The sequence below is a fragment of the Microtus oregoni genome, unplaced genomic scaffold (assembly GCF_018167655.1).
Source record: "Microtus oregoni isolate MIOR12 unplaced genomic scaffold, Mior012 000091F_ref0000469, whole genome shotgun sequence".
NCBI classification, from domain to species: Eukaryota; Metazoa; Chordata; class Mammalia; order Rodentia; family Cricetidae; genus Microtus; species Microtus oregoni.
Window position 1 is genome coordinate 4,491,529 of NW_024544600.1, and position 126,882 is coordinate 4,618,410.

At 42.1% G+C, this 126,882-nt stretch overlaps 1 non-coding gene and 2 pseudogenes across 1 annotated transcript; all 3 read left to right on the plus strand.

Annotated features, from left to right (window-relative positions):
- The first annotated feature begins 4,972 nt into the window (after window positions 1–4,972).
- On the plus strand, window positions 4,973–5,081 carry LOC121442523. The gene has a single exon (XR_005973565.1). It is a non-coding gene; the product is annotated as a U6 spliceosomal RNA (small nuclear RNA).
- A 24,950-nt stretch (window positions 5,082–30,031) lies between these two features.
- On the plus strand, window positions 30,032–30,904 carry LOC121442356 (annotated as a pseudogene).
- Window positions 30,905–55,087: 24,183 nt separating this feature from the next.
- On the plus strand, window positions 55,088–120,009 carry LOC121442357 (annotated as a pseudogene).
- Window positions 120,010–126,882: the final 6,873 nt, after the last annotated feature.

Consider the following 126,882-nt stretch of genomic DNA (forward strand, 5'->3'; position numbering starts at 1 on the left):
TGGACCAATGTCAGCCTTTACCGCATCTCCTACATATACCTGAAGGCCTAGGTCTCCTATTTTTGTCATTCCCAGAGGAGATAATATTCCTAGAAATTCTGTGCCTGCAATCCCTTTTCAGATGTCCTAATTTACCACAATTAAAACACCTGGCAGTTTGATGTCTCCTCATTGCTGTGGAAATCGCTTCTTCTACCCAAGACTCATCGTTATAGCTCAACGTCTCAACATTCATCGTATGCTGAATCCATTCATCCATAGGTGCTGATCTAGACTTTAAAGGCCCAATTATCTTTTTGCATTCTATGTTTGCATTCTCAAAAGCTAGAGATTCAAGAAGTATTCGTCTAGCTTCTGGGTCTGTTACCCCTATGTCCAGAGCCTTAATTAATCTTTGCAAAAAGTCAATAAAGGGTTCTCTCTGTCCTTGCCTAATTCTAGTATATGATTCAACCCTTTTTTCTGGATCTTGTATCCTATTCTAAGCATTTAAAGCTGCTTGGTGACATAGACACAGTACTTCATCATCATAAAGAGCTTGGACCTGTGGATCAGCATATTCTCCTGCACCAAGAATTTGATCTTGGGAAACCTTGACACCTTTTGCTCTTCCTTGCTGTTCCATATGAAATAAATTCCAAACATCAAGGAAGGTCCATTATCTAAAATTGCAGACACTAACTGATGGAAATCATGGGGGGGTAGCTCTAGCATTAGAAGCCCAAGTCCTTATCATTTCCTTTACGCATGCAGAGTGCAAGCCAAAATTAACAATAGCTTGCTTAATTTCTTTTAGATCATTCATTGCTATTGGCGTCCATCTAGCTTCTCTGACTCCCTTTGAGCCTTTAGATGTTGACACTTTGTCAGAATTAAGTATAGGGTATGCCGCTAAAACCTTGGGTAAGCCAGTTCTAATAGCTGGTGTTGGCATTGTATCCTGTCCTTGTGCCTTATTACTCTGTTCACCAGCTCCAATCATTTCTTCAATCATTTCAAGTCTTTTTATTATTGTCTTTATTATTGTCTCTTTTGAATCCTGAATCTCCTGACCTGCATGAGTTTCTAGTAAAGATTGTGAGGTTCTTAGGAGTGCCATGATCTTCCTAAATGATAGAATATTCAAAAGAATACTGAAACCTAGTAACCAGTAAATTAAGTTATCCCCATAGTCATATAAACCTTGCATGATATAACCCATTGTATTGGCAACCAGAACAGTAAAATTCGTGTTGGAAATGAAAACTGCCATATTACCTATTATCCAGCAGGTGGCGCTGTTGCCAAGTCGCGACGAAAACAGGGTCCTGTTTCAGAGTCCGCCTATTATTTGTTAAAAACTGGAAAATGTAAGTTGCTCAACAAAGTAAATGTAATTAAATCAATTCCAGAGACAGAACCAGAAACCCAGAATCCAGGGGTAGAGAAGAGCAACCTGGAAGCCGCTTATGCTTCCACGTGACAGAGTCACCCTGAGGGGTGCAGCTTTCAGCAACCGCATGCTCTGGTTCGCGCCACTTAAGAGCTGTGCTTGCAAGGGAGATTTAAAAACGACTCAGAAAAGAGCCAACCACGCGGGCAGAGACTACGCAGGCCTGTGGAGTTTAAATCCACATGGGGAGGCCAAGGCCGCCGCTGCAAGGCACAGGCGGCGGCTGAGGAAGGGAGGGCTCCCGCCAAGCCGAAATCGCGGCCGGCTGCCGAGCGGGGAAAGGAGAGGTTCTAAAACCAAACGTTGGGTGCCAATTGAAGGCGTAAGTCATAAACAATGCCACACCAGTTTGGAATTATGATTAATAGGGTGGTATTTATTTAAAGGGGAAAAAACTTACAGATCACCATCAGCCCTCTGTGCAACCAGGAAGGGAGTCTAGTCACCGGCGGAGCAGGAAGTGAAGAGAGAGAGGAGAGGGAAGTGGCCGCTTTTTTAAAGGGAGAGAGACCACGCCCCAATGGGCTGGTATCTCAGTGGCGATAGGCTGGAGGAGTGGGAGGACCTCCCGTAACACTGATTCTCAGGACTTCTGACACCAGCTGGAGAGGGGCACACCATGCAACTTTCTAGCTCTCTGGAGACACCAGCTGCAGGTCCTACACTCAGCTGGACTTAGCTCTACTGGAGTTAGCTAGTGCCAGACTGCTCAGATAAGGGCTCGGCTCGCCCGCAGTCCCTGTTCAGATGGCAGTCACAGTCCAGGTTGTCACTAGTGCATCCTACCAGCCTGACAACCACCTCAGGAAGATCCCTTGCTAGGCTGACTCAGAGCCCAGGAAATCAGTTTCCTTCCTACTGCTGACAAAGAATTCTGGGGAGCAATGAACAGCCAGGGGAACAGGTGCATAGGTGAGGTGAGCAGGGAAGGCTCCGGGAGCATGGTGCTGGGGGCAGAACATTCCTTCCCTGTGTTCATCAACCCAGAACCGTTGTGATCCCCGTTTGGGGACTTTTATGGAACCCTTCATCATACAAGCCTGACTGACTTTTGAGACATGGTATTACTTTTAGCCCAGGCTGGCCCAGAATTGGTAAACCTGCATCCTCAGCATTCTGAGAGTGGAGGGGTTCCAGTGTGTGTCACCATACCTGTTTGTGCCCGCCTCCTTACCTCTCACCAGGACACATGGACTGAAGCCGACTATCTCAGGCATGCAGTTGTGGCTTGTTCTTCCTGATGACTAACCTTCACCCAGAAGCCCACCAAAAGTGACCTTATCCAAACAAATGGTGCTCTGACCACAGTGAAAGTGTCCAGGTGATTTAGGAGCTCTGTGGCAGCAGCTGGGGAGCAGGTACCAAATACGTGTTTCCTGACATGGCACATTCCCTCAGACAAGAAACCAGAAGCCATTATTAACATTTCAAACCAAAAAGACTATTTTAATTTCTTTAGTATATAACGTTAGAGTGTCCTTGTATATTACAGTAAAGCAATTGTACGAAAGAATGGGCTTCGTTATGACTTTCTGCTTTATTTTATTGCTGACGATGTGCACCAGCTGTGCACGGTTTGTGCATGTGGATGCAGGTGTCCACAGAGGCCACAGGAGGGCATCACATCCCCCTGGGGCTGGAGTTAAAGCTGGTTGCAAGCCACCTGGCATGAGTGCTGAGCGCTGAGCTTTGCTCTGGGTAAAAGCAGCGCATGGTCTTTGGTCACCGGGCCATCTCTCCAGCCTCTTGGATAACACACTCTGATGGCACTCGCCTCCTCCACCGCCAGGTCATCTCTCCCCACCGGAGTTCCTACTCCCCTTCTGCAGAAGTCTGTCTTCTACTTTCGTGTCTCCAAAGGGATCTCGTCCAAGCGCTTGGTGCTTTTTGCTGAAGGTGCTGGGGTGGTGACAGCTGGTGAGGGGCTGTACCTCTTAGCTTTCAGGTTCCTTTGTCACAGCTGCTTTCCAGAAAGTCAAGGAGCCGGGTCTTTTGGAACACTGCTAGGGTCACTGTAGTCTCGTGGTCCCCGGAGGGGGCGTTGTTCAGGTGGCATCTGGAGGTGCGCATCACGACGGCAGAGGAGGAATCAGATGGCAGCCATCTCTTCTCTCCCTAATGCATCTCACACACGGGCACATTACCAGCAACACGTCTGGCCAGGAAGTCAAGGAGTGTGTGCTTCCTGGGTTTCCCGGACCTGCACAGAATGAAGTGGCAATATCCACTGGGTTGGTCCCACTCTGTACCACACCTCTACATCCAGGCGTGATGAGAAAAACCCCACTTGTACTTGAGGGTGCCCTGGTACCTACCACACTTTGGGCAGACAAATGGATGTTCAAGGCTCTGGAAGAGTAGGGAGGCCCACAAAGAGTTACATGGTGGAGGCCTAACTGTCAGAGACCCAGTGTCACTCTAGCCAGTTAGCAGGTAAGGTGGTGACTCCTGAGATGCCTGGGATGGATCCGTAGTTTACTCTCTGTAATGAAGGGCAGATGATCTACAGGCCACTGGGGACGGGGAGAGCGTCTATAAACAAGTGCCCCTTCTTCAGACACTGTCTGCGCAGGGCCTTGTGCTTGTTAGGATGCTAGGCAAGATCTCCCTCCTGCACTGCCCTTTTACGTGGACAGCACTGGGCTACTTATTTAAGCTTTGCGTTCTTCCCACCTCCCCTTCCCAGCCTCCTGACTCCCTTCCGAAATCAGTCTCCAAGACAGAGAGATGTATTTATCAAGCCTTGCACACTCACTTTTACTACCAACTACTAACCACAAGTTAGGTAGGTGGCAAAGGTTCCCTGGTCTCCTCCATGCTGGAGGTCATCTGGGAGAGGAGTAGGTGAGGGGTGGGACAGAACAGTCAGTACAAGGAATGATGGTGTCGTTAAGTCTGACAGGGAGGCCAGGGTCCCACCTTCCAGCTGCCCCACACAGGCAACATTGCCCAGATGGACACCCACCTTGTAGCTTAGGGCCTCTTACCAGGCCCCACAAGCTCTGACTCCTAATGTCTTGGGGTGAAGCTCTGTCATTTTGAGACCTGGACAATAGGAGAGAGGGGAACACATCCTAGCCCCAACCCTTGGAGTCGGGGTGAGACTTGAAGGCTACAGCAGAGGTGGAACGAGGATAAAGTGGAGGATTTCTGTAAAATGGTGGCAGTGAAGGAGGGTCTGGTGCCATGCTGTGGAGAGTTTGGGACCTGCAGCTGAAGGAAACTGGGATTTTGGTCTGCAGATGCTATGAAAGCTTCAGAGGAAAGCAGATTCCCGAGGAAGATGCAGCAGTAAGGCAGGCCAGGAGCCAGCCAGAGAGCTCAGTGCATCACGGCTCAGCCAGGGAGTTCAGTCCTGAGTTCAGTCCCAGGAATCTACATGGTAGAAAACAACCCAGCCCCTACAAACTGTCTATTTCCCTCCACATGCATACAGTGGCACGTTCTCTTCTCTCTCTCTCTCTCTCTCTCTCTCTCTCTCTCTCTCTCTCACACACACACACACACACACACACACACATACACCAAATTTCACTTTAAGTGTTCACTTTGGCAATATGTATAGTAAAATTAGAAAGATACAGAGATTAATAACACAACCACCCTGTACAAGGATGGCATACACATTTATGCAGCGTTCCTTGTATATATTAAATAATATATATGAATATATATTAAATTTTACTACGAAAAGACAAAGCCAGGAGACTTACCCATGGGCTACCAAATGTACTCTGGTCTTTTTGTTGTTGTTGTTGTTGGGATAAGGGGTTGACATAGGGTCTCAACACTGTAGCCCAGGCTGGCCTTGAACTCACCTTGATCCTTCTGCCTGAGCCCTGTAAATAGTGGATTTCCTCTCTAAACTAATCATTCTTTGAGACAGCTCAGGCTGCTGTCCTACTACTATGTATCGAAGAAAGAATTTGATATTATGGCCCTACTGTTTAAAACACTTGTTTTAAACAAGTGTTTAAAAGTCCTGCTGGGATTGCAGGACTGTGCCATCATGCCTCAATGCTGGAATGGAACCCAGGGGTTCACGAGCTGGACAATTACAACTGAGCTACATCCTGGACTTCCCATTATTGTGTATGTGGGGTAAGAATATGGCAGAGGGGGACAGTGCACATACAGAGGTATGAGCACAGCTCTGTGGTGTTGATTCTATCCTTCAACCTTTATGTGGGTTCCGTTTATCAAACTCAGGCTTGCAGCAGCAGCAGCAGCAACAGCAACAGCAAGCACCTTTATCTACAGAACCATTTAGGTGCCCTGCCCTGGACTTCTTAACCACAGTATTCCATGTGAACACAATAAGCTTCTTTCTTAGCCAACTATATGTTGGTTCTTTCTTTCAGTGTGAACTTATAACCTAATAAAAGGAATGAATTAGCCATTGCCACAGTAACTTGGTGGAACAAACCATTCTGGACTGTAGGGGTTAGAACAAGAATCCTTTCTGGTTTTCAGCTGGCTATGTTAGTGACGCCACAATGCTGGCTGGTTTCCAACTCCCTGCAGCCCAGTTCTACCCTGTTGACTCTGAAAAACAGACTGGAGAAGCAGCAGGTACCCAAGAGAGGCTCTCCTGTGAAAACAGAGACCAGCACAGCGTCAAGAAGCCTCTGCAAACACATGCTCACTTTGTTTATCTTGCCACAGGCCAATGCAAGTCAGTGGAAGAAGCCCAATGCCAAGAAACAGGAAAGGACAATCCAGCCACAATGAGACTGGATGCTGGGAAGTGCTGGAACTCCCTTAGTGTGCAAAGAGCCCTGGTTTGGAAACTGTATAACCTGGGCTCATTCCTCTAGTGCTCACCATCATGACAGGAAGTGCCTGGTGGACTGAGTTCTCTATGGGGTCAGAATTCCTGACAGGGCAAGAACCATATCTCTTTCCTCTTTAGCCCCTTTCCTTCCCCCACCCCCGCCCCAGTGCTTAGTGCCAAGTTCTGCCTAGAGAATGACTCGGGAATATTCCTGAATGCGTTTCATTCTGTCCCTTCAGCTCATGAAATACAGACCAGTTTGTTAAAGGTTATTACATTCCGGTCAAAATTTCCCCAATAAACTGTAAAGAGACTGTGCCCTTTAGAGCCGAGGTCTGTGCCCAGAGGTGTCTGACACCAAATCCTCAATCTACTGCTACCAGGCTCAGGCCACATGGGTATAAAGGGTACCTGGGACACTGACTCATGACAGTTGCTCCCTAGTCCCTACAAAGGGTTATTCAATGTCGAGCTATTTCAGGGTTAGGCCGATAAAGGGAAGAGATGGTGTGTGTGTCGTCATGGGGCGTCTTGATTATAATGATTATAATATATGTTATATAATATGCAATATATGTGTGTGTGTGATTTTAGATCTCGTTATAAAAACTGATGGCCCTGACCTCCAGGACATTGGTAGTAGATTTTTTAAATGAGAAACTAGAAAAACCTACTTCTAAGTAATGTAAGGGTTGGGAAGTAAGGCTAGACTTGTAGAACCTGTATCAGATAAGACCAAGCATCACAGGTTGTTTGTTTGGCTTTTGTTTGTTTTGGTTTGTTTAGATAGGGATTCTTTGTATTTCCCAGGCTGTCCTGGAACTCACTCTGTAGACCAGGCTGGTCTCAGGACTCACAGAGATCCTCCAGCCTCTGCCTCCTCAGTGCTGGGATTAAAGGCGTGCCCTGCCACTACCCAGGTCAAAGTAATAGTTTATGTGTCTTTAATTTGTAGTTTTCCTTCTGAGTCATCACCTGTGCCCCCAAACATTCAGACCCAGTCAGTCTACAGTTGCGGAAGGGGTTCACTCCTGCTGAGAGAATTATTGACCTTGTAATCCCCAAATGAGATGAGCAGACATTGTGCCCTTGGCCTTTAGATGCTGAAACCCAGGGTGAGTTGAACCAAAGCTCAGGCTAGTAGAGCTTGGGATTAGGAATAGCATTTGGTGGATAAGCCTGGCCTAAATTCCATCCCCACATAAAGGTGGGAAGAGAGATAATATAAAATCATCTACAGACCTACACACACACACACACACACACACACACACACAGAGAGAGAGAGAGAGAGAGAGAGAGAGAGAGAGAGAGAGAGAGAGAGAAAGTAAATTGGGGTAGATTATAAAAAAAAATTTATAGATTGGGCTACTGGCAGCCCTGTTTAGTTGCTGAGGAATCCCATCTGGACAGGTGAGTGTGTGCTATTCAGGGGCGGACTGTCCCGGAAGAGAGCACAAACCCCCTCCCCCAGCTCTTTCTGCAGGGCTGTCTTTCTTTCGCATGACCCAGCCCCCCAGCACCCCTCCCCAACCCTGCCCTGCTGTATGCTAGGACCAGTGCTCAAGTACAGTTTTAAGCTCCTACACTAAGGCTACCCACCCAGAGCGGTGAGTGCCTGCATACCGGGCAGGCCTCAGGGTCCCCTGTTAGGGAGCCTGGGCACCTTCAGCTCCTGCGCCAGGCTTCCTGTGCTCTTCTGGATACCGCCCCCCCCCTTGCTCCATTCATCCTTTTGGCCCTGGAGCATTGGGCTACCTGCGGCCCTGTTTAGTAGCTGAGGAATCTCATCTGGACGGGAACGGTTCCTGCTTCTACACTGAAGAGATATACCCAGAGAGTCAATCACAGCAAAGATTGGACCAAGACACCAGGCCTCTCCTGGCTCCATTTGAAGGAAAAGATGGGAAGACGCCAATGCAAGAATTCCTCCAACAACCTGAAAGGCAACATGACACCACCAGAATCCAGGGATCCCGAAATAAGAAGAATTGTACACCCTACTCCAGAAGAAATAGAAGAAATAGACTCAAAAGTGAACTATATGAAAATAATAGAGGACCTTAAACAGGAGGTGAAAAACTGCCATAAACAATTAGAGATTACAAACAAAAAGGTAGAGGAAATGAATAAATCACTCAAAGACACGCAAGAAAACCAAGAGAAACAAGAAAAAGCAATCAAACAGGTTAGGGAAGCGGTTCAAGACTTGAAGAATGAAATGGAAGCAATGAAGAAAGCACAAACTGAGGGAAGAATGGAGATGGAAAATCTGGGTAAACGATCAGGAACTACAGAGACAAGTACTAACAACAGATTACAAGAGATAGAAGAAAGAATGTCAGACACTGAAGATACCATAGAGAAAATAAACACACTGATCAAAAACAAGCAAAACCAACAAATTCTCATCACAAATCATTCAGGAAATCTGGGACACAATAAAAAGACCAAACCAAAGAATAATTGGAGTAGAAGAAGGAGAAGAAGGGCAGCTCAATGGTCCAGAAAATATACTTAATAAAATTATAGAAGAAAACTTTCCCAACCTGAAGAAAGATGTACCTATGAAGGTTCAAGAAGCATACAGAACACCAAATAGGCTGGATCAAAAAAAAAAATCCCCTCGCCATATAATAATCAAAACACAAAATATACAGAATAAAGAAAGAATATTAAGAGCCGCAAAGGAAAAAGGCCACGTTACTTATAAAGGTAAACCTATCAGACTTACACCTGACTTCTCTATGGAAACCATGAAAGTCAGAAGGTCCAGGATAGATGTACTGCAAAAACTAAGAGATCATGGATGCAAGCCCAGACTACTATATCCAGCCAAGCTTTCGTTCACTATAAATGGAGAAAACAAAATTTTCCAGGATAAAAACAAATTCAAACAATACGTAGCCACAAATCCAGCCTTACAGAAAATAATAGAAGGAAAATCACTAACCAAGGAGTCCAACAATGCCCACAATAACTCAGTCATCTAGAGACCCTTCACCAGCGCAACTCAAAGAAGGGAAACACACAAACCCTACTACTAAAAAAGTGACCGGAGTTAACAACCACTGGTCATTAATATCACTTAATGTTAATGGGCTCAACTCACCTATAAAAAGGCACAGGCTAAGAGATTGGATACGAAAACAGGATCCAACATTCTGCTGTTTATAAGAAACACACCTCAACCACAAAGACAGGCACCTACTCAGAGTAAAGGGCTGGGAAAAGGCTTATCAAGCAAATGGACCTAAGAAACAAGCAGGTGTGGCCATACTAATTTCTAACAAAGTTGACTTCAAACTTAAATCAATCAGAAGAGATGGAGAGGGACATTTTATACTCATAACAGGAACAATTCATCAGGATGAAGTCTCAATCCTGAATATCTACACCCCTAATGTAAAAGCACCCACGTACGTAAAAGAAACATTACTAAAACTCAAGGCAGCCATCAAACCACACACACTAATAGTAGGAGACTTCAACACTCCTCTCTCACCAATGGACAGGTCAATCAAACAGAAACCTAACAGAGAAATTAGAGAATTAATGAAGGTAATGAAGCAAATGGACTTAATAGACATCTATAGATTATTCCACCCAAATAGGAGAGAATATACCTTCTTCTCTGCAGCTCATGGAACCTTCTCGAAAATTGACCACATACTCGGTAGCAAAGCTAACTTACACAGTTACAAAAAAATATTAGTAACCACATGTGTCTTATCAGATCACCATGGAATAAAGTTAGAATTCAACAACAATGGTACCCCCAAAAAGCCTACAAACTCATGGAAACTGAACAGTCAACTACTGAACCATACCTAGATTAAGGAAGAAATAAAGAAAGAAATTAAAGTCTTCCTTGAATTCAATGAAAATAAAGAAACAACATACTCGAACTTATGGGACACTTTGAAAGCAGTGCTAAGAGGAAAGTTCATCGCACTAAGGGGTCCGGAGCCACAGGACCGCTGGCATGCAGCTATACAAAGACAGGTAAAAGCTTTCGGCCTCGCCCCCTCGGCTTCTCTAGGCTTCAGGAGGGTCAGCTATCTATGATCGCAGATCCTCCCCTGCCCCAACCCCCATCCTCAGTACTGGGGATTTTGTACACACCCTTCCAGCCTTATTAGCAGTTGTAAGGGCCCTAAGAGACTGTCATCGCCACAGTGAGTGGTCTCTTTCTTTGAAGATTGAATGCAATTCTGTCTTTAATATCCTCTCCTGTTGGTGCAACTTTCAGAATGACTTTTGGCCTATTGACCACATAGCCTACTGGCAGAAATTCCCCAGTAGCCCTACTATGTCTAAGTGGCATGTCTCAATTCCCACAGCCTGTCAAAGAGATGTACCTGTTCTTTATGCCTCACTTTTGTTGATTAAGTCATTCAAGAGGTGGATTTGTTGTTCTTTTCCTTTTTGATTCTTTTGAGTACCAGTGTGTGCACAGCCCTAGGTATTAGAAACACTGCGATGATGGGGCTAGAGAGATGACCCAGTGGTTAAGAACACTGACTGCTCTTCTAGAGGGCCCAGGTTCAATTTCCAGCACCCATATGGCAGCTTACAACTGTCTGTGACTCCAGGATCCAGTACCCTCACACACATATACATACAGGCTAAAACACCAATAAAATATTTTTTTTCTTTTCTTTTTTTTAAAGATTTATTTATTTATTTATTATGTATACAACATTCTGCCTCCATGTAAAATATTTTTTTTTTAAAGAGGAAGGAAGCACAGTGATGAATGAGTCTCTCAAAGTTCTTGTTTTCATTCATTCGTAGTATACGCTTCGTTAGGACCCTATAGCATAGCTAGGTACAGTGACTCCCCCGGTAACTCTAGAACCCAGGAGACAGAGTAGAGAGTTCAAAAGCTTTCCCAATGAGTTTAAGACCGTCCTACACTGCATTTGAGTGCAAGGTCAGCTTATGCTACACAGCAAGACCTTGTCTCAAAAATAAAGAATTAAGTACTGGGGGTATAGCTCAGTGATAGAGCACTTGCTGGAGTACAGAGCCCTGAAACATATGAAAGCCAGGATGGTTGGCCAGGCCTTGTAATCTCTACATTGAGGGAGGAGAGAGCAGGAAGAAGATGGCTTTAAGTTGAGACCAGCCTGAACTACACAGTGAGGTCCTGTCTTGAAAAACAAAACAAAACAAAAACCAAAGAGGGCAGAAGGAGGAATCCTATACTGCATGGAACAAGAGATGGGCGAGATGGGTGGCAAGTTGGAAGGAAACATGTCCAGCAGGACAGGTGCCCTCGCCTACCTCATGTTGGCTCTGACCTCTCAACCCCCAGCAACATTTAATTTGAAGTTGTTGCTTCAAAGTTTGTTCTCTTTACCCCGTCCTAGCCCTTCAGGACACTTGTCTAGAAATCAGCTTTCTTCCGAAGGAAGGCCATGCTGTGTACCCACTCAGCGCTCACATGCCTGAGAGGTCAGCTGCCTTCTGAATCAGAAGATAACTTTGTCGTGCTTTTCCAGCTGAGATACTATGACTCACCCGCCAGTCTCGCAGCTGGATGGCACCGGCGCAGGGCTGGTCAGAATAGCAGGTGTGTGATTCAGGCAGTAGGACAGGGCTGTGGAGTGACTGAGGTGTCTCCCAGAGACACCTTGCTGGTCACTGATGGGTATAGAGATGAATGGATACTGCGAGCAGTGGGGCCGTGTTAGCCACTCTCTAAATCTCATCTGAGCCATTTCTCTCCTTTCTTCCTCAGAGTGTAGATGAAGATAACTGCACTAGCTAGGACTGGGGCAAACCCTTCCCGTGTTGGACATTTAAGACGGGAGTTCTGAAACTTGGGTGTCATGGAGAAGACCTGGGCTCGGCTGGTTGGGGCTGTAAATTTGTCTGGTAAGATTGTGTCTTACTGCCAGGCAGCAGTGGCGCATGCCTTTAATCCCAGCACTCGGGAGGCAGAGGCAGGCGGGGATCTCTGTGAGTTCAACACCAGCCTGGTCTACAAGAGCTAGTTCCAGGACAGACACCAAAGCTACACAGAAAAACCCAGTCTCAAAAAAACAAAAAGCAAAACAAAAAGATGGTGTCTTACTGCCTTTAGTTCTCATTTGATAGAATGGAGCTTCTGAGTTCTTTTGGCCGAGACAGCATGAGCTGTAGAAAGGACTAAGGAGACCTGGGATTTCTGTTCTGTACCTGTTTCTGCTGAGCCTCTGTGATCCACTAAAGTGGAGACAACCATTTTCCACAGGACTGTTCTAAGCATTAAACAAAGTTGGAGAATGAAATCAGAGAAGTTTGTTCATACTGGAAAACCATGCCTGGGGTAGAGGCAGAGCTGGTATAATTTGGGGCCGCCTTTCCCCTGCTAACCTCTCCCTAATAATGGCGGAGACCCTCAGTACTGTTGCCCAAGTTTTCTCTTTACTCCTTCTGCATGGGTGTCCTCCTGAAAGCCAGTCTTGTCCTTGGTGTCAGTGAAGAATAGCCGAGGAGAGGACGCAACAGCAGTCCCACGTGCTGGGAGGTTTGAGGTTCGAGCCACCGGGCGGGCAGTGGATCTCTTACCCAGCAGTCAGAACAGCTTCCATGAGTGAGTGCATTTTTGTCTCCGTGAAGCACTGTGGTTTAGACAAAGTAACTGGTGTTTTAGCTTCTTTCATAGAAGGGCAAAGGTGCTGGGCATGGTGGTGCCTGTCTTTAGTTCCAGCCCTGGGGAGACCAGAGGCAGGGGAAGCTCTGCATTCAAAGCCATTGTGGTCTGCAGGACATCCAGAACTAAATGACTCAAAAAAAGAGGGGTGATTAAGGTATGCTGAATGATCATCTAAACCTGAATATTTTTATAACCTATTTTCTGAATTGTGAAATGGTTGCTTTGGGCTCCTGAGCTAGTGTCAATCATTTTGTGGCTTTTCAGGCAGTTTCGGGCAATAGTCAGTTACTTCTCTCCGCTTGGGACCTGTGTACTCTGGCTTTCTTAACTTCAGTTTATTTTGGTTCGGTTTAGTTTGCATTTTGTTTTGTTTTAATCACTTTATTTTATGTGTATGTGCGTGTGCCAGAGTGTAGGTATGTGTGCCATATACGGTGACAGAAGAGGGCATCGAGTCCCCCAAAACTGGAGTTGCAGGCTGCTGTAAGCCACCGTGTGCACGCTGGGAACCAAATCCCAGGCTTCTGCTGGAGCAGTAAGTGCCGGTAATTGCTGAGCCATCGCTCCAGCCCCTAGTTAGGTTTTTTTGAGATGAAGTCTGTAGCCAGGCTGGCCTGGAACTCCCGATATGACTGAGAGGGGCCCTGAACTCAGCAATCATCTTGCCTCTGCCTCCTCCCTTAAGTGCTGAGATTACAAGAATAAGGCCACCATATTGGGATTTGTGTTTTGTTTTAGCATGGTTTTGGTTTTCTGAGGCAGGTTGTCATGATGATACTGAACTCCTATTTCTTCTACCTCTATTTCCAAATGCTGAGATCACATGGCCTGGGGTGACTTTGTTTGTTTTTAAAAGCTATTACTGGGGCATAGCCCTTATTAATAATGTGAGTACACTATTACTTTCAGCTAATCAATTCCCGGAGCTCTAATTGACATTCTGTTATTTACATTGCTGAGGTCTAAACCCTGTTGTACTAAGAGCAGCTGGGCTGTGTCCCCGGCACCCAGCCGCCCACATGGCTAGCTTATGCCCGAAATAATTACACCAGAACTGTATTCTTTTAAATATTGCCTGGCCCATTAGTTTTAGCCTCTTAACCCATTTTTAATAATCTTTGTAGCACCATGAGGTGCGCTTACCAGGAAAGATCTTAACCTACACCTGTCTGGAGTGGGAGAACTATGGCGACTCCCTGACTCAGCTTCTTTCTCCCAGCATTCTGTTCTGTTTACTCCACCTACCTAATTTTATGTCCTATTAAAGGGCCAAGGCAGTCTCTTTATTTAACCAATGAAATTAACACAAAACAGAAGACTCTCCCCCATCATTTCCCCTTTTTCTGTTTAAACAAAAAAGAAAGGCTTTCATTTTAACATAGTAAGATTACATATAACAAAACAGATATTTAGCAAGAATTACAGTTACAATATTTATATCTATTTTATCTTTTATCATAACTAAGGAACACTATAACTATAATAACCATTCTTCAACTCCATCAACTCCAGAAGGATATAATATTACCAAGCAAACACGAAGTCCAAAACTCTAGAAATGACAGAGACATCTCGCTATCTGGACAGTCACGCAAAGTTCCTCTGTATCGTTGGGGCATCCATCTTTGGCCTTCAGGCCCATGGTATCCAGCAGACATTTTCATGAAGCAGGAATTTCCAAAGACAGTTCAGTCACTTTCTGCTGTGTCCTGCAGAATGTCTCACAGACTCTTTCATGAATCAGGAACCCCGAAAGTCCATCTCACCTTTAGGCAAGTTCAGCAGTCCTCTCTCTGCGGGTTCTTTGTGTCCAGTTCATGCAACAGTCCAGGCAAGAGCAGTTTCTTGCCCAAATGGCTTTCAAACTCCATAAGGATCCTCTTCAATGCCCATCTTCCTCTTGAAGTAGATTGGTGCTGCCAGGAGCAGACGTGTCTCATTGTCATGAAAAGACCTAAGTTATTAAAACATTTAAATGCCATATTCTGTAGTCTTTGAAAGATATGAAGAATGCTCATCTAATTGAAATATATCTCTATATATTTAGAAAATCTAACTAACATGACTACAAGCTTTACTATTATCGATGATTATCCATTAACAACTTATATTTCTTAATTATACAATACATTTTTATATGAACTACACAATCACAATACCTTAATCAAGATCAAGAAATACATATACATATAACAAAATTGACCTTAAAATCCATACCAATGCAAATTATTCATACCTATATAATTTCCCCCTTTAAATGTAAAAGAACATTTATAAACAATATTTTGGGAACATGGGCACAGTTTTTTCTCTCCAAACTGCTTCCTGCTGAATAGGGGTGCTGTTAATCATATCATTTAGGTTGTAACCTGTGTGCCAGGTTTATCTCAGTTGGCAGTTGAGTGAAGTAATTTTTTGAGGGTGTTCACAGCAACTTTTCAGGAGGTCGTGGTCTATCATACCATATCGGGATAGAATCAATCCACAGGGTCTGGTCCTCTGTGAAAACAAAAGAAGACCTACTCCAAAGCATCATATCCTTAGACCCAAATTTTGAAATCGTAATACCCTTATATCCATTCTGGTTTAGCTTGGCAGCCCATGTAATGAAATGTCTCTCTGTACTTAGCTCCTTCACAGTCAAAAATTTTAAAGAAAACACAATGTACATAATCCAGAATCTCTGTGAATTTTCCATTTTTACGTGGCTTATTTTTTAATAATAGTAAAACTTGTAGTCATGTTAGTTAGATTTTCTAAATATATAGAGAATATATATTGCTGAGGTCTAAACCCAATTCACTCTGGCCCACAGAAGAGCAGCTGGAGTTTGAGGGCTAGGTCTGGAACAGCCAGACTGAGACAGAGAGGCTTGGGCCCTGGAAGTACGGGGCCTTGGCACCTCAGCAGCTGGATCTTGTCTTCTGGGCTGCACAGGGTAATGTGGAAGGAACTCAACCTCCAGGACAGGCATGTTGTGAGGGGTGACTGCTTGACCACAGCAAATACCTTTTCTGCTATCCGGGAAACCAGAGTTTGAAGCTGGTCTCCTGAAGGCTTGGGAATCCCTGGGGAGGAGAAACAGAATGTGAAAGAATGAAGCCACAGTTTTTAGTCAGAGCCTTTGTAGTCAGCCAAGAGCTCTCCTGGCAGCCTCTCCGTAAGGGCCATGCTCTCTACACAGAGGTCCACCCTCCTGTATGGTTGTTACTGCCTTCTAGGGAAGGCGGAGATGGGCGTGGTCCCATCCTTGAGGATCACCCTGTTTCTCTACTCCAGGTCTACACTCCTCTCTGTCCTGAAGTCCTTCCTGCCAGACTGCCCAGAATGTTCCTTGGTGCTGCAGCTGAAGTATTCCCCCCAGTCCCACTTGATGTCTAGCTGAAGACAGCATTTACCTAGGAGCCTGGGTTTCCTCGGAGCTGGGGTTGGCATTGCTCTGAGTGGTGAAGCCAAGCCCCCGCTGTGTAAATGTGGCCTAGACCTGCTTCAACTTCCCTGTCCTCCTTCCTCTATCAGGTAGAAATCATGAAATGGCATCCGTTGGGGGATCACAGGAGACCTGTAAACAAGGCTCTTGGAGTAGCATCCCTTGGTGGTGTTAAAGGCTTTGTGTTATAATTAAGTGAGACAGCATAAACATTTGCTCTGTAGAGTTCCCTAGGCACTTGTTTGCCTATGAATGTGCCTACCCAGCCTGAGTGCTCAGGCTTGGGCCGGGGGAAGAAGGCACCTGGCCCTTGGAATCTTCAGCCGTGGATCCATACGCACACTGTGGGTAGTGGCAGTCTCTGCTTACGGTTTGTAGCTGCAGTCACCAGAATGACAGAAACCATTTCTACCCAAACACCATGTTCAGACCTTGCACCTGAGAGATAAAATGCTATGCTTCCTTGGTCCTGCCTAGTTAGTAAATTGTGATGTCAGAACCCACACTGGTCATTTACACATTTATCTGTGACACCCAGACTAAAGATTTGCAGCCCAGTGCAGAAGCAGAAGTGTGGAGAGACTGCTCTCTCCCAGAACTGCTTCAGGTGTGCTTAAAACCCTGGACGGGGTCAGGAGTGGAGAACAAGACCAGCCGTGAATGTGAACTGTGAGGCCTAACATGTGATCCCCACCAGTTTGTAGCCTCTTCAGTGAAAGCCCCTCCCTCCTTCATGCCCTGGCAGGCCTTCTAAAGTTTTCACGTTCACAACCCCTTCTGCCTGAGAATTTTTACATGACCCAATAGGTAGGTGTATAAGGTAGACAAATCAAACATGTAATAATAATAAACCATAAATAAATCAATTTAAAAATGTCTTGGTATATATGCGATTTGTACTGTTTATTGAAGATTAAAACAAATTGCATACTGATAAGATGGCTGTGCTTGTTTATCCATCAAATTCAGGCTATAATAAATTGATACTTATGTGTTGAAGAAATATTCAAAGCCTTTGTTTTTACAATTAAGCATTATGTTTCTATAAAAGCAGAAAGTTTTCTACAATAAACACTGCACGTTGTCTCAAATCTGAGCTGAGAGCTGGGTGCGGTGGTGCACACCTTTAATCCCAGGGCCCAGGAGGCAGAGGCAGTATCTCTGTAAATGTGAGGCCATAGCGGTCCAAGACAGCTAGAGCAACAAAGAGAGACCCTGTCTAAAGGGGAAAAGGAGATTGGCTCAAACCTGAGGTTGTCCAGGCAGTACACATGATGATGTCTGATGATGTATGGTGAATTCCTGTATAGTGCAGAACACGTGTTGCATGTTCAGAACAGCGGATGAAGTCGTGTGATGCAACTCACATGACCTCTGCCAGAAATTCTTCAGATTCGTGAGACACTGATTTTGAATTAACTTTTAGTTGTTGTGCGTTCAGAAACCTTTCCTGTTGGTAAGTTCTTGCAACCCCTACATTCAGTGTGCCACTTGATGGGGCTTCAACCCACTGTTGGAGAAGCTTTGCAAATTCCTATCTCACAGGCCCTGACTTTCTATACAGATTTTGGTGTGAGGAGCTCTTGCCTGCCGTTTGTGGTGCAAGGGTTTCACCCCTCCCAGGGGCTGAGCCTCTGGCCTGTCTCCTTCCTTAAAATCCAGTCTCAGTTTAGTGACCAGGTCTGACGCCTGGTGCCTGTTGGGAGGGGCTGTGGTTGTGGGATAAGTTGGGAGCATGTTCATCTAGCCTTCTTCTGTCCCTGCAGGTGTCATGTGAGCCTCCTTGCTAGCTGCTGCCTGAGTGGAAATGCTCTCAGTGGAGAGTGGGCTGGACCCTCGGGCTACCATCCAGGTATGTGGACAAGATAGGGTCAAGGTGGGAAGGGCTGTCCAGGGCCACCATTTCATCAGCTTTTCCCTTTAAAAGATTCCAAAGCTATGGAGAAACCCTGTTTCGAAAAACCATAATAATAAATATAATAATAATAATTTCTTTAGGGTAAAACCATAATAATAATAATAATAATTTCTTTAGGGTCTCATGTAGTAGCCTAGAATGGCCTTGAACTCACTTCATAGCAAAGGATAAACTCCTGATTCTCCTGCCTCAGCCTCCAAGGTGCTGGAATTTCTGGCATGTATCACCATCTCCAGCTTCCATCTACTTTCTTATTTTGAAATAACCGAGCCAGTCAACAAGGAGCTACAGTCCGCAGGGACCTGCCTCTCCTCTCCTGGCCACTAGAGGGTCGGCTCTACCCATCTCCCTGTTGGCTTCCAGCTAGGCCTTCGCAGTTATCCCTGTCCTACCTGAGCCCTGTGGAGCTGAAACAGAGCCCTGGCTTCCTAGCAGGGGCTGCACAGACCCTGGAGTGTATGTCTGGTTATCCCTGCTTTCCATGATACAGCACCTGGTTGGCACTCAGTTAGGAATAGTTTGTGCTTTTTATATAATCTAATAATATACTTGAAATAGTGTTTACAATTCAACTCCAAGATTAAAATCTTTGCTTTAAAGGACACTATTCATTAAGTGTTGAGGGAGAGATGAAAAAGAAAAGCTGTTATCTCTGATAAAGGTCTAGTATCTAGAATATGGAGAGAACTACTTCAGCTCAGCAGTTAAAAGGATAATCTTGGGACTGGGAAATGGCTGTTCAGTTGCGTGTGCTGATACGAAGCCCTAAGTTTGGAATTTTAGAACCCACATAAAAGCCAGTCCTGGCAGCCTATGTCTATAATCCCAGTTGCCGGGAGGGTAAGGGCTGACAGATCCCCAGAGTTCATTGGCCAGGTAACCTATGAATTGGTGAGCTTAGGTTCAGTAAGAGACCTTGTCTATAAAAATAATGCGTAGAAGGACTAAGACGCTCAACATTGACTTCTTGCCTCCACATACACGTGTGCACTCAACTACACACACTGACACATATATGCACACACACCACACATAAAAACAAGTTATACAGTAGACAAAGGATTTCTCCAAAGAAGATATGCAAATGACCAGTAGATACACAAAATAATGCTTATTACCATTAGACCCGGGGAAATGTAAGGCAAAGCTGTGGGAAGGTGCTACTTCACACCATGAGGGTAGCAGTCATCAGAAAGACAACAGCAAGTGCTAACAAAGCATGAAAAGTTGGCTCTCCTCTAGTCTCTGGAAATTTAAAATCGTGGTCACTTTGGTAGACAGCTCAGTGTTTCATAGAAAATTTAAATGGAGCTTTTGGGTTGTTTTTTGTTCCTTTTCTTTCTAGTGTTGGGGATGAAATACAGGATCCCACAGATGTAGGCAGTGCTCTACCCGAGCCACATCCCCACCTGGCATAGGAAGCATAGGTTTTATGCGATGTAACAGTTTGGGATTTTCAGGCAGGTTTTACTATGTAGTTTAGGCTGCCCTCCGAACTCACAGGAAAGGCCTCAGCCTGTAAGTGTCAGGATTGCAAGCCTGTGCCATCTGGCGAGCTCTATGACTTAGCATTTCTAGACCTGGAATGTGGATACAAACACTCAGTAGCTCTGTAGGCAAAAAGTGGGAACAAGCCAGGTATTCCTCTTCTTATAAATGGCCAAGTAAAGCATGGTATATCCATGCAGTTGGATATACTTGATGATAAAAAGAAATTAAATACCCATATGTGCTATAGAATAGATAAGCCTTGAAAAAAACATGCCAAGTCAAAGAAGCCAGACTCAAGTCATATGTTGTATGTTTCCATTTCTTTGAAATGACCAGAATAGATAAATCTCTAGAGGCAGAAAATAGATTATCCTACAGCTGCTCCACCCCACCCCCAGCCACCGATACATACTTTGCTTCAGTGGTGTTGAAATGCTCTAAAATTAGCTAATGGTAAAGGTTGCACAATTCTCTGAGAACACTAAAAACCACTGAACTTTATTTCCTTTTCCAAAACTTTCTACATTCTATTGATGTTAAATCTTCAGATCAAAGAAATTCAATGAACTCTAGAATAAATACAATAAAACCATTTGGGTTTTATCTGTTTAGGACTACATCTATGATTTAAAGTGATAATAAAAAAATAATGCTGGGGGCTGGAGAGATGGCTCAGTGGTTAAGAGCATTGCCTGCTCTTCCAAAGGTCCTGAGTTCAATTCCCGGCAACCACATGGTGGCTCACAACCATCTGGAATGAGGTCTGGTGCCCTCTTCTGGCCTGCAGACATACGCACAGATAGAATATTGTATACATAATAAATAAATAAATATTTTAAAAAAATAATGCTGGGAGGTTGTAGTTGGTTGTTTTCTTTACTCTTTTTACTCTTTGGGGCTCTTTGCTCTTTTGGGGGACCCGCCACCCAGCTCCCAAATAAATCACACGGAGACTTATACTTCCTTATAAATGCCCAGCCTTAACTTGGCTTATCTCTAGCCTGCTTTTCTTATTGTCCTGTCTACCTTTGCCTCTAGGCTTTTTCGTTTTTTTACTTCTGTGTATCTTACTTTCGCTCTTCCTGTGTGGCTGACTGGGTGGCTGGGTCCTAGTGTCCTCTCTTATTTGGAATGTTCCTCTATATGCTGTGAATATGTTTTATTACCATCGGTTAATGAAGAAGCTGATTGGGCCAATAGGCAGGCAGAATAGAGCCAGGAGAGTAATCCCAGCCGAGATACTGGGAGAAGAAAGGCGGAGTCAGAGAGATGCCCGCAGCTGCTGGAGAAGCAAACGTGAAATAACTCCACGGCCACGTAGCAATGCATAGTTTAATAGAAATGGGTTAAGTTGAGATGTAAAAACTAGTTAGTATTAAGCCTGAGCCATTGGCCAGACAGCTTGTAGTCAATATTAAGCCTCAGAGTGGATATCCAGGAACTAAAGAACAAGAGAGAAATCTCCAGTTACACCTCTCTCCTTTTCTTGTTCTTTTTCCTCTTTCCCAGATTTCTTCTTCTATTTATATTCTCTGCCTGCCAGCCCTGCCTATCTTTTGTCCTGCCTCACTATTGGCTGTTCAGCTCTTCACTAAACCATCAGGTGTTTTAGACAGGCAAAGAATCACAGCCTCACAGAGTTAAACAAATTCATCATAAACAAAGGCAACATATCTTTACATCGTTAAACAAATGTTCCACAGCATAAACAAAAATAGCATACCTTAAAACAATATTCTAAAACATTTCTCCCTTGTATAAATAAAAAATGAAAGATTTTAACTGGGCAGTGGTGACGCACGCCTTTAATCCCAGTGCTCGGGAGGTAGAGGCAAGCAGAGCTCTGTGAGTTTGAGGCCAGACTGGCCTCTAGAGCTATTTCTAGGACAAGACTCCAAAGCTACAGAGACATCTTGTCTCAAAAAACAAAAACAAAAGAAGAAAGGTTATAACTTAAACATAGTAAAACTGTATTAAGCAAAATAATTATCAAGTAAGAATTAATTTACAATATTCAGTTCATTCGCATTTAGCAAATTCAGAGAAAATACATTGCCTATCTTATCTTAGTGAAATCAAAATTTCATACCTGACCTATTTTCTTTCATAATTAAAGAAAACTGCAACTATAACTAGTCTTCAACTCCATCTAAGACCCCAGAAGGAATTAATATTACCTAAGTAAACAGGAAGTTTATTGCAAGTGACTTCCAAGACTTTAGAAATGGCAGAGACATATGGCTGCCTGGACCGTCACCCAGAGTTCCTCTGCAACATTGGGGCATCCATCTTCAGCCTACAGGCCTAGAGTATTTGCTTTGCTTTTCAGCAGAGCAAGAATTTTGAAGGACCGTTCTGCTTTGTTTAACCAAAATCACTAGTCTTTTTTCTGTGTCCTGGTCCGGTCTACACACACATTTTCAGCAGTCAAAGACAGAAGCAGTTTCTTTGCCCAGTGACTAACCTTGTCACAATGAAAGCAAACTCCATAAGGAGTTTTTTCAATGCCCATCATCCCTCAAGTAAATTGGCACTGCCAGGAACAGATGTGTCTCGTTGTCATGAGAAACCTTAGGTTAACAAAAAATTTTAAATCCCATATCTTTAGGTCATTGAAATGTATGAAAACCATTCATCTATCTAAAATGTATCTCTGTATGACCTAGAAAACATGCCTAACATATCTACAAGTTTAACTGTTATAAATGACTACTAACTTATGTTTCTTGATTATGATTACCCTAAATAGTTTATAATAATAGCTTTCAAAAACTAGAATTTTACCTTATATTTGTAAATAAGTTGCATAGGTACAATACCTTAAACAAGAGTAGAAACATATAGACAATATGTTGTAACAAAAATAACCTTAAATTTGTATCACTATACAAAAATCCTTTAAACAAGAATAGAAACATATATACAATGTAATAAAATTTACTTTGAATTTTTATCAGTATGCAATACTGATAGAGCTCACGGCAGTGCAAAATATGAGATTAATTATTGTGTTTTTATTCTATATTCCTATATTCCCCTAGATATAACAGACATCCGTGACCCACCAAATAACCAAAAGCCTCCAACAACCCAACTGGTGGGAATGTGGATGTTGTTTTCTCTAGACTGCTTCCTGCTAAATGTGGATGAAGGCATTTTTAGGATCCCTGAGAAAATTTGAGATGATGACCAAGTCCTGGGAAGACCAGCCTTACCTTTGTTGATAGATATCACCTGTCAAGTTCCAAGCAGTCTCCCTCGATCAGACCAGATCCATATCAACCTGCAATGAATACACAGCCTTTTGTTTCCTGTGAGAACACAAGCAAAACTGCTTCCCCAAAGCCTTTCTGATTTCCATGTGACACATATTTTGACTTTTTAAAGTTAATGCATTCCTAAAGTATATGGGCTGGTGTATTTCCACAACAACTCAAAACAAAACAAAAAACCAGAAGTTTGTAGTTTAAATGGGAGAATTTAATGTGAATTATAACTTGTTAATTAATTTTTTTAATTCAGCTTTCCAAAGAACACTTACTCTTTAGACCAAGTCAAAATAAAAGTGAACTGTTTATCTATAACGTAATACTTGCTACAACCAGTTGTTCTGCAATTGTGTCTAGTTCTTTGTCAAACACTAATATGACTTTAATAGACTCGTAATTATGATTATATACATTTTATGCTAAATTTCCACAATCCTTGATGTGCATTTTGTAATGCATGCCTTCTATACATGTACCAGGCACAGGGGCAATTGTTGGGGACACAAGGAGAAATGAAAACCCAATGTCTGCCCTCGAGCAATGACGCCACTGGGCTTGATAGTTCAGATAGTCTCTGAATGTGAGTCTAGCCTGGTTTACAAAGTGAGTTCCAAGACAGCCAGATCTACAGAAATCCTTTATCGAAAAAAAACATAATAATAGTATTAATAATAAAATAAAAACTCTGAATTTGGAGTTAGCCTGGTCTACAGAATGAGTTCCAGGAGAGCCAGGTCTATGGAAACCCTCTAAAAATAAATAATAATTTTCTTTCTTGGTTGAGTCTTTGTGCGGTTTTGGTATCAGAGTAACTGTAGCTTCATAAAAGGAATTTGGCAATGCCTCTTCTGTTTCTATACTGTGAAATACATTAAGGAGTATAGGTATTAGGTCTTCTTGGAAGTTCTGGTAGAATTCCGCATTGAAACCATCTGGTCCTGGGCTTTTTTTGGTAGGGAGGTTTTTGATAACCTCTTCTAATTCTTCGCGACTAACAGGTCTATTTAGATTGTTCACCTGGTCCTGGTTTAACTTTGGTATATGGTATTTATCTAAAAAAGTGTCCATTTCCTTTACATTTTCCAGTTTTGTGGCATATAGGCTTTTGTAGTAAGATCTAATGATTCTCTGAATTTCCTCTGTGTCTGTGGTTATGTCCCCCTTTTCATTTCTGATCTTATTAATTTGCAAATTCTCTCTCTGCCGTTTGATTAGTTTGGATAGGGGTTTGTCAATCTTGTTGATTTTCTCCAGAAACCAGCTTTTTGTTTCATTGATTCTTTCGATTGTTTTCTGTGTTTCTATTTTGTTGATTTCAGCCCTTAGTTTGATTATTTCCAGTCTTCTACTCCTCCTAGGTGAGTCTGCTTCTTTTTTTTCTAGAGCTTTCAGTTGGGCTGTTAAGTCTCCAATGTGAGCTTTCTCTGTTTTCTTTAAGTGGGCACTTAGTGCTATGAACTTTCCTCTTAGGACTGCTTTCATAGTGTCCCATAAGTTTAAGTATGTTGTTTCTTTATTTTCATTGAATTCAAGGAAGACTTTAATTTCTTTCTTAATTTCTTCCTTAATCCAGGTATGGTTCAGTAGTTGACTGTTCAGTTTCCATGAGTTTGTAGGCCTTTTGGGGGTAGCATTGTTGTTGAATTCTAACTTTAATCCATGGTGATCTGATAAGACACAGGTGGTTACTAATATTTTTTTGTAACTGTGGAAGTTTGCTTTGTTACCGAGTATGTGGTCAATTTTCGAGAAGGTTCCATGAGCTGCAGAGAAGAAGGTATATTCTTTCCTATTTGGGTGGAATGTTCTATAGATGTCTGTTAAGTCCATTTGATTCATTACCTCCATTAATTCTCTTATTTCTCTGTTAGGTTTCTGTCTGTTTGACCACCAATCTCACTCATGAACATCGATGCAAAAATCCTCAACAAAATACTGGCAAACCGAATCCAAGAACACATTAGGAAAATTATCCATTATGATCAAGTAGGCTTCATCCCAGGGATGCAGGGCTGGTTCAAGATACGAAAATCTATCAATGTAATCCAGCATATAAATCAACTGAAAGAAAAAAACCATATGATCATTTCATTAGATGCTGAAAAAGCATTTGACAAAATTCAACATCCCTTTATGATAAAAGTATTGGAGAGATTAGCGATACAAGGGTCATACCTAAATATAATAAAAGCTATATACAGCAAGCCAACAGCTAACATTAAATTAAATGGAGAGAAACTTAAAGCCATCCCACTAAACTCAGGAACACGACAAGGCTGTCCACTCTCGCCATACCTCTTCAATATAGTACTTGAAGTTCTAGCAATAGCAATAAGACAACATAAGGGGATCAAAGGGATTCGAAATGGAAAGGAAGAAGTTAAACTTTCGTTATTTGCAGATGATATGATAGTGTACATAAGCGACCCCAAAAACTCCACCAAAGAACTTTTACAGCTGATAAACACCTTTAGTAATGTGGCAGGATACAAGATAAACTCCAAAAAATCAGTCGCCCTCTTATACACAAAGGATATGGAAGCAGAGAGGGAAATCAGAGAACCTTCACCTTTCACAATAGCCACAAACAGCATAAAATATCTTGGGGTAACTCTAACCAAGGAAGTGAAAGATCTATTTGACAAGAACTTTAAGGCATTGAAGAAAGAAATTGAGGAGTATACCAGAAAATGGAAGGACCTTCCTTGCTCTTGGATTGGGAGGATCAACACAGTAAAAATGGCAATTCTACCAAAGGCAATTTATAGATTCAATGCAATCCCCATCAGGGTCCCATCAAAGTTCTTCACAGATCTTGAGAGGACAATAATCAACTTTATATGGAAAAACAAAAAACCCAGGATAGCCAAAACAATCCTATACAATAAAGGATTGTCTGGAGGCATTACCATCCCTGACTTCAAACTCTATTACAGAGCTACAGTGATGAAAACAGTGTGGTACTGGCATAAAAAACAGAGAAGTTGACCAATGGAATCGTATAGAAGACCCGAATTTTAACCCACAAACCTATGAACACCTCATTTTTGATAAAGGAGCCAAAAGTATACAATGGAAGAAAGAAAGCATTTTTAACAAATGGTGCTGGCATAACTGGATGTCAACCTGTAGAAGAATGAAAATAGACCCATATCTATCACCATGCACAAAACTCAAGTCCAAATGGATTAAAGACCTCACTATCAGTCAGAACACAGCGAACCTGATAGAAGAGAAAGTGGGAAGTACCCTACAGGAGATGGGCACAGGAGATCGCTTCCTATGTGTAACCCTAACAGCACAGCCTTTAAGGGCAACATTGAATAAATGGGACCTACTAAAACTGAGAAGCTTCTGTAAAGCAAAGGACACTGTCACCAAGACAAATAGGCAACCTACGGACTGGGAGAAGATCTTCACCAACCCAGCAACAGACAAAGGTCTGATCTCCAAAATATATAGAGAACTCAGGAAACTAGACTTTAAAATGCCAATTAACCCAATTAAAAAATGGGGCACTGAACTGAACAGAGAATTCTCAGCAGAGGAAGTTCAAATGGCCAAAAGACACTTAAGGTCATGCTCAACCTCCTTAGCAATCAGGGAAATGCAAATCAAAACAACTTTGAGATATCATCTTACACCTGTCAGAATGGCTAAAATAAAAAACTCCAATGATAGCCTTTGCTGGAGAGGCTGTGGAGGAAGGGGAACACTCATCCATTGCTGGTGGGAATGCAATCTTGTGCAACCACTTTGGAAATCGGTGTTTCGGTTTCTCAGGAAATTCGGGATCAACTTACCCCTGGACCCAGCAATACCACTCCTGGGAATATACCCAAGAGATGCCCTATCACATGACAAGAGCATTTGTTCAACTATGTTCATAGCAGTATTATTTGTAATAGCCAGAACCTGGAAACAACCTAGATGCCCTTCAATGGAAGAATGGATGAAGAAAGTATGGAATATATACACGCTAGAGTACTACGCTGCGGTAAAAAACAATGACTTCTCGAATTTTGCATGCAAATGGATGGAAATAGAAAACACTATCCTGAGTGAGGTATCCCAGACCCAAAAAGATGAACATGGGATGTACTCACTCATAATTGGTTTCTAGCCATAAACAAGGGTCACGGAGTCTACACTTGGTGATCCCAAAGAAGCTAAGTAAGAAGGTGAACCAAAGGAAAAGCATATAGTTGTCCTCTTGGCTATGGGAAGTAGACAAAATTGCCGGGGAGAAAATTGAGATCTTGGGGGTGGGGTGGGATGGGGGTAAGGGGAGATGGGGAGAGAGGGGGGAGAGGGGGAGAATGGGGGTGAGCTTGGGAAAGGGGGAGGATTGGGATGAAGGAAGGTTGGTTGGGGGAGCACGGAAGCACGGTTCTTAGTTAAGGGAGCCACCTTAGGGTTGGCAAGAGACTTGAACCTAGAGTGGCTCCCAGATACCCAAGCCGAGGTCCCCAGTTAGTTCCTTGGGCAGCTGAGGATGGGGAACCTGAAATGACTCTATCCTATAGCAATACTGACGAATATCTTGCATATCATCATAGAACCTTCATCTGGTGATGGATGGAGACAGAGACAGAGACCCACACTGGAGCACTGGACTGAGCTCCCAAGGTCCCGATGAGGAGCAGAAGGAGGGAGAACATGAGCAAAGAAGTCGGGACCACGAGGGGAGCACCCACCCACTGAGACAGTGGAGCTGATCTATTGGGAGCTCACCAAGGCCAGCTGGACTGTGACTGAAAAAGCATGGGATAAAACTGGACTCTCTGAGCATGGCCAACAATGAGGGCTGATGAGAACCCAAGGACAATGGCACGGGGTTTTGAACCTACGTAATGTGCTGGCTTTGTGGGAGCCTAGCCAGTTTGGATGTTCACCTTCCTAGAAATGGACGGAGGGGGGAGGACCTAGGACTTACCACAGGGCAGGGAAATCTGACTGCTCTTTGGGCTGGAGAGGGAGGGGGAGAGGAGTGGGGGGGAGGGGGAGAAGGGTGGGAGGAGGGGGAGGGAAATGGGAGGCTGGGAGGAGGAGGAAATTTGTTTTTTTTCTCTTTTCTCAATAAAAAAAAGTTAAAAAAAATAAAAATAAATAATAAATAAATAAATAAATGAAAGAAGAAGCAGTGTCCCAGTGTTATAGGTCATGTAATATCATTTCCATTTAACTTAGGGAACTGAGGCTCAGAGAGGTTAAGCGAGGTGTCTGCAAACAGAGCTGGTACTGATGTAAGCCTTTGCCTTTCGCTTGGGCTCTTAGCTGATATAATTAGGCTCCTATGGTCTTTCCCCCCACTGTGTTGGGGATCTAACCCTGGGCTTGTGTCTGCTAAGCATACTCTCTAGCACTGAGCCACACCCCTAGTCCTTTCTTGGTTTTTGCTCTAAAGAAATATTCTCTGCCTCCTTAGCTTGTCTGCAGAATGCCCCCGAGCTAACAAAGCTATGACTACATGGATCTGGTATTTCAATACAAGGCTAAAGGTCCATTAAAAAGAAAAGAAAAGAAAAAAAAGATTTGGACGAGAGAGATGCTTCAGTGATTAAAAGCTCTTGTTTTTGCAGAGGTCCTGGGTTTGATTCCTAGTACCTACATGATGGATAGTTTACAACCATCTGTAACTCCAGTTTCAGGGGATTTGATACCCTCTTCTAACCTCAGACACCAAGCACACATGTGGTACACATATATTATACATATAAGCCAAACACTCATACATAAAATAAAATTAATAATTCTAATTAAAAAAACATGTACAAAACCATTTCTCTGTTTTCTGGATCTTGACTTGCCGCAGTAGCTAGTTTTGCAGCAGTCTCGGGTTCTGTACATAGGTGTGTTTGTGGTCACACGCATGGAAAAACAGGCCATGGGCTACATTCCAGGGACTTTGTGTAGGATTTACCCCTAAAGTCTGCCATTGTCTTCGACACCTCTTAGGTCTTCAAGAAGAAGCTGGTGGGATCCGTGAAAGCCCTGCAGAAGCAGTATGTGTCTCTGGACACAGTGGTCACCAGTGAAAATGGAGATGCCAACACCATGTGCAGTGCACTGGAGGCCGTGTTTATCCACGGCCTGCATGCCAAGCACATCCATGCCCAGGCCGGGGGGAAGAGGAAGAAACACACTCAGCAGAAGCCTCTGCCTCAGCCTGTTTTCTGCCCCCCCCCCCCCCGAAGGCCGTCACCCACAAGTGAGAAACCCTGGAGAGGGTTGGCGTCAGTGAGCTTCAGAGTGCAGGGCACGCAACTCTCTTGAGGGAGGCAAAGTCAGAAACCACAGTGTTGTAGTGTAGGCACTGTGAGATAGGGCTGGAGATGGATGGCCTTATAGGAAGGCTTATCTCCAGATCTGAGATGCTCTTCTCTTATCTAGAGCCTGTGGCTGCTTCTCACCAGTACTGTCGACGTCTGACTCCACTGGGCTGTCAAGTGCTTGCTACCGAGTTGTGTGGCCTGAAAAGACTTTAGGGGATCCTGGTGACACTACCGCAATGCAGTCTGTAGGAGCTACTCTCCAGGGCAGGCAGGCAGGGTAGGGATCCTAAGCAGGTGCGCACACCAGGAAGCTTTGGGAGCTGGAGAGCAGAGGGCGGTGCTGGCCCGGTTGGGCGGGCAGGACTCCTAATTCACGTGTGTGGTGAAGCCACTGAGAAAGGAAAGAGAAACCCAGAAAACCGGTTCTCCAGCCTTAGCTGTCCATGCCCCTACGTCAAAGTCCCTGGAGTAAGTAAGGCAGGGACGCCCCTAAGGAAGAGCAACTTGGGGGCTGCCCCAGATCCTGCGCCCCAGAGCTAATTACCTCGCTCGCCCGGAGTGCCGACTCTTAAAGGGAGGGGAGCACTTTAGGGCTCTCCACGGATTCCCTGCAGGCTGGAGGCGTCGGGGTGGGGCAGGACGGGGGTGGGGGCGGAGGAGCGCGGGAAAGCGGCCTTAATTCCCAGTTCGCCAACCCGAAAAAGAGGCTCAGCCAGCCTTAAGGCAAATGTGTCATCTACCTTGCAGTCCCCGCGGGTCTTTGAGCCAAAGTTCCCTGGAGAGTAAAGTTGAATTCCTATCATCCTCAATTTCCTCGCCGCGGGATCGCAGCGAGACCCACATCTCACAATCAACGTCACAGAATGGAGCCTTAAGACTGGGAGTTTTGGAGATGGTTTTATCCAAATCTCCATTTCAGAGATGGAAAAACTGAAGCCCGAATGCACTGGGCAAGGACAGGAGAGGGACTCGAACCCTTGTCTTTGAGCTCCAGTCGCGGTGCTCTTCCCGGCTGCGCGGTCCTGACTTCGGCGGCTCCTCTTGTTGCCCGCAAAAAAGCGCGGTGGCCGCGATGGCGGCCGACGTCGAAGGGGACGTGTATGTGCTGGTGGAGCACCCCTTCGAGTACACCCGCAAAGAGGGGCGCCGTATCGCCATCCAGCCCAACGAGCGTTGCCGAGTGCTGCGCCGCAGCACCGAGCACTGGTGGCACGTGCGGCGCGAGCCTGGGGGTCGCCCCTTCTACCTCCCCGCGCAGTACGTGCGCGAGCTGCCCGCACTGGGTGACCCTGCCCCGGCCCCGCAGCCTTCCGTGCCGCAGCCGCGCCCCGCAGTCCCGGAGCCTCTGGCCTACGACTACCGCTTCATAAGCACCCCGGTGGGTGCCGATGGATCCTCCACCGAGCCCCGGGGACGCGCCAGCTCCCTGTGTGGCCCTGCGCGACAGCGCGCCGGAGGCCAGCGCAGCAGCCTGGCGCCGGGAGGACCCGCCTGCCTGTACTTGTGGCCCGCAGCGCCGGTGCGACCGGCGCAGTCCCTGGACGACTTGGCCCGCGGCGGCACCGCGCCCCCTGCCGGCCTCCTCGGTAGCGCCGGCCACTTTAAGGCCTCCAGCGTGGCGGGATCCTGGGTTTGCCCGCGGCCCCTGGCGCGCAGCGACTAGGAGAACAGTAAGGAGCAGTTTGAAGCTGTGGACTCTCACTCATTCTTCCCCAGAAGCTTAAGGTGGAGATCGAGTTAGATGAGATGGTGGATGTGAAAGTCGAGCATCTGCTTCTCTTTGGGACAGCCTCCAAATTTTCGGTTCCTTTAAAACAAAACAAGACTGAAACTCTTTTTTTTTTTTTAACTTTTTTTTATTGAGAAAAGAGAAAAAAAAATTTCCTCCTCCTCCCAGCCTCTCATTTCCCTCCCCCTCCTCCCACCCTTCTCCCCCTCCCCCCACTCCTCTCCCCCTCCCTCTCCAGTCCAAAGAGCAGTCAGATTTCCCTGCCCTGTGGTAAGTCCTAGGTCCTCCCCCCTCCGTGCATTTCTAGGAAGGTGAACATCCAAACTGGTTAGGCTCCCACAAAGCCAGCACATTACGTAGGTTCAAAACCCCGTGCCATTGTCCTTGGGTTCTCATCAGCCCTCATTGTTGGCCATGCTCAGAGAGTCCAGTTTTATCCCATGCTTTTTCAGTCACAGTCCAGCTGGCCTTGGTGAGCTCCCAATAGATCAGCTCCACTGTCTCAGTGGGTGGGTGCTCCCCTCGTGGTCCCGACTTCTTTGCTCATGTTCTCCCTCCTTCTGCTCCTCATCGGGACCTTGGGAGCTCAGTCCAGTGCTCCAGTGTGGGTCTCTGTCTCTGTCTCCATCCATCACCAGATGAAGGTTCTATGATGATATGCAAGATATTCGTCACTATTGCTCTAGGATAGGGTCATTTCAGGTTCCCCATCTCAGCAGAGGAAGTTCAAATGGCCAAAAGACACTTAAGGTCATGCTCAACCTCCTTAGCAATCAGGGAAATGCAAATCAAAACAACTTTGAGATATCATCTTACACCTGTCAGAATGGCTAAAATAAAAAACTCCAATGATAGCCTTTGCTGGAGAGGCTGTGGAGGAACGGGTACCCTCATCCATTGCTGGTGGGAATGCAATCTTGTGCAACCACTTTGGAAATCGGTGTTTCGGTTTCTCAGGAAATTCGGGATCAACTTACCCCTGGACCCAGCAATACCACTCCTGGGAATATACCCAAGAGATGCCCTATCACATGACAAGAGCATTTGTTCAACTATGTTCATAGCAGTATTATTTGTAATAGCCAGAACCTGGAAACAACCTAGATGCCCTTCAATGGAAGAATGGATGAAGAAAGTATGGAATATATACACGCTAGAGTACTACGCTGCGGTAAAAAACAATGACTTCTCGAATTTTGCATGCAAATGGATGGAAATAGAAAACACTATCCTGAGTGAGGTATCCCAGACCCAAAAAGATGAACATGGGATGTACTCACTCATAATTGGTTTCTAGCCATAAACAAGGGTCACGGAGTCTACACTTGGTGATCCCAAAGAAGCTAAGTAAGAAGGTGAACCAAAGGAAAAGCATATAGTTGTCCTCTTGGCTATGGGAAGTAGACAAAATTGCCGGGGAGAAAATTGAGATCTTGGGGGTGGGGTGGGATGGGGGTAAGGGGAGATGGGGAGAGAGGGGGGAGAGGGGGAGAATGGGGGTGAGCTTGGGAAAGGGGGAGGATTGGGATGAAGGAAGGTTGGTTGGGGGAGCACGGAAGCACGGTTCTTAGTTAAGGGAGCCACCTTAGGGTTGGCAAGAGACTTGAACCTAGAGTGGCTCCCAGATACCCAAGCCGAGGTCCCCAGTTAGTTCCTTGGGCAGCTGAAGACTGAAACTCTTAATGGGCTTTTTTCCGAGTTCAATTGCAGTGAGGTCTCTCTGTTTCGGGATCCGGTTGTGTTGATCTGAGACAGCGAATACAGCGCGTTTTTAAACATTTATAGCCTCAGACTCCTCTTGCTCGGCCCTGTCATCTTAAACTTTAGAACCTTTTGGGGAGAAATGGCCTGCGGGAGGAGGGAGGGAGGGGTGCCCCCAATGGGTTGACATCTTCCACTCGCTGTGGCATTATCCAGAACTCAGTTCCTCAGGCACCAAGTCCCAGGTGCCCTCACCCAGGAGGTGCGACCCCATAGAGCAGCTGCTTGGCCTTGCGGCTTTTCCTTGAGGCTGAGTTCAGGATTTGAGGCTACTGAAACCCGAATTTGACTCTGCTGGGTCACCTGCCAGCTGCTTAGGAGCTCAGTGTCCTCGTATGTAAACAATACCCAAGGAATAAAGTTGCTGTGAACCTTAAACGCAGTGAGGCGTGGAAGCGCTTGGCAGGAGCTGGTGCAGGGAGAGCAGCTAGGGTCCCGCTGACTTGGCCTTGCCTGCAGCTCTGCTCCTCTGCCCCAAGGTTTCCGCGGATCACCCTCTTCCTTGTGGCCACTGCAGAGAACCACACTCGACCGGCTTGAGTATCCGTGACCTATCAATGACTATGTCCTGCTTATCCGCCAGTCTGTGGTGTAGATGGCTAAACGCCCGCGCTTGGTTCTCCGACGCCCTTGAGCAGGCTCCCTTCCTCTAGAGAACTCCCGAGTCCTTCCAGATTATGGGTCCTAGTAATGTTAGGAATATGTCTACTGCCCCCATGAGTTTCCTGGCTATGGGAAATGGTCCCATGTGCAGAATTCTGGCCAAGGGATTGCTCACACTGTGTTAAAAAGCAAGGAGCTGCATCCCCTTCACCCATGAACCGGGACTGTGCAAGCTTGTTTAAGGGTGTCTATCCAATCCAGGCTCTGGGACCGAGGAAAGAAAGAGTCGCCCAAATGTCAGAATCTCCTGAGAAATCTCCCCAGCTACCAGGATCCCTGACCTTTCCCCATCCTTCCCCCAGCTCCCAGCAGGTTCCTGTGAGCAGTTTGGGGACACAGTTGAAGGTGGGCTGGTACTGACACAGAAGGGACCAGGGAGTCTGCCAAGGACCTGACAGAGACGCTGCTGCTGGCTCTAATTAACTCTGTGGCTTCAACAGAGGTCTCAGCATCCCTGGCCCTGTTCACTCCTGTGTGCCGAGTATAACAATGGCACATTCTCTCCTGATACCCTGTCCCCACAGCAAACCGCAGGGATGAGTTTGTTCTCCCTTGGGAAGGAAACCCCACCCCTGCCCTGCCTTGTCCCAGGCAGCATGGGAAAGAATTCCCTGAAAGGTGAGCCTGGCAGTTTTCTAGAGGATATAGATACACACGTGTGTGCATGTGCACACACATACACACACAGAAGACATAGATGCACACACACACACACATAGGACATACACACATGCATGCATGTGCACGCACACACACACACAGAAGACACAGATTATATATATGCGTGCATATGCACATACACACACACACACACACACATATATATGCACACACCCAGAAGACATAGATGCGCACACACACACGTACCCCTACTCATATTCCAACTCAGTCATACTCACTACCCTATCTCATACCTCAGCCATGATGCCCCAAGTCGATTTGCTTACTCTTGCTTGTCCATTAAGTGTGAATTGATTAGATGCCTCTCAAGTCCCCAGTGAGCTTTCAGTCCTAGGGATGATGGGAGCACAGAAACAGCCCTGGGAGGTACACTGTCTGGGATGGGACCCTGATAGCAGATGCCCCTGTCCCACCCTGTTCAGACCTTAGGGAGCTGTACTGAGGCTGCTGTGGCACAAGGGCAGAGGGGAGGTGTGGACAGGCCTTCATGGAGACTGTAGTTCTGTCCCAACCCACGGTTTGTGCTGGCTCAGGCAGGGCTTTGTGGGAATTTGGACTTTATCCTGCAGCTTTTGGAAGGCTCTTAGTAAGGAAGAGAATGGATTTGAGAAGGACTCCTGTCTTCAGGGCTATAGTACATGGTGAAAAGGGGAGGGTCACAGAGTTTGGGGCCAGGGAGAAGCAGTTGGGCAGCTGAGGCCTAACTTCCCACTGACACTGGTGGGCAGACAGTGCCATTGTTTACATAGGCCTTGGAGGAAGGACGGGTTAGAGGGGAAAAAATGGGATGCACCTGAATAGAGTTGACTAAAGGAGGAAAAGAGGAAGTTAGGAGGAAACAAAGGGACCAAAGAGGAAAAGCAGAAGCCTAAACGCCAAGGTGAATGTGCAGAAGTTCAAGTTAGACAAAGGCCGTGGGACGTTATCTGACGTAGCCACCAGAAGACCAGCTTGTCAAGGGATTGCAGAAGACAGTGTGGGTCAGGGGCTGAAGGATGTGAGTGGAGAGGGTACGCGGGCGGGCAGGCAGGCAACCGTTTGGCAGAGAAGCCAGAGAAACGCTGTAGTCACAGTAAGAAGGCGAAACAATCAAGGCAACCCAAAGTCTGAAACAGTAGGTGAGGCCAGAGCAGGGAGGAGGGAGGAGGAGGGACTTTAGATAGGATCCCTGGAAGAAGGGAGTGGCTGAAAACGGGAGCAAAGGTGTGGACCACGAGGTGTTACAGGTGACAGGGCATCAGATGGACCCGCCATCCTCAGGGAGGGCTGCTCGGCAGGCATACCCATAGAAGAAGGGCATCTGTGCCACCTTCAGCGTTTTGTGTCCACAGCTCACGTGAGTACTACACACTACACCTGCTGTATGCTGGTCATGGAGCTGGACACTGTGCACCCAAGACGTAGTAAGACACAGCTCCCAGGGGCTAACAGCCCTCTGTCCTCACAGTCACAGGTCTGCCACACAGCTCAGTGTCTAGCAGCTCAGAAGGTGGCATGGGACACTCTATTGCCCCCAAAACAAACAGGGTTATAGAGGAAGTGCGTGCGGATCAGACCCAGGCCTCCTGACTCGAAACCTCACCCTAGCCGCCAAATTTAGTCTCAGGAAAGTAGCCAGGGGTGAGTAGCCTTGTTCCTCTGGGCCAGAGCGGGGGAGCAGAAGTCAAGCAAATCCATTTTGTTCTGAGCACAGGGCCCAGCCCTGCAATCCTCCAGCCAGCACTGCTGACATCCAGGTTACAATAGGGGAATTAGATAGTAAGGAGGCCACAGCCAGCACTCCTGACAGGGCTAGGGTCACACAGGAAGCCAAGAGACAAAGTGGCCTCTGGGACCAGGTCTATAATCCCAGCTACTCGGGAGGCTGAGCAAGTCGGATCCTGTTTTCAAGGGTCCTTGAGCTACAGAGCAATGCCAAGCCAGTCTGGTGTGCTTGGTGGAACTCTCTCAAATAAAGGGTTAAAAAGAGGAGCTAGGGTGTACAAGGTCATGCCTAGAAGGTTTAAGACACAGGGTTCAATCCCCAATACCGCCCTTCCCCTGTGGCCTCTGGCCTCTCTAGCTAGCAGATTTCAGGGTGTGATCAAAATGCCTGCCCTAGCCTTGGAGGTAGGAAGGCCCAGGGCACCTATGGACTAGGTAGGAAGGCCTATGGCACCTATGCCCCTGTTGCCTGGGCATTGGCCACTGGCAGGACAGGTTACAGACCTTGCTGGGAATTTATGCGAACAGCCCCAGAGGCACTGCTCCTGAGCTTGGATCCAGCCTGAACTGGAAGGAGCCTCCTGGGCCCTCATTTCTCCCACCTTGGCCATCAGGAACTGTGAGTGATTTCCCAGGGGTTCCGGGATCCTGGGGGAGAAAGGGACTGGCAGCTTTCTCTGTAGCCTCACTCCCCGATTCCCCACCTGATCCCTCCCTTCCTGTACACTCCCTGAGACACTTGTCTCAGGGACAGTCCCAGCCAACCATGTGTCTGAAAAGCTTGAGGTTAGTAAAAGCAGGGAGTGGAGGCCAAATTAAGAACACCCAGTGAGATGTCCCTGTCCCATTCAGTCCTGTCCAATCTGCTCACTCCCTCCACCCCTGTCTCCCAACAGCACCCAGGAGCCCTAGCTTGGGAAGCTGCCCCCGGGTGGCTCAGCTGGTCTCTTTATACCTGACCTGGTCTTTTCCTCCCTGCTGATCCATAGGTCCCAGGACCTAGCCCCACCATCTGGCTTAGGGAAGAGCAGAGAGACCAGGGCTTCCCCTCTCTCCACCCCCTCCCAGCCTTACTTACCTTACCTACCTGGCTACTCAGAATGCTCCTACTCACTGTCTTCGCCCCTGCAAGATGGGTGGCTGGCTATCTCATGTCCTCTAGATGGTAGGGTGCTGAATTCCTCCTCACTCTTGTTTCCTGGTTCTCTTGGTCCCTGGTTCCCTTTAGCCCCTAGCCTTCCAGTTGGATCCCAAGACCAGCACACTCCTGCCGCTCCCATCTGAACCCTGGACTTTTTCTGCCTTCCCTCTGTTAAGGAGTAGGAGGGGACAGTCCTCAATGCTGAATGTCAGTTGGATGGGTGATCAGTGCCAGGTCTTGAGGTACAGGAAGGTCCATGATCATAGTAACTGGTAGTCAGGAATGTGTTCTGGGCTCCATGCCAGAAAAGGGTCTGGGCTGGTGAGGAAAGGGACAGTGGCTATTGGCTGATGTCTGGGGGAGCTGGAACAGAGCCTGTGGCTCTGGGGCATAAGAATGCCTGGTTAAACTGAGGAAGCTCTGTTTCTAAGTTGAGGAAGGACTTTAGTGTTGAGGGGATTCCCAGATTGCTGCCTTTCCACTCAGCTCATCTGCCGGCTCTTGGGGGTCCTTATCCTCCATCTTTGGTCCTGTCTGGAGGTCTCCTGTGAGACTTTCAAGAAAGCATAGGTGCCAACTGAACTGCTTCCGGACCCCAGCCTCCCTTTTCCTTGTCCCTCAGCAGGAACATTCCCCAGCCTGTTTGAATGTACGAATTAATATACCCTCCCCTGTAAAATGATTTGACCTTCTTTTAAATGTTCAGGTAACGGGGAAATTGCACTTTATTTCTGCCAACTTCGGGGTCCTCTTCCAGCATCTGCTTCCCCGGGCTTCCCTGTCCGGAGTTTGGCACAAGGCAGTCCAGTCGGCTGATGGGGGAAGGCAGCTCCTGTGGCTCTCACTCTTTCAGTCAGAAATGGCACAACAGACCCACAATGAAAGGAAAGCCCCGGCTACAGGTAGCTTATTGTCCAGGAGGCAAGATAGGCCAACAAAAGCACAGTACCATTAGGAGATGTGTGGCTAACATGTCCCCAAGGTGCCACAGAAGGCACTTTGGAAGTTTCTTCTCTCCAGTGATGGGATTGGCAGGAAACATCTCAGAATGCTTCCTGAAGGCAGAAAGTGATGTCACAGATAGTCCCAATGAATTCTGTAATTTCTTCCAATGAAACCTTCCCCATCATTGTCAGTAATAAATTCCATTTATTTTACTAGTTCCCTAGTTAATTTTGGCTATTTGACATCTTGTTAGGAGAGTATTCATCTTGTTAGGAGAGGTGTAAAATTTCCACCTCTGAAATTCCGTATGAACTGGGGGAGATGGCACACATCTGCTGAGCCAGCGTTTGGGAAGCCAAAGCAGGAGAATCATGAGGTCAAAGCTGGCCAGGACAATGTACCAAGAACTCATCTCGAAAACGAAAAGAAACCTAGGCCAACTGCCTGCCTTGTAGCAGGAGCATTCATTCTGCTCATGTTTCGTTTAACAGCCGATTCCCTCTGCGGGATTTTGTTGTTCTGGATTTTATTGCCGTGTTTTGCACTCCTTGGTTAGCCTTGTGTCTCCCCCCTCTGGGGGTGGGGGTGGAGTTGGCTTCCCTTTTCTTCTGTCATATTTTCCATTTCATCAATGGCTTCTTCCTCCATCCTTGCATCCCTAACCAAATGAGAGTTCTCCATCCAGTCTCGACGCTTATTGAACCTGCTGGGCAGCAGACTCGTCCCCGTCAGCGTAGGACTCTCTTTATTGTATGGCTTTCGCTTCCTTGGTTTTCTTTTACTTGAGAGTTTGCTCTCCTGAGTGGGTCCACTGCTTTATCTTTTCCCCTATCCTTTTGTACTTGTGCTGTGACATTGGAGAGAATTCCTTCTGCTTGAACTTGAGCCCACAAATCTGAACCTGATGGTGATATCTTTTTGGTGAGTACAATGATATATTTTAAAGTCCTTTTTAAAGCTCCTTACTTGGTCAAACTCTCCTTAAGAGTTCTCATTTGTTCTTTAGGTTGTAATTGCATTGATCAGCCCTTCCTTTTGCTAATAGTCTTGAATGTTTTAGTGGAAATATGTATGCAGAGGTTTTTTTTAAAAAATATTTTTCCCCCAAAACACGGTTTCTCTGTATTACCCAGCTGTCCTGGAACCTACAATGTAGATCAGGCTGGCCTCAAACCTGAGACCTCCCCCTGCCTCTGCTCTGTAGCGCTAGGACTGAAGGTGTGTGCCACCGCTGCCAACTTTAAAATAGTATTTATTTTATTTTATGTGCACATTTGTCTGTGTAAGGGCATTGGATCTCCCGGAACTGGAGTTACAGACAATGATGAGTCACCTGTGGGTGCTGGGTTGAACCCAGGTCCTCGGAAAGCAGCCAGCGCTCCTAACAGCTGAGCCATCTCTCAGACCCTATAATTTTATTTTTTAATTGACATAGCAGTCATACACATTTGTAGCACACACAGTGAGATTTCCATAAGTGTATAAAAAGTATGATTAGTGTAATCATATTGATCATCACAGACTTCATTATTTCTGTGTGATGGGAATGTTCAAGCCCCTCTATTTGCTATTTTTAACTGTAGAACTACCTGGTGTCAAGCACGGGTGCTCCTCAGGACTCTGGAGTGCAGAAAGCTACTCCTCCATCTAACTGAGCCCTTAGACGCCCTGGCCGTTCCTTCCCTGTCACCCCTCACACACACCCTTCCCAAGCTCTGGTAACCACTATTCTGTGTTCTATTTCTTCAAAGCCAACTTTCCAGTCCCCACCGTGAAGTGGGAACACACAAGTTATTGTTCATGCCTGGTTTATTTCACTTAACACAGTGTCCTCTAGTTACATCCATGCCCTTACAGAGAACTTCACTCTACTGTGGCTGCACAGAATTCCACTGTGTTTGGTATTCCACTGTGTTGTGTCTTCTTTACTCATCCCTTGATGGACAGCTGGGTGGATTCTGTATGTTGGCTCTTGGGAGCAGAACCACAACGATCGTGGTAGTGCAGATGTCTTCTTAACATGCTGACTTCGGTTTCTTTGACTGTCTGCCCATGGTGAGGTGGCTGCGGCATATGCCTTTCTATTTCTAGCTTTTGAGGGAACACTCACGTTGATATGCATACTATTTACATCCCACCCATGCTGCAGGGGAATTCTGCTTTCCCCGTACATCACTAGCATTTGCTACTTTTTCCCCCCTAGATTTTAAAATGTATGTGTATGCATGTTTGCCTGTGTGTTTATTGCACCATATGCAGCAGAGGCCAGCAGAGGCCAGCAGAGGGGGTCAGACCCCCGAAACTGGAGTTACAGGCAGGTGTGAGCGGCTCAGTGTGGGTGCTGGGAACAGAACCTGGATCCTCAGCGAGAACAACACAACTCATCCCTGCTGAGCCATCTCTCCAGCCTACACCTGTTACCTTTAGTTTTATAAATTTTCTTTTCAACTTTAATTTTTTTTTCAGTGCTGGAGAAAATCCTGTCTTACATATTTTTTTTTTAAACTAGACACAGTATCACGTGCTTATGTCTGCTACACTCTGGAAAAAGAGGCATGAGGATCATTTGTACCCAGGAATTTGAGACTACTCCGAACAACCTAGTAAGACTTGGGCAAGAGTGGTGCACACCTTTAATCCCAGCAGTCCGGAGGCAGAGGCAGGTGGATATCTGTGAGTTTGAGGCTAGCCAGGTTTACATAGCCAAAGCTACATAGTAAGACCCTGTTCCCCCGCCCCTCAAAAAAGACCCTGTCTCGACTTCTCAATTTAAAAAGAAAAAAGATGTCTTTAATCACATTTATGTAAGTCCAGCAAGTTGGTCCTCACAGTTTTGATACTTTGGGAGAGCAAAGCAGGAAGATTGGAAATTGGAGTCAAAAAAATTGGATAAAATGGTCAGTTTATCAAGACTCTGTCTCAAAATAAAAAATTTAAAAAATAATCTAGAATGTAGCTGAGCAGGAGGGCCCTTGCTTAGCCTCCAAGAATCCTTGGGTTCAATCCCAGGTGCCACAAAAAAGTAAAACATTTTCAATACAAAAATTATCAAATGTATTTTCATTTATTTTGTGGCTGTTAAACCTCAGTGCTTTATCATAGACTTAGTTAAACTGTTACAAAGGTCCTGAGACACACAGTCATGTGTCACTCACCCATGAGGACACATCCTGAGGAATGCATTGTTAGGTGATTTCATTGTCTTGTGCGTTTCATGGGGTGTATTTGACCAAACCTAGATGGCAAACAGGTTGGTCACCCGGCATGACTTTCTGTTGTGATCAAGAGACATAGTAACCAAACATATGAGGCTGCTGGCCATTTCACAGGGAAGTGTCTGACCTAAGTGTGGGGGGTGGGGGGGCACTGCACTAATGATTGCTGAGGCTTAGGTCGCAGGTGCATGCATTTGTCAGGCCCTGTGGTCTGTATGCCCTACCTAGTTGCTTGTGCTATAGGTTTGTGTATACAGCTGCCAAGGTCACAGATGTGTCTACCCTACCAGCACCAAGAGCTGTGACTAATGCCTGGTGCTGTCACTTATGGTGCCAATGTGACTCAGGGAATAAAAATGCTTCAGCTAAAAGAAAGAAAGAAAGAAAGAAAGAAAGAAAGAAAGAAAAGAAGGAGGGAAGGAGGGAAGGAGGGAAGGAGGGAAGGAAGGAAGGATGGAGGAAGGTCATTGGTTAAAAAATAAAGAAACTGCCTTGGCCCATTTTATTGGTTAGAACATAGGTGGGTGGAGTAAACAGAACAGAATGCTGGGAGGAAGAGGAAGTGAGCTCAGAGACGCCATGCTCCCCTCTCCCGGACAGAGGCGATAGCTCTCTCTGAGGCAGATGCATGAAGCTCAGACCCAGGATGGACGTAGGCTAGAATCTTTCCCGGTAAGACTGATGCTACACAGATTATTAGAGATGGGTTGATCAGGATATGAGAATTAGCCTGAAAGGGCTAGAGTTAATGGGCCAAGCAGTGTTTAAAAGAATACAGTGTCCGTGTGATTATTTTGAGGCATAAGCTAGCAGGCGGCTGGGGTGCTGCAACTGTAGCAGTGGCCTCCAAAAATTATCTTACCATTAGAGTCTCAGCCTTAGCTCCTCCTGCACCTGGAGGAATGGCCATCTGAGCCTTGGGCTCAAAGGCACCTGGAGGAACGATAATCAAGACTCTACTCTGCCTACACATGAAAGAGCTATCAAGGTAATCACAGCCCCCAACTACACCAACTGGAGAAAAGGGAGCCCCCTGTTCCGATTGGAGGAAGAGGTGGGTAGACAACAGGGTAAGAATACCCTCAACAACATGAAGAGCAAGACAGCACCACCAGAAACTAGTGGTTCTACAACAGCAAGACCTGAACATCCCAATGCAGATGAAGCAGAAGAAAACAACCTTACAAATAACTTTATGAAGATGATTGAAGCCCTTAAAGAAGAAATGAAAAATTTCCTTAAAGAAAAGGAGAAAAAGACAACTAAAAATTGGAAGAAATAACGAATCCCTTAAAGAAAAAGCAATCAAACAGGTGAAAGAAATGGTTCAAGAATTAAAAGCTAGCCAGGCTGTAGTGGCGCACGCCTTTAATCCCAGCACACGGGAGGCAGAGGCAGGCAGATCTCTGTGAGTTTGAGACCAGCCTGGTCTACAAGAGCTAGTTCTAGGACAGGTTCCAAAACCACAGAGAAAAAAAAGACTTAAAAGCTGAAATAGAGGCAATGTAAAAAAAAAAAAAACACAAACCAAGGGAAAACTATAAATGGAAAATCTGGGTAAACGATCAGGAACTACAGATGCAAGCATAAACAACAATACAAGAGATGGAAGAGAGAATCTCAGGTGTTGAAGATGTGATAGAGGAAATGGCTTCACCAGTAAAGGAAATGTTAAAGGCAAGAAATTCTTAAGACAAAATATTCAGGAAATCTGGGACACCATGAAAAGACCAAACCTAAGAATAATAGGAACTGAAGAAGAAGTCCAGCTCATAGGCACAGAAAATATATTTAACCAAGGCATAGAAGAAAACTTTTCCAACCTAAAGAAGGACATACCTAAAAATAAAAGAAGCTTATAGAGCAACATACAGACCAGATCAAAAGGAAAGTCTCCTCACCACATAATAATCAAAACACCAGAGTTTTCAGGTGTGCTGCTAAGTCACTAGTGTGAGCTTTCTCCACTTTCCTTATGTGGGCACTTAGTGCTATGAACTTTCCTCTTAGCACTGATTTAACCGTGTCCCATAGGCTTGGGTACATTGTGCCTTCATTTTGGTTAAATTCTAGGAAGTCTTTAATTTCTTTATTTCTTCCTTGACAGGGGGGTGGTTCAATAGAACATTGTTTAATTTCTATGTGTCTGTGGGCCCCCAAATACAAGGGCACCCTCATTTGTAAAAGAAACATTACTAAAGGTTAAATCACACATCAAGCCCCCCACACAGTAATAATGGGAGACTTCAATACTCCACTCTTACCACTGGGCAGGTCTGCCATACAGAAACTTAACAGAGAAAAAAGGATCTAACAGATGTTATGACTCAAATGGGCTCAACAGCCATCTATAGAACATTCCACCCAAGGGCAAAAGAATATATACCCTCTTCTAAGCACCTCATAGTTATTGCTCCAAAATTGGCCACATACTCAGCAATAAAGCAAATCTCAATAGTTAACAAAAAAAAAACTGGAATAATCCTCTGTGTCTTATTGGATCTCCATGACTTAAAGTTAGAATTCAACAACAACACTAATTGCAGAAAGCCCACAGACTCATGGAAACGGAACTATGCTCAACTGAATCACCACTATGTCAAGAAAGAAATAAAGAAAGAAATTAAAGATTTCCTAAAATTCAGTGAACATGACTGCACAACATACCCAAACTTATGGAACACATTGAAAGCAGTGCTAAGAGGAAAGTTCATAGCAGTAAAGCCTACATAAAGAAGCCGGAAAATTCCACACTAGCGAATTAACAGAGCACCAGAAATCCCTAGAACAAAAAGAAGCAAACTCACTCAGAAGGACTAGAGGACAGGAAATAAACCAAGAGCCCAAATCAACAAAATAGAAACAAAGAAAACAATACAAGGAATCAAGGAGACAGAGTTGGTTCTTTGAGAAAATCAACAAAATAGACAAACCTTTATCCAAACTAACCAAAAGGCAGAGAGAGAATGTCCAAATTAACAAAGTCAGAAATGAAAAGATGGATATAAATCAGACTCGGAGGCCGGGCGGTGGTGGCGCACGCCTTTAATCCCAGCACTCAGGAGGCAGATGCTGGCGGATCTCTGTAAGTTCGAGACCAGCCTGGTCTACAGAGCTAGTTCCAGGACAGGCTCCAAAGGCACAGAGAAACCCTGTCTCAAAAACCAAAAAAAAAAAAAAAAAAAAAAAAAAAAAAAAAAAAAAAAAAACTCAATGAAAAGATTAAAGTTTCTTAAAAAAAAAAAAACAGACTTGGAGGAAAGCCAGTGAATCGTTAGGTCTATTTCAAAAACCTGCACTCCACAAAACTGGAAAACTTTAAAAAAATGTTCAGTTTTCTAGATAAGTATCACATACCAAAATTAAATCAAGATCAGATAAGCAAATTAAATAGACCTATAACTGCGAAGGAAGAAACGGCCATCAAAAGTCTCCCAACCAAAAAAGTCAGCAAAGAATACTACCAGATTTTCAATAAACTAATACCAATACTCCTCAAATTGTTCCACACAACAGAAACAGAAGGAACATTGTCAAACTCTTTTATGAGACTACAGTTACCCTGATACCCAAACAATACAAAGACACAACTAAGAGAATTACAGACCAGTCCCCCTCATGAACATTGATGTAAAAAACTCAATAAAGTACTGGCAAACCGAATCCAAGAACATATAAAAAAATCATTAACTACGACCTTTAGGCTTCATCCTAGAGATGCAGGGATGGTTCAACATACAGAAATCGGTAATGTAATGTACCTCATAAACAAACTGAAATAAGAAAACCACATGATCATCTCATTAGATACTGAAAAATAAACTTTAATAAAATCCAACATTCCTTCATGATGAAGGCCTTGGAAAGAACAGGGATACAGGGAACATACCTAAACATAATAAAGGCAATATACAGCAAGTCAATAGCCAACATCAAACTAAATGGAGAGAAACTCAAAGCGATCCTACTGAAATCAGGAATAAGGCAAGGCTGTCCATTCTCTCCATAGCTATTCAATATAGTATTCAAAGTTCTAGCTAGAGCAGTAAGACAACAAAAGGAGATCGAGGGGATACAAATTGGAAAAGAAGAAGTCAAATTTTCACTATTTGCTGATCATATGATAGTATACATAAGTGGCCCCAAAATTGTACCTAGGAACTCCTACAATGAATAAACACCTTTAGTAATGTAGGTTAACTCAAAAAAAAATCAGTAGATCTTCTATATACAGATGATAAACGGGCTCAAAAAGAAATCAGAGAAACATTATCCTTAACAATCGCCATAAATAACATAAAATACCTTGGGGTAACTCTAGCCATACAAGTGAAAAACCTATGTAACAAGAACTTTAAATCTTTGAAGACAGAAATCAAAGAAGACATCAGAAAATGGAAAGATCTCCCATGCTCTTGCATAGGTAGAATTAACATAGTAAAAATGGCAATCTTACCAAAATTATTCAATGCAATACTCATCAAAATCCCAGAAAAATTTTTCTCAGACTTTGAAAGAACAACATCCAACTTTATATGGAAAAACAAAAAAAAAAAAAAAACCAGAATAGGCAAAACAATCCTGTACAATAAAGGAATTTCTGGAGGCATCACCATCCCTGACTTCACACTCTACTATAGCGATACAGTACTGAAAACAGACTGGTATTGGTATAAAAACAGACAGGTTGACCAATGAAATCGAATTGAAGACCCGGATATCAATCCACACTCCTATCAACACCTAATTTTTGACAAAGAAGCTAAAATTATAAAATGGAAAAAAAAGAAAGCATCTTCAACAAATGGTGCTGGCATAACTGGATATTGACATGTAAAGAATGCAAATTGATCTATATCTATCACCATGCAGAAACTCAAGTCCAAATGGATCAACATAAATCCATCCACACTGAACTTCATAGAAGAGAAAGTTGGAAGTAGCCTTGAACACATTAGCACAGCACATCACTTCCTAAATAGAACACCAGTAGCACAAACACTGATAGAAAAAATTAATATATGGGACCTACTGAAACTGAGAAGTTTTTGTAAATCAAATGACATGGTCAATAAGACAAAATGGCTTATTTTGTCTACAGAATGGAAAAAGATCTTCACCAACCCCACACTGAACAGATCTCCAAAATATACAATAAACTCAAGAAACCAGACATCAAAAGAACAAATAATCCAATAAAAAATGGGGTACAGACCTAAAACAGAGAACTCTCAACGGGGAATCTAAAGTGGCTGAAAGACACTTAGGAAATGCTCAATATCCTTTGCCCTCAGAGAAATGCAAATCAAAACAACTCTGAGATTCCATCTTACACCTGCCAGAATGGCCAAGATAAAAAACACTGATGACAGATTACAGTGGAGAGGATGCGGAGTAAGGGTAACACTCCTTCATTGCTGGTGGGAGTGCAAACTTGAATAGCTGCTTTGAAAATCAGTATGGCGATTTCTCAGAAATTTGGAGTCAATCTACATCAAGATCCAGCAATACCATTCTTGGACATATACCCAAAGATGCTCAATCATACCACAAGGACATTTGCTCAACTATGTTTGTAGCAGCATTATTCATGATAGCCAGAACCTTGAAACAACTTAGGTGTCCCTCAACTGAAGAATGGATAAACAAATGTGGTACATTTGCACAATGGAGTATTACACAGTGGTAAAATACAATGATAACTTGAAATTTACAGGCAAATGGATGGAACTATAAAAAAAAACATACTGAGTGAGGTAACCTAGACCCAAAAATATAATATGTTCCCACTCATAAGTGGCTTTTAGACATAAAGCAAAGAATAACCAGCCTACAGTCCATAACCCTAGAGAACCTAGACAACAAAGAAGACATACATGGACCCCCTAGGAAGGAGAAAAAGACAAGATCTCCTGAGTTAATTGGGAGTGTGGGAGCAGGAGCAAAGGTGGAAGGGGAGAGGATAGGAAGGAAGGGGAGTGGGGGAAATGTATAGTTCAATTAAAAACAATAAATAATAAAAAGAATATTATGACCAGTCTCAGCATTTTGTTTTTTTAAAATATCTGTTAACATCAATATTTTGTGGAAGTCATACATGCAGGAGAGTGGACTATAATACACTTCCTTTTATAAAATTAAAAACACATTGTTAGGGCTGGAGAGATGGCTCAGTGGTTAAGAGTACTGGGTGCTCTTCTAGAGGATGTAAGCTCAATTCCTAGCACCCACATGGCAGCTCACAACTGCCTGTATTAACGCTAGTTCCAGGTGATCCAACACCATCTTTTAGCCTCCATGGGCAGCAGGTATATGCAGTGCATGGTCATACATGCAGGCAAAGCACCTACAGACATTAAATTAAAATTACTGTCCTTTTGTTATTTTGTTGAAGACAGGAGAAAATGTTGTCATAGACCAGCATGGACTGAAGGGTATCATTTAGAACTTACATGTTTTCCAGAGCCCATTCATCCTAGAATTGTTGCGCCTTAGGCCTCACCTTCTCCCGGAGCATTTCTCTAACAAGTAGTCCAAAACACCAACATCTCCAGTATTTATTTGGGTTCATTCTGATCCCTTTCCAAATTTACTTCTCACTTAACTCGCAGCTTCTTACACTCTCCAAATTACACACACACACACACACACACACAACCAGAAACTCCAGGACAAGCGGGGACATGTCTCAAGAGTTCACGCTAGACCTAGAGGTTGAGTTCTGCTTAGTTTTGCGTATTTAAGACTCCTTAAAGTTAGCTCGAAGGATTCCATCTTTAGAAGTCATTTCCCACCAGTTCCACAGTGCTAACTACCTACTTTTTGTCTTTTCCGGAAGTGAAGATGAAGCCAGCTGAATCTTCTACGTCTGCCCTTAAAAATACGCTTGGGTAGGAGCCCTAGCCCGGAGGGAGTGGTGCGGTAGGAACTCAGACTGACACCAGTTGAGGTCATCTGCCAAGAAGGGTAAGGACGGTGCTGGCCAGCCGCGGGCCACGCCCCTTGCACGTGTGCACGTGCAGGCGTTGCTTGCGCAGGCGCAATGAGGGTCCTGTGTAGGGGTTGCACCTAGAGCGCGAAAGCGTCCAGTGGAGACTTGAGCTCTGGGCCCTCTGGCCGAGGCTCTGCCTGTGAGGGGCTGCGCTGAGAGGGAGGATGGACGAGGCCACCTCCCGCGCCCGGGGGAGTGCGGGTCCCTCCAGCTCGGAGCTTTGGAGCTTCGGAGCTTTGGCTGCAGGTACTAGCGTTGGGCACAGGTCTACAGAGGGTGGTGAGCCAGTGTGGCCCTTAGCCGCCCGCTCTCCTCACGCCCTTGTGGCCTTGGAGGGAGCCTCGGTCTGGCGCAGGGAGAAGTGCTCCCCTTGGAGAAGGGAGGGGACTCATGGGAACTGAGGCAGGAGATTGGCGCTCAGGCCCTGAGCCTCCCACAGCATTCTCCCAGCTTGGCCTTCTGTGTACAACCCGGGTCTTCCCCAAGGCTGCTGGGGACCCTGGTTTCCACACCATCGTCAAGTTTTACTGGGCGAGGGACGCACAGAGAGCACCAAAGGCATGACCGGAAGCCTCCTCTTCAGGCGTGGCTTGTGAAGGTTGGTACAGATGCGGGAGCTGGGGTGTAGTTTGAGGACAACCGTGAGTTAGATGACTTTTTTTTTTAACTTAATTTATTTTTTTTTTTAATTTCTTATGTTTGTAGCAGTGACTGGTGTGAAGAGGTCAAACCCAGGTGTGCTCATGTAGTCTATTCCTCATTATTTTCTTTTGCTTTTAAATTTAAGAAATCACAGGAGATGGATTAGCTTTTGCTGCTTTTACTATGGGTGAGTTTGACAGACAGGCAGTTGTAACCCTTGGCATCCCAGAAAATAGGCTCTTTTCATGCGCTGTAGAAAGCCCCTTCCACAAATGTGGTACATTTACACAAAGGAGTACTACACAGTAGAAAAAAATATCAACATATTGAATTTTGCAGGAAAATGGATGGAGCTAGAAAACATTATTTTGAGTGAGGTAACCCAGACACAGAAAAACAGTTATCACATGTACTCACTTATAGGTGGTTTTTAAACATAAAGCAAAGAAAATCAGCCTACAAACCACAATCCCAGAAACTTAGACAACAATGAGGACACTAAGAGAGACTTACATAGATCTAATCTACATGAGAAGTAGAAAGTAGAAAAAGACAAGATCTCCTGAGTAAAATGGGAGCATGGGGACCTTGGGGAAAGGTTAAAGAGGGGAGGGGAGAACCAGGGAGGGGAGCAGAGAAAAATGTAGAGCTCAATAAAAATCAATTTAAAAAAAGAAAATATGTCTTAAAAAAAGAAAGAAAGAAAGGAAAGAGACCCCCTTTCACATCAGCATGCCAACCGATTTAATTTCCCAGAGCCTGCCTGAGGCCCACATCTCACTATGTCTGTCAGTTCATACACCTGTCCTTTCTGAGGACCATTTCGATGAGTGACTGGCCACTTGCTCTGTCCTTGCTGCCTATTTTTGTCCATGGAGCTTTCCTCATCAACTTTTATTGAATCTGAGAACTTTACCCAGTAGTGATCTCATATCTGCTTCTGTACATTGTTCAACACCTTTTTCATCTGCAGCCATCCACTCCTAATCACTGAAGAGATCATTCGTCAGGAATTGTTTAATTATTTCCTTGTGGTCCTGTTTCTAACCTGTTGCCAGCCAGGTCCAGGCATTTATATAGTATAGAAGTCACTGGAGAAATTACAAAGCAGTATTGGGTTTTCCCTGCCTTTTGAAAACTGGGATGACTTCATGTATCTTAGGTTTTAAGACTTTTACAAGTTAAGCCCATCATTGAATAATTGAAGTCATACTTATGGCAGAGCCTTGGGTTACTATTACTTGGCTTCCCGCCTTAAACTGCCTTGTTACCAGTTTAAGTACTCTTTTAGCTTTGGTGAATACAAGTAGTTCCTGCCTTGTTCCCCCTGATAACACACCTTTTATAAATGTAGAAAAATGCATAAGGTTTTGTTTTTTTTTAATATTTATTTATTTATTTATTTATTATGTGTACAGCATTCCTTTCATGTGTGCCCACAAGCCAGAAGGGGGCACAAAGTCTCATTATAGATGGCTGTGAGCCACCATGTGGTTGCTGGGAATAGAACTCAGGACCTCTGGAAGAGCAGTCAGTGCTCTTAACCACTGAGCCATCTCTCCAGCCCCAAGTGCATAAGGTTTTAAACTAAAATCTAGGAAGGGTGTAAAGCACCTTAAGAGAATTTTTTATTTCATTTTCTCCTCATGAAGGAAGGTGATGGTCGGCAACAACTCTGGTAAGCTTATCTGAAAAGCCCAGTGGGACGCACCACATATCCAGTCTCCCTCACAGTCCTGGGCATCGCAGCTTCCCAACAGGCATTTTTAGACTTTCAGCTAAAGAGAGCAATTTCATTTTCAATCATCTATTCACTCATTCCACTGACATACTATCAATCCTCTATTAAATGGTGTGGACTGTGCTTGATTCTGGGATAAAAAAAGTCCCTAAATATTGGCCTATCAGGTGCTTATTAAGCTTAAGGCCTTGTGACAGAGAACTAAGATGCATAAATAAACCTGCAAGTTACTAATAATGCCTTGACTTATTTTGAATTGTTCAAATTTTAGAAATATTTATGTGATAGTTTAGATGTAATTGGCCCCCATAATCTTATAAGGAATGGCACTATTCGGAGGTGTGACTTTGTTGGAGTGGATTTGGCCTTGTTGGAGGAGTGTGTCATTGTTGGGGCAGACTTTGAGATTTCCTATACTCAGGGTACCACCCAGTGTCTCAGTCGACTTCCCATTGCCTGCAAGCCAAGTTATAGTCACCATCACATCTATCTGCACGCCACCATGCTCCCCATCATGATGATAATGGACTGAACCTCTGAAAGTATAAGAGAGCCACCCTAGCCACCCTAATTAAATGTTTTCTTTTATAAAAATTGGCGCGGTCATGGTGTCTGTTCACAACAACAGAAACTTAATTAAGACAATACAACACTTTTCAAAATTGAAGTAGACATCTTGGAAGAACTAGTGGTGTCTACTGTACTGTAAGGCTGGGAATTGGTTTAATTGATAGAGTGCTTCTAGCATCAAGCACTGGGTTTTATCTCTAGCACCACAGTAAACAAAATCAAAGGTGGCTATAATGGTACACATCTCTAATCCCAACACTCAAGAGCTGGAGATGGTGTAGGAGGGTCTTCTGTCTATATGTTACTTTCATTAGTTAAATAAAGAGACTGCCTTGGCCTTTTGATAGGGACAAAAATTAGGTGGCAGAGTAGAGAGAATAGAATTCTGGGAGGAAGAAAGCAGAGGCAGAGAGAGCAGCCTGCCATGAAGTTGCCAGGTCAGACATGCTGAATCTTTCCCAGTAAGCCACAAGCTCCTGGTGACGTACAGATTATTAGAAATGGCTTGAATCAAGATGTGAGAGTTAGACAATAAGAAGCCAGAACTAATGGGCTAGGCAACAATTTAATTAATACAGATCTCTGTGTGGTTATTTCGGGGGTTAAGCTATCCAGGTTGCAGGTCGCCACTCCTTTTACAACATGGAGATAGGAGGATCAGAAGTTCAACATTGTTCTAGGGCTAAGAAGAGAATCCAGCTATATGAGATCTTGTCTCAAACAAAGAAAAGGAAAAATCCACAGTGACTTATAAAACATTCAGAGGTAGCTTTGGGAAGAATTTGTATTATTACAGAAGTGTATTAATGCAGATGAGCCTCTCATAGTTTTAGCTGCTTGTAAAATTCAGAGATAAGTGTATTCTTCCTTTTACTGGATTAGTAATTTGGAGAGGGATGGGTGGCAGTTTCATTTCATCTGCATTTGGATGGTATTCTGAAGTAGGAGCTACTTTCTGCAAAGACTGAACTGTTCCTTTGCTCACTCCCAATCCTGTGCTTTCTCTGAAGGACTTCCTTTATCATCACTGTCATCAACAGAGGGCAGTAGGTCCTGCATCCAACAAATGATGCAGGAAAGCACTGTGACTTCAAAAAAACAACCTTTATTTAGGGTTCTCTATAAATACAGTTAAAATGTTGTTCACATCTACTCTGTAAAATGAGCATTGCATTTCAAGTATATCCAAAATGAAATCTCTGGCAGGTTATGAAACTGTAAGTCTCTTATGACTAGGTTTGTCTTGGCACTAGACATAAGGCAGTTTAACATCAGCTCACAATGCCAAGAACTAGAAATTTACTACTTTAGTTTCTGTTGATGGTCAAACAAGGTTGTGAAGGAGAACTTTGCAGACTTTGATCAACCATACTCTGAATATTGTAATCCTAGACTTTAGATAGAAGGATTGAACTAGATTGTGTGGAGGACACGTGAGAGGCCAGCTGCTGTGGAGAGTTAGCAGGTACATATGATTGGCCCACCACCTACAATTCATCGCCTTAATCACTTTGATAGTGATTTTCTCCATTGTTTGTGTAGTATGTAATAAAAATGCCAATATCTAGTAGTCCCTTTATAAGTCTTAATTGATTTTGAAGCTATAGGATACCTTACCATTAGCTAGGATTGTTGGAGTTTATTTTTTTTATCTCTTTTCATTAAAAGTCTAGGTGTTCTGTGGATGTGGCTCAATGGTAAAGAGCTTGCCTAACATGTGTGAGGCCCTGGTTAAGGCATAAATCACAAACAATCCCACACCAGTTTGGAATTAGGATTAATAGAAAGGTTATTTATTTAAAGGGGAAAAACTTACAGCTCACTGTCCCAGACAACAACCCTCTGCGCAATCCGGAAGGGAGCCTAGTTGCCTGAAGCGGAGCTGGAAGCAAGAGAGAGAGAGAGAGAGAGAGAGAGAGAGAGAGAGAGAGAGAGAGGAGGGAAGTGGCCACTTGTTTAAAAAGAGAGAGACCACACCCCAATGGGCTGGTATCTCAGCAGCTATTGGCTGAAGGAGTGGAAGGAGCTCCCGCAACATCTCCCCCTTTTGTTTAAGTAAAAGAGTTCTAAACCTACTACGAAATTATATACAATAAGTACAAATATCCTATTCTAACTAGCTTAAGTCTTGTATAATAAATAACTTGGCCAAGTCATGAGAGAAAAGTAACTACATTTATATAGTCTTCAACCCTATTGAAGATCTGAGAAGGGAAATAATGTTACCTGAGTAATTGAGAAGTTCAATCAAACAACTTCCAAAACATGCAACAGATCACAGAGACAACTAGCTACCTGGGCAATCACCCAAGGTCATGTTTGCAGCGTTGAAGCAACCAACTTTGGCTAAGGCCCAACATAACTGACATACCATTTTCAAAGGTAAGAAACTTTTCAAAACTATCTTACCCTATCTTGGCAGGATATGACAGTCCTGTTTTATCCATTCATGGATACTCTGTATCTCTGTCAGTGGTTGAGGTATGGGCATTTATTTGCCCAAAGGCCAGTTCTGCCAAAAAGAAAGGCTCCAGGTGGAGTGTCTTTGGTGTTCAACATTCTTTCAGGAATAGATCGGTGTTGCCAGGAGCAATTGTGTCTCACTACCACGAAACTGAGTTAGATTAAAGGCCATTTTCTACAGCTCTTTGAAGAGGTTGAAGATTATCTATCTATACTGAATATAATCTCCATGTATCTAAAGAACCTGATTAGTCTAATTATAAATGACAAACTCAGATGACTCTTGATCTATATAATTCTCAATACCTATCTAACTTAAAGACTAAGACAATAAACAACTGTGCAATAAATGAGGACAATATGACTCCTGCATACCCTGCCTTTTCACCCGGTTTTCACTGAAATCCTCATGTTAAGTCTGTTACATATGTTTTATGCAGTGGCATGCCTTTGATAGGGCCCATCAAAGGCATCCACGTTGCCCAATTCCTGTTCACTCTTTCTGTGTATAATAATTGTTCATTACATCTTATTTCAGACTACAAAATCATAAGTCTCATATTTTAAACTGGTATGTACTTTTAAGTCTCTTACAAAAATGCCTTATATTTAATATTAAGCTGTTATTTACCATTGTCAGTTCTGCCACTAATCTTATATTACAAGCAGTTTTTTTCTTTCTGTCTGTCTTTTTATGAGTGTGGATGTAGCCTGTTAAGAGCCAGTGCAGTCAAGCTCAGACCTAACCTTCCAGACAGATTCTGTACTGCAGCTATACCTAATAAACAGCCCTCAAATGCTCGGAGATCTGGGGAATGTGATATTTAAGTATTTACTTATTTAAAAAAACTTTTCATAACAAAAAGAGACAGGGTGGCTCCTAGCAGCAGACTCTTATTTCCTCCAAAGAAGACAGAAGACAAATGGGCGCAAAACAACGTCCTTCTGCAGTTCACTGAGCACTGCTGAGCGCTGACCATTAGGAAAAACTGCCTTTCTTCTAAACTGAAGACCTCTAGATGTGGATGGAATCGACAGCCCAGCTGCTCAGGTCAAGGTAGGCCTGTCTTCCTACAGATTTCTTAGCCCACAGGGTCTTCTGGAGCCTGGCAGGCCTGGCGCTAACCAGCAAAGGTCAAGTGCAACCTTCATCGACCATGGAGGACCCAAAAAGAGTAGCTCTGGGTGCCAACCAAGTAAGTTCTCTGTCATTTTTTAATCGGTAACTCAAGAAAAATCTTATCCTTCTCAAAGATCTCTGAGAGTTTGATAGCTGAGAGGTTACCTCACCAAACAAATTTCAAATCAAATTTCTTAAAAAAATACTTTTCATTGTACAAAATAAGGCATAGTCATTATATGTGTTCTTGTGAGTTCCAGGGAGCCGAATTAAAGAATCCACCTTAAACAGGTCAGATACCCCCTCATTTCCCTAGTCCAAAATTTTTTTTTCCTTAATTTAACTTTTCTTTGTTCTGCCAATACCTTAACCAGGATAAGGGACACCAGACATTTCCACACCACAGACACTGGTCAGAAGCAAAGAGACCAGCTATGCCAGGAGGTTCCCAGCATACAGCCTTCTCAGGGACCGCCCCCCAAGACGATGCCCACAAATCAGCCGTAAGCAGTCTTGAGAATTCACTGTCCCAATTCCTTCAAACTGTGGTGTCTAACCTCCTGCTTTTATTGTAAGCAAGACCTGGGAATGTTTAGTTGACTACATGGAATACTTATCTTAGTTCTTAGCCTACATGAATGTTAACTTTGTAATCTTAGTTATGCCCAGAGCTCATTCTTGTTCCTGGTTTTCTAATATTTTTCATGTATTGTGTGCACTATTCAGGGATAAGAAGTATGAGAGCCATATATGTGTGGCATTTTCTCAGGAACATGAAATAATAGATGGGGGAAAGGGGAATGGTTACATTAAAACTTTCCCTTTGGTTCAAAGAGTGTCTCATTATTAAATAAAGTAAAAATAGGTATTACAGCATAGCCAAAGGCATAACTTACAAGAATTGGGATTTAGTAGACTAGTCTACCAGAAAAGATTGAATTAGAAAACAGTGAGAGATATTATGAAATACTTTGAATATCAGTTCTAGTGGTTTGAAAGTCACAGTGCAATATGGAAGAAGAACCATTATAAATTTCTAAAAAATATTGAAAAAGTATTAAGAGGGTGGAACTTTGCTATGTAATTCAGGCTAGCCTTGAGTTCATGATCGTCCTGCCTCAGCATCTCAAATGGAAAATACAGGCATGAATCTTAACACTCAGATAGAGGATCATTTTAGCATCCTCTTGTAGAGTAATCCAGACAGGAAGCTTAATTCTTGATGACCATATAAAAATATCGAGCAAAATCTAGGACTAAAGTGAGCAAGAGTTGGACCACTGTGGCTGTTACGGGAGTGGGAAGAAAACCCTAAATCCTTACAGAGTAAGAGAAGATAGGATTTAGTGAGTGATACTAGACATGGTTATGCACACGTTTAATGCCAGAACTTGAGATGCAGAGGCAGGTGGATCTCTGTGAGATTGAGGCCAGCCTCCTCTCCATAGTGAGTTCTATACGAGTCAGGGCTACATGGTGAGAGTGTGCCTCAAACAAAGTTGGGGATTGAAGTATACAAATAAAAAAATGAGACCACAGTTTCTGTTCTAGATAAAGATAAGGATGGCAATTTAACAGATAGACTCAGCAGTCAGGAATGAGAGTTCAGTTTTAGGCATTTTTCTTATTAGTGAACATAAAATCAAACAGTTTGGGATTGGCTAGGATGTCCACTATCCAGTGAGTGAATTTCTTTCTTCCCTATCACAAAAAAAAGTGTGTTTAAACTGAGCAAGAAAGTCTTCACTGAGTAGAACTAAAAGTAAATGCTTAAAGTGAGCCACAGAGTTGAAACTGAACATAAATTAGGTATTTAACAGTTTCTTTTAAGCATGTGCCACTCAAGGATATATTCCCATTTTTAAAAAATGTCATAGAGCTTGGGGGTGGTGGCACATACCTTTAATCCAAACACCCGGGAGGCTGAGGCAGGCAGATCTCTGTGAGGTCGAGACCAGCCTGGTCTCTAAGAGCTAGTTCCAGGACAGGCTCCAAAGCTACAGAGAAACCCTGTCTTGAAAAACCAAAAAAAAAAAAGTCATAGAAGCCTGGTGTGTAGTATATACCCTAATCCTAGTTCTTGGGAAACTAAAGAATGAGAATCACAAATTCAAGGCCAGGCTAGACTATACTTAATGAGATCCTGTCTCATAATGAACAGAGGGCTAGGAATATAGCTCAGTGGTAGAATACTTGACTGGCACACAAAATGCCCTGAATTCCATTACTAGCACCTCAAAAAAGAGTGAAGGGTTGGGACAGCAGGGAGGGTCCTCACTTGTTAAAGTGGTCCAATTGCAAGTGTGAGGACTAGAGTTCAGATCCTCAGAATCCATGTAAATGATAGGTTTATGTGGCAGTCTACCAATAATTACAGCCTTGAATGTCAGAAGCACACTTTTCAGAACCATCTGGCTAGCAAGTCTACCATTCTAGTGAACTTTCGGCTGGATTAAAGATTCCGTCTCAGTAAAGTAGGAGAATGATTGAAGATGCCCTAACATCAGACTTGGGTCTCCACATGCACACAAGCAAAATAGAAATGAAAGACCCGGAGTTTATAGGATAAGCTAGAAAATTCATTCCATGGAGCTTGTTGCTCTTCTTCTGTGTCCTCCAAGCCAAAATAAACTCCAGTTACATTTTGTCATGTGTCCTTCCTTCCACAGGAACATTGTGTTGTTCACAGATGAGGTAAAACTTTCATTAGTGATGTTGTGCTTTTTCCCTAAGTAGCGTGACCAAGAACTGTTTCCACACCAGCACATCACTTTGACTAATTCAAATTTCCTCCTCTTTCTAACACAATGCTTCGACAGACAGCCCCCTGGCAAAGGTTTGATGGTGCCAATATCAGGGTTTCTTACTTGCTCAGGATGATCAAAATTCACCTATTTCCTGTTCAATTATTAATCACTATTTTTTATTGATTTGTAGAAGTACTTTATTTAAACGCAATTATTTTTGAGAAAAATACTTAGTAATTAACTAGCATTTTCTAACCAAGAGGCTGGTCGTATTCAAAGTTCAACTTGCAAGGAAGGTCTTAGCTTGCTCCAGCAGCCCTGTGTTGCTAAGTGTGCTCCCTCAGAAACTGACAGGTCTGGGAATTAGAAGATTGGTGGTTTTCTTCGTTCGGCATTGAACACTGCCATGAGGGTGCCATGATTTTACTGCTTCTGCTTAGTCTTTTCCTATTTACTCAAGTATTTGAACTGTTTCTTCACAGGAATTTCCAAGGAAATTCTATTTCTTACATTGACAAAAATGTATGGAGAGCATACCGTTGGGCTGAAAAACTGTGAGTAGTACATGTTCTCTCCAAATGTTGTACAATATTGGACCAAGGCCCTTATTTTTGGTCCAGATTTTGAGGCCAGTATGTCTGAGAAAAGTTATTTCCTCTGTTCTTCCCAGTGAATTTCTGCAGAATAGATAGCTAGACATGGAATCTTTAGGATAGAGATAGGGAATTTTAATGGCTCTAAGTAAAAAAATGAATTGGTACTAAGTGAACTTCTCTTGTAAGCTGCATAAGGACTGGGTGTGGTTCAGTGTTGGTGCGCTTGCCTGGTGCACGAGCCCTGAGTTGGAACCTTACCTTTGCAGACAAAGTTTTTATTTTAAATGCGGTGTTTTCATTGAAAGGAAAATTTGTTTTCCAGTAGAATCCATCTATGGTGACATTTGTAATGGTTATAAATTAGTAAGAGGAATAGTGAAACCTTCCTTGTGCTATAATCCCTCAGATCTGAGGTAACTGCTACTCTGAGTTTGATATATACCCTTCCAGACATATTTGCATATAGCAAATAGTGTTGCTGCTTTCCTTATCACTTTTACATAATTGATACCATCTGATAGCTTGATGTCTTCATTTCATGATATTTAAAGCTTCCTTTTCCATATGTAGAGGCTCATACTACTCATTTCCAGTTCTGCACAATATTTCATATAGGACTGAATTAAGCGTCCTGTATACCCCAGACAAGTGTTTCTATAGGCTAGATACCTAGAAATAAAATCTTTAGGGTGGAGACCATTACATATATAAAATTTTAATTGCTCCCAAAAGAGCTGATGACAATTTATGCTCTAGGCAATAGCATATGACATCTTGTATTTCTCCATCCCATGTCACCACTGGATGTTCTCCATCTGTTTGATGATTTTTGATCCAGATAACCTTTTAATCTTTCAGAAATCTCAGTGAAAATCACCTGACTGAATTACATAAGGATTCATTTGAAGGCCTGCTATCCCTCCAGATTTTGTAAGTTAATTAAGCACATCTATTTTTTATGATATAAATTATCTATGGATGAACAAGGGATTTGAATTAGATACTAACATCATTTCAAGCAATAAAATCGTTCAATTATTGACTGCAATCCCAACACTGAAGAGGTAGAAAATAGGAGGATTTCTACAAGTTGTGGGTCTTTGTGGTCTACATAGTGGGTTTCATACCAATTCCAGGGCTGCTTGGCAAGACCCTGGCTCTAAAGACAAAAAATAATAAACAAACTCTGCAGTTTTGTCAGTGGGGGGTGGGGCTGAGCCCATCTCATGAAAATGACTTGTATGCATTTTAAATTTCTAGTTTTTCTTTTTCTTTTCCTTTTTTTGGGGGGTTTCAAGACAAGGTTTCTCTGTAACAGCTCTGGTTGTCCTAGAACTTGCTGTGTAAACCAGGCTGACCTTGAACTCAATGAGGTCCACCTGCCTCTGCTTTCCAAGTGCTGGGATTAAAGATATGACCACCACTGCCCAGCAGTGCATCTTAAATTTCTTAACTTCTATGGACAAGCTTCAGATTCAGATAGAAGCACTTCATTTGCAGGGGGTGTTAGTAAGGTATGAGCAGTTACTGGAGCTCCCACAACCCTTGTTTTCTAAGACATATGCTTGTATTCGGATCTAGTCGGTCACACCTCCATCAAGTCTGATCCATGCTCTCGTTTACTGCGGCCCATGAGTTAGGAGTGGTTGACACCTTTAGAGAACTTGTGCCAGTGCCCTTTTTGTTGAGGGGACAGGGTGCCTGATGAGAACAGCTGAAAGGAGGCAAGATTCATTTTGGCCCTTCCACTCAGAGGTTTTTGGCTCATGGTGGCTGGTTCCATTGTTTCTGGATTTGTGTGTGGGCTTGCAAACCTAATATGTTTACTAATTTATAATTTGCAAAAAGGGCTTAAGACAGCATAGTAGGATGTGAGAAATTAGTTAAACTTTGAAGAGTTGTATCAAAGAGAAGAAAATGCACAACTACATTAATTTGAAGGTCTTTAACCCAGAATGACAATGGCTTTGCCTCTTTGAGATATGGTCTCATGTAACTCAGGCTTGTCTTAAACTCTCTAAATAGCCAAAGCTGGCCTTGAATTCTTGAATCTCTTGCCTCTATTTCCCAAGTTCTAGGATTATAGGCATTCATTATTACATAATTTATACAATTTTGGGGGTAAAATTCAAGATTTTGTGCATGCTAGGCAAGCACTCTATCAACCATGATGATACCCCATGCCTTTTTTTTTTTTTGAGGCTAGGTCTCATATGTATCCCAGGCTGACCTCCAATTTGTAACAATCCTCATACTACTTCTGCCTCCCAAGTGCTAGGGTTGTGTGCATGTGCCATTCTATCCAGTTTCTTTAATAATTTAATCTGAATTTAATTGACACTGAAATACTAAATAAGTAACTACATGCTAGATTACATAAATAATATTACTAACATGATTAAGTCATTAGGAGAACAGACTGGTATTACAGTTTTTAATGTAATAATTTTTTATGTCCATGTGAAAATAGATATTGAATAGTGGTTATGAAATACTACAAAAGTTTCCTTGACGCAAACATACCAGAAGTGCTCCTGACATTCACTGATAAAACAATAAAGGATGAGCCGGGCTGTGGTGGCCCACGCCTTTAATCCCAGCACTTGGGAGACAAAGACAGGAGGATCTCAGTGAGTTCGAGGCCAGCCTAGTCTACAAGAGCTAGTTCTAGGACAAACAACAAAGTGACACAGAGAAACCCTGTCTCGAAAACAAAAAAACAAAACCAAATAATAAAAGATGGGACTGTTAGCACATGTCTTGAACCACAGCACTGGAGAGGTGGAGGCAAGCAGATCTCTAGTTTGAGGCCATCCAGGACTACATAGTGAGAGTCATCTTAAACAAAGCCAGAAACATTTTCCTTCTCTGGACACTCAGAGAATGGCCACAATCGCACTGGTCCTTCTTTCGTATTGGTATTTTTGGGGACCTTTTGCATCTGAACTTCCAAACTGTACAAAATGTTTGGAGGAAATAATAAAATAACTGAGTAGAGTAGTCCTCTTCTTTATTTTAGTTTGTAAATAGTTGTTTCTTATTGACATAATTTACTGTCATTCATTTATTTAAATGTCCCTCAATTAAAAAAATGTACTAAAATAGAACATGCCAAATACTATGTCTATTATTGGAGGCATAGAGATGAATAAGCCTGGGTTACTTCCCTCTTAAAATTTACCAACTTCAAGAGGAACAAACCCATGAGTGAGTATGAATCTCAGTGCTGCAGAGATGGAGAGGCGTCAGCCATAAAGTCATACACTGAATTTCTTGCAAATAAGCCACTTTTCTTGAACTCACCAACTATGTGTTTATTTTATAAATATTTGAGTTCACTCAAATATTTGTGTCAGTATCAAACTTGGTGGGCAATGTAGATGAGTTAGACTCCATGCTTCCAGGGGTTTGTGATTAGAAGAAGGGGTACAAAAATAATTTCAAAGCAGGAGAGGGCTAGAGAGATGGCTCAGCAGTTAAGAGCACTTGCTGCTTTGCAGAGGACCAGAATTTGGTTCCCAGCTTCCACATCAGGGAACCCATAACCTCCTGTAGTTCTAGCTCCAGAGGATATGATACCCTTTTGGGGTCTCTGTGAGCACCTGCATAGACACATGGACACACACAAATAAATAAATAGAAATAAAATATATTTTGAAGTAATGAGGGATGGGGATAGGGCTTAGTGGGTAAAGCACTAGCCAGGAAAGCCCAGCAACCCATATTTGATCCTCCAAACCCATATTAGAAAAAGGACAGATGCAGTAGTGTGCATCTTTCATCCCAGGTCTGCTGCGAAAAGAAGGGGTCAGAGGAGAGAACTGGAAACATCTTCAGTCAGCTAGCCTCCAGTCAGCAGTGTGGCTGAAACAAGAGAGTCCTGCTTCAACAAAGTGAAAGACAGGAACTGATCTCTGAAAACTGTTCTCTGACCTCCACACATTACAATTCATCCATTCATTTTTTTTTGTCACTGAAGAATAAATTGTATCTAGAGTACAGAAGAGGAGAGAAGACATGAATTTGGTTTAGGGAAGCTGTTGCTACACCAATTCACTTGAATAAAACCTTGAAGAGTCAGTGGGAACCATCAAACAGGCCCTTTGGGGAGAACGTGTTAAACACTAATAACAATAGGGAAGAAAAAGGCAAAACACATTAAAGAGTTTGAGGAGTGCCATGAGCACCTTCACAGTATAAGAAGGAACAGGGCCAGACCTTCTTTGGATTTGAATACCAAATCCAGGAGGCATGTATGGGACCGTGGCACTGTAAAAAGGATACTCCTTGCATCACCTGGAGAGCTTGTTAGAACTTCATTATGACAACACCCCCGCTCCAGTGACCAACTCAGTAGTCTAGAACAGGGCTGATTTCTATCTTCTAAAGCCCCCGGAGGCCAAAGTTGTGCATGTGCATTCAGTGCTCAGGAGGCAGAGGTGAGAGGATTGGATTCTACACAGAAAGACCCTGTTTCAAAAACAAAAGTTACTTAATAATTCTTCTCTCAGGAAAGACTCTCTGAAATTTCCCATGTCTATAGCTATGTATTTATACATGAAGATCACAAAGGTTGAGATGTTTAGGATAGATGTGGATAGGGGTAGGGGCTCTAGAGATTTCAAGTAGAAATCCAAAGGTTTAGAGTTTAGACAAAACAATAATATAACAATTCTGTTGTTTATTCATACTAATTAGATATCTAATAGCTAATCAAAGCAATATTTCCCTTTTACTTTTCCTAGGGATTTATCCTGCAATAAAATATGCTATATTGAAAGAGGGACATTTGAATCATTACCTTTTTTGAAGTATATGTAAGTTACAAACATAATCCATTTATATTTTGGATTTTATAACCCCCATGCTACTTAATCTGTTACATGATTAAAATTTTAAAATTTTGCTAGTAGGAAATAGCCAGACTTAGAAGGACAATTGTTACATGGTTTCTCTCACGCTGGGGACCGAACCCAGGGCCCTATACTTGCTAAGTAAGCACTCTATCAATGTGCTAAATCCATAACCCTTAGACTTACATGTAGATACGCATATATGTGGCATGAGTAGAAGATGGCCTATGGAGGGCAAGAAAGAAGTCTAGAAAGATTTCAAACGAGAGGACAATGGGAGAAAGAAAGACAAAATGCCATCTTTTCTATCAATTGAAATCTAGATTTCTTTCTTTTGTGTGTGTGTGTGTGTGTGTGTGTGTGTGTGTGTGTAGCATGAAAGAAAAAGGGAGACTCTGTGAGGAGAAAAGGTACAAAAAGGCATAATGAGTGGCAGTAAGGATAAGAAATAAGAAAGATACAATATATGCATATATACATATACTACACACACGTATATATAATATAAACTGTCATGATGAGAAACCCATTATGTAGTGTACAAATGAAGCAAATTTTGTGGCTAATAGAAAGTAACTACATAGCAAAATGTGTGTGTGTGTGTGTGTGTGTGTGTGTGTGTACACCCATGTGGATGTGTGTGCATTTTCATGCTTATATAAATCACAGAACTTGAGTTCTATCCTTCTACCATGTGAGTCCTAGGGCTTGAACTCAGCCTAGGTGGCAAGCATCATTACCCACTGAGCCATCTCCCCAGCCCACATTCCTTTAGTCTGTGGTAAAAGTGAGTGAAACTTGAATCATAGCACAACACTAGTTTTTAGTCCGTGTGGCTGTGTACCCAGGTGACCCTTGGCAACTGGATTTGCAAAAGATATCTAATATGCAGACACCACAGATGTTATAAACATCCTCCAATGTATAGGACAAACCTCCATAGCAGAAGGGTCTAGCCTAGAATTTCAGTGGTACTGAGTTGTGAAACCCTTTTCTAGAGAAGGAGGGTCATTGAAAGAAGGATCTGCTTGTAATTCACTGTAGTTAGTGCATGGCATATTATCCAAAATGAGATTTTCTTTGTGAGTCGAGAAAACATTGAAACCATTTCTGAGAAAGGTTATGTTTCATCATATGTATATTAGAGTGATTGTTAAATGATAACTGTCTGAAAAATGTTTCCTTTGGCTTACTATGTGTTTTTAATTTGTTTAAATGACTTTAGAAACCTTGGATGCAATCTACTCACTGAACTGAGCTATGGAACATTTCAAGCATGGCATAGAATGCAGTTTCTACAGAAGCTGTAAGTGCAGTAGAATGTAAATACTTATTTGTGTGTTAAAATCCATGCAGATTCCCCAACTGTAAACCCTGTGTGAACTGTGGGTAGTTTGTCCCATTCGTTCTTTTCCAATGAGGAAACTAAGGCACAGGAGGGCAGGAGACTTGTGTAAATTACAGGACACGATGAGCTTTCCTCATCCTGACCTTCAGCATGGGCACAAGTAACACCACACGAGTAACACTGATAGGTATCATGGCGCCCTCGTGCTGTGGCTCTGATGTGTGATGTTGTTTTTGGAAACCCACTTGTGAGTTTCACTCTGATTCCCTCTCCCATGCACAGTTCCCAGCTGCTTGAATGAATGCCACATAGAGGTGCAAAGAGCAAAGATTAACACCAACTCCTCCAGGGAGCTTTTCCATTTCCCAGAAATTTCCCAGAAATGGAAAGCTGAAAATTTGCCCAAGGACTTCTCCCCTCCTTATCCAGAACATTATTTCTCAGGACGCATATGCCTCTGAAGTCATGCATTATCTGTGGGTAAGAGGCATCTTGACAGCCTGGATAAGAGGGCATCTGCATCTGCATTAAGCTATATGGTTGAAAATATCCATAAAGAAAATATGTTGCTCTATCCTGGCTCTATATAATACTTTTCTTCCTCAAGAAGAAAGTGAATTTTATTAGCTTTTATCTAAAAATCTGTGTTTGTCAGGCATTGTGCATATGCTTAAATACCAGCAGTTGCACTCAGGAAACAGAGGCAGGAGGATCGTTAGTTGGAAGGAGTCTTGGACTAACAGTAGACTTGTGTCAAAAACAAAGCAAAAAAAAAAAAATCCCACTTTGTGTGACGTTCAGCGGCCAGGAGAGCATTATAAACTCAAGAGGGATTTTCTGCTCTGGATCTGAGTTTGGGCGGCTGTAACCTGTCTGGTAGGTCAGAAACCCAGATTCACAGTTGGTTCCCATGGGAGGACGGGTTGGTGGTGTGCCGAGGCTGGATGAACTGTTCTGTAGATGTTCTTTGTATCAGTCTCCCCTCTCCAGAACAATTTGTTAACTCCTAACTTGGGGGAAAGGAACCAGAGGGTCTGGCGGGTTAGGAAAGACTCATGCAGGCGCATGGACTTGTTATCTCTAGTTTGTGTTCATCTTGGCAGAAAGGGAGTTTGCTTCCTTGTGATGAGATGTGCAGAGCTAACTGGTATTGGACATTGATAGTCACATCGTGTTATCTGAATGGAACAATGGTACCTCTCAGAATTCAGTCACCATCACAGATTGGCTCAGTGAGGCAAGCATAGTGTGTGCTTGTAAGCCCAGCTGCTCAGATGCTGAGGAGGGAGGATGTCTTGAGCCCAGGAGTTCAAGGCAGGATAGTGAGAACTCATTTAAAAAAAAAAAACAACTTGACAACAGTGGACACAACCCAAGTATGTGCTGGAAATGGGACTCCTTTGTTAGGATCCAACAACCCAACTCTTTGTAATAGATAGGGGAGTTTTCTTCAGGAAATCTTTCTCATGGTAGGCTACAAACTGCTGCTGTTGCTACTTTTGCCTTCTACCTCTGCCTTCTATCTTCTGCCTTATTCCTCTTCTGCCGCCTTCTCCTCCTCCTCCTTTTCTTTTTCTCTTCTTTCTTCCCTCTCCTCCTCCTTTCTTTTCTTTTTTCTTCCTCCTTTTCCTCTTTTTTTCTTCTTCTTTTTCTCCTCATCTTCCTTCTCATGTTTTTTTTCTTTTATTCTTCTTTCATGTATTACATCCTGACTATAATTTCTTCTCCCTCCACTCTTTGTAATAGATAAGGGAGTTTCTTCCCATTCCTCCAACCCCTGCTGTCCCCCAGATCTACTTTCCCTTCAAAAAATATTAAAAGAACAGTCCTTCTGTGGATATCTACCGAAGATGATGTAACAATTTGCAACAAAAGTAGCCATAAAGCCTCACTTTATGCCCACTTGATGAGGCAGACTTACAAGAAGGCAAAAGAATCAGAAACACCCCCACTCCCACTCTTAGGAGTCCCACAAAAATGCCCATCTACACAATCATAATGTATGTGCAGAGGAATTAACTCAGTTCCATACAGTTCCATGTTTTTTCATTCAGTCTCTGTGATCTCCTATGAGCTCTGCTTAGTTGACTCTGTGTACTGTGTTCTTCTGTCCTCAGCTCCTCTCACTCCACCCCGCTTCTGTGGGGTTTTAATGGTGTTTGACTGTGTGTCTCTGCATCTGCTCCCATCTGCTCCTGGATGACTCCTCTCTGATGACAGTGGGTTAGGCATTGATCTATGAGTACAGCAGAATATCGTTAGTAATCATTTCATTGATTTTTTTTCCCAACACAGCCTCTGGTTTCTAGCCATCTAGGCAGTATCTAGTGTGGCCTCCCTCTTGTGGTATAGGTCTCAAATTAGACCAGTCATTCTTCATTTTGATAAGTTCTGTGCTACCACTAATTCAGCACATCTTGGAGGTAGGGCAGATTGTAGGTCAAAGGTTTTGTGTCTGGGTTGCCATCTCAGTTCCATTTCTGGAAGCTTTGCCTGGTTAGAGAAGATGTCTGGTTCAGGGTCCATACTTCCCATTCCTAGGAGTCATTGCTGAAGCTGTGTATCAGCTGTAGAAGTTCCCTGCTAGAATTTTGGGGTTGCTTATGTATACTATCATATTGTCTGTCAATAGCAATACTTTGGCTTCTTCCTTTCCAATTTGTATCCCCTTGATATCCTTTAGTTGTCTTATTGCTGCCTCTCACATTTCAAGTACTATATTCAATAGATATGGAGCAAGTGGACAGCCTTGTCTTGTTCCTTATTTTAGTGGGATTTCTTTGAGTTTCTCCCCATTTAATTTGATGTTGGCCACAGGCTTTCTGTAAATTGCCCTTATTATGTTTAGATATGTTCCTTTTATCCCTAATCTCTCCAAGACTTTTATCATGAATGGGTGTTGTACGTTGTCAAAGGCCTTTTCAGCATCTCATGAGATGATCATGTGGGTTTTTTTCCTTTCAGTTTGTTTATATGGTGGATTACATTGGCTGAGTTTTGTGTGTTGAACCATTCCTGCATCTCTGGGATGAAGCCTACTTGATCATAATGGATAATTTTCCTGATGTGTTCTTGGATTCGGTTTGCCAGTATTTTGTTGAGGATTTTTGCGTCAATGTTCATGAGTGAGATTGGTCTATAATTTTCTTTCTTGGTTGAGTCTTTGTGCGGTTTTGGTATCAGAGTAACTGTAGCTTCATAAAAGGAATTTGGCAATGCCTCTTCTGTTTCTATACTGTGAAATACATTAAGGAGTATAGGTATTAGGTCTTCTTGGAAGTTCTGGTAGAATTCCGCATTGAAACCATCTGGTCCTGGGCTTTTTTTGGTAGGGAGGTTTTTGATAACCTCTTCTAATTCTTCGCGACTAACAGGTCTATTTAGATTGTTCACCTGGTCCTGGTTTAACTTTGGTATATGGTATTTATCTAAAAAAGTGTCCATTTCCTTTACATTTTCCAGTTTTGTGGCATACAGGCTTTTGTAGTAAGATCTAATGATTCTCTGAATTTCCTCTGTGTCTGTGGTTATGTCCCCCTTTTCATTTCTGATCTTATTAATTTGCAAATTCTCTCTCTGCCGTTTGATTAATTTGGATAGGGGTTTATCAATCTTGTTGATTTTCTCCAGGAACCAGCTTTTTGTTTCATTGATTCTTTGTATTGTTTTCTGTGTTTCTATTTTGTTGATTTCAGCCCTCAGTTTGATTATTTCCAGTCTTCTACTCCTCCTAGGTGAGTTTGCTTCTTTTTTTTCTAGAACTTTCAGGTGGGCTGTTAAGTCTCCAATGTGAGCTTTCTCTGTTTTCTTTAGTGGGCACTTAGTGCTATGAACTTTCCTCTTAGGACTGCTTTCATAGTGTCCCATAAGTTTACGTATGTTGTTTCTTTATTTTCATTGAATCCCAGGAAGACTTTAATTTCTTTCTTAATTTCTTCCTTAATCCAGGTATGGTTCAATAGTTGACTGTTCAGTTTCCGTGAATTTGTAGGCTTTCTGGGGGTAGCATTGTTGTTGAAATCTAACTTTATTCCATGGTGATCTGATAAGACACAGGTGGTTACTGATATTTTTTTGTAACTGTGGATGTTTGCTTTGTTACCGACTATGTGGTCGATTTTCGAGAAGGTTCCATGAGCTGCAGAGAAGAAGGTATATTCTTTCCTATTTGGGTGGAATGTTCTATAGATGTCTGTTAAGTCCATTTGATTCATTACCTCCATTAATTCTCTTATTTCTCTGTTAGGTTTCTGTCTGATTGACCTGTCCATTGGTGAGAGAGGAGTGTTGAAGTCTCCTACTATTAGCGTGTGCAGTTTGATGGCTGTCTTGAGTTTTAGCAATGTTTCTTTTATGTACGTGGGTGCTTTTATATTAGGGGCATAGATGTTCAGGATTGAGACTTCATCCTGATGAACTGTTCCTGTTATGAGTATAAAATGCCCCTCTCCATCTCTTATGATTGATTTAAGTTTGAAGTCTACTTTGTTAGAGATTAGTATGGCCACACCTGCTTGTTTCTTAGGTCCATTTGCTTGATAAGCCTTTTCCCAGCCCTTTACTCTGAGTAGGTGCCTGTCTTTGTGGTTGAGGTGTGTTTCTTGTAAACAGCAGAATGTTGGATCCTGTTTTCGTATCCAATCTCTTAGCCTCTGCCTTTTAATAGGTGAGTTGAGTCCATTGACATTAAGTGATATTAATGACCAGTGGTTGTTAACTCCAGTCATTTTTTTAGTCGTAGAGTTTGTGTGTTTCCCTTCTTTGATTTGTGTTTATGAAGGGTCTCTAGATGTCTGAGTTATTGTGGGCATTGTTGGACTCCTTGGTTAGTGATTTTCCTTCTATTACTTTCTGTAAGGCTGGTTTTGTGGCTGTGTATTGTTTAAATTTGTTTTTATCCTGGAAAATTTTATTTTCTCCATTTATAGTGAACGAAAGCTTGGCTGGCTATAGTAATCTGGGCTTGCATCCATGGTCTCTCAGTTTCTGCAGTACATCTATCCAGGACCTTCTGGCTTTCATGGTTTCCATGGAGAAGTCAGGTGTAAGTCTGATAGGTTTACCTTTATAAGTAATTTGGCCTTTTTCCTTTGCAGCTCTTAATATTCTTTCCTTATTCTGTATGCTTTGTGTTTTGATAATTATATAGCGAGGGGATGTTTTTTTTTTTGTTCCAGCCTATTCGGTGTTCTGTATGCTTCTTGAACCTTCATAGGTATATCTTTCTTTAGGTTGGGAAAGTTTTCTTCTATAATTTTATTAAGTATATTTTCTGGACCATTGAGCTGCACTTCTTCTCCTTCTTCTACTCCTATTATTCTTAGGTTTGGTCTTTTTATTGTGTCCCATATTTCCTGAATATTTTGTGATGAGAGTTTGTTGGACTTGCTGTTTTCTTTGATCAGTGTGTTTATTTTCTCTATGGTATCTTCAGAATCTGAGATTCTTTCTTCTAACTCTTTTTTTTAAAATATTTATTTATTTATTATGTATACAATATTCTGTCTGTGTATATGCCTGCACGCCAGAAGAGGGCACCAGACCTCATTACAGATGGTTGTGAGCCACCATGTGGTTGCTGGGAATTGAACTCAGGACCTTTGGAAGAGCATGCAATGCTCTTAACCACTGAGCCATCTCTCCAGCCCTCTTTCTTCTAACTCTTGTATTCTGATGGTTATGTTTGTTTCTGTAGACTCTGTTTGTTTACTTAAATTTTCCATGTCCAGCCGGCCCTCTGTTTGTGTTTTCTTCTTTGCCTCCATTTCAGTTTTCAAGTCTTGAACTGTTTCCATTATCTGTTTGATCGTTTTTCCTTGGTTTTCTAGGGTATCATTCACTGATTTATTCAATTCTTCAAACTTTCTGTTATATTTCTCATCTGTTTCTATAAGGGCGTTTTTTACATGCTGTTTAAGGGTGTCGATCACTTTCATGAAGTCAATCTTTTCTACTTCTTCTTGATTAAGGTGTTCATGTCCTCCCGTTGTGAGGTCGCTGGTTTCTGGTGGCTTCATGTTGCTTTTCAGCTTGTTGGGCGAATTCTTGCCTTGGCGTCTGCCCATCTCTTCTTCCAAATGCTCCCTTATGGATCTTCTTTGCCGGATCAGGTCTCCTTGCCTACCCAACGCTGGCTCTCCCCAACGTTGTCTCTCCTGGTGCCTAGAGATCAGGTCTCTGTGCTGGTTGGGCAGCTCACAAACAAAGCGCCTACCCTGCTTGGTGCAGGCAGGCCATAGAAGCAAAGGGACTCCCGCCCGCTTGGGTGCCCCGAGGTTTCGGACCCAGTGCCCAGACAGGCTGGGCTGGGTGATGTTATGTGCCGAAAAAGGGCGGTGGGGCCGAAGTCTATTGAGAAAATTATTCATTTCTTTTAGATTTTCCAGGTTTGTGGAGTACAGGTTTTTGAAGTATGACCTAATGATTCTTTGAATTTATTTGTTATCTGTAGTAGGAGCTGTGGGCTGTGATCCTGACACCCAGCTCCCGGCCGCCTAGCTAACTTATGCCCCAATATAACAACACACAAACTGTATTGTTGTAATAGGAGCGGCGGGCTGCGTCCCCAGCACCCGGCCGCCCCCACGGCCAGCTTTACCCGAAATAATTACACAGAAACTGTATTCTTTTAAACACCGCTTGGCCCATTTCTATCTAGCCTCTTCTAGGCTAGCTCTCGCACCTGGACTAGCCCATTTCTAATAATCTTCTGTAGCCCACGAGCTGGCTTACCAGGAATGATCTATGACACTCCCACATCACTGTATTCATATAAACACTGCTTGGCCCATTTCTATTAATGTGTAGCACCACGAGGTGGTGACTCACCAGGAAGATTCTAGCCTACGTCCATCTTGAGTCGGAGCTTCATCGCATCTGCCCCAGAGAGGAGAGGCATGGTGTCTGGCTGACTTCCCTTCTTCCCAGCATTCTATTCTGTTTACTCCACCGACCTATGTTCTAACCTATCAGGCCAAGCAGTTTCTTTATTAATTAACCAATGAAATCAACAGATTGATATGACACTCCCACATCAGGTATCTGTTGTTATGTCCCCCATTTCATCTCTGATTTTGCTAATTTGGATAATCTCTGTCTTTTAGTTAGTTTGGATAAGGGATTTTTTTCTTTAAATCTTGTTGATTTTCTCAAAGAACCAACTCTTTGTCTCATTGATTATCTGTACTGTTCTCTTTGTTTCTGTTTTATTGACTTCAGCCCTGATTCCTACTGCCTACTCCTCTAGGTGTTTGTTCTAGAGTCTTTAGGTGTGCTGTTATGTTGCTGGTATGAGATCTCTCCCAATTTCTTTAGGTAGGCACTTAGTGCCATGAACATTTCTCTTAGTATCACTTTCATTGTGTCCTATAAGTTTGGATATGCTGTGTATTAATTTTCACTGAGTTCTAGAAGTCTTTTTTTGTCTTTATTTCTGCATTAACCCAGTAGTTATTTAGTAATGAGTTTTTCGTATTCTATGAGTTCGTAGGCTTTTTGTTGTTTATGTTGTTGATCCAACTTTTGTCTATGGTGGTCTGATAGGATGGAGGGGCTTATTTCCGTTTTCTTGTATCTGTTGAGACTTGCTTTGTTACCACCTATGTGGTCAGTTTTAGAGAATGTTCTGTGAGGTACTGAGAAGAAGCTGTATTCTTTTGTGTTTGGGTGGAATATTCTGTAGATAGGTTAGGTTCATTTGGTTCGTGGCATCTGTTAGCTCCATTTTCTATTTAGTTTTTGTCTGGAATTTTTGTCCATTGGTGAGAATGTGGTATTGAAGTGTCCCAATGGGTCAGTGTGTGATTTTGGTAGTGTTTCCCTTACAAATGTGAGTGCCCTTGTGTTTAGGGCATAAATGTTGAAAATTGAAAGATCATCGTGGTAGATTTTTCCTTTGATGAGTATGAAGTGTCCTTCCCTGTCTGTTTGATTAATTTTTGTTTGAATTCTGTTTTGTTAGCTATTAGAATGGCTATACCAGTTTGTTTCTTGGGCCTATTTGCTTGGAAATTCTTTTTTTTTATTTCTTGACTCTGTGGTTATGTTTATCTTTGGTGTTGAGGTGGGATTCTTGTATGCAGCAGAAGAATGGATACTGTACCTGCATCCATTCTGTTAGTCTGTGTCTTTTATTAGGGAATCGAGTACTTTGATACTGAGAAATATCAATGACCAATGATTGTTAATTCCTGTTCTTTTTTGCTGTTAGTAGGTGTGTGTGTGTGTGTGTGTGTGTGTGTGTGTGTGTGTGTGCATGAGTGCACTTCCCTTCTTTTGGTTTTCCTGGTGTGAGATTATTTCCTGTCTTTTTGTGGATATAGTTAACCTCCTTGGGTTGGAATTTTTTACTAGTACCTTCTTTAGAGCTGGATTTATCAATAGATATTGTTTATATTTGACTTTATTGTTGGGAATATTTCCTAAGCAAGCTCTCTGATGATACAAAAATTCCTAATCAAGCCAAATCAAAACAAGCCAAATTAAGAAATATCCAGGTTTAATGGGAGATCTGCACTCTCGGGTGGCCCAAGGGGGAAACCGGGAAGCCACAGGAATGTGACCCCCGGGAGGGAGAAAGAGAGATCACGTGTTCTTCTTTTGGGGGATAACTTAAGTATTCCTGGGGAGTGGTCCTGACCCCACCCCCAGGGAGGGGTCAGGATCTGGCCTGCTGAGATTTGAAGTCCAGACCAGGCCTGGTGGCTGAGATAGATGCCAGGGACTGTGGCCTAGGCTCCTAACATTTATCATGGAATATCTTATTTTCTCCATCTATGGTGATTGAAAGTTTTGCTAGGTATAGGTCTGTGGTCTCTTAGATTCTGCAAGATATCTGTCTGTCCAGGCCCTTCTGGTTTTTAGAGTCTCCATTGAGAAGTCAGGTGTAATTCTAATAGATTTTCCTTTATATGTTATTGTTAGGAATATTTCTTAAGATGAGTCTCTCCGTTGATACAAATAATTCCAATCAGACCAAATTAGACCAAATAAAAGATGCCCATGTTTAATGCAGCGCTCCTGGGTGGCACTGGGAAAGCATGTCGAGGGGAAGAGAGAGCAGGGGAGACCACATGTTCATTCTCTGGGAGGCAGCCTAAGTAGCCTCTGGGAGTGGTCCTGACCCTCCCTGGGGAGGGGTCATTGCTTGACAGGCTTTCTTGGTCCTCCCTGGGGAGGGCTCACTGCTTGGTGAGCTTTCCCAGAGGTGGAGTCCGGACCAAAGCAACTCCTAGGGGAGGAGGCTTGAAATGGAGCTTCCTGCCCAGTATGCCAAAGATAGCATCCCATACCAGGGACTGGGATGAGGCCCCCAAATATAATAGTTACTTAACCCTTTTCTTGTGCAGCTTGTACTATTCTTTCTTTGTTCTATATGTTTAGTGTTTTGTTTCATATGTGATGAGGGGAGTTTCTTTTCTGATCCAATTTATTTGGTGTTCTGACACTTTCTGTACCTTTATAGCCAAGGCCTTTAGGAAAGTTTTTTTTTTCTATAATTTTTTTGGAAATGTTTTCTGGGTCTTTGAGCTAGATTCTTCTCTTTCTTCTATTCCTATTTGTTGTTCCTTTGCGGAACTACAGCTCCCAGCATTCTCCTGGACTACGGACATATTCCCAGAAGCCTTTGCATTCCTCGTTAAAAAGCGAGGGCCGCCAGGAGCCCTCTCTCTCTCTTCTTCCCCGCCTCTCCTGTTGTGTTCGCACACCTTTTACCTGCCCGCTGTTACCCCTCCCCCATTAAAAGTGCACCCACGTGGGACTGCCGCGTGTCTGTGTCTTCTTCCCCCCCGTAATGTCTTTATCCTCTAACCCGCAGACAAGAAAGCCAGCCAGAAATTAGGAACAACACTATTATTCTTAGGTTTGGTCTTCTCATAGTGTTCCAGGTGTCCTAGATGTTTTGTGTCAGGAATTATTTAGATTTAAATTTTCTTTGACTGATATATCTGTTTCTTCTACCATATCTTTGATGCCTGAAATTCATCTCTTGTATTCTGTTGGTGAAGCTTGCCTCTGTATTTCCTGTTTCATTTCCAGAATTTATCAAGGTTTATTTTGGGATTATGACCATTAAATCTCTCAGGGTCCAGAAAGATTCACTATGGCAAGGAAAACCTGACTAATTGGATCTTAGGGTAAATGAAATAAATCAACTTACATATGTTACCACTACATGTTCTTTATACCTTGGAAAGAAGAAGTAGCGAGAAGCAGCAGCAGTATAAGGGGTGATCTCCACAAAGCTTTCAGTTTATATAGGCATACAGACAAGTTAGCAGTTCCGTAGGCTGTTGACAATAGTATCCAGCATACTTTTCACAGAGTCGCAGAAACCTACTGATCTGGCAAGGAGGAGCTTTACATCTCAGAGGGAGCATGGCTGTGAAGGCTCTATGGTGCCTATACTTACCTTGGGCTTGATTTGCATTAACATCTAGCTGGTTGAGTTAAAAGGAATCTCTTCTGGGGATCATGTTTCTGACTCCAGCAGGGTGCCCTGGTGAGATTTTTTTCTGTGAAGCTAGTTTTTGCAACTCAGGCCTTTTTTCTGTATAAACAGTTAATTTTCTGGGCTATGATCCTATGTTGTTTGAAACCAAGGTGAAGGGTAAATACAAAATATTAGCAATTTGTTAGTTCAGAGCAGAAGATCAGTAGATTACACCTTCCTGAGTCTGCTGTTAGAGCAGACATACTGCCTCCTGTGTGAGGCTCCTTTCTTATCAGTGAGTTCTGTCAATAAAGAAAGTTTGTGGGAGAACAGATTTTAGCTGTGAGAACAAAGGTTTTGACTGAATGAGTGCTTTTCACACCATGGCTTCATGGTGTGGCGGGGAGGTATCTGGTTGCCCTACAGGAAAAGTCAGGTTTATACACTGCTGGGATACTATAGAAGTCAGAAATGCAGAAATTCACAAGATTTCCACAGAATTAATAGTGACTTATCAAAAAAAAAAACATGTGTCCCTGTTGCTCTGTAAAAATGGGTTACTCCAAGTGAACGTGTACATATACACTCCCTGTGGATAGTCCAATAGATCTGTCAGCTTTATCTTTACTGTGTAATTCTTGTGGGTTCACCGCAAGAATTCCCACGGTTTGTGTTTTCTTAATGGCTTCTATTTCTATTTTCAGCTCTTGAACTATTTTATTTGTTTCAACTTTTTTCCCGACATTCTTTAATGAATTTATTCATTTTCTTCCATTTTTGTTTGTGTTTTCTTTAAGGGATTTATTTACTTCCTCCTTAAGGACCACTATCATCTTCATAAAGTTGGTTTTAAGGTAATTTTCTTCTGCTTTAGCTGTGTTGGGCTAGCTGTAGGAGGATAACTGAGTTCTGGTGGTGACATATTACCCTGGCTTGTTTTGGTTGTTTTCTTACACTAGTGTCTAGGCATTTGAGTTTAGGGTGATTATAGGTCTAGGTGCTGATTTTTGTGTTTGTGAGATGGGCATTTTGTTCCTTGCTTTCTGTTTCTTCTCTGGTCTTCTGGCTGATGTGCCCTGTGGTTGAGAAGAGGATCTCCATCCGAGTTGGGGGCTGGAGGTCTGGCTTCTGGTCCAGCAGCGAATCCTCCTCTGATGCAGAAGTTCTGGTGATAAGCATGGCTTCTGGTGGAGCAAGGGCCTTCTGCCGGCATTGGGACACAAGCTTCTTGCATCTTTCCAAAGGCAAGTTGCCAAGGGAGAAACCAGGAATTCTGTGACATATAGCACACAGTTCCTGCAGTGTTTGTTAAGCTGAACTTCTGTCCTCCCTGCATTACAAAAGTCTGTACAAAGATCCCAGCCAAAGTAGTTTTGTCTAGGGCTGAATGAAACCTAAGCCCAAGTGCCAAAGTCCTGGTTGGGGCTCCAGCAGCTTCTATATTAATAAACTCTGCATGTTATTATTACTTTCCATTAGATAGTTGTTGGGAATATTTCCTAGACAAGCCTCTCTGCTGACGCAACTAATTCCAATTGGACCAAATTAGACCAAATAAAAGATGCTCATGTTTAATGTAATGCCTCCCGAGTGGCACCAGGAAAGCATGGCAAAAGGAAGAGAGAGAGAAGGGGAGACCACAGAAAACCCGGAGACCACATATTTATTTTCTGGGGCCAGTTTAAGTAGCCTGTGGGAGTGATCTTGACCTTCTCTGGGGAAGGGTTACCATTTGGTGGCCTTCTTGGAGGTGAAGTTTGGACTAAGGCAACTCCCAGGGGAGGGAGCTTGAAATGGAACTTTCTGCCCAATATTACAAAGATGAATGCCAAAGCCTGGGATGAGGCCCTTGACTATAATAATACTGGTCAATAACCTCTCAAGATCCATATTCACCCCTGGTTCCAGATATCTACTTGGATACAGCCTCCATGTTACTGACAAGCCCTGACTTTATCATTTATAAAGAGGTGCTAGGGGACCAGTCACACGAGGGGTGGTAGCGGGTCACCCAAGGCTTCCGCGGATCCCCTGGTAGATGGTGTGGGGCCTGGGCTGGGGATATACAGAGACATAGGCCATGCAGAGAGAGTTTAGGCATGAGTTTATTTAGTAGGTTATAGAGGGGAAAGGGAAGGGGAGAAGGGGGAGAAGTGTGGGCAGGCAGAGGGGGGGAAGGGGGAAGCAGGATCAGATGCTCTTGAATCTGAAATATAGGACAAAGACACACCAAAAGCTCATTAGTTAAGTGCCATTGTTTTATTGACAATAGGAATCATGCCTCTTTCATGTGAAAAATGTTACAAAAACACAATAGTGGTTGACAATCTACATGGTAAGTGTATTTTCCCTGCTGACTTTAGTGTGCTTCTTCATTTACCTACACAGGTCCAGACTGGTGGCTTTTTAAAATTCTTTTAGTGAATTAATTGTTTTAACAATACAAATTCCCATGGTTTTACAAACTGAAGAACACCCCAAGCAGAAAAGTTTCACATTATTCACATGCTGGCTTCTCTAATGCCTGTCAACACTGTGCCGAAAAACAGATACACTCTAAAACAGAAAAAATCTAAGCTCTGTCCCTACCAAAATATTTGTTTGCTTTTGAGAATACCTACAGAGTAACTGACCACACTATTGAGGGTAATTGAGCTGCCATCCTGTCATGGAAACACCCAAGTACTTCGTCCTGGTCCATTGTTATTGATTTTCTGTAGGAAGTTGTCCATATCCAAAAGTTTGCTCTCTTTAGGACATGACCCTCCCTTTGCTTCACATAGGATCCTGGCAGCTGCTTCTCACATTGAGAGGCACAAACATTAAAGATGAAAAGAGCATCCTAGGTCTGTCCTTTGGGGTGATCTGGGTAGAATATTTATTTTGTAACCATTCAGCAGTTTTAGAGGGTCACACCTAACACATGACTTTTCCTCTCCCTGTTGCATCTTTTTCCCCCCACTGGTGTAGCAAGACACCTTTCTCCTGGAATCCTGGAAATTCTTCCTCTGCCTGTAACTGTTTTTTGGTACCTTGCACTTTAATAAGAGGTGTCTATTATGTTCCTGGTACCATATAAAGTATTGATACAAATAAGATAATGTGCTGAAATTTCATAGAACAGTGTTTGGCACATAGTAAATACTTAGACATTATACCTCATTTTTACCTTTGCTAGAGTCTTATAGTATTACTATTATTATGCCCAATTTTTGGGTAAAACATTGAAACTGATTTTGATCTACTTGTCCAGGCTTATACCATTGATACATGAAGAAGCTCTTGGGGGCTTTGCATGTAATTTTCTGGGAGGTTTTTCTTCCCTTGTAATAGGAGCTAAACTTATCAATTCCGCTTTTTGTGATTTTGTTGTTGTTCGTCTGTTTGGTTTTTCCAAACAGGATTTCTCTGTGCAGCCCTAGCCAACCTGGAACTCTCTTTAGACCAGGCTTGCCTCAAACTCAGAGACCTGTCTGCCTCTGCCTTGGAGTGCTGGGATTAAAGGTTGCCCGACTTGTTTATCTTGAAGTTGGTTTCTAATTTCAGTAGACTCCTTTGGACAGAACTCCATTTCCCTCTGGAAGTGCTAGAGCTCCTCATCACACCACCTCCATCTCCAGGGAATTCCTGGCCCTGATTCATTGGACATAGGAAGTCACTACTGCTGAGCACCTCTTCCGGGCATGCCTTTCTTAGACACCTCTCACATTTTCATTCTCATTCATTCAAGTGAGGAAAATGTTACTAGGGAACTTGTAAGTTTGAGGTTGTCTTAATCCTATCAGTAGAAAGTTACAAATCAAAATTTTGAGTCTTGCTGACTCTAGAAGTGTAGTAGGAGGCCACTTGTTTGTTCCTGGCTGCTCAGCCCTGAAATAACCACTCAGAAGCCATATTATTTGCAATATTGTTTGGCCAATAGCTTAAGCATGTTTCTGGCTAACTCTTATATCCTAAACTACCCCATCTGCATTAATCTGTGTATCGGCATGTGGCTGTAGCTTACCAGCAAAGTTTTGGCATGTCTGTCTCTGGTGGTAACTCCATGGCTTCTCTCTGACTCTGCCTTCTTTCTCCCAGCATTCAGTTTAGTTTTCCCCACCTAGCTCTACTTTGCCCTATCAGGACAAGCCAGTTTCCTTATTAATTAACCAATAAAAGCAACACATAGACTGAAGGACTTCCCATAACATAGAAGCCGTACTTTTCACCGTTCTTCATCACCAGGCAATCTTAAGGTGACTCTCAGCATTGTGGTTAAGATACCAGCTCATCGTTTTTGATTTCTTAGAATCTACTGGTATAACACAGAATTGCACACTGAAGAGTTTCATATGGGGAGGCATGTTCTCAGTCTCATGGGCCTTGTAGATGAAGAAAGAAAGGATTTCTTCTTTCCTCATATACTTCATGCATGTTGGAGCAGGATCTGGGTCACTCTTCATTTTTCTGACCATCTTCTAAGGAACCCATTTTCCTGCCTGCTTTTGGGATTCTAGTGTGGGTGCTTACGGAGGTAGCCTTGGTTTCCCCTTTCTGAGAAGTATTTTGAAGTCCTTGGTAATGGCTTTCTCTGCCAATGCAATATGTCAAATCAAGCCAAATTAATAAGACCAGGTTTAATCTGAGCAAAGAAACTCCCAGGTGATTCTCGGGGAAGAAAGTAGGAGAGAAATCATGCTTCTGCTCCCAAGAAGGGAGATTTAAATACTTTATATGTACTGTCTTTGACAGCTCCAGAGGAGCCACTGATGGTGGGATTTCTGAGGGTGGGTTCTAGAGAGGGCAAAGTGGAGGCAAAGCAGAGTCCCCAGCTAAATATCCCAACCTTTTTGGATATATGGGTTCTGGTTCAAATCTGGCTACTTCCTATTGGCAAGGGAAGACATGGGGAGTCGATGGCCTTATGCTTGGTGGGAGGTATGGGTGAAACAAGATTCTGTTAACTGCCATCCTGGAGATCTCAGGCATCTGTTCCTTGAGAAAGCTGTAAAGTTTTTCTGTCCTGTCAAACCTCTCTGCCAATGCAGTAATCCAAATCAGACCAAATCTAACAGAATTAGAAAAAGCCCAGGTTTAATGGATACCAGCGCTCACAGGTGGCCCTCTGGGAAAACACAGAGAGGGGAAAGGAGAACCGGGAAGACCATGTGTTCGTTCTCTGGGGGACAGTTTAAATAGCCTAGGGGAGTGGTCTTGACACTCCCTGGGGAGGGGATCACTGTTTGGTGGGCTTTCTTGGAGTTGAAATCTGGTCTGCAGCAACTCTCAGGGGAGGGGGCTTGGAATGGAACTTTGCACCAAAGAAAAGCAAAGGAGGCAAGTTGCTAGGAGAATAAAATAGATTATATTAACACCAGCGCTATGAACAGTGCTAGCCATGGGAGGAGTGATGACTGCCAGAAAGATTAAAGCAGAGATGTGCCCTGGTTGTATGGAAGAGGTCAATGAGCCATACACAAGAGCAGATATGCCTCTCATTGGTACATTTTGAAAAACCAGAGGGTGTAGAGTCCCAGTTGCTGGCTAGACCACTTATCCTGGGTAGGTATCTGCTGGAGCCTGGAGAGATGGTACCAGCACTGAGGTCCCAGGAACTTGGGGGGATGACATGCCAAATCAAGGGATGATGTGTTCCATGAGTTCCCAAGCCATTACATCTGCTATTTTTCTGGAGGTGGGGAGTGCCTCCATCAATTCTATAAAATGTGTCAATTAGAGTTAAGAGATAATGATGCTTTTTATGAGTGGGTGTTGATGAAGTCAACTTGCCAGTACTTGCCCAATTGGTGTCCTCGATTGGTATCCTTGGAGCTGGTGCAGGGACTGTTATATTTTGAGGGCCCCCTGCAGGTTGGCCTTGGCACACATCTGGCAAGAGGAATGGACCTATCTGGAAACTGATCTACTTGGTCAGGTTCCTTGATACAGTAGCAGAACTCTTTCTCCAGGAACATGCAGGTCATAGGGCCTGGTTTTAGCCCAATGAAACAGACTTTTAAGGACAACCAGAGAAAATTTACTGAAAAAAAAGAGGTTAAGTGAGTGAAGGGGGAAGGAGGAAGGTTGAGGAGGAACTGAGTTGAAGGTACCTGCAGTCTTCCTAGCCTCTTTAATTCTATCCTGATTCAGGAGGGAAAGAGGTTGCATTTTAGCAGAGACAGTATAATAATGCTCAAAAAGCCTCTATGTGGTCCTAAAAGCTGGGACCAGTAAAATCCACAGAAGTTTAAGCATGTCTTAAAACTGTTGGTAGTCGGGATAGTCCAAGCATGAAACAGTGAAGCCCACACTGAGAGCAGATCGCCACACTACAACTAAATCAAGTAGGTTTTTTGGGGCCTGGCCTGCAGAGTGGTAGACCTTTTATTGGCGAGGTCCATGGGCGAACAGGGAGCCTGGTCCTGTCCCTGAAGACCACCCTGAGTGGGGAGAGAGAGTGTTCTTGGCCCGCGGCAGGACACAGGAAACGGAGCGCAGGCATTCCCCGACCCCCTTGGCTCCCCCGTTAGCTTGCGAGAGCTGGTAGCCTCTGCTGGGGCTACTCCTCCTCTGCTGTGACTTCTCTCTCCCTGGCATATCCCAGCTTGCGCTCAGGGACCTCCTTCACTCCCTGTCCCTTCTGCGGGGCCGCGGGATCACCCAGTTTAGCCTGTTTGGGCGTTGGATAGGGTGCTCAGGGCAGAGGGCAGTGGGAGTTCCTCTGTTTTAGTGGCTGGCCTGCAGAGGGGTAGGCCTTTTGTTGGTGAGGCCCCTGGCGAACGGGGAGCCTGCTCCTGGTCCTGAAGACCCTTCTGAGTGGTGAAAGAGATCTTGGCCCCAGGAAATGGAGAGAAGGCATTTAGTAAGCAGGGCCCCTGGCCAGCAGGAAAACCTGTTCCTGTTTTAAAAGACCCATTAGATAGCATCATTAGGAGGAGATGGGCAGGCGCCAAGGCAAGAATTCACCCAACAATCTGAAAAACAACATGAAAACACCAGAACCCAATGATCTTACAACAGAAGGACTTGAACACCCTAACACGGAAGAAGTGGAAAAAATTGACTTTATGAAAGCAATAGAGTCCCTTAAACAACATGTAAAAAACACCCTTATAGAAATGGATGCGAAGTATAACAAAAAGTTTGAATAAATGAGTAAATGCGTAAATGATACCCTGGGAAACCAAGAAAAAAACGATCAAACAGGTAATGGAAACAGTTCAAGAATTGAACACTGAAATGGAAGCAAGGAAGAAAACAAACTGAGGAACAGCTGGATATGGAAAATCTAGGTCAACGAGCAGAGACTACAGAAACAAGCATAATCAATAGAATAGAAGAGATAGATGAAAGAATCTCAGATGCTGAAGACACCATAGAGAAAATAAACGCACTGATCAAAGAAAACAGCAAAGCCAGCAAATTCTCATCACAAACCATTCAGCAAATATGGGACACAATAAAAAGACCAAACCTAAGAATAATAGGTATAGAAGAAGGAGAAGAGTCACAGCTCAAAGGCCCAGAAAATATTTTTAACAAAATTATGGAAGAAAACTTTCCCAACATAAAGAAAGATATTCCTTTGAATATTCAAGAAGCATACAGAACACCAAACTGACAGGATCAAAGAAAAACATCCCCTCGCCATATAATAATCAAAACAGAAAATATACAGATTAAAGAAAGAATATTAAGAGCTGCAAAGGAAAAAGGGCAAGTTACTTATAAAGGTAAACCAATCAGACTTACAGCTGACTTCTCTATGGAAACCATGAAAGCCAAAGGTCCAGGATAGAGGTACTGCAGAAACTAAGAGACCATGGTTGCAAACCCAAACTACTATACCCAGCCAAGCTATCGTTCACTATCAGTGGCGAAAACAAGACATTCTAGGATAAGAACAAATTTAAACAATACGTAGCCACAAATCCAGCACTACAGAAAGTAATAGAAGGAAAATCACAACCCAAGGAATCCAACATAGCCAACACTGCCTACAATAACTCAGGCAACTAGCGACCCTTCACCAGCACAACTCAAAGAAGGGAGACACACAAACTCTACTATCTAAACAATAAGAATAACTGGAGTAAACAACCACTGGTCATTAATATCACTTAGTATTAATGGTCTCAATTCACCTATAAAAAGGCACGGGCTAAGAGATTGGATACGAAAACAGGATGCAACATTCTGCTGTTTGCAAGAAACACATCTCAACCACAAAGACAGGCATCTACTTAGAGTAAAGGTTTGGGAAAAGGTTTTTCAAGCAAACGGTCCTAAGAAAAAAGCAGGTGTGGCCATACTAATTTCTAACAAAACTGACTTCAAACTAAAATCAATCAGAAGAGATTGAGATGGACGCTTTATACTCATAACAGAAACATTTCATCAGGATGAAGTCTCAATCCGGAATATCTACGCCCCTAATACAAAAGCACCCACTTATGTAAAAGAAATATTACTAAAACTCAAGGCAGCCATCAAACCACACATACTAATAGTAGGAGACTTCAACACACCTCTCTCACCAATGGACAGGTCAATCAGACAGAAACCTAACAGAGAATTGTTAGAGGTAATGAAGCAAATGGACTTAACAGACATCTATAGAACATTCCACCCAAATAGGAAAGAATATACTTTCTTCTCTGCAGCTCATGGAACCTTCTCGAAAATTGACCACATACTCGTAAACAAAGGAAACCTCCACAGATACAAAAAAAATATCAGTGTCCACCTGTGTCTTATCAGATCACCATGGAATAAAGTTAGAATTCAACAACAATGCTACCCCCAGAAAGCCTACAAATTCATGGAAACTGAACAGTCAACTATTGAACCATACCTGGATTAAGGAAGAAATAAAGAAAGAAATTAAAGTCTTCCTGGAATTCAATGAAAATAAAGAAACAACATACTCAAACCTATGGGACACTATGAAAGCAGTCCTAAGAGGAAAGTTCATAGCACTAAGTGCCCACTTAAAGAAAACAGAGAAAGCTCACATTGGAGACTTAACAGCCCACCTGAAAGTTCTAGAAAAAAAAGAAGCAAACTCACCTAGGAGGAGTAGAAGACTGGAAATAATCAAACTGAGGGCTGAAATCAACAAAATAGAAACACAGAAAACAATACAAAGAATCAATGAAACAAAAAGCTGGTTCCTGGAGAAAATCAACAAGATTGATAAACCCCTATCCAAATTAATCAAACGGCAGAGAGAGAATTTGCAAATTAATAAGATCAGAAATGAAAAGGGGGACATAACCACAGACACAGAGGAAATTCAGAGAATCATTAGATCTTACTACAAAAGCCTGTATGCCACAAAACTGGAAAATGTAAAGGAAATGGACACTTATTTAGATAAATACCATATACCAAAGTTAAACCAGGACCAGGTGAACAATCTAAATAGACCTGTTGGTCATGAAGAATTAGAAGAGGTTATCAAAAACCTCCCTACCAAAAAAAGCCCAGGACCAGATGGTTTCAATGCGGAATTCTACCAGAACTTCCAAGAAGACCTAATACCTATACTCCTTAATGTATTTCACAATATAGAAACAGAAGAGGCATTGCCAAATTCCTTTTATGAAGCTACAGTTACTCTGATACCAAAACCGCACAAAGACTCAACCAAGAAAGAGAATTATAGGCCAATCTCACTCATGAACATCAATGCAAAAATCCTCAACAAAATACTGGCAAATCGAATCCAAGAACACATTAGAAAAATTATCCATTATGATCAAGTAGTCTTCATCCCAGAGATGCAGGGCTGGTTCAACATATGAAAATCTATCAATGTAATCCATCATATAAAGAAACTGAAAGAAAAAAATCATATGATCCTTTCAATAGATGCTGAAAAAGCATTTGACAAAATTCAACATCCCTTTATGATAAAAGTATTGGAGAGATTAGCGATACAAGGGTCATACCTAAATATAATAAAAGCTATATACAGCAAGCCGACAGCTAACATCAAATTAAACGGAAAGAAACTCAAAGCCATCCCACAAAACTCAGGAACACCACAAGGCTGTCCACTCTCTCCATACCTCTTCAATATAGTGCTTGAAGTTCTAGCAATAGCAATAAGACAACATAAGGGGATCAAGGGGATTCGAAATGGAAAGGAAGAAGTGAAACTTTTGTTATTTGCAGATGATATGATAGTGTACATAGCGACCCCCAAAACTCCACCAAAGAACTTTTACAGCTGACAAACACCTTTAGTAATGTGGCAGGATACAAGATCAACTCCAAAAAATCAGTCACCCTCTTATACACAAAGGATATGGAAGCAGAGAGGGAAATCAGAGAACCTTCACCTTTCACGATAGCCACAAACAGCATAAAATATCTTGGGGTAACTCTAACCAAGGAAGTGAAAGATCTATTTGATAAGAACTTTAAGGCATTGAAGAAAGAAATTGAGGAGTATACCAGAAAATGGAAGGACCTCCCTTGCTCTTGGATTGGGAGGATCAATATAGTAAAAATGGCAATTCTACCAAAGGCAATTCAATGCAATCCCCATCAAGGTCCCATCAAAATTCTTCACAGATCTTGAGAGGACAATAATCAACTTTATATGGAAAAACAAAAAAACCAGGATAGCCAAAACAATCCTATACAATAAAGGATCTTCTGGAAGCATTACGATCCCTCACTTTAAACTCTATTACAGAGCTACAGTGATGAAAACAGTGTGGTACTGGCATAAAAACAGAGAAGTCGACCAATGGAATCGTATAGAAGATCCAAATTTTAACCTACAAACCTATGATCACCTCATTTTCGATAAAGGAGCTAAAAGTATACAATGGAAGAAAGAAAGCATCTTCAACAAATGGTGCTGGCATAACTGGATGTCAACCTGTAGAAGAATGAAAATAGACCCATATCTATCACCATGCACAAAACTCAAGTCCAAATGGATTAAAGACCTCAATATCAGTCCGAACACACTGAACCTGATAGAAGAGAAAGTGGGAAGTACCCTACAACAGATGGGCACAGGAGATCGCTTCCTATGTATAACCCCAGCAGCACAGACATTAAGGGCAACATTGAATAAATGGGACCTACTGAAACTGAGAAGCTTCCATAAAGCAAAGGACACTGTCACTAAGACACAAAGGCAACCTATTGACTGGGAGAAGATCTTCACCAACCCCGTAACAGACAAAGATCTGATCTCCAAAATATATAGAGAACTCAAGAAACTAGAATTTAAAATGCTGATTAACCCAATTATAAAATGGGGTACTGAACTGAAGAGAGAATTCTCAACAGAAGAAGTTCAAATGGTCAAAAGACACTTAAGGTCATGCTCAACCTCCTTAGCGATCAGGGAAATGCAAATCAAACCAACTTTGAAATATCATCTTACACCTGTCAGAATGGCTAAAATAAAAAACTCCAATGATAGCCTTTGCTGGAGAGGCTGTGGAGGAAGGGGTACCCTCATCCATTCCTGGTGGGAATGCAATCTTGTGCAACCACTTTGGAAATCAGTGTTTCGGTTTCTCAGGAAATTCAGGATCAACCTACTCCTGGACCCAGCAATACCAGTCTTGGGAATATACCCAAGAGATGCCTTATCATATGACAAGAGCATTTGTTCAACTATGTTCATAGCAGAATTATTTGTAATAGCCAGAACCTGGAAACAACCTAGATGCCCTTCAATGGAAGAATGGATGAAGAAAGTGTGGATTACATACACATTAGAGTACTATGCTGCGGTAAAAAACAATGACTTCTCGAATTTGCATGCAAATGGATGGAAATAGAAAGCACTATCCTGCGTGAGGCAACCCAGACCCAAAGAGATGAACATGGCATGTACTCACTCATAATTGGTTTCTAGCCATAAATAAGGGTCACAGAGTCTCCAATTGGTGAACCTAAAGAAGCTAAGTAAGAAGGTGAACCCAAGGAAAAACATATAGTTATCCTCTTAGCTATGGGAAGTAGACAAAATTGCCGGGGAGAAAATTGGGATCTTGGGGGTGGGGTGAGATGGGGGTAAGGGGAGATGGGGAGAGAAAAGGGAGAAGGGGAGGATGGGGGGAACTTGGGGAAAAAGAATGATTGGGATAAAGGAAGATTGGATAGGGGAGCACGGAAGCACAATTCTTAGTTAAGGGAGCCACCTTAGGGTTGGCAAGAGACTTGAACCTAGAGTGGCTCCCAGGAGCCCAAGGCGATGTCCCCAGTTAGTTCCTTGGTCAGCTGATGATAGGGAACCTGAAACAACCCTATCCTATAGCAATACTGTCTAATATCTTGCATATCACCTTAGAATCTTCATCTGGTGATGGATGGAGATAGAGACTGAGACCCACACTGGAGCACTGGACTGAGCTCCCAAGGTCCCAATGAGGAGCAGAAGGAGGGAGAACATGAGCAAGGAAGTCGGGACCACGAGGGGTGCACCCACCCACTGAGACAGTGGGGCTGATCTATTGGGAGCTCACCAAGGCCAGCTGGACTGTGACTGGAAAAGCATGGGATAAAACCAGACTCTCTGAACATGGCGAATAATGAGGGCTGATGAGAAGCCAAGGACAATGGCACGGGGTTTTGATCCTACTTCATGTTCTGTCTTTGTGGGAGCCTAGCCAGTTTGGATGTTCACCTTCCTAGATATGGACAGAGGGGGGAGGACCTTGGACTTTCCACAGGGCAGGGAACCCTGACTGCTCTTTGGACTGGAGAGGGAGGGGGAGAGGAGTGAGGGAGGAGGAGAAGGGTGGGAGGAGGGGGAGGGAAATGGGAGGCTGGAAACTTTTTTTTTCCTATTCTCAATAAAAAAGATAAATAAATAAAAGTTACTTAATAAAAATCCTGAACTAGTAGGCTAAATAAACAGTTTTGAAATTAAAAAAAAAAAGTTTGGAGGATAATCAGCCTGGAAGTCTTGCAGAGGGCAACCAAGTAGTCAGAGTTTTCTTCAGCAGCAAGCGTTGCCTCTCCCTCTCTTCCAGCATGCCCTGGCCAGTGCTATACAATGGTCCTTCACTGCAAAGGACCAGGCAGTAGCTACCTGCCTGGCATGATCTCTGCCTGTGACATTTTCCTCTTGGGTAAGGTAGCACAAGTCCCCCCATGGTTCTCTGGTTCTAGGGAGAAAATCTCCCAGGAGGCAGGTGACAGTTTTGCAAATGAGTTTTCTAAAGATTCAGTGGAAACTGCCCCAGATTCAATTAACAACATGCTCATGGTCAGGTGATGCACTGTGCATGCCTTCTCCAGCCTGGTAAGAACCGTGTGGGGCTTCTTTAACACCCCACTCAGATGCCTGAAGAATCACTACTAAGCAGTGTCAATGGAGATGTGCTTACAGAGAAATGCAGGTTTTTGAGGAAGATGAGAAGGACCTGGAGCAGAAGTGTCAACACTACAGCCACCCCGTGTGACAAGAGATGGCACTTCATCCTGGTGATTCCAAAGAGGAGCACACTGCAGGTAGGAAAGAAAGTAGCAAGAGCAGAAAACACAGCAGCAACAGTAGAATCCCAGTGCATCCCAAAGGACTCATGGCATTCAGTCTCCACCTCTGAAGATAAGGACAATGAGTCAGTGCAGGAATATGGTGACCCAACCTGAAACACCAGTGACTGTTTATATTAAAGTGACATTTTAGACATTAAAATCCCTCTCTTTTTTGGTAGAGCTGCATTTTGAACCCACCAACTATTTTACAAGTTCTCTGGTGCCAAAAAACAAAAACAAAAAACAAAACAAAAACCATGAATGCTGAAATCAGAGCCAAGATAATGGCTGGCCCCTTTTCCTTTGGATGTTCTGAAATCATGTACTATCACAGGTATATAACTGACTGGAAAAAGGAAACAAAATGTTATAACAAAATGATTAAGAAAAAAAGTGTAAGGGGAAATGAGTGACTACTTGCTCACTAACCAAGTGCTCCAAGAGTCCTTTCTTCACTGCTTTGATCCACTGAACGCATCTGAAAGCAGAGAACACTGGGCAGGGACTCTCATCCCATCGCCTCTGGAACTGGAGTTAGACCCTTCCATAAGCAGAAAACAGTAGACTATGGCCATATTGTTCTTACTTTGTGTCTTTACAGTCCTTTGCTTTTCTCTTGTTTTGTGGTGTGTGTTTCACACACATGCATGAAAGAGAAAGAGAAAGGAGAAGGAGAGAGATGAGAGGAGTCTCTAGGGGTTGAATGGGTTGTAGTACAAACATCCCAAGGTCAAAGCTGTATTGGTTCCTCGTGTTTATCTATCCATTCAAGTTGGGAGTGTAGCACGATTAATAAAAACCCAGACGCAGATATTGAGGTCCAACCTGAATATCAGAAAAGCAAAGCAGCTGAGCCACTAGAGAGCTCTTACCTCTAAGAAATCATCAGACTAAAAGAGCATGAATTCCTTCCTGTCTCATCCCACCTTATATTCCTCTCTAATGCTGGGATTAAAGGTGTGACTCCCTAGTACTGGGATTAAAGGTGTGAGACACCACTGCCTGGTCTTTCGTGGTTTAGTTTTACTTTCAGGTCTTCAGGCAAACTTTATTTATTAAAATACAATAGAAATATAACTGCAATTATTTTATTGTCTAAAACAAAAAAGGAAGGTTATAATTAATATAAGAAATTATATACCATAAGTATAATAACTGTATACAATATATACAGGCAATAAATATAACAACAATATCTAGTCCATTTGCATTGAACAAATTCAGAGAAAATACTCATTATCTATGTTAGCTTGGTGAGTTCAAAACCTTGTACCTAATTCACTTTCTATCATACCTTGCATTGCCATCCAAAACTGTCTTGATATCTCTCAAACTTGTATACTTTACATTTCCTTAGTGAGTTTCTTTTCTGAGTCTCATAAACACTTAAAACTACAACTATCTAGTCTTCAACTACCTCAGAGACCCAATACTAACTGAGTAAGCAGGAGATGTAAACAAGTGACTTCTAAAAATATGAGAAATGACAGAAACAGCTGGCTGCCTGGACAGTCACCCAAAGTTCCTCTGCAATGTTGGGGCATCCATCTTCAGCCTACAGGCCTAGAATATCTGACAGACTTTTCTATGAAACTGGGTTTTTGAAGAACTGTCCCACCTTGTCTGGGCAAGGTTTGGCAGTCCCTCTCTTTTGGGTCCTGCTTGTCTCATTAGGACAACATACTGTCAGCAGTTGTTGTACCCAGTAGCTTACTTTTGCCACAAAGAAAGCAAACTCCAAGTGGAGTTTTTTATATTCCCATCGTCTTCTCTGAGGTAAAGTGGTGCTGCCAGGAGCATACATGTTTCATTGTCATAAAAAAAAATAAAAAAGAACATATGTTACTCGACAATAGAAGTTACAAAATAGGCCCACACAGGTTAAGAATAATGTATAATAAATGTTTATTTATTTAGGGGAGACTCACAGATCACTGTCCTAGATCACAGTTCTCTACATGAATGGGTAACAGGAACCGAGTCTGTCAGCCAGAAACAAGAGCCAGAAGCAAGATTGTTGTTTTGTATAATTACAAATGGTCTCTGAGTAGTTGATTGGGTTGGGTTTATTTTTGTTGTTTTTTTTTTTAAGTTCTTATTTGGCGTTCTAGCCAGAATGTTGTAAGAAGGTGCACCATTTCCACAGCTGGTATCCAAAAACCTGTCTCATAGTAGCACTATCAGCATCATGACATCATATCAACCAGGTGGAGTCGTTATTGTGGGGCCCCATAGTCCTCCTAGAAGCTTCAAAGATTACTGCAGGGAAATCTACTGTTCATTGTTGAAAACTTAAACATTAGTCACATAGACATATATTCAGTGAAAGATATGATATAGAAAAAATGAGCATGGAGAAAAGTAAAATATTTCCTTAAAATCTATCTTCTTTCTGTCCCATACCAGATGACTCCTGACATGAGACAAAAATTCAGAATTTTTCTTTTAACAACATGCTTGGATTTAGAGTAGGAAAGCCATTGACTAACTCTAAAGCTAGTTGTATTTTTAAGTAGAAATGCATACAGATAATCAAATTTTGCCATGCAGATAAGATAGAATCACAAATGAGATTTCTCTTTGCTTGGTGATCCTTTCTGGATAATTATCTTTTCAATTTTAGACATCAAGGTCTCTACTCTTTGAAGATGAGTGATTTCCTGCAAAGACAAGAACAGAACCTTGCCCCAACCCTTATGAGGTTTTTTGTTTGTTTGTTTACCACCTGTATGATTATCACCCCTATGGATGAGTTGTCATTTCTCTTTCTCAAGAGGTTTCTCTTTTACAAACCGAATCTTTATTCATTTTGATGGTATCCATAGCTTTTCTTCTCCTGTGGAAAGAGGAATGAAACTCTTCCCCAGCGTAGCACATCTCCTGGTTTCCATTGTGAGGTCAGCACATCCTTGAATATACTGGCTGATTTAATTCAGCAGTTTTTTTCTATTATCCAATGTCTCTCTGCTGCTGTCATTTCTTTCTCATTAACATTAATAAAATTCAAGGTTAATGGAGTTATGCAATCTATTTCTGGGGGTATTTTCCATCCCTTTCTGTTTGTTTAGCATATCCTTTATAATATGATTTGACCTTTCTATAACTGCCTGACCTATAGGATTATTTGGTATACCTGTAATATGCTTTGTATTATAATAAGCAAAAAAAACAGTTTCATTTTCTTAGACACATATGTAGGACCATTATTTGTGCAGGTATATTCATGATGGCCATAACTTCTAATAAATGCATGATTACTGAATCAGCCTTTTCTGAGCTCAAGGCAGTTGCCAATTGAAAACCTATATAACTGTCAATGGTGTGGTGGATATATTTTAATATTCCAAATTCTGTAAAGTGGAACACATCCATCTGCCAGATCTCATTCCTTTGAGTACACTTTTGGTTACTCCCTGAAGGTAATGGTGTTAGGTTATAGAAAGAGCAAGTAAGACTTTTTTTATAATCTCCTTAGCTTGTTGCTATGTAATAGGAAACTTTCTTTAAACCTTTGCTGTTGACGTGATGTTTCTTATGAAATTCTGGGTCCTTCAGCACACCTCCAATCCTTAATTGATCAATTTCTGCGTTACCTTGAGCAAGAGGACCTGGCAGACTAGTATGGGATTGGATGTGTGTTATGTATATAGGACAAAGCCTATTCCTGATTATATCTTGCACCTGAATGAATAATAAAGTCAATTCTGTATCATCTGGTATAAATTCAGCTGTTTCAATATGCAATACAATTCTTTCTGCATATTACGAATCAGTAACTATATTGAGAGGTGCTTTAAAATCCCTTTGTACCATGAGAATAGCATACAACTCTGCCTTTTGGACAGAATAATAAGGGCTTTTTTCTGCCTTACTTAATTCTTCTGATTTGTAACCTGCCTTCCCTGATTTATTTGCATCATTATAAAATGTATGGGTTCCAATTATTGTTGCATCATGTACAATTCAGGGAAGAATCCAAGAAGTTCTCTTTATAAGGCTGATTCTATCACTTTAGGGATAATTGCTATTAATTTCCCCAAAAAAATAGCATAAGCTCTTTTCTCTGGTTCATTGTTTTGCCATAATTTTTTAATTTCATCAGAAGAAAAAGGAACTATAATTATAATCTCTGCTGGTTCTATCTATACCTGCTAGTTGACAAAGTCTCAATTTTCCTTTCATAATTAATTCAGAAGCTTTTTCCGCATAAGTTTTTAACATTTTGCTTGGTTTATGTGATAAAAAGTCCATTCTAAGATAATATCTTCCCTCTGCATTAAAATTTCTGTAGGGGAAATTCTGGAAGGCAATATGACTAGATTACAATTAAGATTTGAATTCACTCTATCTACGTGTGCCTCCTGTAATTTCTCTTTAATGACCATCAATTTTTTCTCTGCTTCAGCTGTTAATTCCCTGGGACTATTTAAGTGTTTATCACCATCTAAGGTTTTGTTTAAATGGACTATTAGATCAGGTGTTATCTTAACAGCCGGTCATAGACTGGAAATGTTTCCTATAATCTTTGAAAGTCATTAGGAGTCCACAGTCGGCCTCTCCTAATTTATGCCTTTTGTGTTCTAATTTTCTGTAAACCTATTTTGTAACCTAGGTAATTAACAGAATCTCCTCTTTATATTTTTTAAGGGGCAATTTTTAATCCCCATTTTGGCAAAACTTTCTTGACTTCTAAAGTATCTGCATTTGAGTCAGGTAACAAAATGTCGCTCATGTAATGGTAGATTATAGACTTAGGAAATGGCTTGCATATTGTTTCCAATTGCTGACTGACAAAGTATTGGCACACGGTGGGGCTATTGAGCATTCCCTGTGTGAGAATGGTCCATTGATATCTCCTAGTAGGCTGAGAATTATTATATGTAGCCACTGTGAAGGCAAGCTTTTCTCTGTCCTTTTCTTGTAAAGGTATAGTGAAGAAACAATCCTTTAAATCAATAACTTTGAGAGGCCATCCTTTTGATAACAGAGAAGGTAGAGGAATTCCAGATTGTAGAGGGCCCATAGGTTGAATAACCTTTTTGATAGCCCTTAGATCTGTCACCATTCTCCATTTTCCAGATTTCTTTTCAACAACAAATACAGAAGTATTCCAAGGGCTGGTTGATTCTTTAATATGGCAAATATCTAGTTGCTCCTGTATCAGCTGTTTTAAAGCCTGCAGGGTTTTTTTTCTAATAATGGACATTGTTTAACCCATATTGGTTTCTCAGTTTAACCATTTTAAAGGCAGAATCGTTAGTACTTCTGAAGGTTTGCTAATTTCTTTGTCTTCTTGTACAGCTGAAATGGCTGGTGACCTTTGTTTATATCATCTTATAATACCCTTCCCAGAAACATGAGTTTTGGGGACTGTGGGAATGTTAACCTGGGTATTCCATTTCTGCAATAGCTCATGGCCCCATAAATTCACTACAATATTAGCTACATATGGCCTCAGCTTTCCTTTCTATTCTTCTAGCCCTATGTATTCAACCCACCTCATGCTTTGTTTAACTTGAGATAGGGTTCCGATTCCATAGGAATTGAATATCTGGCTCTTGAAGAGGCCATTCTGGATGCCAAGATTCTGGAGTAATGATACTCACGGGCTGTACCCATGTCTAGCCATCCTTCAATTACAATGTCATTTATAAACACTTATAGCTTTGTCTTAGACCGCTTATAGAAATCTACCAAAATATGTTTCCTATTTCCTACTGGAGTTTTTGATTCATCCTCCTTGTTTATTCCATCATCCAGAACAGTATGGTTTTTTACAATAGGCACTGGATTAATTTTCCTGGTGAGACATGTTGTTCACAGTAACTGGGAATGACTGGACCTTGTTTGACATCGGGGCCTGTGAGAGGCCCTCCAAGGAGTTTCCCAGTGGTGTCAGGTTGCCTTGTCTGTCTCTTGCCGACCTATATTCATTAGTCCCATGTCAGCCTTTGCCACACCTCCTACATATACCAGAAGGCTGAGTCCTCCTACCCTTTTCATTCCTAGAGCAGACATTATTCCTAGGAATTCCTTGTCTACAGTCCCTTCTTAGATGTCCTATTCTGCCACAATTAAAACATTTGGGATTCTGGTATCCCCTCATTGGAAATCACTTCTCCTACCCAATCCTCAGTGCTATAGTCAAATGTTTCAACATTCATTATAGGCAATATCCATTCATGTATGGGTGCTGATCTGACCTTTAAAGGCTCAAGAATCTTCCTACATTCTAAGTTGGCATTTTCAAAAGTCAAAGATTCAATAAGTACATGTCTAGCTTCAGGGTCTGTCACTCCTACATGTATAGCCTTAGTTAATCTTTGTAAGAAGTCACTAAAGGGTTCTCTCTGGCCCTGTTTAACCCTAATATATGACTCAATTTTTCCCTAGTTCCTGAATCCTGTCCCTATGTTGTGCTACATGGGGACAAGGTTCCCTATGTTCATCGCAGTGAGCTTGTTCCTGAGGATTAGAGTAATGACCCTTGCCAAGAATTTGATCCTGGGAAGTCTCAAATCCTTTTGTTTTCCCCTGTTGTTCTAAAATTTTTGCCTCTTCTTCAAATAACACTTCCAAAGCCCCTGAGGTCCATCTTCTAGGACTGCTGAGATTAATTGAAGCCAGTTGTTTGGAGAGCCTTAGTGCTTAAAGCCTGCATCTTCACCATTTCCCTGACAAAAAGGTGAGGGTAGCCCATAAGAAACAGTTGCTTGTTTTTATTTCTTTTAGATTGCTCATCCATGTTGGTTCCCATGCATATTCTTTGACTACCTTAGGGTACTTTGTGCCAGATGGTCTTTCCAATAAAATTACTGGATATGCAGTTAAAACACTGTGTAAGTCATCCCGGGATCTGGCATGAACTGATTAGGCTAAATCCTGTCCTTGTACCTTCTGTTGCTGCTCATCAATTTCAATAAATTCCTCAATCTTTTCAAATCTTTTTACTACTGCCTTTTGTGAAGTCTAAATCTCCTGTCCAGTGTTTTGTTCTCAATGCCCTCACTGAGAATTTCAAGGTATGAAACTTGTCCAATAAAGATATCGTCTCATCCTTGGACAATTTTTTTAAAAGATTTTATTACATATACAATACAGTGTTCTGCCTCCATGTATGCCTGCATGCCAGAAGAGGGTACCAGATCTCATTTTAGATGGTTGTGAGCCACCATGTGGTTGCTGGGAATTGAACTCAGGACTTCTGGAAGAACAGTCAGTGTCCTTAACGTCTGAGCCATCTCTCCAGCCCCCCCCCCTTGGACAAATTTTGATTGTGTGCGTATTACATTCCTGGAGAGATATCTTATCATTAATCTATCATAACTTTTCTAAAGTTTCCAATTGTTAAATTTAGCAACACAATTTCTTTCAGATAATTTTGTCAAGTTTATGCTATCCCTCTTCATAGTATTGGTCTCCTCAAATAGCTGTCTATTATTAGCCTGCAAAGTCTGTATTATCTCTAAAAGTGCCTCATTATTGACCCTGTTATTGAAACATTTTTTGAGATAATACTGAAGTCAAAGCTAATTCCTAGAATCAAATAAGGGGATGTTGAAGGAAAATCACATAAGCCTTGCAGAATTCCTTCTATAGTATAAGCAAATAATTATTGAACTCCTAGATAGTTATGTTATTAGTTATTTTTGTAGTTTTGTAGATCTTACCTGTCATAATGCAATTGGAGTATGTATCATAATTGTTATTGTCCAGCAGGTGTCACAGTTGCAGCCATGTGGCTGAAAGATGCTAGCAGCAGTGAACAGCACATGTTGCTTACTTAGGTACTGAAAAATATGCTTTGTTTAACAAATTAAGAGCAGCTACTAAAGTGATCAATTACAAGAGTTGGGGCCCAAGGTAAAGAGAAAACCCAAAGTTTTCCATCAGTGTGAGTTGTGGACTGTACATGCCACAAGGATCTCAGGCAGCAGCCTGTAGGCCGGCATGTAATGCACCCAGTGGCAGCGTGTCAGTCATGAGCTAGGGAGTGCTGAGCAGCAGCCTGCTGCATCTGAGTGCCAGCTAGGGCCACGGGCAGGAGAGTCAGTGTCCAATGCGCCACTCAGCCGGCAAACTGATCCCATAAAGTGTGGACTGGTCTGCACATTCGGGTACCAGATGATGACGGAAGTTACAAAATAATCCCACACTAGTTCAGAATTACATATAATAAAGGGTTATTTATTTAGGGGAGACTCACAGATCCCTGTCCTAGATCACAGTCCTCTGCATGAATGGGGAACAGGAATTGAATCTAGCAGCCGGAAGTGAGAGCCAGAAGAGAGTGAACACACGCTTTACAGCTGCAGTTATAGTATAAGAGACCACGCCCAAGTGGGCTGATATCTTAAAGGCTATTGGTCAAAAGAGCTCCCACAGCAGTTATTAAAACATCTTAAATGCCATATTCTATAAATCTCTGAAGTGTTTGAAGATGACCTATTTAAAATGTATCTGTTTGAACTTGAAAACATACCTGATGTGACTACAAGTTCAGTTGTAGTAGATGACTAATTACCTGCATTTCCTTGTTATCCTAAGCAGATAGTAATAATACTTTCAAGGACTAGAAATTTTCCTTCCATTGTTAAATGAGCTATATAGGTACAACACCTTGAACAAGATTAGAAATGTATATACAGGCTGTGTTAACAAAATTAATCTCAAATTTGTATCAATATATAAAATTTGTATATAAAATACAAAACTCCAATCCAATGTAAACTTTTAAAACTAGTAGTTGCTTTTTCTTATCATATCTAATCCTCCCTTTTTTCTTTTCAAAACAAAAGCCTTGAATCTAGTTGTCCTTTGTTTAGCCCTTTTTCTTATCAATGCCAATAACAACTTGTAACTAGTCCCCCTAAACAATGACAAATATCCATAACCCATTGAACAACAAAAAACCACCTATCCCACTTCTTAGGAATGTGGGCATCATATTCTTAAAGTTACTTCCTGTTGTTTGTGAATGACGGTAACTTTAGGAGATACTGAAACAAAATTTGTGGTTAATTGTCAAGTCCTGAGAGAGATAGCTTTATCATTTGTTGTCCATTCTCTGCATAATGGGAAAGTGCAGGGCTTGTCTCAAGTCCTGGCTTGAATAGTATGTTAGGCTATGTCATCTCAGCTAGTCACTTTGAAATTGTTCAGAGCAATTTGTAGTCCAAAGCCGATTTTTTTTTTCTTAGTGATGTTATCGAAGTCCTGGAAGAATCGTCATTGCGGGACCCCATCCTCCTTTTGGGAAGTTCCTGAAGTCTCTGTTAGTTATGCTCATGGTTCACTATAGAAAACTGACAAAGACTCAAACCCAAAGTCATGTATAGGAAGATAGATGAAACCTTTTTCTAGAACAAATTAGTACTCTATATGACCATTAATATCATGACAAAAAGTTTAAAATAAAACCAAAAGAATATGAGATTAGTAGCAATATAAAATAGTTTGTGGATATTTCTTTTTCTTCTGTCTTCTATCAGGAGACTCTCTGACATGAGACAGAGATTTTGGACCTCACTTTAATAAGCATGCATGGGTTTAGAGAGGGAGAGCCACACGTGAACTCCAAAGCCAGCTTTAATCTTTAATTAGACTGGGATTACCAAAAGATCATTTTCATTATATGTCTGTAAAGAATAACAGAAAGAAATATTTGGGAAGATTCATGAAAATTTATCCTGCTGGAAATGTGGTATACCAATAGGCTAATATACTCTTTTTCTTGAGACATTTTTTTTCTGGATGATTTGTCTGTCCTTTTTCTTCAGAGGTCTCATTTGTGCAGTGGTCTTCAGATTCCTTAGCTGTATACCTTTATTCTCCTGAAAAGACAGGAACAAAACCCTTCTGCAACCCTAGTATTGGGAACATTCCCTTTTGGCAAGTTACATCTAGTCAAGTGAAAAAAGCATTTATTAGTTTTATAGGTTAGTTCAGATTAAGTGACCATGCTGTTTGATGATCTCTCATGTCTTCTAATTAAGAGGTGTCTCTTGATCAAATCGAATCTTTTCAATTTTGATGGTATCTGTAACTTTTCTTCTCCTATGTAAACAAAAGAAAAACCCTTCCCCAAAGTAACACATGTCTTGATTTCCATTCCGAGGTCAGTATATCTTTAAAGTATATTGACTGATTTAATTCTGTAGTTTTTTCTACTATTCAATGTCGCTCCACAGCTGTTGTTTCTTTCTCATTAGAAAGAAAATTCAAAGTTAATAAAGCATCATGCCATATATTTCTGATTGTATTTATTATCCCTTTATGTTTATTTAGCATATCCTTTGGAGTTTGATTTGATCTTACTATAACTGCCTGCCCTGTAGGATTGTGTGCTGTGCCTGTAATATATTTTATGTTATAATAAGCAAAATGGTTTCATTTTCTTAGAGACATATACTAGAGCATTGTCTGTCTTTGGTATACCCATGATGTGGGTTTCTAGTCTATATGTGAATATGTTTTATTACCATTTGTTAATAAAGAAGCTGTTTTGGTCTATGGCAGTACAAAATATAGGTTGCTAGGAAAGCTAAACTTAATTCAGGGAGAAAGAAGGTGAAGTCAGGAGGATGCCATGTAGCCACTCAAGTACAATAGGTAACAAACCACAAGCCTTGTGATAAATATGAAATAATAGAAATAACAGAAATGGGTTGATTTAAGACATAAGAGCTAACTAGGAATATGCCTAAGTCATTTGCCAAGCAGTGTTGTAATTAATAATAGTTCTGTGTGATTATTTGGGTCTGGGTGGCCAGAAAATGAAAGAACAGTCTTTGCTTACAAATGGCACTCAATGTGGGGCAAGAATATCCACATAAAGCCTAAGAAAGCTTTTTTTTTTTAAAAAAAAAAAAAGGCTTTTAGACCCACAAAATCAGAAGTCAGCTTGAACTTCTTGGTAGCCACATATTTTTAAAAAGGCTCTGTTTGCTGAATTCAAGCTGAAGAATGGCTCCTTTAAGAGAGGCTTCCCGACTCAATGTTAGCTGGAAAAGCTGTGAGACTCTGTTAAGATATGGCTTCCTGATTCCTACTGGTAGCATAAATGACTCTGGATTCAGGAGGTCCTGTCATAGAGCACTTGAATGGGGTTTGTGGGAAGCATGCTGCAAATTACTTGGTGGCAGCATAAGCCAACTGCTTCTGAGAATTGAGGTGGTAAACCTGACTCCCATACCTCTGCCATGTAGGAAAAGCCAAGCAGGGTGGAACAGAGAGTTGATAGACACTGAAGAAACTCTCTATGTAATTTGCCTTCAATGTGACAAGGCTAGCCATTTGAGCAAGAAACTGCTGTTACCTAGACTGCTTAGTTGCATGCTATATAAACTGGTCATGCAGGACCCACAGAAAAATGATTGCTGAGCTTGCCTAAAAAAGTTGAGGCAGTCCTTCAGTGTTCCTGCTTCGTGAGTTTGCCAGACATTCTGTAGGTCACAGAAGAAAGTGACTGACAATCTGCCCATATAGGCAAAACAGTTTTTCAAATTTTCTGCTTCATGGAAAAATCTGCCAGATAGTATGGGCCTGTAGGCTGAAGAGGGATGCTCCAACGTTACAGAAGAACTTGGGTTGACTGTCCAGGCAGTGAAAAGTCTCTGTTGATTCTAGAGTTTTGGAAGTTGCTTACAATGTACTTCCTATTTACTCAGATAATATATCCTTCTGGGGATATACAGAATAATAGAAATGGGTTCATTTAAAATGTAAGCACTAACTAGAAATATGCCTAAGGCATTGGCCAAACAGTGTTGTAATTACTATAGTTGTTGTGTGATTATTTGGGTCTGGATAGTCAGAAAATGAAAGAACAGTCTCTGCTTACATACCCACAATGGCCATAATGTCTAGCAAAAGTGTGATTACTGAATCAGCCTTTTCTTAAATCAACGCAGTTGCCCATTGAAAATCTGAATAGGTATCAATGGTGTGATATACATATTTTAGTTTTCCGCATTCTACAAAATGGAACACATCCATCTGCCAGATTTAGATTTCATTTCTTTGAGTACCCTTTGGGTTACTTCCTGCAGGTAGTGGTGTTTGGTTGTATAAAGAACAAATTAGAAATTTCCTCATAATTTCCTTGACTGTTGCCATGTGATGGGAAAGTCTTTTTTTAAAAAAAAAATCCTTCACTATTGACATATTGTTTTTAATGAAATTCTGAGACTTTCAGCACATTTCCAATCACTAATTAATTGATTTCTGTCCTACATTGTGCTAGAGGACCTAGCAGATCTGTATGTGATTGGATGTGTGTTATGTATGTGAGATGATTCCTGTTCCTGATTATAATTCATAACTGAATTAATAATGAAGTCAGTTCTATATCATCTGGTAGAAATCCAGCAGTTTCAATCATTTTACTTCATTGTACAGTGATCTTAGCCTCTTCTCTGAACCAGGTACTCAATTATAATTATGGACTGGGCTCTAAAACACCTCTAACCCAAATCTACCCAGTCATTAGGAATAATTCTACTATAAACTGACCACAAGTTTAACATTTGCTTAACAATAGGTGAATGCATGCCATATGAGACTGTTGCTTCCTTTAATGTCCTTAAGTCTAAAATGTCACAGGAGTCTAGTTAGCTGTAACAGAGACTCTGCCATTTGGCAATTCCTTTAAGGTTACTGGATATATTAAGGTTGGTTGTCTGAAAATATTTGACTGTTCCTCTCTATTCTTATAATGCAATGCTGAATTTGGCTCTCCATTAAATTTTTCTGTCTGGATTTGAATATCTCTGTGATCTGTTTTATTAGTTTGTTCTAAGGCCTATTTCTTAGCACTTAGATATACCAACTTTTTTAGTGATAAGACAATGATAATTCTGATAATATAATTAACGTTCCATAAATCCCATCTAAATTAGATATCCTCTCAATTAATTGTTCCATGTTCAAACTGTCTAGCATATTATACAGAGATTCAAATTCCTCAATTTGTCAATGTGGGGAAAAACTCTCTTTTAAGTAATTCATGCCTTTATGAATTCCCAATTGTCTTACCAAATCTACTGATGATGTTAATGAAGCTGTGAGGCTGATTGCTGCTGCATAGAACAGTAAAAGCCTCTCTGGATTTCAAGGCAGCTACCTAGTTTGTCAGCAGCCCAAGAAGGGGATTCAAGGAGAGCCTGCAACTGTGGTAAAGAGAGAGGGGGAGAGAGATATCTGTCTGAAAAACACACAGGGGATTTTGTTTGGGGAAAAAGCACATGTGGCCGGTGGAGGGGGTGGCTACTTAAAGGCAGAACCAGCCAGTTTGGAGCCCAGGTGCTTCTGGAGTTTGGATATAGCATCTAGACACTGTTTCAGAGAGGTTATAAAAGGAAAATCCCAAACATTTCCCCAAAGCTTGGGGATAAATAAAAGAAAGTCTGACCAGGTGGGATGGGAGCACCATGTGCAGCTCTACCCTGTGCCCATGGCTAAGAAGCCTCGGGCAAATGACTTTTTCATGAATTCATACCCAAAGCATTGGGTGCCAAATATATCACAAATAATAAAAGCCCAGAGACAGATATTGGGGTTCAACCTGAAGAATCAGAAAAGCAAAGCAGCCAAGCCACTAGAGAGCTCTTACCTCTAAGAAACCCTCACACTGAAAGAGAGCTAGTTCCTATCTCCTCCCAATTTATATTCCTCTTTAGTGCTGGGATTAAAGGTGTGAGCCACCATCATCTGGATCTGTTTCTGCACTGATCTTGTGCAGCCCAAAGTGACCTTGAACTCACAGAGATTTGTAGTGATGAGGCGAACAGGCCTGCTTTTCGTCCCGCCTGGCTCCCGCACGGCTAGCTTCACCCGAAATAATTACATGGAAACTGTATTCATTTAAACACCGCCTGGCCCATTAGCTATAGCCTCTTACTGGCTAACTCTCACATCTTGATTAACCCATTTCTAATAATCTGTGTAGCACCATGGGGTCGTGGCTTACTGGGAAGATTCTAACCCACGTCCATCTTGGGCTGGAGCTTCATCGCGTCTGACTCACTGCCTTCTTCCTCCCACATTCTGTTCAGTCTACTCCACCTATCTAAATCCTGCCCTATCAAAAAGCCAAGGCAGTTTCTTTATTAACCAATGAAAGTAACACAGATAGATGACCCTCCTCCATCAGAGATCCATCTGCCTCTGTCTCCCACATCCTGGGATTAAAGGTGTATTACACTACTGCCTGATCTCTAATGACTTAGTTTTATCTTCTGGTCTTCAGAATAGCTGTATTTATAAAACATATATAAAATATCACTATAGTGAAGGAGCAGCAGTGACCTCCACTGTCTCTTCTTCCCCTATCCAAAAAGGGCCTGCATATCTTTCTAAACCTCTCTATACTACTTCCTTTGTCTCTCTATATGATCTTTGTCCTCCCAATCCTCTATTTGAATTTTTTGCAAACCTATCTTATGTTCTAGGTAATTAATAGAATCTCCTCCTTGTATTTATTAGGAGCAGTTTATAATCCCAAACAAGACAAAATTTTCAACATTTAAACATGATGTTTAAACAAAATTTAAACATAAAAGTACTTGCATTTGAATCTGCTAGTAAGATATCATCCATATAATGATAAATTATAGATTGATAAAATTGTATATGAATTATTTCCAATGGCTGTTGTACAAAATATTGATACAGGATGGAGATGTTTACTATCCCTTGAAGAACTTTCCAATGATACCTTTTAACAGGCTGGGAATTATAAATAGGCACTGTGAAGGCACATTTTTCTCAGTCCTGTTTTTTGTAAAGGTGTAGTAAAAAAGCAGTCTTTTAAGTCAATTGCTATAATAGATTATCCTTTGGGTAATAAAGAAGGCAAGGGAATTCAAGGAAATTCTCTATAATGTGCCCACTGACTGGATCACCTTATTAAAATTTCTTAGATCTGTTACCATTCTTTGTTTTTAATGACAAATACAAAAGAATTCCTATCAGAGTCTTTTGGGTAGCAGCCCCTTAGGCCCCTTCAGGGTCTAGTCAAGATGCTACAGCCCATGAGGGAAATAACTACAAGATCTGAGTGTGGGTGAAAGAAAATAAATCAGCTCACACAGTTCTTCTCATAATTTCTTTTTTATTGTCCTTTTTTTTCTCCTCCAAGTTTTCTAGTTTATGTACACATACAGACACAATCATCAATTCTCTGGCAATAACAAGGTTACAGGAGTTGCATTTTTTTCAGGGTCATAAAAGCAGATAATAAGTACACAAACTGTAATTATATAACTGTAACTGTCAGCTTTATGATTCAAAGTGGGAATGGTTTGTGAAAGCCTTTGTGGAACTCTTAAGGGGGAAGGCAGTTAATTAAGAGAGGGAAATTAAATCGTTAGAGGAACTTAGGAGGGGAATTTGTGTGTTTTGTTACATTCTTAAGTGACTAAGCAAAGAGCTAAAATGTTATCAGTAGAAACCATGAACAAGATAGGATTCATCTTTTACTCAGTTTGCAGCTTTTTCCCAGGGGGCAGAGGGAGTATCAGGTAATTAGGCAACTACATAAACAAGCAGGGGAATACTGCTGCATTTGATCTGCATCAGCATTTCTGCCAAATGTGTAGCAGGCTGGTGGCGGGGGGAGTCAAATACAAGAATTACATTTACACCTAAGTGATAGAACAAGGAGGAGGCCTTTTAGTAACATAACAATAAATCAGGACCATGACTCTTTCCAGCTGTCTGGACTAAACTATGGCTTTGTTCCTGTGGTGTCTATGAAAAAAGCATTGACTTTGTTCAGAGTTGGGCAAATGGTTAATACCTTGTTTCTGTTATCTCATAAGGTTAAGAGAAAAACCGTTAATCTTCTAAGCTAAGATCTTGTATCAATAAACTGAGGTGAAAACAGTCAGTACAGAGCGTTAGTAGCCTGTTTAGGGTTATAACAGCGTTAATTGGGATGGCACTTTCTATATTGGTAGAAAGTGAATTCAGGGCAAGCATTCTTCCTGTCTTCTCTGAGGGCTAAACATCAGCCATTTCAGACAGACATACATGTCTGAAATGTCCTTGGGTGTCTGTGAATGTCTCAGTTGAGATCTCATTGTCTGGACACTAATACTGACCAACTGCTTAACGAAGGAGATAATAGCAGAGGGGCAGACTTCTAAGTTTATATCGGGGGAAATGGAACAAGGATCTGGTTGTGAGAACAAAAGTTTTGGCTGTGTGATTACTTCACCAGAATCTCACATCGCTGGAGGGAGTCATCCAATATACCAATGCTTAAGGGAAATTGTGCCCAATAAACAATTAGCACATTGTAGTTCTGTAGGAAAAATCTCCAAGCTGTAATGTAAGGGAAAGAACTGGTGTGGGACAATTCTATATTCTGTCACTTATGTTTTAAATAAACGCTGATTGGGCAGTAGCCAGGCAGGAAGTATAGGCGGGACAACCAGACAGGAAGTAGAGGTGGGGCAATGAGGAGTATTCTGAGAAGAAGGAAGCCCATTCCTCCCCAGTCCTCTCCAGACACTGAAGAAGCAGGATGTAACCTGCCCTGCTGAAAAAGATACTTAGCCATGTGGCTAACTTAGATAAGAATAATGGGTTAATATAAGTTATAAGAGTTACAAGAAGCCTGAGCTAATGGGTCAATCAGTTTATAATTTATGGAGACCTCGGTGTGATTTTCTTTGGGATTTACTGGGTGTGGGAACTGGGTAGGACAGAAACCTCAACAAAGCAGGCCCTCATGTTACAAAGAACTATGGCTTCACACAAGAAATCTGCAAGGAGGACAGTTAATACATTCAAAAGGTAGCATTCCTTATCACCTTACAAAATAAGGTTATCTCCATCAGATGTGCATCTGGTGGGTTGACCTCTGAACTCTCACTGTATAATTCTGCGACCTGCCAAGGACTGATTGCTTCTTCAGTATGTTGATCATTTGGCTGCTCCTGTACCAGCTGTTCTAATGTCTGTAATTTTTCTTATGTTAAAGGTTCCACCCAGATGGGATTTTCAGTTAATCATTTTAAATGTAGGGAAGTTGGTAACTTTGAAAGACCAGCAGCTGTTGTGTCTTGCTTATGCACAATCTGAACAGTCAGTGACTCTTCTTGATAATATCTTTTTTTATATTTCTCTCAGAGGCATTCTTTATTTTATGGTTTGTTTCTGAGATTGAGGAATGCTAATCTGGGTTTACCATTGTTGTAACAAGTCATACCCCCATAAATTCATTGCTATTGGTCACATATGCCTTTAATTTCCCTACCTATCCTACTGGCCCTATACATTTGACCCACCTTGTTCTTTTTTTTAAATTCTTTTACCAGAGGTAAAGTTCCAACACCTGGAAACTGAATATTTACCTTCTGAAGAAGCCATTCTGGATGCCAAGATGTTGGAGAAATTATTGTTACATCCAAACCTATGTCTATAATTACAATGTCATTCACTTGTATTTTTAGCTTTGTTCTTTGAACATTTAAAGAAGCATTAAGTTTTTTAATTGCTCTGTGGATGAGTTTCACCAATACTGACAGGGAATGTTTGAAATAAATTTGAGATTGGCGCCTGTAAGAGGCCCCTAAGGTGTTTCCCAATGGCAAAGGATTATCTTGTCTGTCACTTGTTGATCTGCATTCATTGGTCCAATGTTGGCCTTTGCTGTACCTTCTGCATATTTCAGAAGGTCAGGTCTTCTGTTTGAATCATCTCTTGAAAAAGCATTGTTTCTAGGAATGCCTTGCCTTTTCAGATGATCTTATTTACCACATTAAAACATCTGACCTTTTGAACTTTCTTAAAATTTTTAGAAATCACTTCTTCTATCCAAGTATCATCATAAGTGTGAGATCCAATATCAACTATATTTCAGATCCATTCATCTGTAGGGTCTGATCTTGCCTTTAAAGGCCTAATCATCCTTTTTCATTCTGAATTATCATTTTTAAAAGCCAAAGATTCAACTTATATTTGTCTAGCTTCTTAGTCCGATAACATTTTATGCACAGCTAAAGTCAATCTTTGTTTTAAAAAAATCAGTGAAGGGTTTTTGGAACCTTGTATAATTTTAGTAATGAATCAGTCCTCTTTCCTGATTCTTCATCCCTGTCCCAAGCATCCAAAGTTGCTGTACAACATATGGCCAAGATGTGATCATCAAATCTAAACTGTCTTTGCAAATCAGCATGCTCACCTTCATTGAGAAGCTGGTCTTGGGAAATTTCCATACCTCTGGCCCTACTTCATTGTTCTGTGATCCTAGCTTCCTTTCTCCCCCTTATTTTTCATTGTAACTGAGAACTACCTTCTAAGATTGCTGTAGCTAAAGCTTTTCAGTCTTGTGGGGGTATTTCTGTTCTGAGTTCTCTATGAATTTAACATTTGTTTCACAGAGTGTGAATGCATACCATATGAAACAACTGCTTCTTTAAATCTTTTCAAATCTAACATTTCTACAGGATCCATTTAACTTCTGATAGCCTTGGGGCTGCCTGTCATCTGGTACTTGTTCTTGTATGATAACTGGATATTGGTTTTCTAATAGCCTTGGGCTGTTCCTCTTCAGTTTCATAATTCAATGTGGTAGGTTCTGTTCTAAATTCCTCTGTCTGTGTGTGAATATTTGTCTTAGTTTCATTCGTAGATCTTTCTAAGGATTGTATTTTATCAGTCAATTTTTTTTATACTTGGAACCAATATCAAACTACTTTTTAAAGTATATAGCATGAATTACCAAAGTGATAATTACAATTAACATGTCAATCCCAGCTAAGCTGATTATGCCTTCATTTAATTTTTTTCATTTTCAAACCATACAGTGTCCTAACTCTCTGTATCATAATACTGTTCCCCATTCTTAACGTAAGAAAGACTTTATTTTGAAATTTTCTTTAAAGACTTTTGAATAAAATTTCATTTCCTCCTAAAGAATTCCTGGGTGTCTCACCAGATCTGCTGACTTCTCAGTTTTTCTACAGCAGCAGTGTTTGACTGTGGGGAGTGCCTCGGGGTACCTAGGTAGCCAGGCTAGTACCGTGTGCCCACTGGAGTGGCAGCGGGATGCCGCTGCACTGCACGATCTGGGTCGAGAGCACTTGCAGCTTCTTGCATATCCCCAGGGGCTGAGGGTGTGCAGCAGTGGCAGCAGCAGTAGAAGACTAGCAGGTGCAGGCAGGTGTCAAGGCAAGCAGGCTGGTCCAGGGAAGGCCCACAAGCTTCAGGGAGAGGGAGTGAGCCACCTGAAAAATGGACACGGGGGAGGGGGATGTGCAGGAGAAACCTGCTTGGCAGGAAGTGAGGGCACAGAACTGACTGAATGACAGCCAGCAACTGTCTCGGGATCAGGTATCAGGGTAAAAACTGGATTGATCAGAGAAACAGTGGGGGAAACAACCATTGGACTCCTCTCTCTTTCCTTCCTCCATCCAAAAAGGGCCTGTGAATCTTTCTAAGCCCCTCTTTTCTTATTAAGCCCCTGCTAATAATTCATGGGTCTCTCTCTATATGTCCTGGGTCCTTCAAAACTTCTATGGGTAATTCTGGTCAGCTAGTAGTAGCTAGCTCCACCCTCTGATTCAAGGTAAACTTTATTGTTAGTACCAGGATTGTCAGAGTCTGATCAAAATATCAGTGAGACCATGTAGCCCTGGCTGTCTTCAAACTTGCTGTAAAGACCAGGCTGGCTTCAAATTCACAGCGATCACTGCCCTTGACTCCAGAATGCTGGGGTTACAGATGTGCACTTTTCTTGCTTTTTTTGCATGGCAAGTTTCTTACTCCAAACATTGTAGTAAATTTCATTTTGGGTATATCGTAGATGTTGATATTCCTATGTGTTCCCAGGTATGGCTATTGTTACTCAAAAGGATTTCACCATTTTGAATCTATCAGTGAAGGTTTGTGAGAGGGTAATATAAAGTAGCCTTTACAACTTCTGATTTATAACTCCTAATATATGTTCTAAGTGCCTTGTGGCCATCGGCCATTAGTTCTCCTGCCTGGCATGTGTGAGTGCCCTGTGGCCATCTGTTATTTGCATGTGTGAACAGACAAGATTCCTAACCACCTACGAACTAAATTATTATTCTTTATACTCAATTGGCAGGTTCCCCCCCCCCCATCTGTCAGTAGTTTCTTCACACACAGTATTTAGCACTTTGCTGAATACATGAGCTATCTGGCTTCATGGTTCTCTTTTTCTTAGTGTGCCTCTTACCTTATGATACTCTGTCCCATCAACTATAGTCACTTTGATTTTCTTGATTTCTCAACTCCATTTCTGTCATCAAATTGTCTACCGTTTGTTACTTTGTGTTCCTTCCTGGCAACACAGAATGTCTTCCAGGGCAGTAAGTTAGTATATAGTCAGCTTTTTTTTTTTTAGATTCATTTATTTATTATGTATACAGTATTCTCAGTATTCTGTCTACATGTGTGCCTCAGGCCAGAAGAGGGCACCAGATCTCTTTACAGATGGCTATGAGCCACCATGTGGTTGCTGGGAACTGAACTCGGGACTTTTGGAAGAGCAGGCAGTGCTCCTAACCACTGAGCCATCTCTCCAGCCCCTATAGTCATCTTTTCACCGCTGTGGCAAAATACCCAAGAAAGACAACTAAATGGAAAAACTTTCTTGAATTCCCAGTTTCAGAGATTTTAGTCCATGATCACTGCATTTTGTCACTGTAGACTTGAGGGGACACAGAGTGTGAGTCTTCTGACCCTTGACTCGTGCAAGGTTAGCAGTCATCCTACTGGACAGTAGTCCTCAAGACAGTTCACACGTACTACTTCAAGACTACTTCCAAGTGGAACGGTTCTTCACTGTAGTAGGGACACACACAGAAATCATTGAATGAGGACTAGATCTTTCTCTTCAGGCCATGACAATGGTAATAACTTCTTAAGGACTACCCTGAAGTATCAGAATTGAAACAGTGATCAATCAGACCACTCGTTGATCAGGATTGCTAGAATTATGCATAGCCCTGCCCCTCCCCCACCTAGATCCAAAGCTATGTCAGCCCTTGAAGATGGACTTGTGATCACAAGGCTCTTTTGGTGTTTGTTGTCACAAGTGTAGCCACATTAAATAAAGCTGTCTTTGCTTGTTCCCCCTGACCCCCCCCAAAAAAAACAGAAACAAAATAGCACCCTGGTTTGGTTTGATTTGGTTTTGAATATTTGTTTTCTTGGTTTTGAGTGAGGGAGGTTAAATCCATTCACTCTATTTTGGCCAGAAGTCGATATTACTCTTTACATCTTTTTGTTTTGATTCAAGATCAATATATGGCAGGCGTTAACTGTCATGTTTTTGGTTTTTATCAAAGACATTTCACTACTTTTTCATGAGCCATGAATTGACATTCCAGGCTGGATTTGTCTGTTTCCTCATCAGTAATCAGGTTAAATATCTGTACTGCTTTCTTGAATGGGACTTTAAGTGACCTTTCATGCTGAGTTTGATCACATGTAAAGTAAAATGTTGAAGATCTTCAAATTATTATTTTTATATACTGTAATTTGAGAATATCCAGTGGCTGATGGTGGCACTTAGGAGGTAGAAGCTCATGGATCTCCATGAGTTTGAGGCCCAAAAGGTTTATATAACAAGTTTCAGGACAGTCAATGCTACATAAAGAGACCTTGTCTCAAAAAACAAACACAGGAGGAGAAAGGAGAAGAGGTGAGAAGGAGAAAGGATGAACCTATGGAATTGTTGAGACCTTAAAGATCCTATTCTCAAACTTCTTTTACATGGCTGTTTTTGATAACCTTGTTGCAATTAATTATTACTTGGTAGTTACAAAATCTTTTCAACATCAGTTAACTAGTGTTTTCTCGAAGGCCTACCCTGCTTTTCTTTTTGAGTATCATTAGGAATTCAGATTGTCTTTACATTATATTGTATTTATTGTATTTCATTATAATTTATTATTCCTCCTTTTTTCTTGCTTTCTCTTTGTGTCTATCAATGTGTGTGTATGTATATGCACACACACACACACAAACACACACACACATGCACACATAGATCAAATCCAGGGCCTTGCACCGCTACACAAACACCATGCCAAAGAACTGCACCATGGCCCTTATTCATTGGAACACAAAAATAATCCAGATTTGGTCAATGTGATCCATGTTGCCATTTAACCATAAAGTATGGGTTAAAGTGGGCTATTTTAGGCCTCACATAATCTATTCTAATCTAATAGTAGGAATAGAGAAAAGCATCCCTAGGTTGGATGCTTGCTCAGGCCCTGTGCATGACCAACCCAGAGTGAGACTTGAGTTGAGGGGAGTTGCTTCTACTATCAACATCTCCTAGTTCTGTTTTTGTCTCCTGTTTTAGGCGTGTCACCTGGTTCGGTTCCTGTCACTTTTGTTAAAGGCACACACACACACACACACACACACACACAACACTTGCTCTTCTGTTGAACACCTCTGTCCTCCTCCATGATTACTTTCAGTATCAGAGAGCAGCAATTTGCCATTGAGTCCCCACCCAACTGAACATGCCTCAAGAACTCTGTCCTCTGCGACCCTGTGGTAGCCTTGGCCTGCCTCTTCTGTACCTCAGTAAGGCTTTTCCAGTAAACCAATTCTCTGTTTTTCTATTTACAGAATCTTACCTAGACATATGGCCTGCTGCCTCTGCAAATATAAAACTGATATTGAGGTTGTCTGCAAGACAGTCAAACTGCATTGCCATACTGGATGTCTGACAAACACAACACATTGTCGTGAGTCTCTTACCTGATGAATGTTTTAATTTTATGTCTTACTTTTTAACTAGTTATGAAAAAGGCTCATCCACACCTTCTCTTTTGCTGAAAGTTGGATTCTCAGCTATTATTGCATGATTAGATAATAGAACTGTTCCATATGCAGAAAGAGCAAAAGAAAGGGGTAAAATGGGAGAGAGATAACATAGATGACCACAAACTCTTCACTATGCTGTCTGCCTGGTATCCTGCTTCCAATAATTACTTTTGCATATAGTACACTTCAGTCTGTAAGCTGGCTTTTTGTACATTAGGTCTCAAGTGATCTCCTACTTTTGATATCTCTAGACAGATTTTGTTTGGTTTCTTTTCTTAATTTTGTAAGTGATGCCTTTTTATTTGGAATCTGAGAGCAGTGAGTGCTGCCTCACTGTGCTGCTGGAGCCGGGAGCTCTTCCATGCCCACACCGACCACCTCCCTACTGTTTTGAACCTCAGGCTTTTCTACCGCCAAATCTTTCATGTAATTTTAAGTGTTTTTCTAAACTGAATATCTCGGCACATGGCAATAATCCCAGCTACTCAGGAGGCTGAAGCAAGATGATCCAAGTTCAAGGCCAGTCTAGGCAATTTAGTGAAAACCTAGCTCACTTTTTTTTAAAAAAAAAATATTTTAAAAGGGGACAGCGATACAGCTTGATAGTATAGCTTGTGCTTAGCACTAAAATATTTTCTATGTATTAGGTTTATTAGCAATAACTTCATCCAAAATATGACCGTTTTCTTGCCTAAATAGTTTAAATGCAAGTCTTTAGCCTTGATCTGGAGAAGAGAAATAGAAGTGGCATTTGACTGTCTATATAAATGTCATTTATTTTTATTTAAGAAACCAATTACATTCTCTTTTTTCCACAGAAATGGCAAATAAGCATTTCTCTTATTTTACACATCAGAAGTGTCAACTGCTGTTGCCTCTTGCTTGAGTTATCACTTCCTAATTCTGAGCAGTCCATAGGCACACATTTTTCTTTTCACCACTCCTTCAGGCCCTCACTACCACCTCAAATCCTCTCAATTCTCCTGGGAAAGAAACACAGCTACACAGTGACTCACTTGACCTTCCTACTACCAGAAGCCTTGTATTGTTCCCATGTGGACCTGGAAGAATGAGAAATGAAGTGAGAACAGGCTTCAGACAAGAGTAGCTCTGACCTTGTGCATTTTATGAGTTCGAGTAATGTTTATCTAGAAATTGCTATTCTATAAATTGATTTTACATAAGAATAAAACCCAGTACATTAAACATGTCTTCACCTACACCTCATAACCCCCTTCACTCAGGCAAGAACCAGAAAGATGCACAGAGAGGATGCTCCTGTTTCAGGAGCTGGAATACATGCCAACAGAGCCTATGGGAAGAAATTGGGCGGGTAGGTGGAGAAGGACACACATCCAGATGTGAATGAGAGGTGCCTGCTTTAGCATTTCTGGCCTCACTCCCCTCAAAGGTTGTCCATCACCATAGTTAGCTGAGGTTGTATCAACAGAGGGCACATTGAAACGATGGAGAGAGGAAACCTAGTGGGCCTCTCGAATCTGAGGCAGATGGTGTAGATGTAGAAGCCTGAGGAGGTTCAGTCAGCCATGCAGAGAAGAAAAGCTGGCTTTGTCTTCTGGCTCTGGGTCTCTCTCTACTGGTCCACTGGCTGTCTTGAATAGACTTCCTGTGTGCACACTGTGGAATGTTCCCAGGAGGTTCCTACTTTGCCAATGACACTCTTTCTTTCGGTTGCTCCCATTTCACAGAATTTAGTTTAGTGTGTTTTCACACACACACACACACACACACGCACACACACACACACACACGGCATACCAGTATTTCCTGGCCCATAATTTATTTGACTACAGTGTGTGACTATGAGCTGAGAAAGGGGTAAAAGTATTCTCTGACTAAAAACAATCTCTCCATCTCTGACAGTTGAGGAAGCATCTATAGGGAACCCAGAAGGGGCATTCATGAAGGTGTTGCAGACCCGGAAGGAGAATAACAGCACTGAACTCATTATTGAACCAGAGACAGGCTATTCAGACCAAGAAAATGCCAAGTACTCCAGCTCCATGGAAGAGGATATCAACTTTAATGATGAAAATGATGTTATGAGTGCCCTGAATTACATACTGCCATATTTCTCTGAGGGAAATCTGGAAGATGTAGTATCAACAATGTTACCATACATTAAACTGCTGTTTTCTCATGACCAAGATTCAGAGAGTTCCTTGGGATCTTTGCAGAATGATACACAAAGTCTTTTTCCTACAAATGAATCTGAATCTGGTAACTTCACTAACAAAAATAAATTGAATAAACTTTATTTTCTGGAAAAGTTATTAGATGAAGAAATTGATGAGGTTAAAAAGGAAGAGAAAACTATACTACATAAGGAGAAGTCTAATAATTCAGGTAAAAAATTTAAGTGACAAATATTTGGAAAGAGTTGGACACCTGCCCAGGCAGAGGAAAACAGTCTTGCAGAGATTGAGAAGGCAGAGAAAAGACTCCACAGCCTGAACAGAGTGCTCAAGAGGACAGGAAGCATACAGAAAAGGCACTTTAAGGGAGTGAGTGACAAGAGCCTGTGGGATAAGCAGAGTGTCCAGACGCCTGTGGAGAGTATTGCCAAAGACGGACAGCTCGGGAGCCCACCCACAGTGGAGTAGCAGCAACTCAGTATTGTTCAGAAGATCAGAAAATTAGTGAGAAATTCCTTCCACCCAGAGCCCTTGCTCCCAAAGGAGCATGGGGAGGCAGTGTCTTCTTCCCCAGAACAGTCGCTGGTGGACAAGACTCTCACTACAAAATCGCTGCCTGAGTTCATAGACAGACGAAAAGACTTGTCTTACACCATTTTAGTTTTAGAAAGTGCAAATTTAAATGTGAAAAGAACGAAGGGGTCTAACCCTAGTTTACTGTCTGAAAAGACACATAGAAACCTTAGGAAGAAAAAGTATCATTTCCGGTTGATTGCAAAGAGTCCAGCATCCTCTGCAGTGAGGAGCCTGGTAAATTCCCCTGCAGGAGGGGTCTTTTCATCTTTAGGAGACCTGAGTTATGCAGAAAAGCCTTTTTCAGAATTAGATGCTGCCTTAGGACCTCCTTCCAAAAAACCTCTGGCTGCATCTGATATTGATAATATTGAAGAACACATCTTTGAACCAACCACCCCTATGTCTGAAGAACCTATATCAGAAAATATATTCCCTGAAATGACTGCTGTAGAGTCTTTTGGGCCTACATACGATTTGATTCCAACAGATATCACTGTGCCTGAAGAAACTGCATCAGAAATTATACCCTCTGAGAATCCTATTGTAGAGTCTCATGTGCTTACCTCCGATTTAATTCCAACAGACATCACTGTGCCTGAAGAAGCTGCATCAGAAATTATACCCTCTGAGAATCCTATTGTAGAGTCTAATGTGCCTGCATCTGGTTCAATTACAACTCTTCAGCAAGCCAGCAAGCCACAGTTAGACTTCATCTTGGGGCCTGACTCCCATGAATTTGCTTACTCGTTGCTGATGTCACCAGGTAAACGCTTTGAATCTCAGCTAAACCAGCAGCTGCGGCCCCTCATCCCCAACAACAACGTGAGAAGGCTTATTTCTCACGTTATCAGGACTTTGAAGATGGATTGCTCTGATCCCAGTGTGCAACTGTCCTGTGCCAAGCTCATCTCCAGAACCGGCCTCCTGATGAAGCTTCTCAGTGAGCAACAAGAATTCAAGTTGTCCAGGGCCGACTGGGATACGGACCAGTGGAAAACTGAGAACTACATCAATGAGAGCCCAGAAACCCAAGGTGGACAGAAGGGTCTGGAACCAAGTCAGGTGAGGACAATGTTGGAACTGAGTCCCCTGTACCCTCTCAGTCATTTAAGCAGAAAGACTGGAGGCTTCTATTCCAGATCTTGTATTGTCCACATAACACTAGCCCAGCCAAGACAGTGGTTCTCACTATGGTTCTAAATTTATTGACAGAAGGCAACCTAAAACTCAAAACATAAAAATTGTGTTAGATAGGTAGCACATTTAATTTGGTATGTTCTTTTAAAATCTGCAAGCTACTAATGTAGAAAACTTTTATTATTTTTTTCATATTGTCATTTTGTTTTATAGTGTTGGGGATTAAATTCAGGACCTTGTATACATAATATACAAGGACTTGATCACTAAACTATATACTGTAGCCCATAGTCTTGCTTTTGTTTATTGTGCTATTGGGGCATTCTGTTTTGTTTTGTTTGAGAAAGGGTCTCACTATGTAGTTATATCTAGCCTAGAAATTGCTGTGTAGACCAGGCTGGCCTTGAACTTTCAGAGATTCACTTGCTTCTGTCTCCAGAGTGCTGGGATTAAGAGCCTCACCAAGCCCAGCTCTTAGTTTTATTGAGTCAAAGTCTTTTTGTATAATCCAGGATATCCTAGAACTTACCTGGTGTTCTAGGTTGTCCTTGAACTTATGGCAGTCCTCCTATCTTAACTTCCCGATTGCTAGGTTATATATATGTTACCATTCACAAGCCCAAGAAGGAATTTTAAGCAATTAGCCTTCACTTTCTGTCATTCTTTTAATTTTATTATTATTTAATAGCCACACAAATGTCCATTCATTTATTTCATATATTCCAGCGCACAAAAGAAGTTCCGGGATACAGCTACAACAACAAAGTCATCTTGGCAATATCTGTAACTGTAGTAGTGACAGTGTTGATTATCATTTTCTGTCTCGTTGAGGTAAGGACAACAATACATTCCTGTGTCCAGCATGTGCCCGGTCTGTGTCATAGGTTTAGAGGCCGCGAACTGAAAACCTGAGCCACTGACCCTCTCTGTCTACAAATAATGCCCCCGAGTGTCCACAGGTACTCTGTGAAGTCGGGCTCCTCAATGTCAGGTCATTATGTAACGTTCTGATTTGGTGTCAGACTGGTGGTGTTGCCGTGAGAGGCTGTGGGAGCAGTGGAGAGTTCTCTGTCCGTGAGGATGGTGGAATTTTGAGGCTAGATGGCAGAAATCAGCATGGGGTCAGTTCATGACCTCCGGGAGGATGTCCTCTGGCCCCTGTACAGGCAGCACCTCCACACCTAATGTGGTTGTGACCTCCAGGGAAATCTCTGTAAAGTCCTATATTGCTCTTTAGTGGTGTATACTGTTCACCACTGTGCTGGAATTTATTCACATTTTCACTATTTTTTCTGCCAATTTAGATGATACTCTGTGAGTAGAGTAAGCATGCCCAGTATTTTGCCTACAGTAGATAACAGTGGTATTCAAAGAAGAGAAATGACGCATTCCATCAATTCTACTATGAGGGTGATAGAAATCAGTACTTATTAAAATAGCATCAGAGAAAGATGTTTGTGTACTTCTGTAGTCCTTGCTCTTAGGAAACAGAAGCAGGATGATCCATAGTTCACAGTCGTTCTCAGCAATGTAGTGAATTCAGGCCAGGGATATATGAAATGCTATCTTAAAAAAAAACAGATTAAATAGTAACAGACAGAGAAAAGCAATGGACAAACAGTGCGGGGACTGTTGGGGTCTGGGGATTTATATGGCCTGTGCATGCTAAGCATGAGCTATATTCCTAGACACTTAAGACTTTTGAGTAATTTAATAGTTTAGTCAACTGTGGAAAATGGAGTAAATGGTAAGAGAACAATTGCCTGACTGTTTTGTGGCCAAGTAATGAAAGCTTACTCCTTCTTACCTTAAAGAAACCATGCGAAAGAGAAAAAATAGCAGTGGTTTTAAAAATGAATGTGTGGGGGGAAGAGCTGTCTGTTTCCACTCCATAGGCAAAGGCCTTTGCTGAGTCTGGACGCTGTCTTCCACATCCTTCGGGATAGAAGGCTTGTGCCTGCTGAGCACAGCACAGAGTTCTCCATTCTTTGTCTGATCTAATCTCAGACTCCTTGGGAAGAGCTTATCAGCCTCTCCTAGGGTGAAGAGCACCTAGGCCCAGTGGCCAAACCAAGAGTAAATCTCCCATTCATTCCCCTGATCCCTAAGCCTGCACCTGGACCCTTCACTGGTCAGTTTCGCCCCCTCAGAGACAAACAGGAAGTACTGGGAGTGTGAGAGTACTAGGAAACCATTGCAAACCACCCAAAGCATTAATATATTTCGTGGTAAAACAACCCAGTGGAAAGGAAAGTGTCTGTAGCCGAGGCCACTCATCTGCCGGCCTGTGTCTCCTCCTGTGTGAGTTATGGATGTTCTTGTTCTCAGGGTGTTACCACCTCAGGGGACGCAGGTTCCTTCTGTACCACGTCCTAGCTCTTGTCTAGCACTGTTTTCTCATTTGTACATTTTCCCGCCGCCCCAGGAGAAAAGGAGCTTGAGACAGGGTTTCTATAGCCAGAATGACCTGGAATCCACTATGTACCTGAGGCTGACCTTCAGCTCCTGATCTTCCTGCCTCAGAATCACAGGCATGTGCCACCAAGTCCAGCTGGTGTGCTGACGTCTTTGTTTTGTGACTTTCCACCCTACTAACTTTTCATATTACTTCCAGTATAGTTTTAGTTGATCTCGTCAGCATTTTGGTTGTCTGTTGTTTCCAATACAAATAGTACTAGTTTTTCACCTGTCTTCCCAATTTAGTTTCCTTATTGTGTATTGAGCCCTTCTTGACAGGGCCACCCTGCAGCAATGATAGAGGAGACCTCTGGACACCTTAGGCCACCCCGCAGCAGTGACAGAGGAGACCTCTGGCCAGGGCCACCCTATAGCAGTGATAGAGGAGACCTCTGGACAGGGCCACCCTATAGCAGTGATAAAGACATCTTGCTCTTGTTCTTGATCTCTTCAGCAGTGCATTTCTTAGGCTTTTGCTGTATACTTAGATGGAGTTAAAAATATTTTGAATCACCTGACCATGATAGTGCTTTCTTTTAATTCCAGCACTCAGGAGGCAGAATGCTGTGAGTTCATGACCTGCCTGGGATAAAAAGCTAGTTCCAGGACAGCCAGGACTGTTAAACAGAGAAACCCTATCTCAAAAAACAAAAAATTCATACTTTTAACAGAAATTATTTTTATTAAGAAGTATTTGCTGAATTTTATCTAAAATAATCAGTATAATATATTAAGTGAAACCTAAAGGATGGTGTTGTGAAGAGACAAAGAAGGGCAGAATGGGCTCCTGAGCTCACTGAACAGGTAAGACTTTAGGTAAGTAAAAGGAATTAGTAGATTTAGAAACAGTGGTCATTGTGATAAGCAGAATTATGTTTTCTCCCCAAACAGGTTTATTCCCACAGAACAAAAGAGGAAGATGAAGAAAAGTCCATAGGGTAAATATGAGACCATCTTTCACAGAGAACATGAGAGTTAGCAGAGAACTTGGAACTCACCTAATTCCCTCATCTGACAGGGAGAAGAAAATTGCCAGAAAGAATATGATCCTCTCTGTTGTTTTGCCTGGCTCCCAAAGAGGCACCTGGCACTAGCATGGATGCCTCTGCTGCCACCAGGCTTTCAAAGAAAGAGGGTGAAATCCATAGGTTTAGGCTGTACCAGCTTTTGTTAGTGTTGTCTGCTCCAGCTAGAGACTTCAGAATTGGATGCTTTGGAGAAGAAGCAGGGGAGCCCAGAGTTAGAGTGTAGGGCTGTGAGTATACAGAGGAGGAAAGTCCATATCCTCATCCTGTTGGTCACCTTTTGAGCCTCTTCTTTCTTTGAGTGACACAAACTTCATAGAACTATAGCTGGGAGAGATTATGGACAATAGTTACCTTTCTTCTAAAGAGGAAATGAAGGACAATGGCAGAAATGTCTGGTCCTGTGGTCACTCTCTGGGGCATGTCAGAAAGAGGACCATTTTCTCCCTGGTGGAGCCCTTGTTTTTAGTTCCTCTCTGCTCAGGCTTTGGTCATATTTCACATCAAATCTGTACAGCGTATATGTCTGGAAAGTATGCTCTGAGTTTCCTAATTGTCCTTGGATTCAGAAAAGATAACTAATGTGTGTGTTGGTTCTTGTCATGTACTTTACTGCTTTTTTGGAGACATGGTTTCACACTTAGGCTGGTCTGGACTCACTGTGTAGCCAAGGCTGGCCTCAACCTCACAGAGATCCGCCAGCCTCTGCATCCCCAGTGCTGGGATTAAAGGTATTATGCACCACTGCCTGACTGGCCTCAGAATCTTGTTTCAGCCTCCCAAGAATTGGAATCACAGGCATGATCCACCATGCGCAGCTACCTGTGCCCTTTAAACTGCTCTTACAAATCCTCAGCAGAGGCAGGCTGCAGGGTGAAACCCCGTGAGTCTGTGAGCTGTGCTGTGGACTTGGGCTTTGTACTTGGAGGATAAAGCAGCTAGGCAAGCAGGAGCAGCCCCTCCCTCACCTCAGCAAGTCTGCCTGTGAGAGCTGATCTGCAGGAGAGCAAAGGGCTCCTGCCTAGAGTGGCTTCTTCAGAGGGAGAAGTTGGTTCAGTGGAATAAGTGGGACTACTGTCATGCTGGTGCCTCTGCTCCAGGACAATTCACAGGCAAAATCTCCCCAGGGAGATCTTTTGGAAAGTTCCTAAAAGCCAGATATGCATGGAATTGTTGTTAAGTCCCATTGCTGGGGTGATCTTTGTTATGGGGAGAGCCAAGATGTCCCCAGACAACACCACACACACACACACACACACACACACACACACACACACACATAAACACAGCACAATCACTAACTGTCTTCTGCATGTGTTTTCTTCCAAGGAGTAAGAAATGCTACAAGGACAGTGAGAGTCAGGTAAGCCCGAGACTCGGTGCTGTGGCTGGAGAAGGTGGGGCTAAAAGAACTAATGTCTCCCCTTCTGTTTCCTAGGAAGGATTTTTCTGGCTAAGGTGGCCACAGTGGCTCACAGATTTATTCAAACGTGACATACGAAAGAAGAGCATGACTGAGGGAATGCAGGTCAAGGAGTCCTCTGCACAGGACGATAGTGCCATTCAGGATGCACCATGGTAAATGTCTAGCTCAAATGAGAAGCTAAGGTCAAGTTCCTCATTTCAAAGTTTGAAAGCCTTGGCATTGCTCTTCTTCCAGGGACGTCAAGGGGGAAGTGATGCCGCCGGCCCTGAATCTGTCAGTCGCTGAAGCAGAAGAGAGTGAAGAAGCAGATGACACTGAAGGCACAGAATGATCTGCTATCATTTATTAATAAATTATTTTGTGTAGATTCGTGAGTGTCAAAGGACTTTGTACACAAGTAAATGAAAATCGATGTAGAGCAGTTTAGAGCTGAGCCAGTAGGACGACTTATCACGTGAAAGCAGTGGCCATGCAAGCCAAGTTTGATCCAGAATCCAAGTTTTATAAAAAAATGCTGCATGGGTAGCAAGCATCTGTAATGGAAGCACTCGTGAGCAACATAGGAGGTGAAGACAGAATCACTTAAAGTCATCTAGCCTGGAGTACAGAGCAAAAAAACAGATAAGGGACCCTGCCTCAACAAGGTGGTTGGCCAAAACCAACTCCCAAATATTGTCCTATGACTTTCACATGATTGCCATACCATGCATGAACCTAGACATTCCTCTCCTCCCCCCGTACACACACACACAATTTCAAAATGGGGAATGGGCTTATTAAACACAGAAAAAATACTGACTATCCAGTGATACAAAGACTGGCGCTGGTCATGGATGCTCAGCATTCTTGGTCCCCAGAGGAGCAGTGTGGCTGGGGAACCACCGGCCTGTGTGGCTGGCTATGGGTCCAAGCAGAGCAAGTGGCCCTCTAGTCCTCACCTGGCTGGTCAGTGAGCTGGTTGCAAAGGAGGTGTCCTTAGCGAGTCATCTTAAAGGACAAGAATAGGGAATATCTTGAAGAAAGGGGAGGCAGTGGAAGCTGTACCCACCGCTGCCCCCTAGGAACGGTGTGTGTACTCAGTGCCAAGCCCTGGGCTGGACTTTTAATGTCTTATGCCATTTGCCCCAACAAACTACCATAGCAGCATTGTTCCAAACTGTCTTCGAGTAGCTGGGGATGGGCAGGCCTGTAATCTCAGGACTTGGGAGGTCCAGGCAAGAGAATTCCTACAACTTCAAGGTTAGTCTGGGCCACCTCGAGGTTACCAGTGAGGTCCAGGCCACAGGACTTGGAATGTAAGCAGAATGCAGCCTGCTCAAGTACCCTAGACCACACATCATCATAAGCTATTAGACCTTTACGGACAGAAGCCTCTCGGCCCTTACCCTGTCATGCTGCAGAGACAGGGATTTGGAGAAACACAAACCTTGCTGTGGACAAAAGTCAGCGTCCATATGGAAGGTGATGCCACTCTTCCTGAGGACCAAGGATGGACCAGGCACAGAGCTGGGCACTTTAGTTACAATGTTGACACAGGGACAGAAACTCTCAAGCCAGCTCCTATGCTACACTTGAGTGGAAGGGCTGTTGACCTTGGTAACAGTTAGAAACAAACAGAAGCTGACAAAGCAAGAAAAGAGGAGCCTCTGTTGCTGGGCTTCCCAAAGCCTGGGCCAGGTCTTTCCACACAGCTGCTTACATTGTTCATTTCTGAAAACAAGTTTTGAGAAACGTTATTCTTCACCCCAGAACTGGCAACACAAGCCCGTTCCACATCCATTTATTTAATATTACTATTCATTATTATTAGCATTATTTATTTTGGTTTTCAGAGACAGGGTCTCCATATGTAGCCCTTACTGTTCTGGGACTCACTTTGTAGACCAGCATGGCCTCAAGCTCACAGAGATCCACCGGCCTCTACTTTATGAGTACCAGGATAAAGGGCGTGCATAACTGTGCCAGGCTTCATATCCTTTAGACATGAGGGAAACGGTGTTAGAAGTCAGGGGATATAATCTCCTGCTTGGATCATCTATCCCTATTTCTGAGGTGGCCATATCCCTCTTATCATCCCTTCCTCCCTCCTCTGGCCCTCGCCATCGTCAGAAATCGTCTTGATTCTCCTGGTAAGGAACTGTAGCTGCACCTGACCCTCATGGTCATCAGAAGCATCGTGAAGGGGGAAGAAGGACATGTAGTGAGAACAGAGCAGCCCCAGACAAGAGGAGCCCTGACCTTCCGTGTGTGTGTTTAAGAACTTAGAGTAATGGTTGTCTAGAAACGGCTATCATTCTGAATAAAGAGGGTAACTAGAGTTGTTAGGGTGCAAGCCTATGTCCTAGCCCTCAAAACAAACTAGGCTCAAAAGGCTGATAGAGGAAACAGTCATGAAAAGTAGAAGAAGATTTATCCAATGTGGCCACATTGGGAAGTGGACTCCTCGAGTCCATCTTCGTGGTCCTGACATAAAGTTTAGATTCAAATAGAGGGCAAGAAGTATACATTACTAAGTAACCCTGTTCATGACATAGCTCTGTTCCCGTCTCTCTGGCACATTGTTGAGAATCTCTGACTGACCCAGGCTTCGGCTTTTTCCTTTTCCCATCACTAGATTGTGGGGAAATTTCAATTTCTTGGAAATCACTATTTTAATAATGTCCTGGTTAGTGTTACTATTGCTGTGATAAAACACCATGACCAAAAGTAAGTTGTGGAAAGGTCTGGGTAGTTCAACAGTGTGGAAAAGTGAAGCCCTGGCTTTCATCTCCCTCTGCTCCCTGAGTGCTGATGCAGTGTGAACAGCTGGCTCCTGCTCCTCCCACCAAAGTTGTGTGAGTTTTGTTTGTGTTCTGACAAATAAAGCTTGCTTGGAGTCAGAGGATAGAGCTGGCCACTAGTTAACCATAGAGGTCTGGAGGTCTGTACAGAAAGGAGACAGGATCTTAGCCTTTTTTAGATGGAGGATGAAAGGGGTAGGAAGGGACTATGGCTCTCTCTCTCTCTCTCTGCTTCTCTAATCTTTCAGGATATTACCCCCAATTCTAACTTCTGGTTTTTATTGATAAGATTAATTAGATTTATGCTTCAACTAGCACCCAACTTTTGGGGCACAAATTTATGAAATAGCTCCTTGCCAGTTGCTTGCAGGCATTGGCCAGAGCTGCATGTGGAAACTGCATCCACCAGGGTCACCTCACCGTCAGCTTGGTTTTCCTTATTTTTCCTTTTCTTCCCTAAGCCCTCTGAGTGAGTCTGGAGTTTTTCTGTTGCAGCCTCTCTACAGTAATCTCCACAGGCAAAGATAGATGCACAGGTGGAAAGAAAGACTCTGAAGATAAAGATTGACCTAATGCTGCAGGATATTTGATTACACTGTGAACCCTGAGATTGTGCTGTTTACTGGAAAGCCATGAGTTGTGCTGTGGCTCAGCCCTACCACACACCTTATATCCAGGTTTTCTGTTTGAATATTCTAATCATGATTAAATAAAACCAATCACAGGTCAAGGGCAGAACAAGCAACCAGTTGACAGGAAAAAGTCATAGAGAATAAGAGGAAGTCCGTGGATTGAGAGACACACAGGAAACAGAAAGGAGGGACATCCAGTTGGAAGAATTTCCTTTGAGATGGCATAGGAGAATACACTCTTGCTAGGATGTCAGCTGAGGAGGGTCATGCAGGTGTTCTCTCTCTCTCTCTCTCTCTCTCTCTCTCTCTATCTCTCTCTGAGTTTGCAGGTGTTCACTTCAGCATCTGGCTCTCGAGTCATTATTGTTAAAGTGAATAATTGAGATTTAGTCAAAAAGCAACATTTGGTGCTCCAATGTGTGGCAGAGAAATCATGCCAGCTGCAGACAAATAGGAAAGACATCATGCTTGTTAAGACACCTAGAATGTCCTCAAAGTGTTAAATAATATTAAAAGGGGAACATTTCTCAGGTTAAGGATGAGAAATATCATAATTCAGGAATTAGAATCCTGTAGAGTGATACAGAAAGACTGAAATTAGAAGCAGGAAATGAAAAGAAAAATGACTTACCTGAGATTGACATAATATCAATTGTTATAATTACTATCAGTCCAGTAAATCATATTTTATCCTTAATAGTCACAGTGGTTTTCCTGTGCCAAATACGAAAAGTGGATTGATAAGCTGCAATCCTTAGAAAGACATATAAATGAAAATAAGAAAACTACAAACAGAGGAATTTAGACAAGAACCTACTACATTACTGCATGATGAAATTGAAGAGGAGCAGCCCAAGGTTGTTAGGATGCAACCTTAGTTTATCCAGTTCGTATACAAGAACTACAAGGAGACTATAGACATCCTCAAAGTTTTCAAGACGTTAATAGAACTCTATAGAAATACTAGATTGGAAGAGATTTAAGGAAATGGTTGTTTCATATGGTAAGCATTCATCCTACATGAAGTAGATATTAACATCATATTAAACTCAGAACAGAATTATCTCCCAGGATTAGAAAGACTGGGCAACAGCAATATGGGAAACTGGTCCTCAGTTACAATGACAAACATGGTGGAGAGAGGAAGTGAGGAGCATAGAACAATGAAATAGGGTTAGAGGCATTAATATTTCCAAAGATTGGTTTCTAGGTGAAGGTCAATATGCTGAATCACAAAGGCAGCTTAAATTTGATGATCATACCTTGGTGCTATGTCGTTTAGCAACTTTAAATGCTTGGGACAAGGTTGAAGAATCAGGAAAGAAGTCTGAGTCCTTTACTAAAATTATACAAGGCCCCAAAGAAGCACACACTGATATTTTGCAAAGATTAACTTCAGATATAAATAGAATAGTATATCCAGAAGTCAGACAAAATTAATGGAATCTCTGGCTTTTGAAAATACTAATTCAGAATGCAAAAGGGTGATTGTGCCTTTAAAGGCAAGATCAGCACCAACAGATGAATGGATTACAGATTGCTATTGGATCTCATGTTTATGATGCTACTTATTAGTAAAAGAAATTTCTAAAATTTTAAGAAAAATCAAAATATAAGTTGTTCTAATTATGGAAAGCAAGGTCATTTGATAAGGGATTGTAGGCAAGGCATTCCTAGAAACAGTATTTTTTTTTTCTAGAGCTAATTTTTAAAGAAGGCCCCAGGAGTATGCAGAGGTGTGGCAAAGACCAGCATTGTACTAATGAATGCAGATCAACAAGGGACAGACAAGGTAACATTTTGCCATCAGGAAATGACCTAAGGGACTTCCTACAAGAACCTGATATCAAATTTGATATAATCATTGCCTGTTTTCATTGGAGAAACCCATTCATAGAGCAATTAAAAGATTTAATGCCTATTGTTAAAACAACACTGTTCTGAACATAATCAAGGATAGAACAGCTTCGGTAAATAAAGCAAAAAACTCAAAGGAGACCAGAATACAAGTATTTTGGCAAATTTATTTGCTATAAATGATCAAGAGAGCAAAGCTAGAACTACAAATAAATGACATTGAAATTGAAGGATTGTTAGACACAGAAACAGTTGTAACAATAATTTCACCAAAATCTTGGCATCCAAATTAGCCTTTTCAGGAGGTAAATACCCACCTTCTAGGGACTGGAACTTACCTAAGGTAAAACAATGTACAAAATAGGTCGGTCAAGTGTATAGAGCCAGAAGCAGAAAATTAAAGCCATATGTGATAAATATAATCATGAACTGGGGGACATCATTTGCTGCAGCAATAGAAAACACAGATTAACCTTCTTCATATCTCAGAAACAAACCATAAAGAATGTTTTTGAGAAAAATAGTAAAAGATATTATCAAGAACAGTCCACAGACTGTTCAGGTTGTACACAAGCAAGACACAACAGCTGATGGTCTTCTAAAGGTACCAGCTCCCCTTCCACCAAAGTAGTTAACTGACAAACCTGTGTGGGTGGAACAATGGCCTCTGACATCAGAAAAATTATGGGAACTACAACAGCTAGTACAGAAGCAGCTAAGAGCTCAACATACTGAAGAAAGAATTGATCAGTCCTCGGGATTCTCCTATATTTGTTATTTTAAAAAATCTGGAAAATGGATAATACAACAGATCTGAGAGCTATAAATGGGTGACTCAGCCAGTGGGATCTTTGCAGCCTGGAATTCCCTTGCCTCCTTTATTACCTAAAGAATACTCTATTATAGCAATTCATTTAAATGTCTGCTTTTTTACTATATCTTTACAATAACAAAATTTATTATTAGCAAAAATTTGCCTTCACAGTGCCTACTTATAATACCTGTTAAAAGGTATCAGTGGAAAATTCTACCACAAGGAACATTACACAGCCCTACATTGTGTGAATATTTTGTACAATAGCTGTTAGAAATAATTCACAATTTTCTCAATCTAAAAACCTATCATATGGATGGTATCTTACTGACTGATTTAGATGAAAATACCTTAGGAAAATGTTTGTTTGATAAAGAGAATTTTGCCTTTCTAGGGATTATAAATTGCTCTTGAAAAAAATTGAAAGAGGAGATTTTATCAGTTATCTAGAATAAAGTGTTTACAAAAATTCAACCACAAAAAGCACAAATCAGGAAAGATCAATTATAAACTCTTAATGACTTTCAAAACTTGCTGGGAGATATTAACTGGCCATGGCCCATAATTGAATTAACTACTCAAAAGTTAAATAATTTATTTCAAACATTACAAGGTGATAAGGACTTAAAGAGTCCAAGAAAATTATCAGCTGGGGCCAAGAGAGAATTGACTCTGGCAGAAAAGAAATTACAGGATACACATATGGATCAGTTGGATCCAAAACTTGATTATATTTTAGTTATTTTGCCTTCTACTCATTCTCTCACATGAATTCTTATGCAGAGAGAATATAATGTCATAGAATGGCTATTTCAGCACACAGTGTAAAAAAATTAAAGACCTATGTAGAAAAGGTTTCTGAATTTATTTTGAAAGGAAAATGAGACTTTGTCAGTTAGCAGGAGTAGACCCCAGCAGAAACTGTAGTACCTTTTACTAATGCTGAAATTGCCTCATTGTGGGCAGAAAATGAACACTGGCTAAGAGCTTAAATAGTTTTGGGGGAAAGATTAACAAATATCCCCAAAGCAAGAGACTTCAATTTATGAAAAGAACTAATTGGATTCTCCCTCATATAGTAAAAGAGGCACCAACTTCTGGAGTCCTTTTATTCTATACTG